The following is a 144,179-nucleotide window of genomic DNA, read 5'->3' as shown; positions in this document are numbered from 1 at the left end:
TGAATTTTTATTTATCACTATAAAAATATGAATTTTAGGACTGGAGAGATGACTCAGTGGTTGCTCCTCCGGCACCCACACTCAGTGCCCATACCCACATACAGGCACACACACATATACATAATTTAAAAATAAAGCTTTAAAAATAATAAATATCAAAATCTGAATTTTAAACAGATTCTTGGACTAATTTTACAGCTCATTCAACGTCAGCACCTGGGATTGAAGAGAGAACTCAGTGGTTAAGGGCACTGGCTGTTCTGCATATGGTCCAGATTCACTGCCCAGCACCCACACTGCCTCTCACAGACCTCAGAACTCCAGCTTCTGTGATTCTAGCGCCCTCTTCTGCCCTGTGCTGGTACTGCATGCATATACACAGGTACATGTAGATAGGAACACTCAAACACATAAGACAACAACAATAAATAAACCTTTAAAATACCCAAAGCTTGAACACCCACCTCATCACCAGCAACTTTTCCAGGACTACCAGGAGTTTTCCCCATTCAAACCTGGGCGTCTTCAGCACTTACTTTTCTACTGAAAACAGACTGAAGAGGACACATCTGGCAAACTTCTGTCTTCCCCACTGCTGTCTCTAGTCACTTTATTAGCTACTTCTTTGAAGTCATTTGCACCTCTGGGCTTATGATTTCCATTGTCTTCTGGATCTGGCAGACCTGCTGTTGCTGAAGGTCTCAAGTGTATGGTGTTGTTTATTTGTTTGTTTTGAGTAAAAACAATACAGAACAGATGAAGCAAAAAACATCAACTGACTTCACATCCATACAAGATTCAATTATGGGCTGCTATTTTCTGATCATAGAATACATTTTGTCTTGGCAGCACATTTAAGATCCATGCCATGGAAGTCAATCAGGTGGGATTTTGCCCTGAACATACTCAGCAATTAGCACTAATTTTCTTTTTTAAAAAAATATCTACTTGGCCTGGCAGTGGTAGTGCACAGCTTTGATCCCAATGCTCAGGAGGCAAAGACAGGCAAATCTACGAGTTCCAGGCCAGCATATTCTACAAGACCTAGTTCCAGGATGGCCAGGAATACACAGAGAAACCCTGTCTCAAAACAAAACAAAACAAAACAAAACAAAACAAAAAACAACCAAAACCAAAACCAAACAAACAAACAAGATGTATTTGTTTATGTATATGGGTGTTTTATATTGCATGTATATCTGCCCACCAGAAGAGGACATCCAACAGTTGTGAGCCACTCTGTGGGTGCTGGGAATTGAACTCAGGACTTCGGGAGGAGCAGCCAGTGCTCTTAACTGATGAACCATCTTTCTTGTCCTAGCTTGAATTTTCTAAATGCAACTTCACTATTCTGTAGCTTTGGAAGGCTCACACCAAGCACACAACCTCTGAGTCCATCAGATAGATTTTTGGTGCTTTTCACCCTTGAAATTAGTGTTCTGTTTCAGTGGTTTTTCTTCAATATTTCTTTTTAAAAAAAGGATTCATTTATTTATTATGTATACAGTGTTCTGCTTGCATGTATGCCTACAGGTCAGAAGAGGGAAGGAACCAGATCTCACTACAGATGGTTGTGAGCCACCACATGGTTGCTGGGACTTGAACTCAAGACCTCTGGAAGAGCAGCCAGTGTTCTTAACCTCTGAGCCATCTCTCTGACCCCCTCTTCAGTATTTCTTTCTTTCTTTTTTTTTTTTTTGGTTTTTTGTTTTGTTTTTTGTTTTGTTTTGTTTTGTTTTTCGAGACAAGGTTTCTCTATGTAGCTTTGCACCTTTCCTGGAACTCACACTGTAGCCCAGGTTGGCCTTGAACTCACAGAGATCCACCTGGCTCTGCCTCCCATGTGCTGGGATTACAGGCGTGCACCACCACTGCCTGGCCAGTATTTCTAATATCAAGCACCGCCAGCACTTCCATAGCATACCAGTCTTTCTGGGATCCAGCAACCTTACCTAACACATTCTGAGCATGTTACTGGCATAAAACAACTAGACCAACCCGAAAGAATAGAGGACCCAGCAATAAACTGACAAAGCTAACACACACACACACACACACACACACACACACACACACACAGAGAGAGAGAGAGAGAGAGAGAGAGAGAGAGAGAGAGATCACTATCACTTGGATCAAGAATGTCTCCCAACAGCCAGGCACTCAGGAGGCAGAGCCAGGCTGCTCTCTGTGAGTTCGAGGCCAGCCTGGTCTACAGAGCGAGATCCAGGACAGGCACCAAAACTACACAGAGAAACCCTGTGTCAGAGAAGAAAAAGAAGAAGGAGGAGAAGAAGAAGAAGAAGAGGAAGAAGAAGAAGAAGAAGAAGAAGAAGAAGAAGAAGAAGAAGAAGATCTCCCCAAAGCCCATCTATTGAATGTTCATCCTCAGCCTGGTGCCGAGGTAGAACCTGTAAGAGGTGGGGACACCCTCAGAAAGGGATATTGAGAATTCCACCTCTTCCCAGCTGTAAAACAGGCCTCTTCAGATACATGCTGTCTGCCACAAGAGACCACCTCACAAAGGCACAAAGGCAATGGATATGGTAGCCTGAGATTCTGTTACTGTGAACTAAAAGAGACTTTTCTGTTTATTTTTGATATGAAAATCACTTTATTGTAATGGAATCACAAACGAAAGCATCACACAACCAGAAAAACATAGTGATTTAAATAAACAATTGTCCCAACTCCATCCATTTCAGTGAACTTCTATAAGTTAGAACTGCCACTCTGAAGCCAGGGAGCTTCACTTAGAGTTTTACACCTGCACTGTCAATTACATTTTTGTGAGCCTATCCATCTCTCTCTCTCACATACACACACACACACACACACACACACACACACACACACACGCATGCACGCACACACACACACATACACATACATACACACACATACACATACACACATACACATATAGACACACATACACACATACATACATACACACATACACACATACATATGCACACACATATGCACACACATACACACACATATACACACATGGGACAGAGTTAAAGCTAAAACAACAATTAGCTTTATACCCTCTTTCACAGCTCCTGTATTTTACCTGCATTGTCCTCCTTCATCGCCTAATAGTAGCCCTCCTTGCTCTCTTTTCTAAATCCAGTTAGCACACATTAGTTTAATATATATATTATAATAATAAATATATGTATAATATATATGTTAGTTGTAGAATATTATTTCAAGGTGCGTTACTTTTGTTTATGTTGTATTTGTTTAACTCTGTGAAGCTGTGTTACTGTGCCTGTCTAAAACATCTGATGGTCTAATAAAGAACTGAACGGCCAATTGCAAGGCAGGAGGAAGGATAGGCGGGGCTGGCAGGCAGAGAGAATCTATAGAAGGAGAAATCTGGGAGGAGAAGAAGCAGCCAGAGAAGGAGGACTCCAGGAGCCAGCTACCCAGCTCCACAGCAAGCCATGGAGTAAGAGTAAGATTTACAGAAGAGGACTATCTTAACTTTAAAAAAGAAGTCAAAAATGTATTTTTCAAATGGAAATCAAAAAACACTCTGGAGTTTTGTTCCCACAGGAGATAAGAGGTTGTGGAGTCCTTCAGAAATAATATGGATCAGGTGATGAAGGGAGACCTCCTGAATCTTGACAGGTGATATCTATCAGCAAAGGTTACTGCTGGTTTTCCCAGGACTTGGTCATTATCTCAAATTTTTCTCTCTGGGACCCTAAAAAAAGATGCCTTTGCTCATAGACAACAGGAAGTAGTCTAGAGAAAACTATGCCCACATTCCCAAGAGTTGTGAGTTGTGGGTGATTTTTGGTTATTTGGTAGGTTATGGATGTTTATTATCATTTAGGAGAATATAGCATATTGATACAAATTTACTTTTGTTACACTGTATATATGTTTCTACTCTTCTTTAGAGGATTTTTGTATAGTGATAAAAATTTAAGGTTATTTTTGTTACAACATATTGTGTGTATGTTTATATTTTTGTTTGAGGTATTGTGCCTATGCAGTTCATTTGGAAATGTAGGGTAAAGCTCCAGTTTTTGAAAGCTATTATTATGAACTACTTAGGATAATCAAGAAACAGAGGTTAGTAATTAGACATTTATAACAATCAAATTTGTAGATATATAAGGCATGCTTTCAAGATCATATAGATTTATTTTTTAGATAGATAAATGGTTTTCAAGCACTTCAAAGACCTATAGAATATGGCATTTAAAATTTGTTAATTTAAAGTTTTTCATGACAATGAGTCACATTTGCTCCTGGCAGCACCAATTTGCTTCAGAGATGATGGGCACTGAAGAAACTCCTTATGGAGGCTGCTTTCACTGTGGCAAGGTTAGCCACTAGGCAACCTTGTTCTTGCCTTTGACTGTTGACAACATGCTGTCCAGACTGGACATGCAGGACACACAGGAAAAAGACTGTTGAACTTTGCAAAAACAAACCAGGACAGTCTTTCAAAATTCCTGCTTCACAGAAGAGTCTGTCAGATATTCTGCAGGACACAGAAATAAGCAACTGATGAACTTTGCCAATACAAGGCAAGACAGCCCTTCAAATTTCCTGCTTCACTGAGAAGTCTGTCTGATAACTTTAGTCCTGTAGGCTGAAGATGGATGTCCCAAGGTTGCAAAAGGAACTTTGGTCGACTGTCCAGGCAGTCAGATGTCTCTGTCCTTTCTAGAGCTTTGGAAGTTGTTTGCAATGCACTTTTTGTTTACTCAGATAATATTACCCTCTAGGGTCTTTGATGGACTTGAAGACCAAATAGTTATAGTTGCGATTTTCCTTAATTATGATAGAGAGTAAATTAGGTATAAAACTTTAGATTCTTTAAGATAGGATAGATAATGGAGTATTTTCTTTTAATTTGTCATACACAGATGAACTGGAATTCATTACATTGTGAATGTAATCTTTACTTGATAACTGTTCTTATTGTGAACAGTCTTATTGTGTTAAAGTTAAAACCTTTCATTTTTTTGTTTAGATAAAAAGGGGGAAATGTTGTAGAATATTATTTTAAGGTGTGTTACTTTTGTTTTCTGGAACATTTGTTTAATGATGCAAAGATGTATCTGAGTAAATAAAATTCACCTGTGATCAGGAGGCTGAGTTAGCAACTAACGGACAGGAAGTGGTAGGGAGAAGCCAGATGGAGAAGGATTTTTAAGGAGGGGTGAGGAGAAGCATGAGGGATTTTTGGAGAACAAGAGCAAGGAGAGGGGGTGAGCTATTTGCTATTCAGCCTCTCGGAAGAGCCAAATTCCACCTTAACCTTTGAATCTTGAGTTCTTTAGAGGGAGAGAGATTTAGTTAAGTTCCCTTCATAGCTTTGAACAGACTTCCCTCCAGCTACAGCCCTTGTGGCCTAACCACTGCTGGTAGTGGTGAAGCTGCAGAATTGCAGTTGCTATTTTGGACAGCTGTGGCTTAAAAGGCAGCAATAATTGAATAAAAGGACAACACTGGTTGACAAAAGTGTACATTCTAAGCCTGTTATTGATATAAAAACAGGTAGGCCAATGTAACAGAATGGAGAACTCAGAAATGAACTGACAAAGTTCAAATTATCTAATTTTTAACAAAGGAGGCAACCATACATTTGGAAAAGTGTGGTGATATACTGTGTACTCTAATCAACTTGCCTGAGGATCAGAGGACAGAACCAGCCACTAGATTAGAGACAGAGCCAGGCACTCACCTTTAATTCTAGCACTTGAGATCTCATGCCTTTGCTTGGGAAGCACACATGCCTTTAATCCCGGGAAGCAATATGGCAGGGCAGAGAAAGGTATATAAGGCGTGAGGAAACAGGAACTCACTCTCTTGAAGCTGAGGATTTCGCAGAGGTAAGAACTAGTGGCTGCTGTTTGCTTTTCTTATCTTTCAACTTTCACCCCAATATCTGGCTCCAGGTTTTTTATTCAAAGACCATCTAAGAATCAAACAACAGAAAAGGGTAGCCTATTCACAAACAGTGCTGGCAAAACTGGATCTCCACCCCCCCCCCCAAAAAAAATGAAATTAGATTAATACCTTTCACTTTGTATAAAAGTCAACTTGAGATGGATCAAAGACTTTTTAAAATATTTGTTAAGATCTTTATTGACAGATAATTCACATAGTATATAATTTTCCTGTTTGCACAATTTGATAGACTTTAGTCCAGCATCCTCATAGGCCCATGACACCATCACCACTTCCTGTTTTAGAACATTGCTGTCTTCAATTTATTTCTTTCCTTTTTTTTTTTTTTTTTGAATGCTGAATGCCATTTCTTGAAGAAGGGAGGAGATCTTAAATACAGGCTTACAGCACAATGGGAGAACCCCAGAGGGCAGAAGTTTGCTTCCGATGTTTTACAATCTTGCATCTAAGCTGTTAACCCCCAATATGCAGGATACACAGACAGGGAACTTCCCTTAAGCATTCAGGAGGGTGGAATCTCGAAGGGAATTAGCATAGGGAGGATATCAAGGCCAAGGTCTGCAAGCAAGGCAACAGTTACCCAAAACGGGTGCCAGGGCCCTGCAGGTCCCGCCCCTTTTACTAAAAAATGAGCTTCTGACTTAGGTTGCATGGGATGTCAGCTGGTCACCTTACCCATCATGGAGATACCTGTCCAGGCCATACAGGCGCTGTGTCTTAGGTGGATCAAAGACTTTAATTAAAAACCTGAAATGCTGAAGCTACTAAATGAAAGTACAGGGAACACTCTTCAAGACAGGGAAGAACTTTCTGAACAGAACTGCAACAGTACAGGAACCAGCCCCAAATATCAACAGGTGGGACTACAAGAAAATAAAGTTTCTTCCCAGTAAAGAAAACAACCATCAGAACAAACAGACAGCCCAGAGGACGGGAGAAAATCTTTATCAGCTACATTTCAGATGAAGAGCTGATACCCAGAATTAATAAAGGGGGCTGGAGAGATGGGTCAGAAGTGCACTGGCTGCTCTTCCAAAGGACCTGGGTTTAATTCCCAGCAACCACATGGTGGCTCACAACCATCTACAATGAGATCTGGTGCCCTCTGCTGGCTTGCAGGCACACATGCTGGCAGAACACCATATATATAATAAATAAATCTTTTTTAAAAATGTATAAAGAACTGTAGAAATTAAATACCAATGAAATATAACTGCTGAATAACAAATGTTCTAATAAATTAAATAGATAAAAAAACAAACAAAAACCCAAAAAACTCACTGTCAGGCAGTGGTGGTGCACGCTTTTAATCCTAGCCCTCAGGAGGTAGAGGCAGGCAAATCTCTGAGTTTGAAGAGCCTGGACTACAAAGTGAGTTCCATGACAACTAGGGCTACATAGACCCACTCTGGAAAAACAAAAAACAAAACTGAAACAAAGCCTTCACAAATGACCAGTAACTTTTAAATTTTTTTACAGTGCTGGGAGTTGAACACAGGGCCTTGTGTATACTAGGCAAGTACTCTACCAATGAATTATATATCTCCAGCCTGGATGAATAAGCAATCTATTTTGAAAACTATTTAACATCCTTAGTTGTCAGCAAAGTATGAATTGAAACTACTTTGAGATACCAGTACACCCATTCAGAATGACTATATCAAGAAATCTGGCAGGCAATGGTGGTACACACCTTTAATCCCAGCACTCGGGAGAAAAGAGCCAAGCAGGTCTCTGTGAGTTTGAGGCCAGCCTGGTCTACAAAGTGAGTTCTAGGAAAGGTGCAAAGCTACACAGAGAAACCCTGTCTTGAAAAACCAAAAAAAAAAAAAAAAAAAAAGCAAGCTAGAACCATGTGAAATGTCCTAAATTGCTGTCTCTCCATGATTTTTTTATTTTGATATTTTTCCCCTTTTTGAGAATGTGACTATGTAGCCTGGCAGGCTTCAAATTTGCGGTCCTCTTGTCTGGTAAGATCACAGGCCTGTACCGTAGGATGCGAACTCTCCCTCAACTTTTGTAGGTCATCTGAGCAATGGCTGTCTAACTATGAAGAAATCATTGCTCCACTTCAAAGCTGCCCTCTGTGGTCTGCTGAGCTACACTAGGATCACGGCAGTCTTCCTTTGCTTCCTGCTCTGTTAGGTGCTGCCAACACTGGAGGATCTAAAGGGATTACAAAGGGAGAAAAGACTTACCCCTTCCTGTTGCTTCCCGTTCCTGTTAGTGTCACCCAGGCAACAGCTCCTCCTGCCAACCCCAGCACTTGGATCCCGCTCAGATCCCTGCACCGTCGTCATATTCCTTCTGAGATACTTTCACCTGTCACCTAGCAGCCAGCCTTAAGGGTCACCACGATGCAGGGACCCTCCTCTGAGCAACTGGGGTACCACTATGAATAGGACACCACATTCTTTTCTGGGTGTGGGCTTCTGCTATGTGAGGCTTCACTTTCAAATTATTTGGTTTCAATGGTCTCAGCTTTAACCTTTTATTTCCCCACCTATTTCTTTTTTAAAATAATTAATTATATGTGTGTATGTGTTGGTGGCTGGTTATGTGCATGCGAGTGAAGGCGCTCTCAGAGGCCAGAGGTGTCGGATCCCCCTAGAGCTAGAGTTACGGACATTTATGATTTATGAGCTGCCTAACATAGTTGCTGGGAACCAAACTTGGATCCTCTATATGAGCAGTTATGGCCAGGCAGTGGTGATGCACACCTTTTATCCCAGCACTCGGGAGGCAGAGGCAGGAAGATCTCTGAGTTTGAGGCCAGCCTGGGCTACAGAGCGAGATCCAGGAGAGCCAGAGCTACACAGAGAAACCCTGTGGGGGGGCACAAAATAAACAAAAAAGAAAGAGCAGTGGTGTGCTCTTAACCACTGAGCCACTTCTCCAGCCTCCATCTATTTCTGGATCTCTTACAGTGACTACCTCGTTCTTTACTTTCCCTTTGAAGTTCTCCTTTATCCTATCTTCAGCAACTCTTTTCTCTGTCCTGGTGACAGGAATTCCAGCCACACCCCACAGTCGCGCATGCCCGGTGGGACACTTAGATGCCTCCGCCCGCCGAGTCATCCATGCCCCATGGTTAAAAGCGGACGTGACCGTGTGATCTCTGTGCATGGGCCTGTGAGTGCAGGTGCGACCTGGCCTTTATAAGGTCGCGCCATGTTTCCCCGTCTGTCTGTCTGTCTGTCTGTCTGTCTGTCTCTCTTCCACAGGCCTCATCACATCTATCCCCCTTTCTCTTTGTCTTGATGAAACTCTTGTTAGTGGATTCTGTGGTGTGTCCTGATTTTCCCTTTGGGGCAAATAAATCAATCTTAAAGTATGTCTAAAATGGATTGATTTATTTTTATTTGTTATGTGCTCTGGTGTTTTACCTTCATGTATGTCTGTGTGAGGGTGTCAGATTCCCTAGAACTGGAGTTACAAACAGTGGTGAGCTGCCATGTGGGTGTTGGGAATTGAACCCAGGTCCCCTGGAAGAACAGCCAATGCACTTAACCACTGAGCCACCTCTCCAGTGCCTTATTTTAGACATATTTAAGTAAAGTATAACTTCGGAAAGAAGTTTCCTGGTAACAACCATCCCAATCCCATGTGCACAATAAAACTTAAGGAGTGACTACATTGAAACTCTTTTGCAAAGTTCATGTGACCGTGAGGATGGGTTCTACAGCTTAGGGGCCTAGGTTCTGGTGTGGTCTCTGACCTAGCTATAATAGAGGTCAGCAGGCTATAAAGTACATGTGACATTTCCCCCTAAGGATGTGTTTTTTTTGTTTTGAAAAACAAAGCTAAAGATAAAGGTCTAGTGTTGATTTTAACTGAGTCTCTATGGTTTGATTTTATCAAGAAAGCCAGATGCTGGGGTGAAAACCTGCTAGCTCAGGAGGCAGAGAAAGCACCCAGATGCTCCCTCCTCCACTGTCAGACCAGAAAGAGAGCTTCTCCTCACCTTCTGAAACAATACTCCTCCAACTGAATGTCCCTTCCTTCTACTTCCTCTTACATTCTATGTTTTTCTCCCCTGTCAACTGGTTGCTTGTTCCACCTCTTGACCTATGGTTGATTTTATTTAATCCTGTTTGCAATATTCAAGCAGAAAGCTCAGAGATTAAAGGTGTGTGCTAGGGCTGAGCCACACCATAGCTAAAAGCAGGTTTTCCCACTAAATAACACAGTCTCAGGGTTCCCAGTGTGATCAAATATCCTGGAACTGTCTAGGGAGGGACAGTCTACAATAAACATTCTAGGGGATTTGGATGAGGCCTGGCTCTACAGAGAGCAAAGCTCACCAGATCATTAACAACATCCACTCCCAGCCTTCTGGGTGGAAAACGGGTATTCATTTCCTCCATTGAGGAAACAACCCTGAATTGTAAACAATTCCTGGTTTCTCCAATGTTTATCTGCAAGCACTCAGACCCTCTATGCATAGTACCGTTACATTCAAATGAGGTGTTGAGTGACTTATCAATGACACATGGACTAGACTAGCATCACCAAAAATCAACTGCTCACTTTTAGTCAACTGTATTGAAGTGTTTATAAAAAGAAGTACTTTGCTGTATCAAGCTGATGAAAAGAAAGTGCTGTCTGTACTTTCAGGAGGGAAGGCTAAAATCTTTTTAGATCATGGATTAGCCTATAGAAAAATGTCTGCCGTAAATCAAACAGTGAAGGGGAAGATGAATAGGAATCTCACTTATACAACTTAAGTAAAACATAGCTCTTTGAACAGATGAAAATAGGTCTCTTCTGTATCCCACAATCTAATCAATATTTATGTGTATAATACAGCTATCATTTGGTTTAAAAGGACTTATTGGGAAATGTTATCATTTTTACTATTTTCTATAGAGAAAATATTTTACTGTTTAAAAATAACACTGGACTTTTAAATTATAACCTGTTTTTATGTTCAGGCTATCTGAGTATTATTTCTCTTGAAGTTGTACATAAAATATTTTTACATTCAAAAAAAGGGGACAAATAATATAGAATTATATTACATGAAATATATAGAACATACAAATTCATAGAGACAGAAAGATCAGACGTTATCTCAAGATAGAGAAGGAAGGAATATAGAGCAATGATTTCCTAAGTACAGAATCTCTGTTTTGTGTGATGGAAAAATTCCACAAATGGACAGTAGTATCAGGACATAATATCATGACTATAATAAATCAATACAATTAATGTAATTAATGAATATCATAAATATAATTTTTGAATGAATACTGCGAATGTAATCAATGAATACCACAAATGTAATTAATATCATGAGTATAATTAATGAATACCATGAATGTAATTAAAAAAAAAAAAAAAAAAGAAGTACTTTGGAGCTGGGCGGTGGTGGTGCATGCCTTTAATCCCAGCACTTGGGAGGCAGAGGCAGATGAATCTCTGTGAGTTCGAGGCTAGCCTGGTCTATAGAGCGAGATCCAGTACAGACACCAAAACTACACAGAGAAACCCTGTCTCAAAAAACAAAAAACAAACAAACAAAAAAGGAAGTACATTTGATTTTTTTTAGTAACAGTTTCTACAACTGCAGATTGAAGGTGGCTTCATTTAAACACACTGAAAACTTGAAGAAATGAAACATTCAGGTGATTAAGTATTTGGTTTATGTCAAAGAAAGCAAAAATTTTCATGAATTTTTTTTTTTTATTCAAAGCTCAAACACAAAATTTACCTTTGCAGTTCTCAGAATGGCAAAGTAAGTTAACTTCACAGTCTTGGTAAATCTCTCTAGAGAAAGAGTTTCTCTGTATCCTGACAGCTGCTCCCCAATAACCACACAGAGGATTAATATTAATTATAAATGTTCAGTTGATAGCTCAGGCTTGTTAAACAACTACCTAACTCTTACATTTTAAGTTGGCCCATATTTCTTATCTACTGTTTGCCTTGTGGCATAGTACCTTTTCTCAGTATGGCAAATTCATCTCCTTAGTCTAGTTCTCCTGCCTAACCCTATCCTGCCTACCTATTGATCAGTTAGCTTCTTTATTAAACCAATCACAGTGACATATATTCATGCAGTGTAAAAAAATTCCACATTTCCCCCTTTTTGTTTAAATAAAAAAAGGTTTTAGCTTTAACATAGTAAAATTATATACAACAAAAAAGGTTATCAAGTAAGAATTATAGTTACATTTGTATTTGGCAAATTTAAGGAAAATATTCTACTAGCTCTCTCATCTTTGTGAGTCTAAATTTATATATCTAATTTACTTCTATCCTAACTTGTAATACCAACCCAAAACTACCCTTTTATGCCTCTCAATCTCATACACTTTACACCTCTTTTGTGAGTTTCTTTTATGAATTTGGCAACACGGAAAACTCTAACTCCATCAGAGATGGAGAAGGACATACTATTACTTGAGTAATCAGGAAGTGCAGAGCAAACAACTTCCAAAACTATAGAAATGGCAGAGACAGTTGGATGCCTGGACAGTCACACCAGGTTCCTCTGCAACATTGGGGCATCCATCTTTGGCACATAGGTCTAGAATATCTGACAGACGTTTTGTAAAGCAGGAATTTTAAAGGATTGGTCTGCCTTGTCTTGGCAAAGTTTGGTAGTTGCTTTCCTTTTCATCCTGCCTGCCAGTTTGGACAGTATACTGTCAGCAACTGAGGCAAGGGGAGTTTTTTCCCAAATAGCTAACTTTTGCCATAAAGAAAGCAAACTCCATATAGAGGTTCTTCAATGCCCATCATCTTCTTTTAAAGTAAATTGGTGCTGTTAGGAGCAGACGTGTCTCACTGTCTTGAAAAGCCCTAGGTTATTAAACATATTAAAACATCATATTCTATAGGTCTTTGAAGTGTTTGAAGACCATCTATCTAAATATATCTGATGGCTCAGAGGTTAAGAACACTGGTTGCTCTTCCAAAGGTCCTGAGTTCAATTCCCAGCAACCACATGGTGGCTCACAACCATCTGTAATGAGATCTGGTGCCCTCTTCTGGCCTGCAGTCATACATGCTGTATACACAATAAATAAATAAATCTTAAAAAATATTTTTTAAATCTATCTGTTTAATCTTGAAAACATACCTAATATGACTACAAGTCTGATTATTATAGATGACTATTAATCTGTATTTCTTAACTATACATTATATTTTTAAATGAGCTGCAAAAGCACAATACCCCAAACAAGAGTAGAAACATGCATACAGTATAACAAAACTAACTTTAAATTTGTGTCAACTAATCAAAATTCATACCAATCTAAAATATTTTTATATTAATAGTTCCTTTTTTTTTCTGAGACAGGTTTTCTCTGTAGCTTTGGAGCCTGTCCTGGACTAGCTCTGTAGACCAGGCTGGCCTCGAACTCACAGAGATCCACCTGCCTCTGCCTCCCGAGTGCTGGGATTACAAGCATGCACCACCACCACCCATCCTTAATAGTTACTTTTTGGATTAAAATATATTAAATAATATATCCTTTTATCTCATCATTTATATGTCATATCCCCCTTTTTTCCTTTAGAGAATGATATCTTTGAATTTAACTCTTTTGTTTAGCTTTCTTCCTGACTATGACTAAAAACATCTTGTAACCAATCCCTTTTAAATGATGACAAACGTCCATAACTAATCTTTTGGGAATGTGACTGTTGTTTTTTCTAGACTGCTTTTGTTGTCTGGAGGTGCTGGCATCTTTGAGGGACCCTGAGAAAATTTAGGATAATGGTTAAGTCTTGGCTGGAGTATTTTGTGAGGTTAGACCATGTCAGTCAGCAGCCTTGAAGCTGTTTTGGATGCAGAACTCTGAAGAAACTGTAACAGAGGCATTATTCCCCCCGGTGCTGAGGACCAAACCCAGAGCCTTGTGCTTGTTCAGCAAGTGCTCTACCACTAAGCTACCCAACCCCAAACAGAGGCATTTTGAGATGCTGAATCATCATCATCTGTTTTCATTGGTGTTTGATCTCCTTGTTCTGAGAATATATAAACTTTTGAAGATAACATACTTTTTTTGTATAAATACAAATATAGACTGTGTGTTGTATACACAAGTTAACCAATGATAATTTTTTTGTTTTATGTTTGAGCAGATGAAATATACATTATGTGTTTTGTAGTTTTTCTAGGTTTATTACTTTATGTCTGTAGTCAGGATTTCAGGGGTTCTCCCCTGATCAAACCTGATCCATATCAACCTAGAATGAATCCATAGCCTCTCATTTCCTGTGAAAATAAAAGCATAAACTCTTCCCCAAAGCAACACACCTTTTGACTTCCATTTTGAAGCCAAGAAATCTTTAAAATATATAGGTTGGTTTAATATAGTAGTTTCCATAATCCAATGTCTCTTAACAGTTATCACTCATTCATCAGCAGTCAAAAAATTCAAAGACAACATAATAACATACAGGATCCCAACTCTGTGTATTTTCTATCTTTACATGGCTTTTTTTTTTTTATTACTTTATTCCTTTTTAAAGGACTTCATTGTTTTTAAACTATTTGTACATATCCTTTTTCTTTTCTCTTCCAAGCTATATGTATTTTTAAACATACTGTAATCCATTTAGAGGCTATTTTCCATCTAGATATGTCTTTATTGAACATTTGTATTGTTCTTTGATTGCATGAGGTGAATCTTAAACTGCTGTGTCAGCCACCGGCACTGCTCAGCTTAATGAATGGTGCTAACACATGGCAGTTGATGGCTGGGAGATATGTTTCTGTACTACAGTGGGCATGAAAGACACAAGACTAGAAAGCTACATTTGGCTCTGTTTTTGTGTGTTTAGAACCTTTTTAATTATTTATTTATTTATTTTTGGTTTTTCAAGACAGGGTTTCTCTGTGTAGCTTTGCGCCTTTCCTGGATCTCACTCTGTAGACCAGCCTGGCCTCGAACTCACAAAGACCCGCCTGGCTCTGCCTCCCGAGTGCTGGGATTAAAGGCGTGTGCCACCACCGCCTGGCTAGAACCTTTTTAAACCTTTCTCAGGTCTTATGTAGATGTAGATGCTGGACATTTGGGCACTATTTGTAGGCAAGAGTTTTTCCGTATCCTGGCAGCCACTCCCAAATAACCACACAGAGACATAATATTAATTATAAATGTTTGGCTGATAGTTCAGGCTTGTTACTACCTAACTCTTACATTTTAAATTTACCCATATTTCTTATCTACACTCTGCCACGTGGCTTGGTACCTTTTCTCAGTATGGCAAGTTCTTCTCCTCTCCATGTCTCCTCATGACTCCCCAGATTCCTCCTCCTTCTTCTTCCCAGCATTCTCTTAGACTGTTTCTCTCACTTAACCTTATCCTGCCTATTAATAAAGGCTATTCAGCTTCTTTATTAAACCAATCACAGTGACATATATTCACACAGTGTAAAGGGATGTTCCACAGGGACTGATTGACAGTGTAACACTGAAGCTTGGAATAAGGGTCTTAGGTCAATTTAGAGTTAAGATGCAGTGATGACCAAATCTCTTTACAAACTTCCAGTGCCAATGAAAGCGGCTTTTCTCTCCTTCACAGAAGCACTGTAACTATCCCCAGCACTGAAGGGGGAAAAAGTGCCTAGCTTTATAAAATATTTAAATTCACGCAGGGTGGTAGTGGTGCACGCCTTTAATCCTAGCACTCAGGAGGCACAGGCAGGAGGATCTCCGAGTTCCAGACCAGTATGGTCTACAGAGTCAGTTCCAGGACAGTCAGGGCTACACACAGAGAAATCCTGTCTCAAAAAAACAACAAAACAAAACAAAACAAAACAAAAAATCATTTAAATTCAAGGTAAAGCATAGATTATAGTGCATCTTTGGGGAAGAAGAATAAGAAGGAGGAAGTAGGAAGGACTGGGAGAGGAGAGTGAGAAAAAGTGTTGCATCTGTGGAATTCATCCATCTTTCCATATACATCATTGTCCATAACCTGCTGGGATGATGAACTAGCTGACTAATGGCTATGACTTCAATGCCAGTGCTAGGGAGAGACAGCACCTTGAACAACTAGGATTCTTATCATAAAATTTATAACTGGCCGATAAGAACATACGTTCTTCCATATATGTTGCTGCTTCTCCACAGGCAGAGTGCATGGATCCAGGAGTCAAGGGTTAAAAATGGATATGAATTGTCTCTAAATAGCCACTTCCAAGACATCCACTTCCCTTTCTGCAAATTTGACTCCTTCATCTCTGTAAGTCTTAGTTCCAAACAGAGAAATGCTTCTGCCCTGAAACACAACAGTTTCCTTGAATAAAAAATTGAGACACGCCAGGCGGCGGTGGCGCATGCCTTTAATCCCAGCACTTGGGAGGCAGAGGCAGGCAGATCTCTGCAAGTTCAAGGCCAGCCTGGGCTACGGAGCAAGATCCAGAAAAAAGATGCAAAGCTACAGAGAAACCCTTTCTCAAAAAGCCAAAAAAACAAAAACAAAAACAAAAACAAAACAAACAAACCCCCCCCCCCAAAAACCAAAAAACAAAATTGAGACACCAAGCTCTACTATAGGGCTATAGTAATAAAAACAGCCTAGTACTGGTATAAAAACTGACACACGGACCAATGGAATCGAATTGAGGACCCTGACATTAATCCATATACATATGAACACCTGATTTTTTACAAAGAAGCCAAAAAAGGAAAAAAGAAAGTATCTTCAACAAATGGTGCTGGCATAACTGGATGTCAATATGTAAAAGATTACAAATAGATCCATATCTGTCACCATGCACAAAACTCAAGTCCAAGTGGAACAAAGACCTCAACATAAATCCTGTTACACTAAACTTAATAGAAGAGAAAATAGGAAGTACTCTTAAACACATTGGCACAGGAGATCACTTCCTAAATATAACACCAACAGCACAAACACTGAGCACAATTAATAAATGGGACCTCTTGAAACTGAGAAGCTTTTGCAGAGCAAAGGACACGGTCAATAAGACAAAAAGATAGCCTACAGAATGGGAAAAGATCTTCACTAACCCCACACCTGACAGAGGACTGATCTCCACAGTATATAAAGAACTCAAGAAATTAGACATCAAAATACTGAACAATCCAATTTTAAAATGGGCTAAAGAGCTAAATAGAGAATTCACAAAAAAAGAATCACAAATGGCTGAAAGACATTTAAAGATATGCTCAACATCCTTAATCATCAGAGAAATGCAAATCAAAACGACTCTGAGATACCACCTTACACCTGTCAGAATGGCTATGATCAAAAACACTAATGACAGTCAATGTTGGAGAGGATTCGGAGCAAAGGGAACACTCCTCCACGGTTGGTGGGAGTGCAAATTTGTACAACCACTGTGGGAGTCAGTATGGCGGTTTCTCAGAAAATTGGGAATCCAACTCCCTCAAGACCCAGCCATACCACTCTTGGGCATATACCCAAGGAATGCTCAACCAAACCACAAAGATACATGCTCAACTATGTTCATAGCAGCACTATCTGTAATAGCCAGAACCTGGAAACAACCTAGATGCCTGTCAATTGAAGAATGGATTATGAAAATGTGGTACATATACACAATGGAGTACTACTCAGCAGAGAAAAACAATGATATTATGAAATTTGCAGGCAAATGGATGGAACTAGAAAAAATCATCCTGAGTGAGGTAACCCAAACCCAGAAGGACAAACATGGTATGTACTCACTCATAAATGGATTCTAGATATAAAGCAAAGAACAATCTGTAACCCACAGAACCATAAGGCTATATATATGGCATGGGGGACCCTAGATGACTGTAGTTTATAATAAGATTTGGTTTTACTCAATTACTGAGCAACCCTCAATGAAACATTACACTATTGAGGTAAGAATTTATACTGTATCAAGCTGATAATAAAATAATTAATTAATCTACAAAATAAAAAAGAAAAAAATTTGAACTATTTAAAAAAAGCCAAACAAACATATTTTGCTAAAGCAAAAAGGGGAAACTAGGGGCTCATCATTCCTCTCCACATTCTATTCTTTTTCTTGTATTATATATTTTAAATATTTTATCAGTGGATTCTGCTGGAGTATCCACTACAGATAAGCACTGGAGGGCTCCTGTTGCAAATCACCCTCTGGAACAATGGAAGGATCTTTCTACTGACACTGGAGGGGACCCCATCTGGTGTTGGTGTGGACCCAGGGTTCTGCTTATGTCTTTCCTCGGGACAATGAAATTCCTCATTGGGTTTCTGAGCTCTGAGTGTGCCCTGTGGCTGCAGCTGAAGCCCAACATGGCAGAGACCTGTTGGGCCTTCGTGAAAAACTCCCTTCCAATACCAATATAGCCAGCTTTGGCAAGCATTAACATAAGTGTAGGAACTACAGCCGTGCGGTTGGATTCTCCAGAAGGTAATGTATGGTAACTGCTTCTTCAAGTATGTTTGAGAACGTGTCACCTAGACACCTAGGAGATTAAGGATAACCCTGAAGATCACTGACCTCCATTTATTAACAGAAGCATGCCAGGTAAACATTTTTATTCTCACAATCCTATTCAAGCTGGAGTAGTACCTACTTCTCAGGAGTGGCTCTGTGCAACATTTTTTGGCCTCCTGAAATTCATTTAGCCTCCTTTGAAGATACCTTAAAATTTGTGAATCTGAATGTAGCCATTATGAGACCATTAGCTCTGCTCCTTGTGAGCTGCCTGTTTTTCTTTATGGTTCTTAGTTGTTCTTTTGCAGAGCTGCCAGCTTAAGACATGCTGGGATCAAGAATAATGGGCCTCAGCAGTTTGTGTTCCTGGAGTTGTGTCCATGCCAATGGATACTCACACGCTCCAGAAGAGAATTTGACATCGCTGCTGCCGTTGTTGCTGTTATAACAGTGATGACCACCGCTACTACTGTTTCGGGGATTGCCATTTCATAACTGGTTACTACAGCTAGCATAGTAGATACCCTGGCAACAAAAGTAGCTACCACAGTTAATTAATCTTTCATTCTATTGGGCATGACAAATTTAAATCAATAGTTATATACATTTCAATTTGAAAGTTATAAATTTACAAACTCAAGTTCCATTTGCTTTTGGGATACCATCTTACAAGGACTCCAATTCGAAGTAAGGCTCATTAAGGAAGGGAATGGCTCAGTTCCCTTTAGCCTACCGGCTATGGGTGGGTTACAACTTCTGTTGGTCTTTTCTGTTTCGAATACACAGATTGCAAGCCCAGCACCACTTAGAGATCTTTGGCAACAGTTAACTCTGCAGCTCTCACAGGACTGAGCCTGTATGATAATGAGTATTCAGAGATGGGTAATGCCTAGGGGGTGGTGAGCGACCTAAGACAGAACGCCTGTGTGGCCTGGACAGGTGTCTCCATGATGGGTAAGGTGACCTGCTGACGTCCCATGCAACCTAAGTCAGAAGCTCATTTTTTAGTAAAAGGGGAGGACCTGTAGGGTCCTGGCCCCTGTTTTGGGTAACTGTTGCCTTGCTTGATGACCTTGACCTTGATATCCTCCCTATGCTAATTCCCTGCAAGATTCCACCCTCCTGAATGCTTAAGGGAAGCTCCTTGTCTGTGTATCCAGCATATTGGGTGTTAACAGCTTAGATGCAAGATTGTAAAACATTAGAAGCAGGGTTGGGGATTTAGCTCAGTGGTAGAGAACTTGCCTAGCAAGCGCAAGGCCCTGGGTTCGATCCTGAGCTCCAAAGGAAAAAAAGAAAAAAAGAAACATCAGAAGCAAACTTCTGCCTTCCGGGGTTCTCCCATTGTGCTGTAAGCCTGTATTTAAGACCTCCTCCCTCCTTCAATAAACGGCATTCGGCATTAAAAAAAAAAACAATTGAGACACTACCTAGCCAGTTTGGCCTTGACAGGCCCTGAACCAGTAGCTTAGATGAAAATGGGGCAATTGATCCTAAGTATAATATGGGAATTGGATTTTTTTTTTTTTGAGAGGGGAGAGAGAGAGAGAGAGAGAGAGAGAGAGAGAGAGAGAGAGAGAGAATGAATGAATAATGCAGGCACCTGCTGAGACCAGAAGAGGGCCTTGGATCCCCTGGAGCCACATTTACAGATGATTTTGAGCTGTCCAATATGGGTGCTAGAAACTGAACTTGAGGTCTCCGGAGGAACAGCAGGGGCTCTTAATGGCTGGATCACCTCTCTGGCCTCTGAATTTCTGTTACCTGATGGTAACCAGTACCCAAGTTTCCCTGGAATCAGAGACTCTCTGGTCTTCAGCATGCTGTCATAGTCTCTGTGACGTCATGTGTCCATCACCCCTGTGTGTCTGCAAGATGCTATTTTCTTGGAGTCGTCCACCCCCTCTGGCTTCCTACCTTTGGCCTCATGACTTCCTACAGAATCTAGCACAGGAACGGCTGTACGTCTTCCTTCTTTTAAACTTAGGTTCCTTTGCTTTATGTGTACCTAGGAGTGGGGAGTGCCACACCATGCATGGGAGGTCGGAGGGCAAATCACAGGCGTTGGTTCTCCCCTTACACCATTACAGTGTCAGGAGTTGAACTCACAGTCATCCTGAGCCAGAGTGCCTATACTTGGTGAGGTGGCTTGTTGGCCCCTCTTCTAACTTCTTTTTTTTCCCCTCTTTGGTTTTTCGAGATAGAGTTTCTCTATGTAGTTTTGGTGCCTGACCTGGATCTCACTCTGCAGACCAGGCTGGCCTCGAACTCACAGAGATCCACTTGGCTCTGTCTCCCGAGTGTTGGAATTAAAGGCATGTGCCAGCACCGCCCGGCTCCTCTTCTAATTTCTTATGTATATTCAGAAAAAAAAACTCTCCTAATTCAATTTCTTCATCCTTCTTCTTCTTCTTCTTCTTCTCCTCCTCCTCCTCCTCCTCCTCCTCCTCTTCCTCCTCCTCCTTCTCCTCCTTCTTCTTGTGTGTGTGATGTCTATGGATGTGTATATATAAAGCAATAAACCCATGGGAGTCTGTTTAAGAAGTATTAGGGAAATTTATTAAGGTAAATTGAGGAAATATACTCACGAATACAGAATGGAGTAGACAGCTGAAGTTGTCCTCTGATCTGACCAGGAGCAAATCCACCCCGCAGGCAGGAGCAGGGAGAAGGGGCATGTGACCCTTTTCCAACTCCTCATAAGAGGTCACTTACAACAGCAGGAAGCACTGCCTCCTTCTGGCCCTATAGCCCAAGGTCATGGGAGGAGCAAATACCATATATATGTTTGCAAGTGGGTGTTTACTGTGAAGGGGCACCAATAACTTGACCACACAGCAGCCATGACAGGCTTAAGGGCCTAGACACAGCTTCTGTGACAAGCTTACTGGCAGGCAATACCCAAGATCCAGGAAAAGCCTTAAACTGATACCACTCAGGGATCTGCCCAGGGGTGAGGAAATACCTGACATCCCAAACACTCCAACCATTAGATAAGGTGGCCAGATGTCCTTGAGTCTAGCACACACCTATTTTTGTTTTACAGATACCGACTTCTGCTATGATAAAAACTCTGCCCCACCTGAGCTCAGGGCTCTCTACTCTTACGGCTGCACTGGACAGACAGAGGGACCATGCTCCAGAGCTTGAAATAAAGGCTCTTTGCTTTTACATGCGGGATTCGGTCTCTGTGGCAGTTTTTTGGGGGTCCCCAAGATCTGAGCATAACATTACCTATAGATGGATACTCTAACTTACAAATAATTACAAGTTTCCTCTACTTACAATGGTCATCCCAGGGCTGACAAGATGACTGAATTGGTACGAGCACTTGCCACACACCCGATGACCTGAATTAGACCCCTAGTGTAAGGATTGTTTTTAATTACGTCACCAGCCTACAACGGTGTCCCAGCCTAAAACATGGACGTGCTCTCTCTGTGTCCTCTCTCTTTCCACACTCTCTCCCTTTCTCCTTCCGTATTCTCTTTCCTCTGCGAGGCCCCTCTCTCTCTCTCTCTCTCTCTCTCTCTCTCTCTCTCTCTCTCTCTCCTCTCTGTCTCTTTCTCTGTGTGTCTCTCTCCAATTCTCTCCCAATAAAGCTCACAAAGGTAACCATAGCTTATGATTCTTCCGCCACCACAACATCCGCTGGCATGGCCACCGCCAGAAGCAGCCAACCATGAGCACCACCGCTTAACCAACACCTAGGACTCACAATGTGGAAGGAGAGAACTGACTCCCACAAGGTGTTTACCTCCACGTTGTCTGTCTCACTCTCTCTCTCACACACACACACACAATAAATAGATTAATGTAAAAAGGTAGCTTTTAAAAAGAATGCTCTTTCCTAAATAACTAAAATTGTTCCTCCTTCATCTCACTTAAATCTTTTTTTTTTTTTTTTTGGTTTTTCGAGACAGGGTTTCTCTGTGTAGCTTTGCGCCTTTCCTGGAACTCACTCTGTAGACCAGGCTGGCCTCGAAGTCACAGAGATCTGCCTGGCTCTGCCTCCCGAGTGCGCCACCATCACCCGGCCTCCGGCCTCTCACTTAACTCTTTAGGTTAAAAAAAATTGTTTTATGTGTATGAGCACTTTGTTTGTCTATGGTAGTTACCCTTGGAGGCCAGAAGAGGGTGGTGTCAGATGTCCTGGGGCTAGAGTTAGAGAGTTGTGAGCTAACTTGTGGATGCTAGGAATGGAACCCTGGTCCTCTCAAAAAAACAATCAGTGCCTTTAACTGCTGACTACTGAGCTGTCTCTCCAGCCACCAGCCCCACCATTTCCCTCAACATCTACCCCCCTTCACCCACCCCCGTAACATACACACAAAGTCTCACTGTGTGGTGCTGGCTGGCCTGAAACTCATAGAGATCCATCTGTCTCTGCCTCCCTAGTGCTGGGATTAACATGTGCTAAACATTTTTTAATATTGGGAATTATTTGAACATAGTTATTAACTTTGGGAGAAAGGCCACTAACATACAGATGTAGTAACGCAGTGAGGAAGCAGGGGCAGGTGACTAATGGGACAAGCCAGTGAAAAGATCAAATGGGAAGCTTCTTTGATGACATGGTATCTAGAGAAGAATTTTGCAGTGGGAGACCTGAAATTCAGGCAGGTCTCAACCGTATGACGCTTGAGAAATGTCAGGGAGGTCAAGGCTGAGGGCAACAGCTTGGAAGTGTGGTTGATCTATGAAGCTTTAGAAATATTACTTTTTTTTTTTTTCTTTTTTGGAGACAGGGCTTCTCTGTGTAGCCATAGGCTGTCCTGGAACTCACTCAGTAGACCAGGCTGGCCTCAACTCACAGAGAAGCACCTGCCTCTGCCTCCCCAAGTGCTCAATTAAAGGTGTGCAAAATCACTTGAGGCTGGTTTTGAACTCCTGATCCTCATGGCTCCAGTTCCTAAATCCTAAGACTTCAAGTGTTTACTATCACATACTATCACACTCATTGAAAACTTGTTTTTAAATGTTAGTTCAGTCCAAGGAGATGTTTTTATCTCCACTTTACAGTAGCATTCCACATTAAAATGTCAGCATTGAGTGCCAGCTCAGCGGTTACCTAATTTTCACAAGACTACACAGCTGATGAGTGATGGAGCCATTTGGGGGAGTTCTGGTTTGACCTTTCTGATTTCAATTCCCTAACTGTGTATATCTCACATTCTTCTGTAACACGGACAGAGCCTAAGCCACCTCATCCTCTAATCCACTAACCTTACAGTAGAGTGGGAAGGGTACATCCGAAGGGTCTATGAGTCATTGGAATGGGGAAGATATTTCTCTTCTCCATCTGTGAGTATGTGTGTGTTTGTGTATAATTTTGAAAGATTTATTTATTTATTTGTTTGTTTGTTTTTTAGACAGTGTCTCACATAGGTCTTGAACTTCTGATCCTCTTTTGTCTGCCTCTAGAATATTCAGATTATAGTAGTTTTTAAATCTAAGAAAAAAATAATTTAGCTTTGCTATTTACTACATAGATAGATGTTCTTATCCTTATTTTGGCTGGATGGTTTTGAGCCATTTTGGTGTCTTTCAAGATGTAACAGTTTTGTGGCACAGATGGGAGCTATTGCTCCCCGAGTAATATTTTTTTGGGGGGCCAAAAAGTGATGGTAAATTTTGTAGAAACATAATTTTTTTAAATTAATTAATTGATTAATTGATTGATTTTTCTATTATCAGCTTGATACATTACAAATTCTTATCCTAATAGTGAAATGTTTCACTGAGGCGTGCCCAGTAATTGAGTAAAACTAAAACTTATTATAAGCCACAGTCATCCTAGGGTCCCCCCTGCTAGGTAGCCTCCCTGGTTCTGTGGGTTGCAGTCTGATTATTCTTTGCTTTATATCTAGTATCCACTTATGAGTCAGTGCATACCATGTTTGTCCTTCTGGGTTTGGGTTACCTCACTCAGGATGATATTTTCTAGTTCCATCCATTGGCCTGCAAATTCCATGCTGTCATTATTTTTCTCTGCTGAATAGTACTCCATTGTGTATATGTACCACATTGGAAACATAAATCTTACATAATAGGATTTCTTTTTTCTTTATTAGGAGATTTTATTTTTTAATTATGTGTGTATATGGGTATGTGCACATGATGTCAGTGCCCTCAAAGTCCAGAGGAGGGTGTTGCATCCTCCAGAGTTTGACTTACAGGGGGTTGAGAGACATCCAATTTAGGTGCTGTGAACCTAACTTGGGTCCTCTGCAAGAACAGTGTGCTCTTAACCTCTGAGCCCCTCTCCAGCACCCCACCACCTTTACAAGAGCAGTGGTTTTCTTTTTTTTAAAATTTAATTTATTTGTTTGTTTGTTTTTTACTTAATTAATTATTCTATTATCAGCGTGATACAGTATAAATTCTTATCTAAATAGTGAAATGTTTCATTGAGGCTTGCTCAGTAATTGAGTAAAACCAAAACTTATTATAAGCCACAGCCATCCTAGGGTCCCCCATGGTTCTGTGGGTTGCAGTCTGATTGTTTTTGAGCAACTTGTGAGTGGAGACCCATTGGGGGTCACATATCAGATATTTACATTATGATTCATAACAGCAGCAAAATTAGTTATGAAGTAGCAACACAATGAAATAATTTGATGGTTGGGGTCATCACAACATGAGGAACTGCATTTAAGGGTCTCAGCATCAAGAAAGTTGAGAACCACTGCTCCACAGTCATCTACAATGAGACTGGTTCATCAAGAAGGGGTTGATCCAGGGCCACGATAGGTGCTTCTTGTCAGGGTATTAAAATAGTCAGAATCTATAAATAACTGTGCTTTTACAAAAAGGCAAGCATTAACAGTCTGCTGACTTTGTCAATGATAATAAGGCAGCTGTCAGTGGTACACTACTTTGCAGATACTAAGAAACAATATTTTTAAATTCTGTTCCAATGTAGGCTTGGCATTTTGACAAGTGAGAAAACAACTGCTTTTCAAAAGCTGTTCCAAAGAATATTTAGAAAAATGATATTTAGAAGTATTTCCATTATGGTATGTTTTTCTGTTTTGTTTATTTTATTATTTTTTAAAAATGCTATGGTCTCTGTGTGGCCCTGGCTGGTCTGAAACTGACTGAGCAGAGTACACTGGCCTCGAACTTGCCATAATCTTCCTGTCTCCACTTCCGTAGTGCTGGGATTATAGTTGAAGTCATTTTTCTATTTTATTTTTATTTATTTATTTATTATTATTATTGTTTGTTTGTTTGTTGTTTGTTGTTTTTGTTTTTGTTTTTTGAGACAGGGTTTCTCTTTGTAGCTTTGTGCCTTTCCTGGAACTCACTTTGTAGAGCAGGCTGGCCTCGAACTCACAGAGATCCGCCTGGCTCTGCCTCCTGAGTGCTGGGATTAAAGGTGTGCACTACCACCACTACCACTACCACCACCACCACCACCACCACCCGACCCATTTTTTGTTTTTTTGAAACAGGGTTTCCCTGTGTAGTTTTGGTGCCTGTCCTGGATCTTGCTCTGCACATCAGGCTGACCTTGAACTCACAGAGACCCACCTGGCTCTGCCTTCCCGAGTGCTAGGATTAAAAGCATGGGCCACCACCAGACCAATTTTTCAAGGTCAGCTTGGGTTTCACACTGAGATCCTGTCTCAAGAACATCCACAACTCAAAACAACATATATATCAGTAATTTCTAAAAGCTCACATATATCTGCATAAAAATAACCTTATATAACCTTGTATAATGGTAATTTTTCAATTATTACATTCAGAGTTGAGGTGTGGCTTTGTATGCTTGAGGTCTTAGATTGAATACCCAGCACCAGAGCAGAATATGGTGGCTTCTCAGTACCACTACAAAGATCAGTGTGTTAGTCTTTGAGATTATAGAAACATTGAGAAGTGAGCCCTAAGGGATGTATGTTAGGCTACTTTCTTTTCCCCCAGTCAGGTTTCTCTGTGTAGCCCTGATGTCCTGGAACTCTCTCTGTAGACCAGGCTGGCCTCGAACTCAGAGATCTGTCTGTCGCTGCCTCCCAAGTGCTGTGATTAAAGGCATGCATCTTTATGTCCTGGCAAATAAATATGCATTCTTGAACTCTTTTTTAAAAATTATTGTTTATATAACATGTGTATGGATGGTGGAGGTGGGGTACACATGCACACCAGTGGAGATCAGAGGACAATTTAATTGAGTCAGTTTCTCCAGCCAACTGTTTTTTTTTTTTTGAGACAGGGTTTCTCTGTAGCTTTGGATCCTTTCCTGGACTAGCTCTGTAGACCAGGCTGGCCTTGAACTCACAGAGATTCGCCTGCCTCTGCCTCCGAGTGCTGGGATTACAGGTGTGTGCCACTACCGCCCGGCCAACTTTTTCAAAATATATTTATTTATTATTATTATTTTTTTCATTTTACAAACTAACCCCAGTTCCCCCTCCCTCCCCTTCTCCTGCCTCCTCACCTCCCTCCCACTCTACCCCCATCCACTCCTGAAAGTGGGTAAGGCCTCCCATGGTAGTCAACAAAGTCTGGCATACCAAGTTGAAGGAGAGCCTAGCCCCTCCCCATTGTGTCAAGGCTGAGCAAGGTTTCCCACCACAGGGAATGGCTCCTGCCGACTTTATGTGGGTTTGAGGTTTGAACTCAGGCTGTCAAGCTTTCAACCACCAGGTAGCAGGTGCCTTTACCTGTTGCAATATCTCACCAGCCAGTATTTTACATTCTTTTTTTTAAAGATTTGTTTTAGGGTTGGGGATTTAGCTCAGTGGTAGAGCACTTGCCTAGCAAGCGCAAGGCCCTGGGTTTGATCCTCAGCTCAAAAAAAAAAAAGCAAAGATTTTTTTTTTAGCTGGGCATGGTATTGCACACCTTTAATCCCAGAACTCAGGAGGCAGAGGCAGGCAGATCTCTGAGTTCGAGGCCAGCCTGGTCTACAGAGTGAGTTTCAGGACAGCCAGGGCTACACAGAGAATTCCTATCTCAAAAAACAACAAGATTTATTTTTATGTCATGTGTATAAGTGCTTTCCCTGTATGCATTGCCTGTGGAGGCCAGAAGAGGGCATCAAGTTTCTTGAAACTGGAGTTACAGCTGGTTGTTAGCAGCCATGCTAGTGCTGAGAATTGCTGTGGATCCTCAGCAGCCAGTGCTCTGAACTGCTGAGTCATCTCTCCAGCCCCCTACATTCTTAATATAGACAAATAAATAACGGAGTGCTTCACTTCCTGAAGTTAGTTATTATAAGTAGTTAATTTGACAAACAAAAATTATAGGATACCCCAGCTGAGTTTAAGTTTCGGATGAACAATTATTAGTTACTTAAAAAGTAGATCCCCGATAGTTCCCGGACATACAAATACTAAGACACAACTCCCCATTCATCTGAAATTCACAATTAACTGAATGAGTGCCTTTTATTCTCTCTGGCAACCCTATTTATAGACAATCCAGAGAAGCTGAGGGTAGAGTTCAGTGGTAGAGTACTTGCCTAGCATTCACAAAGCCCTAGATTCAATCTCCAGATTTGCCAAAAAGAGGTAATAAAATCTGTCCAGAATAGCAGTAGGCTATAAAGACTAGGTGGTCCAATATCTTTGCTCTAGTGGGTCAATGAACAGTTAGGGAACTTTCCAGCAAAGCCCTAGAATTGAGCTAGCTTGTGACCAGATCTTGAACTATTTTTAGGCTGAGGTTTTTCCAGGGATTGGGGGGAAAGAGGGTCATATTTAAAATAGTGGATTAGAGTATGTACTTAAGAGGGGGGAGAAGGGTGTGTGCCTTACATTATTGACAGAGTAAAGGCCACCTCAGACACATCATTACTAGGCCTCTCTCCCCTACCCTAAGCAAATAAGACAAGAAGGAATGATGGCTTATTAATTCAAAGGAACCAGAGGGTACTTTTTAAATGTGTGGTTGAGTCTGTCAGGCAAAGGAACTGGGTTGGGAAATAACCTTGCAATGAATGGATAAAACTTTATTGTTGTTTTGAGACAGGGTCTCATGCAGCCCAGGCTGATCTTGAACTCCTGATTATCCTATGGATACTTCCCAAGTCCTTGGATTACATCCATGCACCACTGTGTGCATAAGATAAAACCTTTTTTGTTTTTGTTTTTTAAGACAGGGTTTCTCTGTGTAGCCTTGGCTGTCCTGGTACTCTGTAGACCAGATTTGGCCTCAAACTCATAGAGATCCACCTGGCTCTGCCTCCCAAGTGCCGGGACTTGAAAAACAAAAACAAACAAACAAACAAACAATTTCCTATTTTCCTATTTAAAGGAGTATATTCCATTAGAGTTCTTCTTTTCGGATCTGGTGAGTTTCTAGTAAGTTTAGAATGTTATAATATGGACTTTCAAATTAACTATTTGCAAAAAGGCATAATTTTGCTTGATAGGTGAACCTCTTCCATGTTCATCCCATCTTCATCTTAAGAATTTCTTTAGTTCATTTTCCATCAATGGATGTATTCAACCACTCTTGTGCCACCTCTGGTCCTGAGGATGTAATTCCTGCTAAATCGAAAGGGAAAACCGACACCTGCCTATTTCAGGAGTTAATTACCACTAATGACAGAGGATAGTTTCTTGGAAAAGCACTGCATTGAAAAAGGGACTTTCAACTGTACCTGGTAAAATTCCAGTGCACTTACCCAGTTTCCTCACTGAGGTCAACTTGGGGACTCCTGCACGACTTCTGGCCCCTATTGTGGCTGCTGGCTAACAGCTGTGTATCCTCAGGGCTCCACACGCAAGACCTTCGGCCACACCACTATGAAATAAGATACAGCTATGTTCCTGTAACGTTTCTTGTGGCTTGCAAATGCATCTGGAACCAATGGACAGAAGACTTTCTCAATTTAATTTTGGCCATTTTCTTTGCACTTTCTTCTGTGGGGGCGTTGTGAGTGCTAAAGGCTTGAACCCAGGGCTTGAAGCATGCTAAAAGGATGTGCTCTACCACAGAGACTCAGTCCCTTCCTTTAACCCCTTTCTCTTCCCACCTCCCGTATACCAAGTGTCCTATCAGATTGAACAATTCGGCCTTTTTTTTTTTTTTTTAACCCATGGGTTGGGGGTGGGGCGGATGAATTAAGACAACTGAACTGGGGAATAGAAGGGTAGCGATACCATTTTTTTTGGGGGGGGCGGGTGCACTGACAAAAACAGACGACCTTCTCGACGTTCAGTTCAATCCCGGGTTCCCTCATTTGGACAGGGACCGGGCGCCCCAGGAGGCTGGCAGCGAGCAGCGCTGGGCGAGCCGCTGCCCCTCTGGGGGGGGGGGGGCGGGGGCGGAGGAAGAGGAGGAGGAGGGGGAGCCCGCAGCCCCGGCTGCCACTCTGATTGTTACGCGTGTCCAACTTCACAAGAGTGCGGCGCGCCGGGGTGCACCGGGGTGCACCGGGGCCGCCGTCCAGCGCCAACCGCGGTCCGGCGCGGGGAGCAGCCGCCGCCCGCCGTCGCCCGGCAGCCGCCCGCGGGGGAGGGGCGGCCGGCGCCCGCGTTCTCCGGCCCGGCGGCCGGCGGAAGGGCCCCGCACCGCGGAAGCGCGACCGCGGCTGGGGTGGGGGGTGGAGGGGGGGGAGGATCAGCTGCTGGAGGAGGCGGAGAAGGCGGAGCCTAGGGGGGAAGGGGAGGGAGGGAGGGAGGCGGCCGGGAGGAAGCCGCGAACGCCGCCGCCGCCGCCGCCGCCGCCGGGGACGCCGCCGCAGCCGACCGTCTGTCTGCACACCTCGCTCCGTCTGCCATGGCTGGTTAAAGAAGGCTCGGGCTCGCGGCGCGCGGGGAGGGCCGGGAGGGGAGCGGCGGCCGGGCGTGCGGCCGAGGGAGGGGCGGCGGCGCGAGCAGCAGCGGCGGCGGCGGCGGCGGTTCCAGCATGAAGAGGAGAGCTGGCCTGGGGGGCAGCATGAGGTCAGTGGTGGGCTTCTTGTCGCAGCGGGGCTTGCATGGGGACCCCCTGCTCACTCAGGACTTTCAGAGGAGACGCCTGCGGGGCTGCAGAAACCTCTACAAGAAGGACCTTCTCGGCCACTTCGGCTGTGTCAATGCCATTGAATTCTCCAACAATGGAGGCCAGTGGCTGGTCTCAGGTAAATCAACCCCCTTCCTTCCCTTCCCCGCGCCTCCCGGCCCCCCTTCCAGCTGCCCCTTGCCCTTCCCCACCACCCTCCTGCTGCCCCGAGGTCCCCCCCTACACCCCCAACCCCAACCCCTACCCCAACCCCAACCCCCGCTGCCCTTCTCAACCCCTCTCCAAGCGGTGGGAAGATTTGGTGTGAAATTAATACCATTGCAGGGAGAGGGAGGGAGGGAGGGAGGGAGGAGGGAAGGAAGGAAGGAGGGGAAGGAGAGGATGTCTTCTATATATATATATATAAAAGGCCTAAAATGGTTGACAGGTCCTTAACGCGCTTTATCCCGAGTGCAAAGTGGTCCCCCCTCCAGATGCCTGCCCCGCCAGTGTGGGTCGGGGAGGGAGGGAGGGAGGGGGCGAGGTTTACGGCTTGACTAAGTTGCAGGATGGCAAACTCTTCCTCGGCGTAGTTTAAAAGGTGCGGGGGGCACTGGGGTGGGGTGGGGGGAGAGGATGGCCGTGGGGAGAGGCCGAGGCGCGCCGGAGGCCGAGGGAAGGAAGCTCGAGCTCCGGTCCTCGGTGTCTCGGAAAAAAAAAAAAAGAGGGGGTGCGCTGGGAGCCTGAGGCCGGCGGTGACAGGGAGGGACACGGAGGGGCCAGCGGGGTCGCGGCGGGTGGTGACGGGCAGCCGAGAGGCGTCCCCTCCCCCGGGCTCTCTGAGGGCCCAGTCCCCTCGCCCTTCGGGCAGTGGTAGCCTCTTCCGCGTCTTGTTTTTATTATGGTTCCGACAGTGGCGAGGGGCTCTGGAGACGGAGGGACGCCCCAGCCTGAACTTGGACGTGCTGCGCCAGAGGCAGGGGTTCGGGGCGACCCCGGAGGGGCTTGCTGGAGGGAGGCGGGCCCCAGCGCCCCCCTCCTCTTCCACCCTCCCCTCTCCCCGGTTTATCTAGGCCTACTGGCCTCCAGGGTCGCACCCCCCGTCCCCCCGCTGGGGTGGGTAAAGTGGTGCAATCGAGGCCGGGGCTCCGGCCGGGCGATGTAGGCCTTGCTCTCCCGGGGCTCCTAGCGACAGGCAGCTGAATCGATAGCCTATTGCTCCCGGGGAGGCCCGGCCCGGGCCGAGCGGCGGCGGCGGCGGCGCCTGCGGACGCTGTGGTCGGGGTCGCCGGCCGCCACCCGCTCCTCCCTAGGGTCGCAGCCCCGAGCGAGGGCGGGTGGGGCTGGGCTCTCGCCGGGGGAAGGGGCGGCTCCCAGAAACCCGACTGCGCGGCGAAGGGCCTAGACCGGCTCGGGCGTTCCCGCTCGCCTCCTTCCTCCGCTCCTTTTCCTACGCTGGGAGGGTAGAAGGGGGGAGCCCAGCACTAGACGTGGCGCCTAACTTCACCCAGGTGGCTCCCCGAAGGGCTTTCTAAATTTGCGTCCGTGGGCCAGCTCTCCAGAAACTTCAGCGTTTAAGGCAAAGCATCTGTCTTTGCAAGTAACAGGCGGAAGTGACACCATTGAGTATGGTCCAGTTGGTGGGTAGCAGAGATAAGAGGTCTGGGATTAGGTCACGATAAACCAGGGATTTCTCCAGATCTGACCCCATCTTTTCACACTAGATCATATTCTCCTTGCATAGAGTTTGGACCCTAGATGACACCCCACTCCACCCCCAAGAAACCTGATACACCACTTCAAGGTAGACTCCTCACTAAAAAACTTACTTCTACACACCGCGGTGTAAAATTTTATCTAATAAATTTCAAGTACAGAAATGGAGAAAGACCCCCTTCTTTAAAGACTGTTTCTGTGTTGGTAATACAACTCTCTCCCGGGACTAATGCTTTACAGCAGAGAGGCTCCCAGACAGTTTACCTATGGAATGAGGGACCCCGAGGATACTCTTAGAACGAGCTAATTAATCATAACCGACCACACATAGCCCCAGCTTAACTCACTTTAGATATAAACTTGAAATATAATACATACCATAAAATCAAAGTTAATGCATTTTACACCTTTTTGTTTTGTTTTTCGAGACAGGGTTTCTCTGTGTAGCCCTGGCTGCTCTGGAACTCAATCAGTAAACCATGCTGGCCTCAAACTCAGAGATCTGCTTGCCTCTGCCTCCTGAATGCTGGGATTAAAGGCATGGGCCACCAACGCCCAGGGCCTCACACTTCTCCCAGGTTATTGTGGAACTCTGGTTGAAGTTCTGGCTGACCCCAGGGACCTCAGCCTCCAGAGTGCTGGGGTTGTCGGTGTGAGCTATGGTGCCAGGCTCTTACCTCCAGTTTATACTGTCGAGGAGGATTGGTTGTACAGGGCCAGGCCCTGGTTTTAGGGATTGGTTTCCTTTTCTAGTCCTGAGTTCATCCCTATCCATCAGTCAGTACTTCTGGGTTCCTGCCGGCCTGCCCTCTCCCAACACTCCTATCCCTGTTCTTCCTGGTGTGTGTGAGTGTGTGTGTGTGTGTGTGTGTGTGTGTGTGTGTGTGTGTGTGTGTGTGTGTGAATCTACTTGCTTGTAGTCTTTTCAGTTCTGTTGGCCCTTCCAGTTTGACCCAAGTATTTATTCCCGGAACACAAGTTTTTGTTAAAAGCAGTTCGCCTTCCGTTATTTGTACACAGCTTGTGTTTTAACACAGTTCTTCCTGCTTGCTTTTGACAAGGAAGCCCCTTGGGGATTCATAATACGCCGTCGCTTGTTAAAGCTAATTAAAAAATATGTTTTCCCTTGAGAAGTCCTTCAGTGATCTTCTCAAGTTTAAAACTATTTGAAGTGGTATATTTACATGCTTTATGTTTTTCCATTGGTTTGTTGAGACAGGGTCACATAGCCCAGGCTAGTATGGAACTCGTACGTAGCTGAGGATGACCAGTGAGCTCCTTGATCCCCCTGCTTCCACCTCACAGGTGCTGAGATTACAGAATCCCTCCCCTTTGTAATTTTTCCTACCTGTCCCTGTCCCTTATTAACAATTATCAACTGAGGGGGTGATCACATACTAGTGTGAGGCTGGTGCATCTATTCCCAGTAAGTACAATAACGTTCACAATAGTATAGTGGGATGTCCGACTCTAGGGTAATAATTAGAGTTCTTGTGTGCATTTGTGGTTTTTGCATCTTGTTTGGTGATACCTCTGTCATACTGTCTCTAGTTAGTTGTTTTCATTTGCTAACAGTTTGGGCAGGCCCATTTTTCATAACTAATACACAGGATTTGATAGAATTAAGACCTAGGACAAATATATTTGTGTGATTCCTGTGGGCCATATAAAGTATTATTGTTTAAGAATACATCCTGAGCCGGGGGTGTGTGTGGTGGGGGGGGGGTGGCGGCGGCGGCGGCGGCGGCGGAGGCGCACGCCTTTAATCCCAGCACTCGGGAGGCAGAGCCAGGTGGATCTCTGTGAGTTCGATGCCAGCCTGGTCTACAGAGCTAGTCCAGGACAGGCTCCAAAGCTACAGAGAAACCCTGTCTTGAAAAACCAAAAAAAAAAAAAAAAAAAGAATGCACCCTGTTCTAACAGATGTCTTTCAGGGCACAATGAGGCTTGCATATAGCAAATGTAATGGAGAGGAACTTGGGACCAAAAAAAGAGGTGTTCTGCTCTGACAGCAAGGGAGAGAATGGTTGATGCTTTGAATTATTTGACACTTTATTTTTAAAATATTTATTTGTCTTATGTATATAGTCGGTTTGTCTGCACATGTCTATGTACCATGTCTATGTCTGGTGCCCTCGGAGCTCCTTGGATTGGGGTTACTAATGGTTGTGAGCCACCATGTGGTACTAGGATTGAACCCCAGTCCCCTGGAAGGGCAGCCAGTACTTTTAATCGATGAGACATCTCTCCAGTCTTATCTGACACTTTATACTGGGAAAATTGGCTGTGGTGACACACACTTGAAGTGCCATCCACTTGGGAGGTAAAAGCGGAAAACCAGAAGTGGCCAGTGTGGGTGTAATTTAGTTGTATGTCCATCTATAGAGTTCAGGGCTTCTGTGCAGTTCTCCCTCTCTGGGATAGACACACATACTCCTTGAACTTCTGATCCTCCTCTCTGTACCTCTCCAGTGCTAGGATGATGGGTGTGTGCTGTGACCATGACTGGTTTCAAGGAAAATTAGGATATTTTCATCAAAAAAGTTACTTTTATTATTTTTTATCATTGACCCCCCCCCCCCCCAAAAAAAAAAAAAAAAACCACCACACGAAAACAAAACTAGTATTACTATGGTACCTACCGAGGAAGCATTGTGGTATGTGGCATGACAGGTAATTAAAATCGTTGCTAGGCAACTTAAACCTGTGACCCTAGTTAGGTTACTAAGCTTCTCTGTGTTGTTTCCCTGGTCTGTACAATGGGACTACCAGGGCCTTTCCTGAAGGGTTGTTGTGAGACTTCCAGAAAGCAAAGTGTATGTTGGTTACAAACATCTCATAGTAAGAACTGTTGGTTTCTTTACTTTTTGGTGTGTGTATGGTGTCGCTCATAGCTGCCAGTTTGCTCTGACACTGTTGGTGTGTTGGTAGTAGACCTGTGCAAGTTGGGCAGACAGTATGAGTTTGTGGCTTTTTTGTTGCCATGCTGAGGACTGAACTCAAGTTCTGGGCATTCGAGGCAACTGCTCTACCAATGAGTTATATTCTTAGCCTTTAGTGGATTTTGTTTTGTTTTGTTTTTTGAGACAGGGTCCCACCATGTAGCCTTGACTGGCCTTGAACTCATTGTTTAAACCAGGCTGCCTTTTAACTCAGGATACACTTCCCTCTGCCTCCCGAGTTACTGGGATTAAAGGCGTGCAACACTATGCCTGGCAGCCCTAAGTATTTTTGAGATCTCTCTCAGGCGGGCCTTCAATTCTGAATCCTTTAGCATTTGCTCCAGAGTGCTGGGATTCCAAGTGTTGCTAGTTTTATGACTTTGTGAAATGAAGAGGCAATGGATATGGAAAACCCCTGGGGAAAGGCTGACATGTGATTTGAAGTTAGAAGTCTTAGCAGTCACAGATTGTGTGGATTTAGGTAAATTTCTTCATTCTTCATAAAATAAGGGTAATAGATTGCCCTAACTGCAAGACAGATGGTAACGAATGGTCAGTGAAATTTCTATGCATGAAAGTGCTGAGGTTACGGGTGTAGTTCAGTTAACAGATAGCTCGTCTAGCAGGCACAAAGCCCTGGGCTTGATTATCAGCACCACATAAACCTGGCACTGGATAAAGCTGTCAGGGTTGTTCATGCCTGTGATCCTAGTACTTGAGAAGTAGAGCCAGAAGGATCAGAAATTCAAGGCCATCCTTGGCTACGCAGTGAAATTGAGGCCAGCCGAGGCTCATGTTTCCAAAGTCTAAAGCAGACCTATGAAAGGGCACACAATATGAATAGGAAAAACTGAAGACGTAGTGAGGAATTTACATTCTGGAACTGGGAATGTAGTTCAGTGGTAAACTACTTGCCTAGTGGGCCTGAAACCCTAAATTCAAGCCCCACAACTACAGGTAAATAAACTACACCGAAGTTCCCCTACATAGCTAAAAGGTTAAATCCAGGATATCCCCTGTATATATGTAGTACTCTCACCTTATCAATATCATTAGGATTGCTTGCAAGAAACACTCATCCCTTGAATAATAATAATGCAATATATATAATATATATTATATATGTGTGTCATATATATATATATATATATATATATATATATATATATATATATGACACTAATTATAAGGCTTAAACTAGACTTTTAAAAAGTAAGGTTTACACAGCTGGAGAGGTGGCTCAGTGGTTAAAAGCACTGACTGCTCTTGGAGAAAACTCAGGTTCATTTCCTAGCACCCTATTCAAAATCATCCATAACTGTTTGGATGATTATGAGTAACCTCCAAGTTGAACATATTTTTTTGAGATTTGTTCAGAAGACCAATCAGAAAATAGCTCTGTGTGCATCTGACATGGATTATAAATTGTACACACACACATGAGCATATGAGTAGTTTGCTGCAGGTATGTCTGCACCACTTGTGCCTGGTACCCAGAGGCCAGAAGAGAGAGTTAGCTTTCCTGAACTGGAGTTACAGATGGTTGTGAGCCACTGAACTCAGGTCTTCTGGAAGATGAGCTAGTGTTCTTAAATGCAGAGCCGTATCTCTGGCCCCTCTTACATCTTATTAATATAAAGGTTTGTGTAAACAGAATCTTTGCAGTTTAAGAAAGGGATTTCTGCCCTTTGGGAGTGATAGTTTGCTGTAATATTATTTCCCCTTCATTGAGGTATTGGACTGTATAGAGCTAGAGGATTAGTAGCCCATATGTGCTAAGTTTTATATACAGTAAGATTATTTATTACCTCTTTCTAGTGCTTATGACTAAAATGTTAAGAAAAGTACTTCCAGCTGGGTGATGGTGGTACACAGCTTTAATTCCAGCACTCGGGAGGCAGAAGCAGGTGGATCTTTGAGTTTGAGGCCAACCAGGTCTACAAAAGTGAGTTCTAGAACAGCCAGGACTATCACACAGAGAAATCTTGTCCTTAAAAAAATGAAAGAAAGAAAAGTACTTTCAGAAGCTTTTCAAATGGCAGTTATGTTGTTCCAAAGTGAAGGTTGTGACTAAGGAGAGAGGTTTAGTTTTTGGTTATAATGTTTTATAAAGGGGGATAGCTATTTCGTCAATTCCATGTACATGGACCGCCAACATCAGTGTAGGAATCCATAGTTATGAAGAGACTGAGATTGTTCACCCTTGCTAACTTAGTTACTGCCTTTGACAAGTCCTTTATCCTCTGCGTCAGAAGGTCAGCAGTATCTCGGGTTGTGATGAAGACAGAATGAGCTGACACAGGGCTTAGTCCTGGCTCTTGTCTGGAGGTTCCACTGCTGCTACAGTTGCTGGTTCATTTGAACCTCACAAATGAACAAAAACAAAGACGTGCTCAAGTAGTGTCAAGCTCTCTGAGTGGGTTTCTTTGGCAGTGTAGTCTATCTGCAGTTTCATTGTCCTAAACATAGTTGTTTTTATTAAGCTGGGGCCCCATAAGGGGAGATTTTGCAGGGTAGAGCTAGGCATTCTTTCCTGCTGAGTCTACAGGATTAAGCGGAGCTATACTTCTTACTTTGGCAGGTCTTTGTCTCCTTTCTAGAATATTACTGAAGAAGAGGAATTTGTTTTTCATTCATAAGACTGGCTTCATGCAGCCTGTGTAGGCTTTGAACTTACTATGTAACTGAGAATGACCTTGAACTTATGGTCCTTTTGCCTAAGTGCTGTGATTACAGGCATAGACCACCACACATGGCTCAGGAAGAGTTTTGTTTTGTTTTTTTGTTTTTTTTTTTAAATCTAGATACCTGTCAAAATCTTGTTGCACAGCTTCCTTTATTCTGAATTTCCATTCTTCAAGTCTTTATTGAAATTCTAATTGTTTCACTTGGCTTTACTACTGAAAGTGGAGTTTTTCTTTGGGATCACTGGCTCCCCAAATAACCACACAGAGACTTATTATTAATTATAAATGCTTGGCTGACAGCTTAGGCTTGTTACTAACTAGCTTTTGTAAGTTAACCCATGTTTTTTAAATCTACACTCTACCACGTGGTGTCACATTTTTTCAGTATGGCATGTTCATCTTCTGCTTCCTCTGCATCTGGCTGGCAACTTTTTCCTTAGTGTTCTCTCAGTCTTAACCTCTTTCTGCCTAGCTATTGGCCAATGGCTTTTTATTAAACCAATGAGAGCAAAACATCTTCACAATGTACAAAAGGATTATCCCATAGTACACCACTTAATTGGTATTCCCGAGGATTGTCTTTCTTAGTGACAGATAAGTTGACTGAGTTTGATGACTTAGTAAAAATACTTTAAAGGTTACTTTGCACAAAAATACTTTAAAAAGGTTGCTTTGTACATGTGTGCGTGTGTGTGCACGCACGTGCAGGTATTTGATATTTGAGTGTGGGTCCCAGAACGTGTGTCAGGGTCAGAGGGCGAGTGTGGGATTGGGTGTCTTCTTTCACCTCTATAGGGTTTCCAGGGATTGACCTCAGGTCTTCAGGCTTGTGCATCAAGTACATTACCCGTCTCCATAGCTCACTTTATTACTTATTGCTGTAACAGCCTCTGGCAAGAACAACTGAAATTGGATGTTTTGCAGCTTTGGTTTAGTCCCAGAGTACTGGTGGGTGGGTAGTGACTGGTGGGGTCTGTATTGATTCAATCTTAGAATTGTTCAAAAAGATAAACAGCTTATGGTGTTAATTTTTCCTTTGCAAAGAGTTTTGTAAAAGGGTAGGCAAGTACAAAAACGAAATCATAACTGCTCAGAAGGTGTGCATGGAGTGTCTGGTACAATCAGAAGAACTTGCGGTTTTCTACAACAGGAGAGTTGAGACTGGAAAGAACAGTGGCTTGTGGTCTGGGAATCTTTACATTTGCAGCAGCTACTGTCTTAATTACTCATCCGTGGAGCCTTACTGTTTAAGCACTGAAAAAAAAAACTGTTTTCAGTGTCGAGCTCTGTTCTAATTGCTTTTGTTCTTTTGAATGTCAACAATTCTGTACTTGGGTCGTAAAATTCAATACAACATTCACAATAGTTATTAGACAATGACATAAGATAATCCTCCCATCCATTTGTTTTTATTTTGTTTGTTTTGAGACAGAGTATTACTTTGTTGCCTAGGCTGGTCTTGAACTCACAAATATCCAGCTGCCTCTTGAGTTCTGGGACTGAAGCTGTATGCCTTTTATTGTATTGTATTTAGTGTGTATGTGTGAATATGGACACTTCGGAGTCATGGCGTGCATGTGGAGAGCAGAGAACAACTCTTAGAAGTCACTTCTTTCGTGCCACCTTGGAGGATCTGGGGATTGGGCTCAGGTCATCAGGTCTCTGCAAGTGTTTCTACTTGCTTTACCATTTTATCTGTGCCTACTTACTTAGTTTTTTGTTTGTTTGTGTGTGGTGGGGGAGTGTTGGGGACTGAAGCAACTGTCTCATGCATGCTAGGCAAGCATTCTTTCATTGAGCTCTACCCCCAGCTTCCATTTATTACTTTTGCAAACATTTGCTAATGAAAAAAGTAATTCTGGGGGATAACTGGCAAGGTGGCTCAGTAGTTAATAACACTTGCTGCTCTTCCAGAAAACTGGAGTTCAGTTCCTAGCACTTACATCAGGCAGCTTCCAACTGCCCATAATTTCAGCTCAAGGGGGTTTGACAGTCCCTTCTGCCGGCATCTGCACACAGGTGGCTGTACAAATGCACAAACACACTTAAATAAGAACATAAATAAACAAACAAAGGGAAAGTAATTCTTCCTACTTTGGATGAGTATTGTTAATATCTGGGACATATTTTTAGCCTTTTGTTATGTGTATGTACTTTTTTTTTTTTTTAAACTGGAGTCTCATGTATCCAGGCTGGCTTCAGACTATATTTATAGCTGAGGTTGTCCTTAAACTCCTGGTCCTCCTGTCTCCATCTCCTGAGTGCCAGGAGTGAACTGTGCAGTGATTTGAATAAGAATAGGCCCCGTAGGCTCATCATACATTTGAATCTTTGGTCCCAGTTGGTGGAACTGTTTGGGAATGAAGAGGCATTGCCTTGTTGGAGGAGGTGTGTCACTGAGGGTAGGCTTTGAGGTTTCAGTGATTCTGAGTCTTCTTTCTCTGCCTTGTGGTTATGGATCAAGATGTGAGCTGTTTCTTTGCCCTGTCATCATGGGCTTAAACCCCTGAAACTGTAAGCCAGACTAAATGCTGTCTTTCATAAATTGCCCTGCTTACAGTGTTTTATCAAAGCTGTAAAAAATAAGATGTGTCTACAGGTGGGCATCACTGTGCCTAGTAAGCCCTTCATTTAGGGGCAGGGTCTCATTATGTAGCTCAGGCTGACCTCTGTTCTTTCAGCCTTCCTGGTTGGTGCACATACATTTGTGTGCCATCATGCCAGCTCTATTTTCAAGTTATTTATTTATTTAATTTTAGATGAGGTCTCATGAAGCTTCGTCTGGCCTTGAGCTCACTATATAGCTAAAGCAGGGTCTTGAACTCCTGATCTTCTCTGTTTCTGAGTACTGGGATTACAGGTATATATATCACCCTGCCCAGATTTATGTATATGTTCTTAAAATAAAATTGGAATGAGTTCATCTCTATTGTTTTGCAACATTTTCTAATAAAGTGAATATTTTCTTGATATGTTATTGACTATTCTGAAGAATATTTTTCTTTTAACTTAGTAATTTTTCCATGGGACTGAATACCTTTTTGTTAAGGTGGGCTATTCTGTGCACATGAGCAGCTTCTTCTTAGCCTTTACTCATTATATTTCTTTGGTAACTATTTCCCAGTTGTAACAATGAAAAATGTCTGTAGATATGCCTAGTGCCTATGGGAGGCAAAAACCAATTGGGTTTTAAAAAAAAAAAAATTGACGTAAAACAAAATTCTCAAACTTTTGGTCTAAAGACTTTTTATAGTGAAATCATTGAAGATCCCAGGAAAACTAGTTTCTCACCTTTATGGTTTATTACATTAGAAATATGAAAAAGTTTAAATATTCATATAAAACAATAATAAATGTATGAGAGAGAGAGAGAGAGAGAGAGAGAGAGAGTGAGTTTCTATTGCTGTTCATTTGTATTGGAGATAAGGTCTTGGTATGTTGCTCAGACTAGTCTAAAACTCACTTTATCTCCCCACAGGCTGGCCTTGAACTCATGGTCCTCCTACTTTAGCCTCTTGAGTGCCGGGTTTAGGTGTATGCCTTGCCATTACTTGATCTTAAAGTTAATTTTTCTTTTGTTTTGTCTTTTGAGACAAGGTTTCCCCGTGTAGCCCTGGCTGTTCTGGAACTTTCTCTGTAGACCAGGCTGGCCTCAAACTTAGAGATCCACCTGCCTCTGCCTCCCAAGTACCAGAATTAAAGGTGTGTGTCACCACACCCACCTTTTTTTCTTTTTAAGTCAGACTCTCATATTTTCCAAGCTGGCCTTGAAATCACTGTGTAGCCTAGGATGACCTTAAACTTGATCTGCTGCTTACCTCCTGAGTGTTGGCATTGAACGTATGCCCCCATACCATGGTTATATACTGGGAACTAACCCCAGGGCTTCATGTATGCTAAGCAAGCACTCTACCAATTGAATTACATTGCTACCCTTTTAAGCCTTTAAGATTTATTTATTTATTTATTATGTGTACAGTGTTCTGCCTGCATGTATGCCTGCTCGTCAGAAGAGGGCACCAGATCTCATTATAGATGGTTGTGAGCCACCATGTGGGTTGCTGGGAATTGAACTCAGGACCTCTGGAAGAACAGCCGGTGCTCTTAACCTCTGAGCCATCTCTCCAGCCCCCCTTTTAAACCTTTAAAAACCATCTATCCATCTATCTACCTACCTACCTATCTACCTACCTACCTATCTATCTATCTTCTATCTATCTATCTATCTATCTATCTTCTATCTATCTATCGATTTATCTATTTTCGTGCTCAGAATGTCAGAGGACAGCGTGTAGTACTTGATTCTCCCCTTCCATGCTCAGGCTTAGCAGTAATTGCCTTTACCCACTGAGCCATTTCACTGGCCCCTTAAACTAAAAAAAAAAAAAAAAAAAATTAAATCACTTTGTTAATATTGCCACAAATTTCATCAGAAATATCTTCACACATTAACAAATATTGAGTTCACTGTGGCAAATACAAATTTTTGAAAATTCTTCTCACTTGAAAAGTTGAATTTTTCATTGGCTATCTGTACTGCCAGTTATTTTCTTTGAGATCAAACAAAGGCTTATCTTGTTCACTTTTTCAGAAAATATTGCCAAGTCCTTGAGTCTTGAAAAACCTAGTTTGTCTGTTTCAGTAAAAATTGGTAAAAATGGAAATGACATCCAGTTCAGCTAATAATGAAGAAAGCATTGTTCTTATGCGAGCTTGTGTTTTATTGAGTACTTTGAGTTTTATCATAGAGTGTTAGGAGTATTCTGTGGTTGAAATTTGATTTAATTATTTTTACTGTTTCTAATAGGCTTTTTTTGGTATCCCAATAGTAGGACTTTCCGACAATGCAATAAGCCAGATCAAGCCGAATTAGAAAGACTAGGTTTATTGAGCGAAGCACTCTCAGGTGGTCTTTCCAACTCCACAGAGGTGAGGCAGGGGAGGAGAGGAGGAGAAATCACGTGGCAGGGCTAGGGTCAGGAACTTAAATACCGTGTAGACGTGTTCTTGAGCTTTCAGGGAGGAGCCCGGACTTTTGGCCTCTTTCTGAGGGGGCAGGGTTTGGAGAGGGAGGAGTTTCATCAAGGACATGTTAAATAAAGATGGCATTTTTGTTTTATTTTACTGCAAGTGATTAGCAGTTATGAACACACTAATGAGGGGCTGGAGAGAAGACTCTGCTCAAGTGCACTTGCTGTTCTTGCAGAGGACCAAGGCTTTTGTTCCTCACACCCACCTACTGACTTACTGCCATCCATAACTCCAGTTCCAAGGCCTCTGACATCTATCTTCTGACCTCTGAAGGACACCAGGCCACACACATGGTGCACTTACATACTTACAAAAGACTCAGACGCATAAGTAAAAAGTATAAAAATATTAATTATAAAGAATATACTGACAGTACAAGTTGTTATTGCTCTAATTAGCACTAAGATATCAGTGGTTTATGGGGTTGGGGATTTAGCTCAGTGGTAGAGAGCTTGCCTAGCAAGTGCAAGGCCCTGGGTTCGATCCTCAGCTCCAAAAAAAAAAAAAAAGGTATCAGTGGTTTACTCACCATGCAAGTTTGATATCTGTAGTTTGATCCCTGGAACCCACAGTGGATAGAGAAAACCCAAATCCTAAAAGCTGCCCTCTGACCTTGTGGTTTGAATTAGAATGGCTCCCGTGGCTCATTATTTGAATGCTGGGTTCCTAGCTGATGGATAGTTTAGGAAGGATTAGGAGGTGTGGCCTTGCTGAAAGAGGTGTGCCAATGGGAGTGGACTTTGAGGTGTCAAAAGGCCTACATCCGCTCTCAGCCACTGCTCCAGCTCCATATCTGCCTGTCTGCCTCCATGCTCCCCACCACGATGCTCATAAGCTCAACCTCTGAAACTGTAGGCCAGCTCTAAACGCTTTCTTTATAAGTTGCCGTGGTCATGGTGTCTCTTCACGGCAATAGAACAGTAGCAAAGACAGAGATTGTTGCCAGTAAGGGGTACCTGTTGCTGTGACCACACTGCTCATTGGTAGAAGGTAGACTTTGGCTTAGGAAAGTGGCTGAATGCAGTAAATGAGGACTAATGATCATCCTAGTAGGAGCATGGAAGACAGTAGTCCTGAGAGCAGTGTGGGCTGTGACGGAGGCCCTGCTCAAGATTTCAGGTGGAATGATATTAACAGCTGTGCTAGAGACCATTCTTGATGTTGGCGAAGAATATGGCTGCTTTTTGTCGTCCTAAAACTGCCAGATGCTAAATTGAAGAGTTTTGGACTAATGCCACTGGCAGAGGAGGTTTCAAGACAACCTAGTATGAACTGGGCCATGTGGTTATTCGTAATCACTCTTATGCAGATCTGCAATGAAGAAGAACAAGTGGGGAAAAAAATTCTAAACGTACGGTTGAGGAGAAAAATAGCACCAGGAAACAATGTTGGAGCCAAGTCCTGTGTGCAAGGAGATGAGAAGTTTAAAGAAAGACCTATTAACTAAATGGAATAAAGGGAGTGGCGCCCTCATGGCGAGACCCCACCCAGCTAAGCTTCCAAGTTGTGAAATGTCTATGGGATCTTCTCCTAAAGCAAAAGAAAGTTACTCAATAAAGGAAAGCATCAACAAAATCTATGCAAATGTAATTCATGGAGGGGGCCAGATTTCATCCCAAGCAAGCAGAAGAACTTGGCAGCTTCAGCCAAATCGGTTCTGGCTTTAAAGCCAAGGATACTGGAGTAAAAGAGTTAGGAGTCTTCCTCCACAGTTTAGGAAAGCCACTGAGGCCAAGTGTGTGGCAGGGGTGTCCCTGCATGAGGTCCAGAGAGACCACTGAGTGAAGCTGTGGATGGAGGTGAAGCCTGGATTTCCTGGGAGACCCTGAGAGGTGTACCTGCCAGGGAGAGCTGCAGACAGGGTGTGGAGCCAGCCCAAGAGAGAGAAGTAGTTGCAGTCACCAGAGCTGAAAGTATTGGAGGTCTGAAGAATGATCTGATAAGCCCTTTGACATCAGACATGGAGTTACAGGACTTGCAGTTTGAACTGACGGGTTTCATCCTTTCTTTGGTCCAGAATTTCCTCACTGTGCCCCCTTTTCTGCCTTGGGAATGGTACTGCATATTCTGTGTCACTGTTGTTGGAACTGTGTGATTTGCTTTTTGATTTTCCTAGGGGTTGTAGTTAAGAGCTTGCCTTGAGTCTCAGAACAGATTTAGGACTTTTAAACAGGTTTGAGCTTTTGAAAGACTATGGAGACTTTTGGAATCGGGACAGAATGCATTTTATTTTATGGTATGATGACTGTAGGCCTGTGGGGGCCAAGGAGTGGAATGTGGTGGTTTGAAAGAGAATGGCCCCATAGGCTCATATATTTGAATGTTTGGTTTTCAGTTGGTGGACTGTATAGGAGGGATTAGGAGGCATGGCCTTGTTAGAGGAGGCTTGTCACGGGGTGGCTTTGGGGTTCCAAAAGCCCATGCCAGGCCCAGTCTCTGTCTCTGCCTTGGACTTGTGGATTACATGTCATCTCTCAGCTCCTGCTCCTGAACCACACCTGCCTGTTTGCAGCTTCCCCACCATGATGGTCAAGGACTCACAACTGTAAGCAAGCCCCAGTGGAACGCTTCCTTGTGTAAGTTGCCTGGTCATGGTGTCTCAGCTATAGAACAGTAACCAGGACAGCCCTCTATGCTTTTGAGTGTCTCTTCACTAAAAATTTGTCAGGCTTGTTGAAAACATAATAATCCCAGCTATTTGAGTGGGTAAGGCAGGAAGATTTTTCCCCCCTAAGGAAACCACTTGGAGGCTTCCTCATTTTTTTTCCCCAAGATTTATTTATTTATTACGTACACAGAAGAGGGTGTCAGATCTCATTACAGATGGTTGAGTCACCATGTGGGTGCTGGGAATTGAACTCAGGACCTCTGAAAGAGCAGTCGGTTCTCTTAACCTCTGAGCCATCTCTCCAGACCCCCCCCCCCCCTTTTTTTAAGACAAGGTTTCTTCACATAGCTTTGGCTGTCGTGAATTGTAGACCGTAGGTGGGCTGGCCTCGAACTCACAAAGATCCACCTGCCTCTGAGTGGTGAGACTAGAGATGTGCTCCACCACCAGCTAAGGCAGGACAATTTCTAAGAAAGAGTTCTCTAGGCCAGTTATCTTAGTGAGACCCTGTCAAAAAAAGGCCTGGTGGTGTAGCTGAATGGTAGAGTGTTTATGTAACATCCTCAGGCCTGGGTTCAACCTCAATACACTCAAAAGGAAAAAGAAAAGTTGGTTTAGCTTTGCAGACTTTCTGAGGTCCTCCCAAAATACTTTGAGACCAGCTGTTCTAAAGCATATTCTGACAGCGTTGTCTGTTGTTAAACATCTGTGTTACAATTTAGTCAGTCCTTTCTCGTTCTACTTAATTTTTGCTGTTTAAAATGATTTATTTATTTATTTATGTATACAGTGTTCTGCCTGCACTGCAGAAGAGTGCACCAGATCTCATTGCAGATGGTTGTGATCCACCATGTGGTTGCTGGGAATTGAACTCAGGACTCTGGATGAGCAGCCAGTGCTCTTAACCTCTGAGCCATCTCTCCTGCCCTAATTTTTGCTTTTTTCATACTCCTTGTAGCTAGATCATCTTGGAAATTACTTTTCCCTTTAGAACAAGTCTTTAGAAATATAATTTTGAACCAATGAGTATGAATATTTTTTTGTATTTTAAAAGTGCTTTGTAGTTTGGTATTGTAGCATACTCCTATAATTCTTGCCCATTAAAGCTGGAGGCAGGGGGACTCAGGTGTCCAAGACTAGCTTCAGTTACATACTGAGTTTGAGGTTAGTCTGGGCTACACGAGATTCTGTCTCAAAGAACCAGAAAAATAAATAAAATACATTTGACATATATCACCAAATAATCTTCTAAAGATGCTTGAATCAACTTACGTCCAGTTTATTCTAAGAGTCCATCATATCTGTTGCTGGGCATTATTTTATATTCACCCAATCAACCGGTATGGGAAAATGGTGTTAATGTGTTTGTTGCTTAAGTTCTCTTAGAGCTGCCCTTGGTTACTAGTGAGGCCAAGACTTGTATCTTAAGTTTGCCCATTGTATAGTCTTGGTTTGACCACAGTGCAGCTGATTTCATTGTAACCTTTCAACTTTGTTCAAATAGTTTTCCTGTGCCTTCTGAGATTATTCCATGCTTCAGGTGTTTGCCTTAGGGAGTGATCTGCCTCAGATTAGAGACACTTGAAGTAGTGAAGCTGACTGGTAATTTGTTTTCTAAGTTTCAGAAGTTTGAACTCTGTTTTGTTGTTTTTTGTTTGGTTTTGTTTTTTTTTTTAATTTATTTTTTTGTGAACTCTTTTTTGTTTTGTTTTTTAATTCCCACCATATTTAAGGGATGCTACTCATGCTGTTACTTAGCTTTCTTTTTCTTCAAAATTTACTCCATTTATCCTATTTGTGTGTGTGTGTGTGTGTGTGTGTGTGTGTGCTGTGCGTGCACGCTTGTACACATACATATATGGAGTTGCCTGTGGAGACCAGAAGCACATGTTGGGTATATCTCTTAATCACTCTCCACCTTACTGTTTGAGAGAATCTCGTTCTGAACCAAAACTCACCAATTTGACTATGTTGGGCTGGCCGGCACACTCCAGAGATCCTCTTATCTCCACCTGCTGGGCACTGGGATTACAAATATATTCCGCTATACCTGCCCCCAACCCCAGCTCCCACAAGAAGCCATAACTTTATTGGTGGTATAAAAGGTGCAGATTTCAAACCAAGCTGTACTTCCACTTTATTTTATTTTTCTTGACAGGGTCTTGCTGTGTAACTCTGGGCTGGCCTGGAACATAGTATTGTAGACCAGGCTAGCCTTGAACTCAATCGATTTACTTGTCCCTGCCTGTGAAGTGCTGGGATTAAAAGCATGTACGCTCCTGTCTTGAGTTCCACTTTTGAAATGGGGAACAAAAGGGTCCTTGTTTTAAGGTAGTTACATTGTTAATTCCATAACAGCATTTACAGGATCCCCATTGTTGTTTTAGGGCTCCCACAGGCTTTGCATTAACACATCTGCTTGTGACTTGACCAATTCTGTTTTTAACTGCCACACCTGTGACAGCAGCCCCTTTCTCTTCTGGTGCAGCTGGGGTCTTATTTTCTTGAATGTTTGAAATACCTTCACCTTGTTTCTCAGTAGTTGTCAACTGTGTGTGCTGAGATAAATCCTTAGTATTGACTTCCCGCAAAACTATGTAGGTGTCTGAAGCTGGGCTCCTGTAAACATTTGGTTTTGTGATGACAAGAGGATATTCTTAGATTCTGTGTAATGCCTCCTGTAATCCCTGGAATCTGTAAAGACCCGGTTGGGACACAGCCTTCCATGTCATTACCACTGGTTCTTCATTGACTTCAGCCGCCGCCGCCACCACTGCTTGTGTGTGTGGTAGGTGTGACTCTTAGTCCCCGAGTTCTGGTACTGATCACTATTGAATTCTGTTCAGACCTGTCTCAACCTGAGGCTGTGGCAACTGTAGCAGAGGTGGTTTCTGTGGATTCCCTGGGCATTTTGTGCAGAGAACATGGGCCCAACATGGTGGAAGAAAAAGAGCAAGCCCTTTGTTGTAGAATATTTTAAGGTGTGTTACTTTTGTTGATGCTCTGGAACATTGGTTTAATGATGCAAAGATATGTTTGAGTAAATAAAATTCATCCTGTGGTCAGGAGGCAGTTAGCTGACAGGAAGTGGTAGGGAGGAGCCAGGTAGAGAAGAATTTTTAAGGAAGGGTGAGGTGTAGCAGGAATCTTAAAAAGGTCTTATTAATAAGATCAAACCGGGAGCCAAGTATTGGGGTGAATGCTGGAAGATCAGAGAACCAGAACAAGCCACAGCTACCTCACTTTGCCAGTTTCTCAGCTGGTCCTGTTTCCTCAGACTGGAAGCCTCTGAGTCCTCATCCAAAATGGGTCTCAGCTGAACTGCTACTCAAAAGCCTGAATGCTTAACCAGCCAAAAGCTTCTAGTTCCCAGTTTTCACGCCTTATATAACTATCTGGTTTCTGCCATCACTCCCTGGGATTAAAGGCCACTCTCTGAGATTAAAGGCATGTCACCATGCCTGGCTGTTTCCAATTATTCTTGAACTCATAGAGATCCATAGGGATTTCTGCTTCTGTAATGCTAGGATTAAAGGTGTGTGCTACCACTGCCTAACCTCTATGTTTAATATTGTGGCTGTTCTGTCTCTGACCCCAGATAAGTTTATTAGCATGCACAATATTTTGGGGGAACCCAATACTACTACAGCGAGGAAGGCTTTTTGGAGGACAAGGGCAAGGAGAGGAGCTGACCTACTTGCTACTCAGCCTCTCTGGATAGCAGAATTCCACCTTAACCTTTGAATCTTAAGTTCTTTAGAGGGACAGAGGTTTAGTTAAATTCCCTCCATAGCTTTGAAAGAGTCAATGCCTGGGGGAACAGAATTCCCTCTGGCTATGGTCCTTGCAGGCTAACAGCCGGCCAGCTGGCCGTTGGTAGTAGCAGAGTTGAAGTTGCTGATTTGGACAGCTGTGACTTAAAAGGCAGCAACAATTAATTAAAAGGACAACAATCAGTGCCCCATAAGGGGCGCCGAATTGTTAATGCTTTTTTGGGGTGGCCGCCACCCAGCTCCCAAATAAATCACTCACAGAGGCTTATTCTTAATTATAAATGCTTGGCCTTAGCTTGGCTGGCTTTTTGCCAAGTTTTCTTATCTTAAATTATCCTGTCTACCTTTTGTCTCTGGGCTTTTCCTATTCTTTTCTGTAAATCTTACTCTTACTCCATTGCTGGTTGGGTGGCTGGCCCCTGATGTCCTCCTCCTTCTCTGGCTCCTCCTTTTCAGTCCCTCTTCCCAGATTTCTCCTTCTATTTATCCTCTCTGCCTGCCAACCCCACCTATTTCTCTCTCCTGCTCACTATTGGCTGTTCAGCTCTTTATTAGACCATCAGCTGTTTAGACAGGCACAGTAACACAGCTTCACAGAGTTAAACAAATGCAACAAAGTAACACACCATAAAATAATATTCCCCAACAGCCCTTGGTTGATGCTTTTTGTATTGTTATTTTTTAATGTAGGTGCTAGAGATTGAGCTCAGGTCCTAACAGAAACAGAAGAAGAAATCTACCGTGCTTGAATGTGCTTCCCCCTCTCGCCGGTCTCAGAATAGGGCTGGAAAGGTACCTGGGAGATCATTTTCCAATGGCCCCATTTTGCCTATGAACAGACAGATACAAAAGACGGTAAGCTCACTAGTCCAAAGGACTACCACCAATTTAGAGGAAGAGGGGAACTGAAGTCCAACATGTCCCTGCTCTTCTTCTGTTTCTGCTCAGGAATTAGGGACATTGTCTAGGACTGGATTTGAGTTTGGATTTTAAAGCTTTGATGCCCACTTCCTATTGAATGTAAAATGCTCCAAGCCAGAAGCCAAGACAAGTCAGGCCTCACTTTCTTCTTCCTCCTTCCTGAGGCAGGATCTCACTCTGTACCTCAGCCTGGCTTCACATTTTCCTCAGTCCTCTTGGCTCTCAAGTACTGGGATTACAGGTGTATGCCACCATGCCTAGCCCTTATCTTTTGACTCCTTTAAAATGGGAATAACTTTGCTCTCTCACCTAGTTGGGGGTATGAAATAAAATTAGATGAACAGGTTTCTCTTTCAAAAGAAAAGCACTAGAGAGGGTGGTAGCAGAAGTTAGTTCCTGTAGATGCTATTCCAGCTCTGGCTTAGTCTGTAGCCTAGGAATGCCTTCAAATTTTTATCCTGCCTCAGCCTCCAGAGTAGTTTTAATTACAGGACTATGCAACAAGGCCTGACTCGGCCTCTGGCAACTTCTGCAGTAAGGTGCAGAGTCCATATGTAACCCTTATCTCTTCTGACCTGCCAGTTCTTGCCATTTGATTCCCCTTATCCATAGTCCCGATTTAAGAAGTGAATGCCAGCTCTGTGCCTTGGCAAATCACTGAACCTCCAGTCTTACGAACACTTGGGCAGGTGGTGTAGCTCAGCTGGTAGAGTGTTTGCCTAACATTCGGGAAGCCCTAGTACCACACAACCTGATGATGTCTTATCTATTGCCTATAATGGAGGCAAGAGGATCAGGAGTTCAAGGTCATTTTTTGCAGCATTGAAGTTTGGGGCCCAAGCTGAGTTACATAAGACTGTCTTTTTAAAAAGTTCTCACCCCAGCTATTTAATTTGACTGGTTTCAGGAACTCTTCATTGCCTGGTTTCTACTCAATAGGCTGGATTGGGGTAGAATAGAGTAGTCTCTGGAGCCAGATTACCTGGATTCGGAGCATTGTGTTTTTTCAGTGTTCACTTGTAGATCAGATTGGCCTTGAATACTGATTCTGCTGCTCTGCTTGCCAGGTGCTAGGATTGCAGGTGTGTGCCACCACACCCAACTAGTATTTTTTAAAAGATTTCTTATTAATTCTTTGGGAATCACACATCATGCACCCTGATTGTACTCTTTCCCAGTCTTCCCATGTCCACCTCCCTATGACCTTCCCCTCCCTCCAAAAAAAAGATAATTCCATGTTGTGTTGTCCATATATTCACTGGGACATGATCACATTTGTAGTGGCCAGCCCGGCAAGGTGAGGGAGGATGAGTCTTTCTCCATCTGCATCCATCATAAGCCATGAGCTGAGGAGAGCCATGTAGTGGCCGGAACTGGGTGGGACTAGCTCTCCCTTGAGGGACAGGGCCAGCTCTCCTGCCTCCACTGCTGTTGCTGCAGTGTGTTGCCACAGTGCGGTTGCTCCTGAGAGGCAGGATCAGGTCCCCCATGAGGGATGGGGCCAGCTCTCCCTGTGCTCAAAGATAGTAACATGGCTTCAGGCGTCAGCCCTGACGACAGTCATCTGCGTGGGCTTTGGTGGTAATATGGACCACAAACATCAACAAGACCCTTGGCTGCACAGACCATGAGCCTCAACGTGGTCTCAGGTGGTTACACATGCCACTCATATCAACAGAGCTCCCAAATGCTGCAAAACCCAAGGATATCACAAAGGCATGGGGCATTGCACGGACTGCATATATACACATGAATCTCAGGCTTCAAAGTGGCCTGGGACATCATCACGGACCACAGACACCAACATGGCCTCCTGTGGTATCTTAAACCACGGTGGTCCTTTGAGGAGGTCCAATCCAGAAAGTAAACCTTTTTTCATCTCAGACCTCCATCTTTGCCCAAAGCCAAGGGCATCCTGAGGCTATCCTGGTGGCAGGTTTCAGGCTGAGTCTGTGTCTGCATAAGTTCCAGCCTGTTGTACATCATCCTGCCAACCCATACCGGGCAGTGACAGCATATAGACCTCAGCCCTCTCACCTGTCACTGCCATCAGGGATCCAGTTCTGCCTCTTTCCCTAGTGCGCACACCACTCCATTTTTCTCTTTCCCACCTCTCCATCATATATCATATATTTGGTTTTTTTTCCCTTTGGTTTTGGTTTTTCAAGACAGGGTTTCTCAGGTGCTTCTAATTGTTTTGTTTTTAAAGTGAATATGTGATTCATAGTCTGATATTATCTAAACATTTGAAAGACAAAGATAATGATTTATTATTATTATTATTATTATTATTATTATTATTATTATTATTATTATTATTGAGATAGTCTCTCTACATAGTCCTGGCTGTTTAAGAACTCACTATGTAGAAGTTTGGCCTCAAACTCAGAGATCCACCTCTCTCTGCCTCTCAAGTGCTGGGATTAAAGTCATGCGCCACCATGCCTGGCTTGGCATACAAGAGTGTGTGTGTGTGTGTGTGTGTGTGTGTCTGTGTGTGTGTGTGTCTGTGTGTGTGTCTGTGTCTGTGTCTGTGTGTCTCTGTGTCTGCATGCAGTACCCACAGAGACCAGAAGAGGGTGTCAGATCCCCTAGAGTTCCATGAGGTTGTGAGCCACCTGAGGTGGTTGCTGAAACCAAACCTAGGTTCTCTGAAAGAGAAGCAAGTGCTTTTAACTGCTGAGCCATCACTCCAGCCCCTATTTTGGCTTTTCGAAACAGGGTCTCACTCTGTATTCCAGTACTAGAACTCAGTATTCATACCTCCGGCTGGTAATCCTCAGTCTCCTGAATGTTGGGAATACATCACTACTGAACAGTGATTTTAGCTGGACTTCAGTTGCTGGGCATTTAAATGTTTTTTCAGTCTTATCTTTTCAAGCAGCTTGTGCTGAGAAGCATTGCCCAGAGTCTCAGGGTAATCCCTCAGTCTTGGCCTGTGCTTGCCTAATTTCTTGAGGAAACTAGAAGCAAATTGTTTCCTTCTGTGCTCAGCTGTTCTTGACTATAAAGAAAGAATGCCAACTGACTGCTTTTCTAATAGCGTGGTATAGGGTTTGCATAGTTTGCTGCTTAGTGCTCAGGACTTTCTGGGAAAGGGTGCTCTTCTGTAACTTCAGAGCTTCTCTGTTTTTATTATTATTATTATTATTATTATTATTACTACTACTTACTACTACTACTACTACTACTACTTAGTGATTTTAGTGCAAAGTGAAATGAACCCAAGTACCCAGTAGCTGCACTTTCTTCCAGTTATCAGAGACGCTGAAGCTATGCATTGTCTGAGGAAACGGCCTAGGAGAGCTGGCCTTTGCTGCAGCTGCTGCCCAGTGGAAGAGCACTCCTGGGGCACGTGGAAGCCCAGGGTGGGCGCTCTAGTGCCACCCACAACAAGCAAGCCACAATGAACACACACCTGAGTCCGCTTGTCTGTTGTGTGGCTCTAACGGCCCAGGCTTCTGTGAGCTACCTTTGTGCTTCCTCAGGCACCCGGGAGAGGTGGGGCCTCTGGGACCCTGAGTGGCTGGGAACTTGACCCTGATTGGAGTAATGAGGCAGTGAAGGGCAGTTGCGATCCAGTGGGCTGCTCACTCTCTGGAGCAGTGCCATCAGCGCAGCACAGCTGGAGCACCGCACAGCTGGAGCACCGCACAGCTGGAGCACCGCACAGCTGGAGCACCGTGGGGAGTGGCCTGCTGGTCTGAGGAGAAGGTCTCTGTAGCAGAGTAGACACAGTCGCAGTCATTCAGGAGGAAGCTATAGTCGCTCAGGGTTTTGTTTATTATTTTATGTGGATGAGCGTTTTGCCTGCATGCGTGTCTGTGCACCACGTGCATGCTGTCAGCACTAGCCCTGGACCAGAAGGCTTTGCCACCCCGTGGGTTGAGACATTGAGACCTTTGACAGGACTGTGCCCATGTCACACAGTCTGCATTCACTCAGGACCTTGTCTGCTCTGCTCATACTCCCTCCTGGCTGCCTTGTTTCCCGTACTAGACCTGGACTGAGCCTGAATCTGTAAGCAGCCTCATGCCAGGCTCATGAGCTACCTTAAGTGATTATATTTTTCACTTGGACTGTTGGCAGGTCAGACAGTTTTTTGTTTTTTCCACACATTCTTTCTACCAATTGACTAGATGGGGCTGGAGAGATGGCTCAGTGGTTAAGAGCACTGTCAGCTCTTCCACAAGTCCTGAGTTCAATTCCCAGCAACCACATGGCAGCTCACAACCATGTATAGTGGGATCCGCTGCCTGCTTTTGGCATAAAGCCATACATGCAGATAGAGCACTCATAGACTTAAGTAGATTTTTAATAAATGACTAGATGAGGAGGCTGGAGAGATTATGCAAGCATAAGGATCCCAGTATCCCCAGAAAGCTAGTTCTGGCAACATTTGTGGTAACCCCAGTGCTGCAGGCAGAAGGGTTTTAGAGGGACAGACAGGTCCTGGGAGCTTGCTGGCGGGCCAGTCTAGCCAGAACAGAGCCACTGGTTCAGTGAGAGAGCTCATCTTGAGAGAGAGAGAGAGAGAGAGAGAAAGAGAGAGAGAGAGAGAGAGAGAGAGAAGATGAGCATTATAGAGGAAGACACCTGATGACCTCTGACCCCAACACATTTATACATGTGTGAGCACATTCCCATATGAGTGAACACATAACACATACACACAAATAAGAGTTTAAAAAATAGATAAAATTTAGTGAGGGATAAGGATGTAGTTTTTAGTGGAAGAGCACTTGCCCTAGTACTCAGGAGGCCCTGGGTTCAATCCGCAGCACCACACATATGAAGGGGTTGGGATTAAAGAAAGCAGGAATACAGTTGACTAGGGAAAGCTTGGTGTGATAGTCATCTGTAATCCCAGCAGGGGACTAGCAGTTGAAGGCCAGCCCTGGCTGCAGAGCCTGCCTGGAAGCAAAGTAGCAGGATTTGGTAAGGGAGAGCACTCACTCGCTCAGGCACGGCCGCCCTGCTCTCTGCTGACCTAGAAGCAGACCTCAGTTTGTACCACTGAGTTTCTTTGCCACATGTGGTTGAAAGTGTGGTCTGGGCACAGGCTTCTTAACACCTTGCTTAAGGAAGCCGAGGAGGCAAAAAGGGGTGAGGTGAAGAGTGGGTGTGGGGTGGGACTTCACATTTCACATTTAAGGCAAGCGCTGCCACTGTGATTTACCTCAGAGACTCCATGGAGTTTGCAGCGCATCATCATGTTTAGTGGTAAGGTCATTGTGGCTAATCCCAAAGCACTCAACAAGTAAATGCTTGGAAGAATTAAATCATCCTGCAAACGCCCACAGTGATTAATGATGCTGCTGTTTGGATGGTGACACAAGCCCAGGCTTTAAGTGCAAAGGTGACACACTTTGTTTTCAGCTGAACAGTTTTTTCTTTTAAAATATTGTAAACATTTATTGTGTGTGCACGTGTGTCATAGCATGGGTATGGAAGCCAGAGGACAATTTTCAGTAGTCCTTGTGGGTTCCCAGGATTGAACTCAGCTTTGGAGCCAAGAGCCTTTACCTGCTGAACCATCTCACTTCTCCTGAATGAATGAATGAATGAATGAATGAATGAATGAATGCTTTTTTGTTTTGTTTTGTTTTTGCTTGTTTGTTTTGAGAAAGGGGCTCACTATGTAGCCTTGCCTAGCCTGGAATTAAATATGTAGACCAGGCTGGCCTTGAGCTTCACAGACCCACTCACCCCCTGCCTCCCAGTGCTGGGTCTAAAGTCTAAAGTTGTGTGCCACCACTCCCTGCCTGTCCCCCACCCTGTGTGCTCTAATTCAATTCCTGGCTGATGTTTTAGGAAGAAGTTTAGTAAGAGGTGTCCTCCATTGCTGTATTTCTTTGTGAAGTATTCTAGCCCATTGCATGAAGCCTTGTTTTCCTTTTCTTTTTTTTTTTTTTTCTTTTTTTCTTTTTTTTTTTTCTCGAGACAGGGTTTATCTGTGTAGCTTTGAGCCTTTCCTGGATCTCGCTTAGTAGACCAGGCTGGCCTCGAACTCACAAAGATCCGCCTACCTTTGCCTCCCGAGTGCTGGGATTAAAGGCATGCACCACCACTGCCTGGCTTTTTTTTTTTTTTTTTTAAGATTTATTTATTTATTATGTATGCAGAAGAGGGCGCCAGATCTCATTATAGATGGTTGTGAGCCACCATGTGGGTGCTGGGAATTGAACTCAGGACCTCTGGAAGAGCAGGCAGTGCTCTTAACCTCTGAGCCATCTCGCTAGCCCCTGTTTTTTGTTTTTTTGAGTCAGGGTTTCTCTGTGTTGCTCTTGCTGTCCTGGATCTCGCTCTGTAGACCAGGCTGGCCTCAAACTCACAGAGATCCACCTGCTTCTGCCTCCCAGAATGTTGGAATTAAAGGTGTGCACTACCATGTCCAGCAGAAGTTTTTAATCGTACACAAAAGGAGACTATAATTACAGCACCATTATTTCTATAAGATAATAATTCCTTATTTAAATGTAAAGAACTATAAAATACAAATCAGATTTGGAAAAATGTTGATAACTTGTTAGATTTACTTTTAATCATGTTTGTTTGCTTTTTTTTTAATTGAAACTAGATTCTTTTCTCATACAATATGTCCTGATTATAGTTTTCCTCCCTACACTCCTCCCAGTCCCTCATTAGACAAGAACAGGCTTCTAAGAGATAACAACCAAACACACTAAACCATCATATGGACGTTGGACACATCAACTCGGTAGGAGGAAGAGTCCAATGGCAGGCTCAAGAAGAGTCAGAGACCCACTCTTTCTTCAGTCAGGAGTCCCATAAAAGACCCAAAGACTGGGTGTAGTCCCATGTAGGCCCTGTGCTTGCTGCTTCTGTCTCTGTGAGCATGTCATATGCGCCTTACTTAGTTGATTCAGAAGGCCTTGTTCTCCTGGCACCCTTCACCCCCTCTAGCTCTTACATCTCAGGGTTCCCTGAGCTCTGAGGGGAGGGATTGGATAGAGATCTCTCATTCAGAGACTCTCTCCACATAGTATCTGGCTGTGGGTCTCTGCATCTCTTCCCATCTGCTGCCAGAAGACGACTCTCTGATGAATGGATAAGACACTGATCTGTGAGTATAGCAGATACTGTTAGGAGTCATTTTATTGATTTTTATTTGTTGTTTGTTTCACCCTAGGTCTCTGGGATATCTAGTCTCTCGGTCTTGGTTACCCTGGCAGTGTCGGGTATGAGTGCCTTAGATCATCAAATCAGACATTGGTTGGCTACTCCCACAAGTTCTTCGCCACCATTGCCATAGCATACTTTTGAAGACAGGACAGATTGTAGGTCAGACCTTTTATGGTTGGATTGGTACCTTCCCATACCAAACAGACTAGAATGTAGGGCTGAAAGCTCCATGTAGGCACCAGTCTGACTGACTACTTCATGTTCATGTTGCCCTTAACAGTGGGCCCCCTCTAAGTTTGCAGAGAGCAACCCTTTGTCTTAGCAACAGCCTAGGTTGTTTGGGGATTTCTGTAGACCCCCTTGGCCAACAACTCAATTGAATGTCCCACCTCTCTCTGGAAGCCTCCCTAGCAGCAAGAGATGACCAGTTAAGATTCCATCTTCCCCATTACTAGGCATCCTCATTAAGATTACTTTATAGATTCCAGGCAGTTCCCCTGTACTAGGTTTCCACACCACCCCTCAAAGGTCTTCCAGTTCTAGCCATCTCTGCTGCTTGCTCTCTCTCTCTCTCTCCCTTATCTTCCCCCTACTTGGCCCTGCAGCTTGGGGTAAATGCAAAAGAACACAATTCCTGGATGCATAATAAAAGTGTCTTTAGTTCTGTAAGAAACCATCACAGTGTCTTCCCAAGTGGCTGTCCCATTTAACTTCCCATCATCAGTCCTTGTTCATTTGGTGTTACCCAGATTTGAGCACTTCAGTAGATTCAGTAGTACTTAATTATTTCATTTTCACTTCCCTGATGATGGGTTGCTTATTTCCTCTTTGCTTATCTTTTTTTGGTCAAGTATTTGTCGTTTTAAAGTTATATTGTTGTTGTTGTTGTTTTTTTTTTTTTTAAGGGAGAAAGAGTTTATTTAGGTTCAGAGTTCAAGGGTATATAGTCCATCGTGGAAGGGGAGCCAAGGTGCAGGAGCTAGAAGCAGCTGGTCACATGGCATACATAGTCAGAAGAGCAGTGAATACATGTTCAGTGCTCCCCTTTAGATATTCAGATTATTTCTCGTTATCTAGTTCTAAGGGTCCTTTAAATTATTTGAATAACTTACCAGATAGTGCCTGTAATTTTTTTCTGCTCTGTGACTTGCTTTGTCCTCTTAACAATGTAGTTCTTTTCCATTTTTACCATATTGAAAAGAAGTGTCCCAGTACTAGCCCAATAGTCATAGTGGCCACTGCAACAGCTTCCTGTAAAGCCACCTAGGTGTGGCTGTAGGGGTATGAGAGCAGAAATGTGCGTGCATGATCATGTTCAGGGCTTACTCTTAAAAAGATTTTTATTTTTAATTTCGTGTATCTATATGCCTTTGTATATGCGTGCAGTGCCATGGGAGGCCACAAGAGGGTGGTGGATCCTCTTGGAATTGGAGTTACAGGAGATCCTGAGCTGCCTGCTGTGAATGCTGAGCTCTGAACTGCTGGGCCTTCCCTCCAGCCCCTTGGGTGCAGGCAGTTCTATCGAGACCAAAACTGCCAAAATGCCTGCTTTGTGTAGCTTGAGAATAATTTTTTTTTTACACAAATGGATGATGGAATACATACTCCTTTACACCCAATTTTTCTTTTTCTTTTTCTTTTTTTCTTTTTAGCTGAGGATCGAACCCAGGGCCTTGTGCTTGCTAAGCAAGCGCTCTACCACTGAGCTAAATCCCCAATCCTACACCCAGTTTTTACCCTTTGCACAGATATCCAAAGGTCTTTGCTTTGGCCCTCATAATTCTAGTGGTGTAATGCTCTGTGGCATGACCTTGTTTAGGTGTGCAGTAAGTAGTGGTAAGTACATAGTTAACACAGCACAGCTTTACCACTAGCTTGGCTGTTCCATTCATCGTAGTTCTAATCTTGTGTAAGTGGGGAGCCAGAGGCTCAGAGCTGCTGTGATTTATTGTTCTTGTAACTTAAATCAAGTAGGAATGGGTATAATAGTTCAGTGGTGAACACTTGAACCTTGATAGCATGCACAACAGACTCCAGTAGGGGGCAGCAGTGTGTGCGTGCGTGCGTGCGTGCGTGCGTGTGTGTGTGTGTGTGTGTGTGTGTCTGTGTGTGTGTGTGCGTACACCAAGTGATAAATGCAATCTCTACTTCTGTTTCCTGGAAGTAATCTTTGTTAATAGTTTATTCCTCCTCCTAGGCACTTTTTAATACATCTGCAAATATATAAAACAAGTATATTCTCATACAGGAGAATAGCTAGCTCATACAATATGCTATTGCTTTTGCAGTTCAGACCACTGAGAATTACACAGAGGTAAGAGTCGGGCTCCTATGAGAGCTGGGTTACATCAACCTCCTATTAGGGTCAGGCAGGCCCTTAGTTGTCTCTATACCATCTCGTAGTCACTAAAACCACATCAAAGATTGCTTTGCAAAGTACCATGCTGGAAATACTAAGAGTTCTTTGGTTGCAAGCAGTTGAAGCCAGTTCAGGTTCTGTTGGCTATTCCCTGCTCCCTTCCCAAAAGACTTTACTAGAAGAGTCCAGGTAATAAACATTTAAAAACTGTGTCTCTAGAAAGACAGGAGAACACAATGGTATTGGGTGAGGAGTGTGTTCTCAACGCCAGTGCTTGTCCATTTTAATTTCTGTGTTATCTGTTTCAGAACTGGGAAGGGGATGGGAATATAGCAGTAGAGTGCTTGCCTCATGTACACAAGGCTCTGGTTTCCATCTCTATTAATACTAAAATAAAACAGGCAACCAGACAACAAAAATAAAACCCAAACAATCCCTGGGAGAATGGGGATGATTTAGAGTTCAGGCACCTCACGGGTAAAAATCTTAGATTTGTGTGCCTTCTCAGTATCTTCCATAGCCGGGGAGGTGTAGACTCAGAAAGGATGGGAGTGTTAGCTTTGCACTTTCAATGGTTAACCCTAGACTCTTGCTCCCTGTAAAGGAGGAGATGACCGCCGAGTTCTGCTATGGCACATGGAACAAGCTATCCATTCCAGGGTCAAGCCCATACAGCTGAAGGGAGAACACCATTCCAACATTTTCTGTCTGGCTTTCAACAGCGGGAACACCAAAGTCTTCTCTGGAGGTAAGGAGAGACTCTACCTTGGGAAATCAGTTAAAGGAGCGGTAAGAAAACGTATTTTGCTTCCTATGTCTTACTGAGCTGTGGAATTACTGCCTCCCTACAGTTTGTTTGGACATGTGAATTAGGGGTCCTCCCCGCTCTGTTCCTCCTTCCCTTCCTTCCTTGGTCCTTTCTTTGGCAGAAAATCTTCATATTGTAATTTGTTGCAGCATACACAGAGAAAGCAATAACCTTACCGTGTATGGTGCACTGCTTTCGCTTTCTATTCTGTTCCCTCTCTCCTGAGATTTTATATTTGTATTTATTTTTAATTATTACTGCACTCTTTGCATAGCTTCCGGGAATCAAACTGGAGTAACCAGGCTTATGCAACAAGCTTGTTTACCTCCTTTTTTGTTTTTTGTTTGTTTGCTTGCTTTTTTGAGATAGGATTTCTCTGTGTAGCCCTGGCTGTCCTGGAACTCATTCTGTAGACCAGGCTATCCTCGAACTCACACTCTACCTCCTGAGTGCTGGGATTAAAGGCATCTGTCACTACCACCTGACCTTCTTTTACTCAAAGAGCCCTGGGTGACCTTAAACTCCTACTTCAAGTCATGAGATTATAGACCAGTAACATTGGGCTTGATTTAAAGAAAAACAAAAACTAAAAACAAAAACAAAACTTAAAAAGAAATTTCATTTGCTTATTTGAGGAGCAGGCAGGTAGATCTCTGAGTTTGAGGACAGTCTGGTCTACAAAGCAAGTTCTAGGACAGCCAGGGCTACACAGAGAAACCCTGTCTACAAAAACAAAACACAAACAAATTGACTGTGTTTTCCACAGAGTAAGGTCTAACCAGTTGACTCTCCAGCCTCGTTTCTCTTGCCAACTAGACGACTTGGGTGACATTGGGCTGCTTTATTTGCCTTGTTCCTCCCCACCTTTTCAGGTTTCTTGGGGCAGGGTCCCACCACAGCCCAAGTTGACGTAACCTGGCCTACTGCTCACTGTGTAGCCCAGGATGGCCTTGAACTTGAGGAAATCTTCCTGCCTCTGTTACCTCAGTACTGAGTTTATGGTTCCCAGCCACACATCCAGCTTATCCTTGTCCCATTAGCAGGAGTTTAAAGTTGCTTGAATGTCTTTGATATCTGATTCGCCCACGCACTTTCTCTCTGAACATGAAGGGGATAATTGTCCCGAGAGCTAAAAGCCTCATTTCCCCACAGGTCACCCTCCTTCTCCTACTACTTTGTTGTAGTTGGACTAAATTCTTTTTCTTTCTCTCTCCCTCTCTCTTTTTTCTCTCTGTTTAACCCTGGCTGTCCTGGAACTCACTCTGTAGACCAGGCTGGCCTCGAACTCACAAAGATCCACCTGCCTCTGCCTCTGCCTCTGCCTCCCAAGTGCTGGGATTAAAAGCATTTGCCATCACCACGTGCCTGGACTCTCACTTCTTAGAGGACTGGACAGAATCTTTTTTTTTTCCTTGGATTACACATTTTATTTATTTATTTATTCCATTATCAGCTTGATACAGTACAAATTCTTATCCTAATAGTGAAATGTTACATTGATGCTTGCCCCATGATTGAGTAAAACCAAAGCTTATTATAAGTCACAGGCATCCTAGGTTCCCCCCTGCTATGTAGCCTCCCTGGTTCTGTGGGTTGCAGTCTGATTGTTCTTATAGTATCCACTTATAAGTGAGTACATACCATGTTTGTCCTTCTGGGTTTGGGTTACCTCACTCAGGATGATATTTTCTAGTTCCATCTATTTGCCTGCAAATTTCATGCTGTCATTGTTTTTCTTCTGAGTAGTACTCTATTGTGAATATGTACCACATTTTCTTAATCCATTCTTCAGTTGACAGGCATCTAGGTTATTTCCAGATTCTGGCTATTACGAATAGTGCTGCTATGAACATAGTTGAACATGTGGTATGATTGAGCACTCCTTGGATATATGCCCAAGAGTGGTATGGCTGGGTCTTGAGGTAGATAGATTTCCAATTTTTTGAGGAAACTGCCATACTGACTTCCACAGTGGTTGTACAAGTTTGCACTCCCACCAACAGTGGAGGAGTGTTCCCTTTGCTCTGCACCCTCTCCAACATAGACTGGACAGAATCTTATTCTCATGTCCCCAGTGCGCCACTGTGTTGGGCCCTTGGAAAGCATTAGTGTGAGTTCCCTTATGTCATTCGTGTGTACCCACTGGGGGATTTATAGTTAGGACCTTGAAAATTGGGATGACTTAGACCTTGTCCTCACTGATGTTCTGCCTTAGTCTATTTACATGGCTTTTGGCCACGCATTTGAGAATGGGATATGTCTTTTGTCTCACACCTGCATGCTTTAATTTTTTTGGCTTTATAAACCATTTGAAGGCATATCATGAATATAGTGTTTTAGATTCTTAGAATATGAATGTGAGAAAGTTGTGGAAGAAAGCTTTACCCTCATTTAGGATCACACTCATCAAATTTTAATGCTATGAAGGATTAAATAAAACAAACATTTATTGGGAACCTATCAAGTGTTCAGCCCGATTCTGAGTGCTTTTATAGACTCATATCCTTGTAACAGCCCCATAAAGTAGATGGTTGTTATTTCTATGTTCACATAGACAGCTGAAGCCTAGAATTGTTAAGAGATTGTATTCCAAGTTGTAGCAGTTGCTTTGCTCTGGGGGTGAGGTGGGTTAGTGTGGTTGAGCGAACAGTTTGATTATTCACTCTTTTCCTGAGTGGCTAACAGTTTATTTGCATCTGATCTGAATAATGCATTCTAAGAACTGTTACCAGGATATACTTGCTTTTTAAACAAAACAAAACAAAACAAAAACTCAAAAGACCGCTCTGTCCTTAATGGTTTTTTGTTTGTTTGTTTTAGAGAAAACATGGCTTTTTGAGACAGGTTCTCATGTATCCTAGGCTGGCACTGAGCCTCCTCATCCTTCCCCATGTGTTGGGATTACAAGCAGGTAGCACTATGCCTGGCTTCTTAAATGGTCTTCATATATTTTTCTAGCTTAACACTCCTATTTTGTATTTTGTATTATGTTGTATTTTGAGAGTGTTGATATTTTGTGTGTGTGTGTATACATGTGCCAACCACAATACACATGCCATGGCACATGTGTAGGATGACTTTCAGGATTAGTTTTTCTCCTTCTACCATGGGTTCTGGAGATTGAATTTAGGAAACAGACTTTCAAGAAGAGAGCTTCCAATTACTGATGCCAATATAGGAATTTTTTTCTGAAAATTTTAAAATCCCATATTGTCATGTGGAAGGGACCATCTTGCAGGAATTATGAAATGTCTGTCTTTTTCCTTTGTAGGGAATGATGAGCAAGTTATCCTCCATGATGTTGAAAGGTAAATAGATTATTGGTGTATGATAACTGACCATTTTTTAGATGAACAGAGGCAAATATCTCCTTAGATGTTGATTTTAGAGCTTGAAGAAAATAATATAGAACCAATAATTTTTATGCATTGATCCATTTAACTTGTCACTTTGGTTTTGTGAGGTCCTGTTATCACATCCATGACATGAGGGAACAGAGGCACAGAGTTGTTGGTGACTTAAGGGCAGGTGATGCTAGCTAGGGCTTGTGCACTGGCTTCTGTCTAGCTCAGAGCTGAGCTGTCAATCAATCCCCGTGCTAGTCTGCTGTTTCCAGCTCTGGCTGCTTGTAAACCTCCCCTTTGGTTTTGGAATTCTCGTACCACTCCCTACTCTCCGTACAAGTAGATGAATTTATGATAAATGAAACATTAAATATGCTTAGTATAAAACTTACGTTTATAAAGATGATCTCTTTAAATGTATACATACGTATTTTATGTACATACATTATATACTTATTTTTTTCATTTGAACATTACCCTTTAGCTAATTCAGTATCTTGTTGGCTTACCTAGGTTAACTTTGTCCTGGGAATGAAAGAAACTGAATCCTAGCTAGTACCATAGGGCCGGAGCTCTGCACCACATCTGTGTGTATGTTTGCGACAATGTGCTTCTCTCTCCTGTTTCTCAGCAGTGAGACCCTGGATGTGTTTGCTCATGAAGATGCAGTGTATGGCTTGTCGGTGAGCCCAGTGAATGACAACATTTTTGCCAGCTCTTCAGATGATGGCCGGGTTCTCATTTGGGACATCCGGGAGTCTCCCCATGGAGGTAGGTCACTGTGTACAGAGTTGTTGGGTTGTGCTGAGCAGTCTGATAGCAAGCTCCTTGTGTGTTTGCTTCATAATCTGCATGGAGTTACATCCAGGGAACAGAAATCCAGGACTCTGACATGTAGCACAGATGTGACAGTGGAGCTCCCATCCTGCCCTGAGGAGTTGGAAGTGGGACACGTTTAGCAAACATTGTACAGCTGCCTGGGACTGTGCAAACCCTGCTCCTTGGCACTCAGTGGCCCTAGAAGCAGAAGATGTGTTGCTTCATTGTGGAGGGTAGCTACCAAAGCTCCTCTTGGTGCTTGCCCACATGTTGTGGGTTGTTTACGGAGAAGAGGGATACTGTGTACTTCTTGTTTAAAAGCCACACAGACCCTCCCCAGACTCCATGTGGGTAAGTGGTGGCAAGCACATTCTGTCTCTGAATAGTCAGTGAACTCCTCCTCCCCAGTGCTCTACAGTCTGACTGAAAGACTTGATTATTGCCTGAGGTGCTTCAGGAAATGTATCTTCTTAGCTTATTTCCTGCGGAGGGGTTTCTCTCTTCCCTTTTCTTCTGATTCTGCCACCGTGCCCGCCTCTGTCCTTAGATCTGTAATGGTCAAACTAGGAACCTGTGAGCCCATAGTTACTGTCTTGCCTTCTTTGTCTGGCAGAGCCTAGGTCTGTATTTGCTCATATATATCAGACCTTTACAGGTTCAGGATAGCAAAGAAGCCTGTCCTTGGGGTCAGCAGAGCTGGTCACAACAGGCAGTATCCATTGCTGCATTTCTGAATGCTTGTATGTTCACTAGTCCCTTTTCTGCATTGCTTGATATATCAGGTGGCTGAGTGCTTCCCCTGCCAGGGCCCTAAGCACAACTTATTTGGAAATCATAGATGAAGAGATCATATTCAGTATTCTTCCCTCACCAGGAACTGATCATTTATGCAAAGGGTGCAGGAGTCCAGGTCAAGTTGATTAGGAACTGGCTGGATTCAGAGGCAGCTCGATTGTTAAACTTTAAAACAAAAACATAATCTGGGTTTTGCTATGTAAGCTGGCTTTGAACTCACAGTCCTTCTCCCTCAATTACAGAAAAGGGGTCCCAGGCTTTTTTTTTTTCCCCTCCTCCCTCTCTTTCTCGAGACAGGGTTTTTCCGTGTAACATCTCTGCCTGTCCTAGAACTAACTTTGTAGACCAGGAACTCGCAGAGATCCACCTCTGCCTCCCAAGTGCTGGGATTAAAGGTTTGCACTGCCACCACCACCTGGCTCAGGCTTTGTTTGTTTGTTTGATTCTGGAAGTCAAGTGCGGTTCTGCCCACTGAGGGAGCATCATGAACCAGAAGGGAACTGCACTGTTGCTTGGCCTTGTCTTAATTTCTCACTGTTTCACTTTGTCTTCATTAAATCTATTTGTTTATAAAACGCATTAAAGGTATAATAATAACTTTACCAGGAGTTGCGAAATTTTTTAGTGGACTTCATTTTTCCTGCAACAGCTCACTTTTTCCTTTGAAACACTAGGATCTGAGCGTTCTACTTCAGGTTTGGCTGTACACATTTAATTGGTGTTTGAGGGCTCAGGGAGACATGACAGCAGGGAGCTTGTGGGGTGGGTGTCCACTCCACAGAGTGGTGCTCCTGCATTCCCACTGCAGCCCAGCTGCCTGCCCCTGATAAGCCGTGTCTCATCTCTCTTTCCACAGAGCCCTTCTGCCTGGCAAACTATCCATCAGCCTTTCACAGTGTCATGTTTAACCCCGTGGAGCCCAGGTTATTGGCCACAGCCAATTCAAAGGAAGGAGTGGGACTATGGGACATTAGAAAACCTCAGAGGTAAGACCTAGACAAGGAAGGACTTCAGATTTTGCCTCCTTCATTTCTCAGGGAGTAGAATCAGCCAGCAAGTGTTGCAAGAACTTGTGTAGCAGCTGAGCTCAATCGGGCATCTCTTTTTTCTGTTTTGTTTTGATCCTTTGTTTTTCAAGACAGGTTTTCTCTGTGTAGCCCTGGCCATCCTGGAACTCTCTTTGTAGACGAGGCTGGCCTTGAACTTAGAGAGATCCAATTGCCTCTGCTTCCTGAGTTCTGATATTAAAGGTGTGTGCCACCACCATCCAATTGGGCATCTCTTAACATGTCCTGCTTTTTAAAATCCTTCCTGTGGAATCAGAAGTTGTAGTCTGGACTCTAGACAGGGTAGTTTCTGGGAAATTCTGTGAAGAGGTTCAAAGCCTCCCTTCAGTGCCTCTGTCCTTGCACAGGAGCTCTTCCGTGGGGGTTGGGGTTTTCACGTTCCTTGCTGCCGAGCTAGGCCTTCTTAACTACCCGGTGTCCCTCGGTAGGCTTTAGTAGAACTGTGAACTCTATGCTACAAAAGGCAGAATGAGGGCTACCTCTGCCAGCCTGCTCCCAGCCTGCTTTCTGCTCCACTTAGAGTTGCAATGAATAGCTAGCTGGCAATTGGGGTGGAGCCCGGGTCGTCTCCAGTAGAAAGCTTGAGTAATTTATGACATCACAGCAGTGTCTTGAGGGGAGTGTTAGCTACCTTCTTAATTCTGATCCTCCCCCAGGCTCCCCAGCCAATTTCCTTCCTGCTGTGCGCTGGATAGGCCCTCTTTCCCTCTCTCCTTGGCTCCTCACTAAATATGGTTTCTTTTACATTTTCCAAGACATACAACATCATGTTTGCTAAGTAGTAGGGAGAAAGTGAAAGGATATTTGGGAGCAATTCCAGGTCTATATGGAAGGGTGATGTGCAGAGGAACAGATGGGGGGATGGGGGTGGGAGAACAGCCTGTAGGAGGGGCCCAGCCCCTGATTGTTTTATTTGTACAGTACCATCTATTGGATGTAGAGCTTTTATGTAGAAAAGTGTAGAGAGAAAGTTCATTCTTCTTAGTCTGTAGTCACTCTCTCTAAAGGTAGCTAGAGTGTACAGTTTCTTAATGTGTCTGTCTGTCTTAGATGTAATTTAATGCAGACAACACAAGTACACATCCTATGAATGAAGGAAATGTAATAATACCATACTCTCAGCTTTCACTCCATTTCTTTATTGTATACGTTTGTGTATGAGTACACGCATACATACACTTTCACATGTTCCACAGTCCATGTGTGGAGGTCAAAGGACAACTTGTGGGAGAAAGAACATTTCTTCCCCTACCACACGGTCTCAGCAATCAATCTCAGGTCATTGGGCTTATTTGTCAACAAATGCCTTAAATCTCTTAGTCATCTCGCTGGCCCTCAGCATTTTTTTTTCTTCTATTTATCGATTTATCTATTAAGGCTTTGGATGTCTGGGAACTCACTCTGTAGACCAGGCTGGCTTGGAACTCCCAGAGAGCCACCTGCCTCTACTTCCCAAGGACTGGGGTTAAAGGTGTGGGCCACCACATCTAAGCTTAATATCTTTTTTCAGGTGTGTGTATATATTAGAGATCTATTCATATCAGCACTACAGATCTGGCACATTCTTCAAGGGCTACATATTCCATTAATAGTATGTACTTAAAGGCTAAAACTTGTTTCTGATAAACAATGCTGTGTTGAACCTGGTTGACTATCTATTTTGACCTACTTTGCAAAACACCTGTGATGAATTGGTGTACCAAAGTGTGTGTTTTACTTTAAAAATTACTTATTTGTATATTATTTTTATGTGTACACGTGTGAAGGTGAGGGGGTGGGTACTATAGTAAGTATGTGGGGTCAGAGGACAGAGCGCAGAAGTGTGGGTCCCGGGGATTGAACTCAGGCCGGCAGGCTTGGCGGCATGCCTTTACCCACTGAACCACCTGGAGGTAGGGTGTGGTATTTTAAGTCCCTCCCTCCCCTTCCCTCCTCTCCCCTCCCCTCCCCTGCCCTCCCCTCCCTCCCTTCTTTGTTTGTTTTTTGAGACTGCATTTCACGTGGCCCATTGCTGTGCACCCCAACTGAACTTGAACTCCGACCCTCTTTACCTGACTTCTGAAGCACTAGGATTGACGATGCACACCGTTACTTTCTGTTCTCTCCCCTCCATCTTACTTCCCTGTCCCTTTTCCTTATCAGGAGCTTCCTTACTGATAGTCCAGGCTGCCCCCAAACTTAAAACAAGATGTTAGTTTTACTGTTCCTCCTCTTCCTGTTGTTGTTATTGTGGGGAGTGTCTTATGCCATGGGTGTGCACGGAGGCCAAGGGCAGCTTTCAAGAGTCAGTTCTGCTTTCTGCCTTGGAGTCTAGGGCAAACCTTGGGCCTTCAAGCTTGCCTGCGAGAGGTTTTACCCAGCGACCATCTAGCTTCCTTGAGCTTTGAACTTCGATCTTCTTTTTATTTTATTTTTTTGTTTTTCGAGACAGGGTTTCTCTGTGTAGCTTTGGAGCCTGTCCTGGAACTCACTCTGTAGCCCAGGCTGACCTCGAACTCACAGAGATCCACCTGCCTCTGCCTCCCGAGTTCTGAGATTAAAGGCGTGCACCAACACTGCCCAGCGAACTTTGATCTTCTTGTCTCTACTTCCAAGTGATTACAGATGTGTGCCACCATGCCAAAGGAAGGTGTTTTTGATTAAAAAAAAAAAAAAAAATCAAATTGTGCCCTTATCACCAAAGGCAATAGTGACTTACAAATCTACCAACTGTATTAGTGGGTGTGTGTTTCTCCAGACCTGTACCAACAAACTGCTAGTCTTCAGGCAGAAGATGATCTTTATTGTTTTGATTTCTTTAGTTATGACTGGACTTTTATGTTTTCTCTGGTAACCTACGGTTTTTTAAGTCTAGCCTGGTTCTGTTTTTGGCACCAGCAGAGCACAGTCCCGTGGGAACAAGATCTTTGCCTTGTTATTTCAACTCTTCTAATGTTCTAGAAGGCTTTGTTGGTGCTGGGTAGAAAGAGGCGTGGGATACTCTTAGAGGCCTCCTTAGTTTCACATACTCTGGAATTAAGGGATTCAGTTACAGATCTTCTCTGTTTGATTCCCTCAGTACAAGTTGGTGTAAAGGAGAGGGAGAGAGGGCTATCAGTCTTTTCTGTGTAGGACAATTCTGCTGAGTTGCAGTAGATAATTGGTTTCCTGAGTACAGCTCCCTGGAAAACCCAACTCAGACAGACCTCAGGATATTTTGGAGTCTCTCAGGAGGACAAGCCTTGAGCAGGATCAATCCATTTCAGAGATACTTATAGAAAGAAATTTTAGGAGTCTTGTAAACCCCTTATAATTGCAAATAAAATTATATGTACTAGTCTGTGAGAGCACATGAACTTCTTGGTGTATTCAGGCTCCCATCATTTTTTAGATTGATTTATTTTCTTTTATGTAGCTCTTTCTCACTTAATAATAAAACTAGGCAAGGCAGGAATTCCTATAAAGATTTACCTTAGTAGATGATGTTTTAGACACTGTATAAATGACACATGAAAAAATGAGCAACGAGAAAGTGCAAATTCCCACTTGTATGGTTAGTTTTTGTCAACCTAACACAAACCTAGACTTATTTGGGAAGAAGGAATCTCACTACAGAATTGCCTCCATCAGATTGGCATGTGAGCGTGTCGATAGGACATTTTCTTGATTGTGGATTGATATGGGACGTCCCAGCCCGCTAGGGTGCTGCCACCCCTATGCAGGTCCTGGGAAGAGGTGTAAGAAAGGGATCCTGAAGCAATCCCGTAAGCAGCAGTCCTGGTCTCTCTTCAGTTCCTGCTCTGGGTTCCTCACAGGCTTTCCTTGCTGGTAGGCTGTAGCCTGTGCAGCAAGTTAACCCTTCCCCCCAGGCTGCTTCTGTCAGTGTCCACCACAGCAGCAGACCAGGACAGCATCTGAGGAAATTGCTCTTAGGACCTGGCCTGGCTCTTGGGATCGCTAGGTTAAAGAGTCTGCTCTTTGAGACCTGTGCCAATCCTATGTCAGTAGAGATCAGAATAAATGTAACTCCTTGCCTTTTGGACCACCCAAGAAATATCTGCCATATTTCATTTGAGGGTTCCTCATATAAAATGTTAAACCTGGTATCCAACATTAAAGCTTTGGGGATTTTCTTCAACTTGAAAGAATGAGGCTCTCCTGACCTTGACCTCTGTCCTTATCAAAGAGGACAAAGATTTTGAGACAGGGTCTTACTTACTATATTGCTCTGGCTGGCCTGGAATTCACAATATTGACCAGAGATGCGCTTGCCTCTGCCTCTGCCTCCCAAGTGCTGGGATTAAAGCCATGTACCACCATACCCAATGAAGTAGACAGCTTTCTTAAATAAGCAGTTGGACACTGTGGCCCCCTCAGGCACTTGAACCCACATGTACATATACATACTCACACTTAAACACTTAAATTTTTTTTTCAAAAGTCCTCCAAAAGCACTATTCATAAAAGAAAAGGTTACTAAGGCTGGGCAGTGGTGATACACGCTTTTGATCTTAGCATCCGAGAAGCAGAAGCAGGTGGATCTCTGAGTTTGTGGCCAGTCTGGTTACAGAGTGATTTCCGGGACTGCCAGGGCTACACAAAGAAACGCTGTCTCAAAAAACCAAATTGGATTTCATTAATATTAAGAACTTTTGTTAGCTGGATGGTGGTGGCGCACACCCTTAATTTTAGCACTCCGGAGGCAAAGGCAGGCAGATGAGGCCAGCCTGGTCTATAGAGCGAGATCCAGAACAGGCACCAAAGCTACACAGAGAAACTCTGTCTCGAAACCCCCCCCCCCCAAAAAAAAGGAACTTTTGTTAATTATTGTGAAATGGCACATGAGAGGTCTTGGCTGGTTTGAGCTGAGGTGCCCTACAGTAGCCATGCAGATGTGGCGGGCTGCAGCATGGTAGCACGGTGCAGTGGAAAGTTACATCTTGCAGACGTGGCATCCATGTGGAAAGTCTTATTATTAAAGGGGAAAGGGAGACTGGAGGGTGGGGTGGGGTGGGATGGTGGGGGGGGGGGAGAAGAACGGAGAGAGAGGGAGGGAGGGCAGGCGGGCAGAGATGTACACTACCTCATGGCAAGAAGGAGAGGAAGAGGGAGGAGGGGGTTTTCCTCTTAAAGGGAGCTTTAAGTAAGATAATGTCAGGACTCTGGGCAGGTCCCCAAGGGGTGGTTCAGAATGTTAACATTAATCAAAGACAGCATTACATCTGTGAAAAGATAAGCCAAGGACAGGTACTATATGTATAATACATATATTGAATAAGAATTTATATCCAGAGTATATAAAGAAGTGTGAATCTGTAAAAAAGGTTTTCCTTTTCTTTTCTTTTTCTTTTTCTTTTTTTTTTTTTTTTTTTTTTTTTTTTGGTTTTTCGAGACAGGGTTTCTCTGTATTCTCTGTAGCTTTGTGCCTTTCCTGGAACTCATTTGGTAGCCCGGGCTGGCCTCAAACTCATGGAGATCCGCCTGGCTCTGCCTCCTGAGTGCTGGGATTAAAGGTGTGCACCATCACTGCCCAGCTATAAAAGCTTACAGACATACATGTAGGCAAAATACCCATACACAGTAAAAAATAATTAAAAAATTAAAATTACATAAAAATCTTTTATAGCTGTGTGTGTGTGTGTGTGTGTGTGTGTGTGTGTCTGTGTCTGTGTCTGTCTGTCTGTCTGTCTGTCTGTCTGATGTGTGTGTGTCTTGTGTGTGTGTCTGTCTGGTGCCCAAAGAGGTCAGAAGAAGGTGTAGGACTCCCTGGAATTGGAGTTACAGACATGTGGGTGCTGGGAATCTAAGCCAGGTCTTCTGGAAGGGCAACCAGTGCTCTTAACCACTGAGCCATCTCTCCAGTTCCATTCTTTAAAATCAGCTGTAGCATGAATCTTAAAGGTACTTATTAATAAAATCAAACCTGGAGCCAGATATTGGGGTGAATGCTGGAAGATCAGAGAAGAAGAACAAGCCATAGCCACCTCACCTCACCAGTTCCTCAGCTGATCCTGTTTCCTCAGACTGGAAGCCTCTCAGTCCTCATCCAGAATGAATCTCAGCTGAACTGTTGCTCAAAAGCCTAAAAGCTTAACCAGCCAAATGCTTTTTTTTTCTGGGATTAAAGGCGTGAGTCACCATGCTTGGCTGTATCCTTGAACACACAGAGATCCAGGTAGATCTCTGCCTCTGGAATGCTAGGATTAAAGGCATGTGCCACCAATGCCTATCCTCTATGTTTAATATTGTGGCTGTTCTGTTCTCTGACCCCAGATAAATTTTTTTGTTTTTGTTTTTTCTCGAGACAAGGTTTTTCTGTGTAGATTGGTGCCTTTCCTGGAACTCACTTTGTAGCCCAGGCTGGCCTCAAACTCACAAAGATCCGCCTACCTCTGCCTCCCAAGTGCTGGGATGTGCGCCACCACCGCCCAGCCCCAGATAAGTTTATTAGCGTGTACAGTATTTCGGGGAACACAATACCACAACAATAAGCATTTGAAAATTTAAGGCTTCTGGCTCACAACTGCAATCCAGTACTTGAGAAGTGAAACCAAGAGGATCAGGAGTTACAGGTCATCTTCACCTGAATGGCAGGTTCAAGGTGACTGGAAATGCTCAGCGTGATTCCAGTGAAGAAAGATTGGTAGTATTGACAGCGCTGTGGAACTTAGGAAGCCACCTTAACGTGGGCCAATCTGAATAGGTACAGCTATCAGGGCAAACTGTTTGCAAATGTCTACCGAGGCTGACCATAGCACTCAGCAGCCTCCCTCTTAAATCCACCTGAGGGATATGATTATGTGTTTCCACTAAAGATAAATGCGAGAATATTCCCAGCTGCTTTGTTCATAGCAGCCAAAATCAGGAATGTCCACTGAAGGAAAGTGGGCAAGCAAAGTGTATGGTGGCCATATAATAAAACCCTGGACATACTATGAAAGGAAAGACTGTTGATGTACACAATGATGTGGATGAGGTCATGGTTATAATTCCGAGTGAAAGAAGACAGCTCAGCTACAAAGAAGCCTGTCCTCTGTGACTCCATCTGTGTGGTGTTCACGGACAGGCAGACACTACAGGTGTCAGACAGTGGTTACCCTGGGGTAGGATAGTGACTGAGCTATGTTGTGTTCATTGTTGTGTGTAGGTGTATGAGACAGAGGATCAAACCCTCTACCAGTGAGGTACATCCCTAGCTTATGCTGTATTGTAAAATAAGTTTGATAAAAATGAGTCCAAAATGGAAGCTGCAAAACCAGCCATGTAGACAAAGGAGAAAATATCTTTTGTCTGCAGAAGGCAGCGATCCTACATGAACATGGAGGTCTCTGTCTGACTTAGGACAGCTGGCTAAGTCTGATCGTTCACCTCCATACAGCCTTTTAAACTGTTGCTCTGAATACTGCTTGCCTCGGTATCTGCTGAGTAAATGTTCTACTATATTTTATTACAGAAGCAAGCAAAAGAAACCAACTGAAGTACTTCTACATTCAAAAGATAAAAAGGAAAGGGAAGAGAAAGAGAAAAAAAAAATCCAAGGCTGCTTACTCTTGCTTTTTTGAGTATTTTACTCTGTTCCCTGTGAGGTCAGTGCTTGTAACAACCTCATTGGCCCTATGGAGAGCTGATTTGAAGGGACAGAGAACAGAATCAGAAGGCCCCAGAAGTTTAGATGACATGGTAGGGAACTCGTGCAGAAAACCAGGCCTCACTGGAGTGGTTGTCAGAGAGGTCAGCTGCTAAGTGTCTCCGTCCTTCGCCACCCCTCCCTTTCCCTTCCCCCCCTTTCCTTCTCTCTTCCCTTTATAAATTTTCTTTGTATTTTGAGACAAGGTCTCACTGTGGAGCCCAAAATAGCCTTAATTTCTGGCAGTCCTGCTGCGTCAGCCTTCCAAGTGCTAGGGTTACAAGAGTGAGCCTCCATACCCGGCTTAGCCATCCTTCTTCTCTCCCACTCATCTTTACCATACAACCCTTACGTAAGTGTTCCACCCACTGAAACGCTTGCTAAAAGCCTGCTTTCTCCCCCAGCACTGTATTCCGTTCTTCTTTGCTTGATTAATGCTGTCCTTGTTCTTACAGTTGTTCTGGGTGAAATCCTAGAATCCTGTGTAAGTTTCCTGTCTTTACCCATCCTTATTATGCCTGGGACCTCTTGAGTTCCAGGACCCTTTCTCCATCCCATAGCCGTCACTTCTTCCCACCCATGCTGTCTGCACTGGCTCTTGGCCTGTTGTGTTTAGTGCAAATTCTTAAACATCATATTTGCTGTTCTCTTATACCTTGCTTGGGTTATCTTTGTTCATATACATATCCCCAGAACCTGCATTGTGTAGGTTGCTATAAAATATAAATTTTTGGGGGGCTGGGAGGATTTAGCTCAGTGGTAGAACGTGGGTTCGATCCTCAGCTCTGAATACATATACATATATATATACACACACACACACACACACACATATATGTGTATATGTATATATATAAATTTGTTGTTGTTGTTTTTGAGACAGGGTTTCTCTGTGCAGCTTTGCACCTTTCCTGAAACTCGCTCCTTTCTTCTTCCTGGGTATTCTGCTCCCCCAAGCAAACGCAGGATAATTTGTCCTTTTATTTCTTTTTGGTTTTTAAAAATTGTGTTTTATAGGCATGTTTATTTTGTCTGCATCTGCATCATATACATGGCTGGTGCTTGTACAGGCCAGAAGTGGGCGTCAGGGGTTGTGAACAACCATGTGGGTGCTGGGAATCAAACTCGGGTCCTCTGTCTTAACTGCCGAGCCACCTCTTCACTTGTTTTGTAGCCCAGACTGGCCTGGAATCCATGGTCCTTCTGCCTCAGCCTCCCAAGTGCTAGAATTACAATGGTCTTGCCACACACTGCTCTCCTTTCTTCTGGATTGTTCTTAAGTGTTCCCTCAGGGAAAACTCCGGTCTGCTACATTCTTTTGCTGTCGCTGGTTACTAAGTGACTGTTTTGTCTTCAGTGAACCAGTTTCTTTGCTGTCCTTACCAGGATGGGCACATTAACCTGCTCTATAGTTCTTTTACTTTTTTGTGAATTTTAAAGGACGGGACCATGTTTTCCTCATCTTTAATCTCTAGTATATAGCATAGAACTTGGGATATTATGGGAACTTGGTAAATGTTGGATGAATGCATAGTGCTATGCTCATCCCTAAACAGTTTGTTTTCCGTTTCTGTTTTTAGGGCTGGGGTGGGATTAAGACTAGTCTAATATTCTTATTTCTGCCTTTCCCACCTGTGACAGTCTGTATTTTCAGTATAGCAGCGTGGACCAGAGTCCTGAATGTAAGGACTAAGTCCTTAGGGCGGGGTGCAAACCCTTGGCTGGGCTTTGACTGTCACTGGCTGTCACTGGTAGTTAGGCAAGAGAAGGCCAAGTATTCTAATAAAGCTGCTTTCTAGCTTTAAGTCACAAGGTGGCGCCATGAAACTAATTTTGCTCATTGGTGGACTCCAGACTGGCATGTCCTCCTGACCTCATGATTATCAAATATCAGGATCACCTGGTTGCTACTTAAAGCACTCTTTAGTGAAATTTGTACATAGAGGTTGAATCGTTGGTCTAGAGCAGTGGTTCTCAACCTTCCTAATGCTGGGACCCTTTAATACAGTTCATGTCGTGGTGACCCCCCCAGCCATAAAATTATTTTTGTTGCTACTTCATTACTCTAATTTTGCTACTGTTATGAATCATAATGCAAATATTTTTTGAGATAGAGGTTTGCCAAAGGGATCGAGGATCCATGATTTGAGAAATTCTGGTCTAGAAAGATCTATGAGCGGCTGTTTTTAAGTAAATACTCTGTAAGCAATTTTAGCAACTTGGCTTTTTTTCCAACAGTGGAAGGTGTCTGTGGTTACCTAAAGAGGTCTGTGTTGAATGGTCTACATGGCAAGTTCCAGGACAGCCAGGAGTACATAGAGAAAGCCTGTCTCAATTTTTTTTTAAGATATATATATATATATATATATATATATATATATATATATATATATATATATATACACATCCATATAATCTACCATATGGGCTAGATATTCCATTTGATTATACAGAGTTATCTGTCAGAAATTTAATTAACTCCTTCAGTAAAATTTAAATTTCTAGATGTTAAAACCATGAACTCAAACTCATGGTGAATCATGTTTAGGGACAATAAATTTGTGCAGTCACAGAAAGAAGATTATTAAGTCACAGATTGTTCATGCCTGCTCCCCTCAGGGAGGTTTCATTCTTGGGACTAAGGGTCAGATCATTTTGGAAAAACAAAATGTGGTCAGGAACATGAGGCCAGTATGGGAAGCAGAGCCAGAGAGAAGTGGGGAAGAGTGTGTGTAAAGGCAGTTGTGGAACAGAGCAAAGGACAAGGGGAGGGGAGGGGAGTGGGAAGCTCTTTGCTTCCCTCCCAGCTCATATAAAAGACACAGGTAACGTTTATCAGGTTACCAGACAGAGTTAAATGGATATTATACCTATTTCTTGTGTCTCTAGGATTCTTTGCATTCTATGTGTTGAATTATAGAGATTACAAAATGGTCCAGGTTCCATATAGGTCATCCTAAAGCAGAAACACAGATGGAGAGATATTAACCCTGTGGTTGACTTGACTTTCATCTCTCTGCTTGCAACATGAGTCAGCTCAGATGCCCGAGTTGTAATAGCAGCGCCTTGGCCCAAACACAGCATCCTGGGGAAACTGGTGCCAGTGTGTATTGGGAATCTTGTTGGCAGCATCAGGCAGCATCAGATGAGTTATTAGTCATGGATTTATGGTAAGGTACACTTGGGGTCCACACTTGGAAGCTTTTTCACTTCCCCACTGTGGTGGTTAGAATGAGAAGTCCTTGTCTGTACCTGTCCAGTTCCCTATCTCCCTGCCATGGGCTCATAGATTTGAATGCTTGGTCACCAGGGAGTGGCACTATTTGAAAAAAAAATAAGAGGTGTGGCCTTGTTGGAAGTGTGTCACTGGAGGTGGCCTTTGAGGTTTTCAAAAGCCTAAGCCAGGCCCAGTGGCTCTCTCTCTTCCTGCTGCCCATGGATCCAGATATAGAACTCTCAGCTCCTTCTCTAGCACCATGTCTGCCTGCATGCTCCTTCTCACCATGCTCCCTGCCATGGCAACAATAGACTAAAGCTCTGAAACTGTGAGCAAGGCCCATTTAAATGCTTTCCTTACAGAGTTGCCATGGCCATGGCATCTCTTCACAGCAGTAGAGCATTGACTAAGATACTCATATTGAGCTAGACATGATGTTCCTAATCACTTCCTTGGCCAGTTTTCTTTTCTCTCCCAAGGCCTTGGCCAAGTGTTTTTGTCCTGCTGGAGCCATAAAGAGGTCCAGCTGAGGATTTTCTTCTTGTACATTATAAGTCCACAGCAGTGTGAGCTGGAGGGTCTGGTCCTCCTCACATCCTTGGGCGCTTGGTCTGCCTTTAGTCTAAGGACTTTTGTGTGTTGACCTTCTTCCATCACCTCCTGCTGTGCTCGTAATGCATTTCACAGCAAATCACTGGTTGAAAATATTGTGGAAATAACCATTTATTCTCCCTTTAGGGATGTTTTCAGTTGACCCATTTTAATGTGTTGACCAGTGTCAGGACACCACTCACGTGTGGGCAGCAGCAGCAGTGGCGGCCATTTCTTGAACAGTAGAGATGGTGGCGGCTTTGTCATTGATGTTTTGAGCTGGGCAGTGGTGATACATACACAGCGTTAATTCTAGCACTTTGGGGTGGGGTGGGGTGCAGAGGCAGGCAGATTTCTGAGAGTTTAAGGCCAGCCAGGGCTACATAGAGACCTTGTCTTTAATTTAAAAAAAAAAAAAAAAAAAAAAAAAGTGGCTTTCTGAGAGCAAGTCAGGATGGAGGAATTTTTTTTAAGGAAGCCCAGAACAATTTTTAAAAATTTATTTATTAATTATGTATACAATGTTCTGCCTGCATGTATGCCTGCACGCCAGAAGAGGGCACCAGATCTCATCATAGATGGTTGTGAGCCACCATGTGGTTGCTGGGAATTGAACTCAGGACCTCTGGAAGAGCAGTCGGTGCTCTTAACCTCTGAGCCATCTCTCCAGCCCTGAGGCATTCTTCTATAAAATTACTCAGTTCTTGCTGGGTGTGGTGGCACACGCCTTTAGTCCCAGCACTCTAGGAGGCAGAGACAGGCGGATCTACATGAATTTGACACCAGCCTGGTCTATAAAGTGGGTTCCAGGACAACCAGGGCTACAAGAGGAAACCCTATCTCAAAAAACAACAACAAAAGAAAATCACTCAGTCCTCCTAGAGGAACGAAAATTTTCTTTTTCAGGGAATATGTTAAGAATGGAGGGTGGTGTGGGAACAGACATTGCAGATATTGTTGGTGGAGTGATATTGTGATCTCAAAAGGATTTTTCTGGTAATAGGCAAGAGGCTGTAAAATTTTCCATATTGTTTGGTTTGCATTTCATTGAGACTCTGGTAATCTCTGTCCATTTTGCTCAGCCTCATTCCCAAAGAGAATCACGTTTCTGAGAAGTCTACATTAAAAAACATGTTTATCGTTTGACAATTTCATACGTGTCTATAATGTATGTTGATTGTAGTCAGCCCCCACTGTCCTCTCTGACTTCCCTCCCACTGCCACCCTTTAGCCCCAGCAAGCCCCCCCCTCGCTTTCTTCTGACAGAGTCTGACTGTGTAGCCCTGGCTGTCATGCAGCTCTCCATGTAACCAGGCTGGCCTTGAACTCACAGAGCGCCCTCATCCCTGCCCAAGTGCTGGGATTAAAGTTGCTTACATGAGCACAGGTGTGGGCAACTCACCAGCAGCTGCCCTACCGAGGACAGTGGCTCCTCCTCCCCAGCAGTAACTACCAGCAGCTTCCAGAGTTACAGGTCCTCACAGCTGCTGTGAGCTCAGAGCTCAGTGGCCATGTCATGCTCTGAAGAGCACTTCAAAGCACTGTTTCCTACCCCTGGATCCTAAATTCTTGTTATCATCCCAGCCTTGTTGTGGGTGGTAGGCATGCCCGATTTAGGGCTGAGCACTTAGCAGTCACTGACTGTTTACAAGTTTCTGCATTAACTGCTACCCATGGAGAACCGATTCCCACATTCAAGTACCCATATACATGCATACACACAGAAGAGAGAGAAAATGTCATCATAAATATTTAAAAGACCATCTGGCAACATAGCCATTTAGCAAGCAATAGTAATGTGTTCCTCCCTAGAGCCTATGGCCTTCCTAGCCATGATCCTTTGACGAAGTTCACAGTTTACTGGGGTGGAGTCTCTCCTGTGAATGCAGGCCTCAGTTTCAACAGGAGTGTGCTTGGTCACTCCCACAGCAGGCCCCTATTGCACAGTGGGCACATCTTGCCTGGAAGGATGGTATTGTAGCATAACACGCAGGGTCTCCTGCTGGGTAAGATACTGGGATGGCTTTTCTCCCCTAGCAGCCTGCACAGCATCTTTCAGAGCCATGGAAGCTAGCCAGTAGGGAGGGAGTTTCCACTTCAGTGGGAGCTTGATTTCTGTGTCTCGCAACCAAAGTGTAGTGTCTTTAGCAATAGGACCTTACCCTCTAGTTCTGGTGGGCAACCAAGAGCAACAATGATAGTGTGTGTTCTTTTGTTTGTTTGTTTGTTTGTTTTGGTTTTTCAAGACAGGGTTTCTCTGTGTAGCTTTGCGCCTTTTTCCTGGAACTCACTTGGTAGCCCAGGCTGGCCTCGAACTCACAGAGTTCCGCCTGCCTCTGCCTCCCTAGTGCTGGGATTACAGGCGTGTGCCACCACCGCCCAGCCGATAGTGTGTATTCTTTTGGGGCTTCCCCAATCACTAACTCATAGGGAAGTATCCCATGGAGGGAATGGATTTTTATCTAATAATCTGAAAGCAAGCATTATCTACCAGTGCAGGGGACCTGAGTTCAAACTTTTTTCCTTTTTCTTAAAATTACCTTACAAAAGTAAGCTAATTTTCTAAATTTAAAATTTTTAATGTGGTGGTGGTGACACCACCTTTAATGCCAGCACTTTGGAGGCAGAGGCAAGTGGATCCCTGTGAGTTTGAGGCCAGCCTGGTCTACAGAGTGAGTTCCAGAACAGACTCTAAAGTTACACAGAGAAATCTTCTATATGTATATATACAGTGTGTGTGTGTATTACATATATAGTATATAAAGTACACACATGCCACAGTGCAAATGTGGTATCAGAACAACTTTTGAGAGTTGACTCTCTCCTCCTACCATGTGAGTCTGGTGGCAAGTGCCTTATCTGGTGAACCATCTCTCTTGCTCTCCATGTAGCTTTTTAAAATGTCCTTTCCCTCACCTCTTCTCCTACCCCCCATTAAACCTTTGTACCCCGTACCCTCCCGGAACTCACATCACTTGTGTTCTGCTACCACCATGACATCCCATCCCCACTCTGCTGCCGTAAGTACCCTGATCATGAGCCCTTTATCCTACTGGCCTCTCCAGAAAATTCAAATTAAACATCCATCTAAAAATTCAAAGCTAGGATGTATATGGTAGAGAACATATGGAGGCCTGAGTTACCACATTCAGAATAATATTTTCTAGTTTCATACATTTTCCTGGAAATTTCATAATTTCAGTTTCCTTTACAGCTGAATAAAATTCCATTGTGTATTGATGGACATCCGAACTGATTCCATTTCCCAGTTATTGTAAATAGAGCAACAATGAACTTGGATGTTCATATCTCTGTAGAGAGTCCTTTGGGTATGTGCCCAAGAGTGGTATAGCTGGGTCATGTGGAAAGTTTAGATCACCTTTAATCCCAGCACTGGAGAGGCAGAGGCAGGCAGATGTTTGTGAGTTCGAGGCCACCCTGGTCGACATAGTCAGTTCCAGGATAGTCAGAACTATGTAGAAAGACTGTTTCCAAAAAAATAAACAAAATTTTTTTTCAATAAAAATAGAGTTGTTGCCAGGCGGTGGTGGTGCATGCCTTTAACCCCAGTACTCGGGAGGCAGAGGCAGGCGGATCTCTGAGTTCGAGGCCAGCCTGGTCTACAGATCGAGTTCCAGGAAAGGTGCAAAGCTACACAGAGAAACCCTGTCTCAAAAAACAAACAAACAAAAAAACCCACAACAACAAAAAACAAAAAATAGAGTTGTAGATATCATATCCTCCCCGAGCCCCTAATGGGTCTTGGCATGTAGCCCATGCTAACCTTCAACTTGTGTCTCCTGAATGTCGGGATTATAGGTGTATGCCATTATGCCTGGTGTCTGGATGGCTGTGTGTGTGTGTGTACACACACTGGAGACCAGCAGAGGGCAGTAGGTCCCCTGGAGCAGAAGTTACAGGTGGTTGTGAGCCCCATGACCTGTGTGGTGGGAACCAAACTGAGATCCTCTGGAGGAGCAGTGCATGCTCTTAACCACTGAGCCAGCACTCTAGACCTGAACTGTAGAATCTTGAACAGTATTGTATCCCAACTATGAAGATAAACTGATGTTAAACTTTTTCTCCTGGCAAAATAGGTCATTCCTCATTCTCCCTGGGAGTGGCCAGCTGCATTCTCCCACTTTCTGGAGTTAAGGTATCATTCCATCCTTCTGGAAGGAATTGTTCACTATGAAGCAACCCTAACTACAGCAGACTTTTAGGCACCCTCTTTGTGTGAGAGATGAATGTTCCTGCCCGGAAGCACTGGAAGGAGAAAAGTCACAGGAGCCACAGACACCTGCACTGTAATGAAAATACAAAGGACTGATGAAGGAACTCAGTGGGAATAGAATAGACCCAGGCCAGTGCTAGGCAGGCTCTTCTTCGGGCCTGACTGAATGGACAGAGAAAATTGCTGTTCACTGATGGAAAGGGGTTTGGCAGAGGCCCTGGCTTCCTGTCGGGGCCTTGAGCTAATGCAAACCCTGCTGCTGTGCGGGTGGGGCTGGCCCAGCTTGTTTCTGTTGAGTCTTGTTTCAGCCCTACCCACCCTCAGTCCCACAGATGCTGGTTTCTTTGCAAGCTCCATGCTGACTGCAGACTGAAAGCCTCTCATTGTTTTTAAGCTCTTGTTTAGATAACAGCACATGCCTGTGGTGGCCAGAGCACCCTGTCAAGGGAATGCCTGGGCTCCAACAGCCCTGTCTTTCTTTCTCTGTGTGAGTGTGGCTTGTGCTCAGGACATTATAAGATCATTTCTTTCTGTGCAGGGTTTATTACTTGGGGACTTGAGGGATTCTGGGCTTCTCCTTGGCACTTGGAATTCTGGGATTTTTTTGTCTTTCCTCCCTTCCATCCATTCCACCCAGGAGGATTGCAGGCTATCTTATCCAAGCCTTATTGTACACACAGCTGGACCACGACAGCATTCCTCCCCTTGGTGAGACGATTGCCTGGGAGGGTGAGGTAGGCACGGCTGTGGCTGGTGTTTTTGGCAGCGGTTTTTATGACCATGGTAGGTTGGCAGCCACCCCTGCACTGACGTTTCCAGGACGACTCTTCCCATAGCTTATCCTCATTTCCTCTCTATCTTCATTGTAGCTGGAGTTCTGTACGTTAAATGTGTTGCTCTGATTGGTTAATAAATAAAACACTGATTGGCCAGTAGCCAGACAGGACAAGGAGAGAAAAAAATTGTGGGAATAGGAAGGCTGAGGCAGAGAGACACTGCCATGAAAATATGTTAAGATACCAGTAAGCCACGTGGCAACTTATAGACTAATAGAAATGGGTTAATTTAAGATAAAAGAACTAGATAACAAGAAGCCTGCTGCGGCCATACAGTTTAAAAGTAATATAAGTCTCTGTGTGTTTACTTGCTTGGGTCTGAGGGCCGCGGGAGCTGGGCAGGAACAGGATAACTTCAGCTACACTTCATCGTCTCTCTTGCCCCCAAAAGCTTTCGCTTGGATGGCTCAGTAAGCCGTAAGAGTACTTGTTGCTTTTGCAGAGGACCCAGGTTAGGTTCCCAGCACCACTTGGGTGGCTCACAGTCATCAATAACTCCAAGTTCAGCAGGGCTGATGCCCTCTTACGACCTCCATGGGTATCAGGCACACATAGAGTCACATACTTATTTGCAGGTAAAATATACATGATACATAAAGTAAATTAATATAAAATTAAAATTAAATCTGGGCTGGATGTGTTCATTTGGTAGTTATTGTTTGCCTAGCATGCATGAAGCCCTAGGTTCAGTCCATAGCACCATGTACGGCCCTGCTGCGGAACCGCTCATCTGCAATACCGACACTCAGGAGGTGGAGGCCTGAGGAGCAGACAGGCAAGCCAGGGCCTTGTCACCAAAAGAAGTTATTTAAAAGCATACTGGGTTTCTTTTAATTTCATATCTATTGGTGTTTTGCCTGCATGTGTATCTGTGTGAGGGTGTCAGATCCCCTAGAATTGGAGTTATAGACAGCTGTGAATTGCCATGTTAGTACTGGGAATTGAACCTGGGACCTCTGAAAGAGCAGCCAGTGCTCACCTACCCCCACCTCTGCCAAAAACAAAAACAAAACAAAAAAAACCAACTTTTTTTTAGCTGTGTGTGTGAGTGTATGTGACACGTGTTCTGCAGAAGTAAGTTCTCCCTCAACCACATGTGTCCTGGGAACTGAGCTTGGGTCTCAGGCATCTTACTGGTTCATCTTTTAACAAATTAAAAATAAAAATAGATGCTTCTTGTGCTTGTGTAATCATTGAAAATTACCAGGAGAAACACTGATGATTCTTGTGTTTCTGACAATACAAAAGATAAATATATTGCTTAAAAATTCATTATTAGGGGGCTGGAGAGATAGCTCAGCGGTTAAGGGCACTGGCTGTTCTTCCAGAGGTCCTGAGTTCAACTCCCAGCAACCACATGGTGGCTTACAACCATCTGTAATGAGATCTGGTGCCATCTTCTGAAGTGCAGGCATACATGCAGACAGAATACTGCACACATAACTAATAAATAAATAAATAAATAAATAAATAAATAAATAAATCTTTTTAAAAAATCCATTATTAGTTAATCCCAGCACTCAGGAGGCAGAGGCAGGCTGATCTCTGAGTTTGAGGCGAGCCTGGTCTACAGAATGAGTTCCAGGATGGCCAGGACTACACAGAGAAAACCTGTCTTGAACTCCCACTCTCCAAAAAGGAAAGTCCATTATTGGACAATTGGGGTAGACACTACTCCCTTCTCCAGGGTCTTTTAAGTATCTATTTGGGCATGTTAAAGCAAATAACTAGTGATTTTAATGTCTCCTTTTTTTCAAGATATGTTGATACCTTTTCTGTTAATTTCTTACATTTATTTGTGTATATGTTGCCATGCATGCCTGTGTGTGTGTGTGTGTGTGTGTGTGTGTGTGTGTGTGTGTAGAATTCAAAGTGTAACTTTGGAGTGTTCTCTTTTTACCATGTGAGTCCCAGGGTCTGACCTCAGGTCCAAAGGCTTGGCAACAAGTGCCCTTACCCACTGAGCCATCTTACCCTTGATAATCTTTTCTGGTAAAATTTTCAAAATTTACCTTTGGAGGTTGAAAGAAAGGCTTGCATTTTAAATAATTTATTTTAATGTAATCAAGGAGCCATTCCCCCCACCCAAAGGAGCCGTTCTTTTTGTTGTTTTGGTTTGTTTGTTTGTTTGTTTGCTTTTTGTGTTTTTGTTCTTTTATTTTGAGACAGGATTTCTCTGTATAGCCCTGGCTGTTCTGGAACTCACTATGTAGACCAGGCTGGACTCGAACTCAGAGACCCACTTGCCTCAGCCTCTGAGTGCTGGGACTAAAGGTGTGCGCCATTCCAGCCCAACTTGAAGGAGCCATTCTTTTTTGTTTTAGCTGAGGATCGAACCCAGGGCCTTGCACTTGTTAGGCAAGCGCTCTACCACTGAATCCCCAACTTGAAGGAGCCATTCTAAACATAATTATTATATCTAATAGAAGATACTCTTACACTGAAATACCCTTTGGTTGACATTCTGATATAAGCCCTGCAGGACAGCCTGGACGCATCTGAAGAAGCTAATTCAGTGTGTTTTATGGCTTTTCCCCGTCTGCCTCCCACTTGATCCTTGTCCTTTGCCTTCCTCCAGTTCTCTCCTGCGCTATGGCGGCAACCTCTCTCTCCAAAGTGCCATGAGTGTGCGATTCAACAGCAACGGGACCCAGCTCCTGGCCCTGCGGCGGCGCCTGCCCCCTGTGCTCTATGACATCCACTCCCGCCTGCCTGTGTTCCAGTTTGACAATCAGGGCTACTTCAACTCATGTACTATGAAGAGCTGCTGCTTTGCGGGGGATCGTGACCAGGTTGGTGCCTTGGCTGTCTGCATCTCCGCGCCTTACCGTGTCGCACTCAATTTCTCTTCTGTACCACTCAAAGTAGAAACTTTTGAGGGGAAATAGTGATTCTGATGTGTGTATATATATGTAAATTTTTTAAAATGTGTTTTGCCTGCATGTATGTCTGTAAGGATGTTGGGTTACCTGGAAAAGGAGTTACAAACAGTTGTGGGCTGCCATGTGGGTGCTGGGAATTGAACCCAGGTCCTCTGGAGGGGCAGCCAGTACTCTGAACCACTGAGCCATCTCTCCAACCTCATCGTGACTGTCTTCATCCAGGATGCTGGGGGTGCATTCATTCAAGGCACACCCTGTAAACCAAGGCTAGCTACAACCGTGGTTCTAAGCAACCACTTTGCCACACTTGTGCATGGATCTTGAGATTCTAAGAATGTGCCGTTTGAAAGGGAAGAGGAGCTTGTGGCGAATGAACCTGCCAGTGGAAGGCGATTCAGTACCACAGTGAAGAATGAAAACCCACATGCCGTCCGGGAGACATGGCTCTTGAATGGCTGCTTGCATGGCATCCTCTTCTTGGATGAAATGGCCTCAGCAGCCTTGTTTGAGAAAGAGCCAGCATCATAACTAGAACTCTGACCCTCCCTAGCTGTGTGTTTCTAGTCTTTTCTGAATTACTGGGATTAGAGATACTGATTTAATGGGGGCAGTTTAGGGGCTGGTGAGAAGGCCTAAGGGTTAAGAGTACTTGCTGTTCTCCCAGAGGCTGGCTCCGGGGGGTCCTATGTCTTCTTCTTACCTCTGAGAGCACACCCACACAGGTGCCCCATACAGAGACACACAAATATACACATAAATGAGTTTAGAAGTAGCAGTTTCAAAGTGGACTTGGTCCACTTATATCTGTCTGTCTGAGCTAGAGAAATTCTGAAGTAGTTGTCAGTGATGGTTCGGACTGGCCTCAGCAACTGAGTGGAGTAAAGAATCCATTGCTGGTGACTGACTCTTCAGCAATAGAGCGTTCTTTTCAAGGATTATCAATCTTATTGCGCCTTACATCCAGATAGGGGAAAGAAATGCTAGTTTCTTATGAATGCTGTGGACCCACCAGCTATGTCATTAAATTTGACATGGGCAGCTAGTGGGGTGTCACACACCTTTAATACCAGTACTCCAGAGGCAGAGGCAGGTAAATCTCTGTGGGTTGAGGCCAGCCATTTACCTACATAGTGAGTTCCAGGGCAGCAAGGCTACAGTACATCAAGACAGTCTCAAAATAAATAAATTAGTTAATTAGTTAAAGTCTCATAGACTATGCCTCATCGCTTCAGAAATATTTGTTTGCTTTTGGAAAGAGGCATAAAAGAAAGAAAGAATTCTTTGAGAATCCCAAAAGAGCCTGGTTTTCTTTTTTGTTTTTTGTTGTTGTGGTTTTGTTTTTCAAGACAGAGTTTCTCTGTATATTCCTGGCTGGCCTGGAACTTGACTCTGTCAACCAGGCTGGCCTTGAACTCACAGAGATCTGCCTGCCTCTGAGTGCTGGGATTAAAGGCATGTACTACTACTGCTCGCCTAAGATAGTCACCTTTTATAGGTAGAGAATAGGTGTCCAATTTTAGGATTTATTCTCAATTTGGAATCCTATGACCTACTTGAGATCTACATTGAATACCACTAGATGGTTAGATAAGGGATGTCTCCTAGGGAAGGCTGCAGAACCTAAATGATTTTGTTTTTATTTGCCTGTGTGGTATTATAGACTTCAGAAAAATTGTGCGTGTGTCTGCATGAGTATATGAGCACCATGTGCATGTTTGAGCCTACAGAGACTAGAAGAAGGCATCGGATTCTCTGGAACTAGAGTTAACGGGGAGTTATGAGCCACCACTTGAGTGCTGGGAACCAAACCTAGTCTTTTGCAAAGAGCAGTAAATGCTCTTAACTACTGAGCCATGTTTCCACCCCTCCACTTCCTTCTTTTTGTTTTTTGTTTTTTGTTTTTTGAGACAGTGTTTCTCTGTGTAGATTTGTGCCTTTCCTGGAACTCGCTTTGGTGACCAGGCTGGTCTCGAACTCACAGAGATCTGCCTGGCTCTGCCTCCCAAGTGCTAGGATTAAAGGCGTGCGCCACCACTGGCTGGCTCCACTTCCTTTTTTATTTTTTATTTTTTTTTTAAGTGGGGTTTCATGTAGCTCAGACTGGCCTGGAACTCAGCATATGGCTGAGAAAACCTTAAACTTGTTAATCCTCTTTCCTCACCTCCTGAGTCACATGTTGGGGTTACAGGTATAAATCACTAAGCACAATTAATGCTTTTCCTAGGGGTGGAACCCAGGGCTTTGTGCATGCTAGAGAAGTACTCTATCAACTGAGCCACACCCTCAGGCACAGGTTTTTTTCTTAAGTGAAGGAAAAAATGAAATAGGTAAAGAAAGTAGATGTTGTGTTTTCTTCAGACTACATTAGCATCCAAAGCCTGTCTTCATGGTAGCCTCGAAACACCCAGATCAAGGCCTGCCGAAATGTAGAGCGTGTAGGGCCGTGGTCTCAGTTGTAGCACTGTGAGTGTTTTGGCCTGATGAGTCTTCGCTACGATGGTTGTTCTGTGTGCTGTAAGATGGGTAGGGTAGCAGCATCCCTGGCCTCTCCTCACCAGATGCCAATAATGTCATCTTCTTTTGTCCCCCCCCCCCAAGAGACAAAAGATGGCTAGACGCTGCCAAGTGCCCCTTTAAAGATTGTAAAGATCCAGCATGCCCAGAAACACTGATATTGCCAGAGCAGAGCCATGGAAACTTGTTTTGAAGATACAACTGGGTTTTGCTTTGCAGATTAATATATAATGATAAAAAAATGGTGTGCCTTTTAGTTTTCTCTATTGAGATTTGACCAAGTTATTATTTATGACTTTTATCCTAGTGGGAGTGTGTAGACATTATAGTCTCTTTGATAAATTATATTGCTTTTTGGTTATAATAAATGGTTTTTCTTGGATGAAGAGGATGTAAAAGTTATTGACTCTGGCCATGAATCAGTTTTCCATGTACTCGTATCCCCCTTCTAGAATATCAGAGACATCTAATCCAGTAGAGTAGGAAATAGATTTATGTTTGACATTTCTGTTCACTCCTTAGGGATGAAGAACATAGCTAACCCATCATTATCTTGTCTCCAAGTCCTAGGATGTAGTAAGAGCACAATAAAAATATTTGTTGAAGTGACTCTTGGGTACTTTGATAGATGTGTGGTATTTAGTGCTCTGGACAGAAAGCTTCTACAGCTGTAAATCAGCATTGGTAATCATTTTTCCTGTCCAACTCCTGGAGGCCTTGATTAGGATGAATTAAGTAATGTATTTACAGTGAACTAAGTTTATAGCTTTAAGTGTACAAACAGTTTTAAGTGCCAAACACACTTAATGTCCTAGCCTTGGAACATGTCTCTCAAAGGTGATTCACAGGCTGATTTCCAGGGACAAGGCTTACTCAGCAGCAGCCAGTTCACTGTGATCTGTACAACTGGGAGTTTTTCACTAGTCCAGACAGGATCTTTTTTGCTGTTTTTAAGTTGTTTGGGACAGGATCTCAATATATTTGCCTAGTCCGGCCTCAAACTTGCAATCATAATGTCTCAGCTTCTAAGTGGGTAGGATTACAGGCATTTGCCGCTGCATCCATCTTTATATTGACATCATTCCTATGTCTACACTCTGAAGACTCCTGTAGCCTGGGGCTCTGTGCTGTGCATGCTTCATTTAGTCATAGGCTGGGAATCACCCCGGAGAGGAATTTGAGAATTTCCATAATAGGAATGAATGAACGTGGATGATTCCATCCATCTGGGACAGCCTTCTAGCTTTTAATTACAAGAAGATTAGTCAGGCCCCATGAATGGATCCAAATACTGTGCCAGAGGGCCTGAACTTTTGTTTTTTTAACCATCCTACGTTCACTGGTTAGTCCATTTGCCTCAAAGTGAAATTAATATTTTGAGAAATTAGACTTAAGGAATAACATATGAAATAATGCTGAGTCTACTTCATGGCTTACAAGTTGTAACCACAGAGCTTTCAGAGGTCATTTTGAACCAACTCTTCCTTTTGAGAAAGCTGAAATTCAGAAAGGTAAGGTGCCCAAATGGCCACATGTGTTCTTGTAGCTGAGCGAGTGCTAGAACTCAGACTCTTAGAAGCAAGACAGACTGAAAAGGAGTCAGTTTGTCTGGAGTGTACAGCAAGGAGCAGTGTGAACTGTAGTTAACTGGAAAGCCTGTGTTCTGTCAAAATGGGATGGTTCCCACTCAGTTTGTCCATCATTGCCAGGACAGCCTCCGTGTTGCCAAGTGTCAGATTTTTTTTTTTTTAAACAAAGGTAGGTTTACTTGTGAAATACTGTTTTTAATTATTGTAACAAGTTGATACCTCATTGCAGTAATAGAGCAAATCTGTGTATTGTCTGTATTCTAATGGAGGCCACCTTGAGATCTCTGTGCCTTACTCCACAGGATATTTCATCTCAAGGTTGGTTCCATGGTCTATCTGATTAATGCATGAGTGACAACATCCTAGCTTTATGCCTTTTAAAATTGATAGAGCAGCCCGGGCGGTGGTGGTGCACGCCTTTAATCCCAGCACTCGGGAGGCAGAGGCAGGCAGATCTCTGTGCGTTCAGGGCCAGCCTGGGCTACAGAGTGAGTTCCAGGACAGACACCAAAACTACACAGAGAAACCCTGTCTCGAAAAACCAAAACAAAAAATTAATAGAGCAGATATTTGGTGAACATTTCTTTTGCTCCAGATGCTACGGTGGACTAGTTCACATGGTTTTACATGGTTTGATTTTCATTCCAAGCTCTTTATATAGTCTTCCCTGCTTTAGGCTCCTAATGCATTGTAAGTTTATCTCTAGTATATATTAATAGTATTCACTGCTAGATTAGGTAACAGTAATATTTAATTTGCTGGATATCAACAGAAACAAAACCCTAACAAAAGATTTGAGTTTTTTTTCTTTTCTTTTTGAGACATGGTCTCACTATGTTGTGGCAGGCTTTCATCGGCCACCGACCAGCTCCCAAATCATGGCATGGAGACTTCTTATTAGTTATGAGTGCTTGGCCTTGTCTTCTGCTTGTCCAGCTAGCTTTTTTATGTTTTGCCTTGGGGCTTTACCTTTCTTTCTTTCTTTCTGTATGTCTTACTTCGTGTCTGGCTGTCTGGCTGCCTGGCCCTGGGTGTCTCCCTCTCTTTCTCCCTCATTCTCTCTCCTCTCCCTCAAGCCTAGATTCCTCCTCCTATTTACTCTCTTTGCCCACCAGCCCCACCTATCCCTCTACTGCTTAGCTACTTAGCTTTTATTAGACCAGTCAGGCAAAGCAACACATCTTTACATCGTTAAACAAATGCAGCATAAATAAGTGTAACACATCTTTATGTAGTTAAATATTCCACAGCACTGTGTGGCCCAGGTTGACCATGCACTTTTAAAAACCTAAAACGATCCCCCAGCCTCAGCTTCCTCCCTTGAGCAGCAAGGGCTACAGGCATAGGCTGACTGCCCCATTCTTGGAGTTGATTTTCAGCAAGTACACCTGGTCCCAGGGTCTAGTGAATGACCTTGCAGCAAGCAGCATTCCTCCCCTAGAAGTCACCTGAGTTCAATAGCTCTCTCCTCAGTCATGAATCCTTACATCTTGTTTTGTTTTCTTCCTGAAGCTGGACTGGCTATACTTTCTGTCCTAAGCTTTACCATTTCATGTATACCCTGGGCAAGCAAAGCTCTTCACAGGGTTGAAAAGAATGTTAATATTCCACCTGCTTTGCTGCTGTACACTCATTCGCCTTTTATTTTCTCAATTCTTTAAACGGCTCTTGTCCTAGCCGAGGTCTGGCAGAATGCTCAGGCTTCCGGGAAGCCAGTCTTTCATGCTGACAGCTTGTGTACGTAGAAATGGACATGCTGATTATTTAAAAATCTTCTCTTTTTAGTCTCAGTTAATGGACAGGCATGCGTGTCCTGTATCTTACTGAAAGAGGAATGGGAAGGAAAGAATAGTATAGGCAAGTGTTTTTGAAAAGACTGAGCAGCAGGCTGACAGAGCATTGGAATCTCTTTCTTGTGGATTTGACACTTGGCAAGGGCCTCCAAAATCATGGTAATGAAATCATTTGGACCCCTCTCCCAAAGGGCTGTCTTGTACTTCCTGAATCCAACAAAATGACCATAAATTTGTGACCTGGCTTCAGACATGTTTTCACTGCTCACCCTCTCTCTGTTGATGTAGTGTGTGTAGGACAAGCGGCAAGACTGTATGTGTAAGAACTCACCAGACTGGAGAATTGCCCTGTAAACTGTAGCTCTACTTTTCTGGGACTCTTGTCTGCCCCCCTTTCTGCTAACACACACACTCATGTGACTGCACATGTGATATGTTATCTTCATAGGAAATAAAAATAGACTTTCTACAGGAAAGTTGGACTCCTGGCTTTCACCCTTTGATTTGTGTTATGCCTTTTGGCTAATTTTTTTCTACTAGGTATGGTTGGTTTCATCCCCCTTGAAAGTAAAGCCTAGAGTGATTTGAAATGGCTGGTCGTGTCAGGACTGAACCAGGATTAACTTCACATCCTTTTCTGTGACTGTGGCCTTTTCATGCTGCCTCCTGTGTTGCTAAGATCAAGTGGTCTTCGTGGGCCAATAAGGAAGAGCTACATACAGAGCATATGGCCAATGAATTCCTTGTATGTATTATTTAGGGAGTGGATTTTTAAAGGACTTTTGTTTTTAATGTGTGTACACATGTGCCACAGCACTTACGTGGAGAACAGTCTTCAGGTGTTGTCCCTCACCTTTCCACCTTGTTTGGGATAGGGTCTCCTCACTCTGTCAGTGTGAGACAGGGGAGTGTCATTCAAATCTTAGATGATCTTTTAATAAAAAACCCAAAGCCAGATATCAGGGTGAAAGCTGAAAGATTAGAGAAGCAGAGCAGCCAGCCACTAGTTCTCACATCTATGGAATCCTCAGCCTAAAGAGAGTGAGTTTCTGTTTCCTCGTGCCTTATATACCTTTCTCTGCCCAGATACCACTTCCTGGGATTAAAGGTGTGTGTGTGCTTCCCAAGCAAAGGCATGAGCTCTCAAGTGCTGGGATTAAAGGTGTGTGCCACCACTGCCTGATCTCCATGTCTAATCTAGTGGCTGGCTCTGTCCTCTGATCCTCAGGGAAGTTTAATAGGGTACAAAGTATATCACCACAGGGGAGTCATCTGTGCCCACTTCCTGTTTTCCTCTAGGGACATCCTGAGCATTAAAGACGACTTTTGTGTGGGGTCTGGGGATCCACAAGCATGCCATGAGCTTTTATCTACTGAGCCATCTCCCCACTAGGGAGTGGCTATCTTGTTTGTTTGTTTTGTTTTCTTGAGACTTGGTCTTACTGTGTAGTGTGACCCTTGCAGACCTGGAACTGGCTACAAAAGCCTGGCTGGCCTGGAACTCATGGAGATTCATTTACCTCTGATTAAAGGCATGTGCTACCATGGCCTGTGAGTGAATATTTTAGAAGATTTTGTTTTAACCAGGTGCAGACCTGTAGGCCTAGCTGCTGCAGAGGCTGAGGCAGGAGGATCCCCAAATAAAAGGTTAAAGGAAGACTAGGAAGGGCCGTAGCTCAGTGCTAGTGTGCTGGCCTTCCCTGTGTGAGGTCTTAAGTTTTGATCTCCAGTACCAAGAGGGGAAATTGAAGAGCACTTGTTTTTCAAATCAGCTGTTTGGAATTCTCTTAAATCTTGGGCCATTTTGAAAATCTGAGCACCGTGAATACTGTCAGAAAGCTGGGTGATGGTGGTGCCTGCCATTAATCCCAGCACTTGGCAGAGGGAGGCAGATATCTGAGTTCAAGGCCAGCATGGTCTACAGAGTCCAAGGATAGCCAAGGCTACACAAAAACCCTGTCTCAAAAAAAAAAAAAAAAGGTGCATATAACCACATAATGTTGTAGATAATCATAAAGGTTTTAGGACCCCAGGGACCTAGATGCTTAGCCATTACCAGTCTTGAACAGACATTTTCCCTTGGGTGAGGTTCATCCTGTAGTCTATTTACTGATCAGTTTAAGAACTTAGAAGTCACGGAAAGCCCACACAAGGCACTCTAGATTTGTTCCTAGGTTAGGAATAAGTAGAATTGTTGTGATCTGCTAACACGACCTGAGAGTTCCCTGTTAAGCACAACCCTAGCTAGGAGTGTGGACCCAACTGGAAACCTCGGCAGACATCAATGAAGCAGGACCAGTTAATGTGCCTGCCAGTCTCCTTCACCGTGTGACTCGGTCAGTAGCTTTGCCTCTTCTTCCTCAAACTGCAGAGAAAGGGGATCATCTAAGAGTGCCTAGAGCCTTTGCTTGGACCACTGGTGTAGCTGGACTGCAGTGAGACAGTCCCCGGCTGTCACAACTGGGGCCAGTGCAGGGAAGGCTGGGTGCTGATGTCAGCTGGCTAATGCCTCTTCAGCCCAAACCTGGGTTTCCAAAATGAATTTCCACAAATGCTTGTCTTCAAGTAAGGCAGGCTACTTGTTTATAAGCACTGCTGTTGATTTGGACTGAGCTTTTTGTAAAAGTTTTCTTTCTTAGTGATTATTTGAATATTATCAGCTGCTGTTATAGAATGTTTTTTTTAAAAAAAGATTCATTTATTATGTATACAGTGTTCTGCCTGCACACCAGAAGAGGGCGCCAGATCTCATTACAGATGGTTGGGAGCCACCATGTGGTTGCTGGGAATTGAACTCAGGACCTCTGGAAGAACAGCCAGTGTTTTTAACCTCTGAGCCATCTCTCCAGCCCATAGAATACTTCTTAACACATTTTTCCCTACTCAGACCTCATAAAGTTTGGTTATTAATCAACCAAAGAATTCCAGAAGTTTAATAGAGCTGGAATGGCAAGTGAACCAAAACAACAAGAATAATCTAATTTCACATGCAAAGCCGATATTATTCTTGTGGGTATGAAAATATATATATACACGCTCTCATCCTCTGGGTGTGCATGTGTGTATGTTTTCATTAAGAGCCAATACAATTCTGTTTGTCTTAGCACCAGTGAAATCTGTCGCTTGCCCATCTCCAGAGAAAATTTGCTGTAATGCTTTAGATAATATTTGTGGCAGGTACTAGTATAAATAAATGTATAACCAGGCATGTATTTATACAACTAGTAAACCTTCCTCTAGAAATGATCTCTAAAGAGTCTTCACAAAGTTGTTCTGTCTTATTTTTTCCTCCCTTCTAACAAAGTTTAGGGGAACTAAAGAGCTATGTTTAATTAAATAAAAATAGCAATTTCTCTTCTATTACTGATCCTGGCCAAAGAGCCATCTGGTTTTTCTAGCCTAGTCAATACAGTTAATTAGACAGGCACGCCATTTACTGGAGAATAATTAATCAGTTACTGTGGAAGGAGCCTTGGAAGAGAACTCTAAGTTGATCAACACGCAATAAGTAGTAACTGATTGATATATTTCCTTCAGTAGATGCTGGAGAATATTGAGAGCTATACAGAAATGTGCACACACACACACACACACACACACACACACACACTTTTATATGTGTTTTTCTTTCCAGCCATCCATCTACATAGCTGTTAAGAGAGCAGCAAGAGATTTTTCTCTTTCAAAGGGCCTGTTAACACTAATTCTGAGTATTAATTGGACTATGTCTAGTGGCTGGGTTGTCTCTCTTGTTTTTTAGGGTTTTTTTGTTTTTGTTTTTGTTTTTTGTTTTTTTTCCTTTTAACTCAATTTTTTTTGTTTTTTTGTTTTTTTGTTTTTTGTAACCATATTTCTAAAATCATATAAAACTTACAAGTAGCTGCTAGGAACTTACCTGTACTCCAGAAGGGCACTGGAAAGATGTTATGTTAGTTATTTTTCTGTTGCTGTGCTAAAACACCATGACCATGCAACTTATAAAAGAGATTAATTTGGCTTAAAGTTCCACAGGGTTAGGGTTCATAATAGTGTTATGAAGGAACAGCCAAGAGCTCACATCTTGATTTACAAGTGGTGAGGAGGGGGGAGGGAGAGAAATGGGCCAAGTGTTGGGTTTTATCACAGCACCAGAGAGTAAAGAGTGTCACCCAATGACTGTTTCTATATGTATTAGTTAGTGAGTTGACATTGTGTCAGGACAAATAAACCCACACCACTGCCTGTGTGCTGATCTTTTTGTTGGTGTTTCTGGTGGTGCTTCTGATGTGTTCTTGAAATCTGTTGTGAAGGAGTGATTGTTGAGCCTCCCTATGCTTGATCAAGCTAGTATCTCTGTATGATAGTGGATTAGATTAAACGTCATTGTACTCTTAAGTGAATGGTGATAGGAATCATTGCGTAGCCAACTGTTAAGCTTTGGTACTAGCTGGAAAAGATTGTGGAGAATCCGAACCCTACAGTCCACGCTCATTTTGTACTGTTGTTGCCCTTCTTGCCCCAAAGTGTGTCTCCTTTGACCCAAGGTAGTATTTGGTTCTCCTGCCTTTCTTTAACTCCAAGTATTTGGAATGAGGACACCATTGCCTACGTAGTAGTATTTGAAACAGTCCTCCTCCTTTGGCATCTTCTTATTCTACTCACCTACAAGGTAAAGCCTCCTAAGAACTGAATTTTTGGATTTTGTCTGTTTTGAGACAGTCTATATAGCTCCAACTGTCCTGGATCTCGCTCTGTAGACCAGGCCGGCCTCAAACTCACAAAGATCCTCTTGCCTCTGCCTCCTGAGTGCTGGGATTAAAGGCGTGCGCCACCACACCTGGCAGGAACTGAGTTTTTAGTTTGTTTAGAATGAGGCTAAATAAGAAATTTACCTGAGGAGTGGCCAGTTCTTCATTTTCATGTGCCTACCTGGCTAAAAGCAATTTTTACCCTGTATTTTTCCACCCTTCTCCTTTCTCCCTTTTGAGATAGGGTTTTGTTGTATAGACCAGACTGTCCTGGGGCATCAGTTTTCCTGCCTGGGCCTCCAACGTGCTGGGGTTAGAGGCATGTACCTGCACACCCAGTTTGACACCTAATTTCAAATAGCATCTGTGATTTGTACCCAGAGAACCCATGCTTTGGGTAATCTCAAGATATTAAATGCTTCTCCACACCAGGCCCTCTTGCAATAAGCTTCTGCACACTTTGAAAAAAAGCAAGGCCTGATGACAAAGGCCTGTGATCACAAGTTCAAGGCCAGCCTGGGCAACCTAATAAGACCCAGTCTCAAGACAATGAGTTTTTTAAAGGCTTGGGAAAGAGTTGAGTGTTTTTTATCGAAAGCTGATCCATGGTCAAAGGCTTTCTGGTCCAGAGAATGGTAAAGTTGGTACCAGAGTAGTTACCCTAGATTCTTAGGTTTAACATCTCTGTCCTCTCTTATGGGTTCAGATTTAAAACATCGCTGTGGGGCTGGTGACATGGCTCTCCAAGCCTGTCAACCTGTGTTTCATCCCTTTGATCCCCATGGTAGAAGGAGAGAACCAGCTTTCAAAGGTTGTCTTCTGAGTTCCACATGCCTTTCATGATGCAGGTGGCCACTCACGTGCACACACACACTTAAACAACACCATGGGAAAAATCCCACAATTTACTGTGAAGTTTTACAAGAGGATTGAGGCAGGCTAGGCTGCCTGGGCTAATAGTGAGGTGCTGTCTCAAACAGAGGTGGGGAGGGAGGGAGGGAGGAGGAGGAGAGGGAAGAGGCAGAGGAGAAGGGAGAGGCTGAGTAAAGTCAGAAGATCAGGAGTGCAGGCTGGTTTAAGTTGGAGGCCAACCTGAGCTGTATAAGACTCTTTCTTAAAAATTAACCAAGCTGAAACAATTTTTAAAAATCCAATTGAAATTGAGTGTCAAGATAAAGGGAGATTCTTAGAGCTGGGGAGATGATAGCCAGGCTGGTAAAGTGCTTGTATGTAAGTATGAGGACCCAACTTCAACTCCCCCAGCACTCTCCAGAACTCATGGGAAAACTGGATCATGGTGGCCCAATCTTTAATTCCAACACTATGGAAAAAGAGATACCAAGACAAAGAAAGAGAATTACACCTCTTTTTCCACCACTTAGGGTGTTTTACAGTTTAGTCCAAATGATTCTGTTTAATGTTAATGAGATCGTGTACTGTAGCTTTCTCTTGGTAGTGACGGGCATTAGCGCTCTTCTGTCTTTCTTTCTTAGTCAGTTTCTGTTGTGTCCCACAGCAGAATGCTTTTAAGGGAGCCCACCAGCACTTTAGTGCCTGGAGCTCTAACCATTTGGCAGGCCTCACTCAGTCTGAGGCTCAACCAGCCCTCTCTTAGGAGGCAACCTTAGGAAAGGAAATTCTTCCTGTGGTGATACTAAATGCTTTTCCACACCAGGCCCTCTTGAAGTAAGTTTCTGCAAAGCTTTGAAAAAAAGTAAAGCCTGATGACAAAGGCCTGTGATCACAAGTTCAAGGCCAGCCTGGGCAAGCTAATAAGACCCAGTCTCAAGACAATGAGTTTTTAAAAGGCGGGGAAAAGAGTTGAGTGGCAGCCAGGCGGTGGTGGCGCATGCCTGTAATCATCCCAGCACTCTGGAGGCAGAGGCAGGTGGATCTCTGTGAGTTCAAGGCCAGCCTGGTCTACAGAGCTAGTTCAGGATAGACTGCAAAGCTACAGAGAAACCCTGTCTCGAAAAACCAAAACAAAACAAAAACAAAACAAAACAGAGTTGAGTGGTAGAGCGTCCGCTCAGCATGCATGGAGCCCCAGGTTCGCTGGCTGCCTCGTTTGTTCTGCTTTGTAACAGCTCTTACTATGTAGCCCAGGCTGACCCGGAACTCTTACATAGCTCAGGCTAGGATCTTCCTCACTCAGTTCTTTTCCTCAAAGCCTTGGATTACAGGTTTGAAACATTACACACAGTTTGCTAATTTATATTTGAAATATCCCAGAATCCTCTGCCCTATTCTGGTATAGTTTGCTCCCTCATTTCCTTTAGGGTTTTGTTCAAAATGCCATTTTGTCAGAGAGGCCTGTGAACACCCTACATAAAACAGAAACAAGCTACCCCACCACTGCCTAGATTCTCAACCCAGATGCTTAGCTTTCCTTTTAACGTCTACCCACCCTGAGAACATCATGTATGTGATTGTTTCTTGTCCCTATCTCTGTGCCCTTTTTCCACATTGTACAAGATGATAGTTCCATGAGGGTGGGGACAGGGTCTCTTTTTCCTTCGCTGGAACAGTGCTCGGCACATAGTAGACACTCGATAAATATTTGTTTAAAGAATAAAAGAATGAACTTATTTTTATGTCAGACTCTCCCAGTTAACAGTATCCCAGGCAGCCCAACTGTTAATGTTGGCAGGAGTCCAGCAGACAACCACTAAATTTCATAAATGAATCCCCGGGGCATCTTGTAATTCCAGTGTTGGTGAGCACTTATACCGTCTGACTGGATGTCAGTGGGTTTAGACCCCTCCCTGGAAATTATCCCAAGCAGTTCTTTCCTGGTAGATGAAGAGAGGTTTTAAGGGGAAGAGCTATCAGAACTTGCCTTATCCCCAAAAGCATTTAAAGCATTCTAAGCATTTTCTGCGTATTTGAGGAGCTACCATATTAAAGCCAACAGGCTTAACTCTGTGGGAGCATTTTCTTCCTTCTAAGGCTGTCTTCTGAGTCAGCGTTCTGTCTGGATGGATGGCCCGTTAACGTTCCCAGGGCTCTGCCCCAGGAAGCATTATGATGTAAGTAGCAAGCACCGATCCTTCACTGAAGTAAACCTCTGATAAGCAAGGCCTGGTAGTACTTTTTAGTATGATATTTTTGTTTATTTAGTGTGGGGAAGGAAGGAAGCAGGAATTCTGTGTCAGGTTTACAGCCTCTTTTAAGCAGAGCATGCAGCAATGAGATATCGACCAGCGAGTTTTAGTCCATGCTTACGCACGTACATGCATGTAATTAGATGATTCTTTGGTGTTCTGGCGCCCTCCCGCTCTGTCTTCAGTTGTCTTTGGAAATACAGTAAGCACCAGTAGAGCAGAGAAGTGTGGGAGGGAGAGGACGACTTCCGGAACCGCCCGTGGCCACCGGCAGTTAAGAGTGTGAGTGACGGGAAGCTGGAGAGCACAGACTTCAGCATCCCTGTTCTTCTGTCTGGGCAGGAAGCTGGGCTGCTCACAAGCCTGCTCACGTCATCTTTGGTTAATGGCTCTTTCTTAGAGCAGTCTGCAAGACAGGCTTTGGAGAAAGGCTTTGGCAAGAGATGTGGAGCCTGGCAGTTGGCAGTCAGGCAGAAGGTGGCCCGAGGGATCGGGAGTTACACCGGCTGAGCCCCCAGGCTACAGGGGAGCCATTGCTGTATTCTTCACCCCACAGCTTTCTCTGAAGCTAGCTTAGTGCTCACAGTCATCTTGTCTCAACTCTTTTTTTTTTTTTTCTCTCTCGAGACAGGGTTTCTCTGTGTAGCTTTGTGCCTTTCCTGGAACTCGATCTGTAGCCCAGGCTGGCCTCCAATTCACAGAGATCCGCCTGCCTCTGCCTCCGAGTGCTGGGATTAAAGGCGTGTGCCACCACCACCGCCCGGCTTGTCTCAGCTCTTATTATGGTTTTTAAAAGAATCATTTTAAAAACGTTGAGGAGCATGAGTAAGAAGTGAGGGCGGCACATTTACAGTGAAGCTATGTTCTCCTCAAGGGTCCGGGCACCAAGGAGAAAGCCCCGACTTAGTACCTTCACCTGCTAAATGAGAGCCAGGTGGTTGTTCTCAAAGAACGAATGGTAGGACCCAGATGAGACCCTGATGTCCCTATCTGCCACCTAAGAAGTTGACAGATCACTATGTAAATTTGCTCAAAACTAGGAAACTCAAAGGTTACAATGTTACACTCCAATTGAAAAGTTTCCTTGCAGTTTGGAAGATGGATGTAGCTAGTGTTTTTTTGTTTTTTGTTTTTTGTTTTAAACTTTTTTTTAAAAAAACATTTATTATTTATTATGTGTACAGTGAGTGTTCGGCCTGCATGCCAGAAGAGGGCACCAGATCTCATTACAGATGGTTGTGAGCCACCATGTGGTTGCTGGGAATTGAACTCAGGACCTCTGGAAGAACAGACAGTGCTCTTAACCTCTGAGCCGTCTCTCCAGCCTGTAGCTAGTATTTTTCTGGTCCTGCCTGGCCCATGGTCAGGACAAATCTCTCTCACTCACCAGTCCCACAGCCGCTCAGATCCAACCAAGTAAAAACACACAGAGACTTATATTGCTTACAAACTATATGGCCGTGGCAGGCTTCTTGCTATCTAGTTCTTCTATCTTAAATTAACCCATTTCTATCAATCTATACTTTGCCGCATGGCTCGTGGCTTACCGGTACCTTACATCTCACTTGTCATGGCGGTGGCTGGCAGTGTCTCCCTGCCTCAGCCTTCCACTTCCCAGAATTCTCTTCTCTGCTTGTCCCGCCTATACTTCCTGCCTGGCTACTGGCCAATCAGTGTTTCATTTATTAACCAATCAGAGCAGTACATTTGACATACAGAACATCCCACAGTACTTCCCTTTTTCTTTTTTTCAAAAAGGAAGGTTTTAACTTTCAAATAGTAAAATTACATATAACAAAACAATTATCAAGCAAGAATTAGTTACAATATTAAAGAAGATATCATATCTATCTTATATTTGTGAGTCTAAGGTTTTATATCTAACTTATCTTTTATTATAACTGAAGAAAATTATAACTAGTCTTCAACTACATCAAAGACCTCAGAAGGATATAATACTACGTGAGAAATGGGAGAAGGATGCAGGCAACTTTCGTGAGTCTTGTAGGGTAGACAGAGACAGCTGGCAGCCTGGACAGTCTTCTAAAGTTCTTTTGTAAAGTTGGAGCATCTGTCTTCAGCCCATAGGCCTAAAGTCTCTCAGTCACTTTTCTCAGTGTCCTGTAGAATGTCTGGCAGTTTCCTCTTAGAAGCAGGAACCTGAAGGACCATTTCACCTAGCAAAGTTCAGTGGTCATGTCTAGTCAATCAGGCAGTCCAGGGAAGAACAATTTCTTGCCCAAATGGCTATTTTTGCCAAGGTAAAGATAAACTCCATATAGAGTGTCTTTGATGCCCATCCTCCTCTCTGAAGTAAATCGGTGCTGCCAGGAGCAGACATGTCTCACTGTCCAGGAAGTCTAAATTTTTAAAAATATTTTAAATGCCATATTCTGTAGGTCTTTGAAGTGTTTAAAGATTACCTATCTATCTGAAATATATCTATGTATACCTAGAAAACTTAACTAACATGTTATAAGTTTGACTATCATAGAAGACTAATTATTAATCTGTGTTTCTTAATTATCCATTACAATCTAAATGAGATACATAATACCTCAAACAAGAGTAGAAATATGTATACAGTATAACAAAATCAACTCTAAATTTGTATCAATAAACTAAAATCTATAGCAGTGTAAAACATTTCTAAACAAGTTGTTACTCTTTAAAAGTAGGTTCATTAATCTATTCTTTCCATCCTATCATTATCCATACTATCCCCCTTCCTTCTTTAGAAAGAGATTGTATTTATAATCAACCTGCTGTAAATAAAAATACTGTTTTTTTTTTTTTTTCTGTCCCACACCGGAGGGCTCTTCTGATATGGGACACAAGAATCTCTTAACCTTTTTTAAGCAATATGTTTGGGTTTAGAGAAGGAGTGAGCCAATTCCATCTCCAAAGCCAGCTTGGTATATTTGGGAATTTGGGCGTAGCTTCTCTTACTACTTCCTGTTGGAGGGGGGCGCTGTATTTTTTTTTTTTTTTGAGACAGGGTTTCTCTGTGTAGCTTTGTGCCTTTCCTAGAACTCACTGGGTAGCCCAGGCTGGCCTCAAACTCACAGAGATCCACTTGGCTCTGCTTCCCAGTGCTGGGATTAAAGGCGTGTGCCACCACCGCCTGGCAGGGGGTGCTGTATGTTATGGGGACACAAAGAAAATTTTAGGATTATGGAATAGTCCGTGAGGGTGTATTGTCTAAGCCAGTTGCCTTGAAATCACTCTGGATGTTGGATCATCTGGGCTATGGTATCATCGGAGACCTTTCTGGGGGTCTTGGCTGTTCAAACCTGATGTACCTTAATCTGGAACAAATCCATAGCCTCTTGTTTTCTGTGGAAACAAATGCAGAGCCTCCTTTCCAAAGCAACATATCCTTACATCCAAATTTTGAAGTTAAGGTATCTTTAAAATATACATATTGGTTTAACTCTGCTGCCTTTACAATCAAATATCTCTCTTCAGTTAAAAATCCCAAAGACAACACAATCCAGATTCTCTGTGATATTCAACATTATGCGACTTATTTTTTATACTACTTTTACTGTCCCTTTAAAGACTTTAGTTTTTAAAACTATGTATTTCTTTATATAACTGTATATATTCCTTTTTCTCTCTCTTCCAAACCTACGTACGTTTTTACATACATTGTAAAGCATTTAAAGGCTTATTTCATCTGAATCTGCCTTATTGTGTAACTATTGCTTTAAACTGCAGCATTTGTAAGACCAAAATGGCCGCTGTGGCTGGTATGTTTTCCACCAGCTCTGGGAGCCATCAACTCTTAGAAACAGTGGGTCTATGTTTTTATCAAAGCGGTGTGTAGCCCAGAAACCTTTTTTTTTTTTTTTTTTTGTAGACACCTCATTCCCACCATACTGCAGGTCAAGCATGCTCTCCAAGAACCAGCCATATAGTAGCTCAGGCCATAGGCTGCTGCTAACTTGAGAGAGACAACTAGGAAGCAGTTTTAGCTTCATTTTAGTTTTGTTTTGTTTTGTTTTTTGTTTTTTTAATGCTTTCTCGGGTTTTAAGTGGAAATTCCTGCCCCATGTTCTGGCGCCATTTGTAGCTAGAGTTTTTCTGGTCTTGCCTGGCCCACAGTCAGGACAAATCTCTCTTACCCACCAGTCCCACAACCGCTCAGACCCAACCCAGTAAACACACAGAGACTTTTTTTGAGCTGAGGATCGAACCCAGGGCCTTGCGCTTGCTAAGCAAGTGCTCTACCACTGAGCTAAATCCCCAACCCGCACACAGAGACTTATATTGCTTGCAAACTGTATGGCCGTGGCAGACTTCTTTAACCTTCTGTATGTCAAATGTGTTGCTCTGCTTGGTTAATAAATAAAACACTGATTGGCCAGTAGCCAGGCAGGAAGTATAGGTGGGATGAGCAGAGAAGAGAATTCTGGGAACAGGAAGGCTGAGGCAGGGAGACACTGCCAGCCGCTGCCATGACAAGGGAGATGTAAGGTACCAGTAAGCCACAAGCCATGCGGCAAAGTATAGATTGATAGAAATGGGTTAATTTAAGATAGAAGAACTAGATAACAAGAAGCCTGCCACGGCCATACAGTTTGTAAGCAATATAAGTCTCTGTGTGTTTTTACTTGGTTGGGTCTGAGCGGCTGTGGGACTGGTGGGTGAGAGAGATTTGTCCTGACTGTGAGCCAGGCAGGACCAGAAAAACTCTAGCTACAGTTGGAATTCAGGAGCCCAGGAATTTCACACCAAGATTAACAGAAAAGATTTACTCACTATATACTAACCCAGAAAAGTTGATATACCAGCCCCACTGTTGGTCACAAAGACATGTAAAGGGACACCTGGATTCCCAAGGGACTTACATCAAGTAGAAAATGTAAAAAAACATGTAGGTATACAAGTCACTAGGTTCCATTAAGAGAATACAGGCTTGGCAATTCCCAGAGGAGTTGAGACAGGATCAGCGTGAGCAATAGGCTAGCTTCAGAGAAAGCCACGAAGGCATCTAATTAATTATATTTAGCAATAATGACCCCTTTCAGACCAGGCAATTTGACGATGCTGCATTAAAACAATGCTAAGTCCTTGGCACTAAGTCATGTTTGGGTTGGCAGCAGCTTGTCAGGGGGGTGTGGAGAATCTCCAGGACGTCAGGGGGATGCAGAGTTTAGGATGCTTGACCTCACGTTAATGATCTCAATGAAGATCCTAGTTTTTATTTTCTACCTTGTGATCTGTAAATATTTGTACCAGGCTATTTGCTTTGTGGCACCTTAAATATATGACAATTTATACTGTTTTTTAAAATTGTATGTGGAGGGGGGAAACAGTGACATGATGCATATGATCTGTTCTTGCCTTCCTTGTGGGATCTGGGGATCAAACTCAGGTTATCAGGTTTGCACAGCAATTGCTTTGCCCACTAAGATGTCTCACTGGCCCTGTTGTAAATAAAATTTCTCTTTGCAGAATGACATAGGTATATCACAAGGCTATATAACATATGTATTATTATATATGTAATTGAATAATTATCTCCCCAATTATGAAATAATATATACAATGCCTCTTTTGTTCCAACAGTATATCCTCTCAGGCTCTGATGACTTCAATCTGTACATGTGGAAGATTCCTGCAGATCCAGAAGCAGGTGAGTGTGTCCCACTGTGGATATGATGCACTCTGGTTGGCTCTCTTGGCCTATGGCATGCAGGTCCCTGAGAGAACACTGGTACAAGAGTTGAATATATATGTCTTTAAATTTTTTTTTTTGGATTTTCACTTCATTTTCTGTGTATGAATGTTTTGCCTGCTTATGAATGTATGTGTATACGTGTGACTGGTACGCCCAAGAGGGTGTGAAGTCCCTTGGAAGTGGAGTTACAGATGATTGTGAGCCACCATGTGGGTGCTGGGAACCCAACCTGGGTCCTCTGCAAAAGCAAAAAGTGCTCCTAACTGCTGAACTTTCTCTCCAACCCCTAATACTTCTTTCTTTTAATAATAGCAGTTTATCAGAAGATGTCCAAGGGAATTTTTTAAATGAAGATTAGAAAAGCCAGGTCATATACATATCGTTGTATCTGGCATTAATGATACTTAGATATTTCTTTTCCCAAGAACCTCCTTTTTTAAAAGTTTATTTTATATTTACTTACTTGAGAGTGTGGTGTGCACACATGCATGAAATGCACATTAGCCATCATGCACGTGTGCAAGTTAGAGGAGAGGTAACTTACCAGAGTCGGTTTCCTCTTCACATGGGGGCCAGGGATTGAATGTGGGTTGTCGGCTCTGCAGTAAGCGCCTTTACCCATGAGCTGTCGCTCTAATCCCAGAACCTCGCCTACTTTCATTCACTCTTTGGTTTGGTTTTTCGAGACAGGGTTTCTCTGTAGCTCTAGCTGTCCTGGAACTCACTGTGTAGCCCAGGCTGGCCTCGAATTCACAGAGATCTACTTGCCTCTGCCTCCCGAGTGCTGAGATTCAAGGCGTGCACCACCACCCCCAGCTTTCATTTACTCTTTATGGGTGAGATTAGAGGTAGTTCCTGGAAACACGGTTTCATTGCGTACTCCAGACAGACCTGGAGCTCTGAATCCTCCTGTCTCAGCCTGTAGATTGCTGAGATCTTACGTGTGTGCCACCACTCCTGTTTCAAAGGATTTTCTAAGAACACTGTGTGTGTGTGTGTGTGTGTGTGTGTGTGTGTGTGTGTGTGTGTGTGTAGGTATGTGCACACGAATGTTGGTACCCCTGGAGGCGAGAGGCTTTGGTCCCTTGAAGATGGGAACATGGGGTCTGGGAACTTAACTCTAGTCCTGTATAAGAATAGGAAGTGCTCTTGACTTCTGAACCATTTCTCCAGCCCTGGAGGGTTTTGTTTGTTTGTTTTGTTTTAGTTTTATATATATGTTGCTGTTCGGTGCTTTCCCTCTTCCATCACATGTCCTGATTCTTGTTTTAAGCTTGATTGGTTGCTTGGTGATGTTAACTAAAGGAGAGCTTCTCTGATGACGGGGCAGGTGTGTTTCTTGAGGTAACCATTAACCAATCACCAAGTAACCATTCCTATACTTGCTCTAGATGTATTCAGATAAAAGCCTATAGTTTTCCATAAATTTGGATTTAAGTTGTCTGAGTTTTCAACATTTTTTTTTAAATTGTTTAAACATTTTTTTTTTTTTTTTAATTTTATGCCATGTATGTCTGGTCCCATGGAACTGGAGTTAACAGAGAGTTGTGAGCTGCCATGTAGGTGCTGGAAACTGGATCAGGGTTCTCTGGGAGAGCAGGCAGTGCTCTTTACTGCTGAGCCATCTCTCCAGCCCTCAACCTCATTAAAAAAAAAAAAAAGATTTATTCATTTTGCCAGGCGGTGGTGGTACATGCCTTTAATCCCAGCCCTCGGGAGGCAGAGGCAGAGGCAGGCAGATCTCTGTGAATTCGAGGCCAGCCTGGACAATAGAGTGAGTTCCAAGAAAGGCACAAAGCTACACAGAGAAAACCTGTCTGGAAAAACCAAAAAAACAAAAACAAACAAAAAAAAAAACCAAAAGATTTATTCATTTTATTGTATTGTGTTTTGCCTCCATATTTGTCTGGTCTGTGTACCACATGTGTGCGTGGTGCACATGGAGGTCAGAAGAGGGCATCAGATTCCCTGAAACTAGAGTTACAGATGACTGAGTCACCATATAGGTGCTGGGAATTGTAGCATGGTCCTCTGCAGGAGCAACAAGTGTTCCTAACTGTTGAGCGATCTCTCCAGCCCCTCAAACCTCATTTTCCAATAATGACGTCCTCATTTATTTAATGTTACCTATTGCTAGAAAAATGTCTTGTTTTTATTTTGAGGACAGCTCAACTCAACCATCTGATATAGGCAATACATGGGTGGCATCAAATTGGACAATGGTCATCAGAAAAATAACAAAGGACTCTGCCAAGTATATGGCACAAAATACATCTGGTGCTCAGGGTTGGGAGACATTTTTCAGCTTTGTCTGTTGCTGAATGGATAATGTCAGCACCAAACTTCTAAAATGGGGGTGGGGGTGTATCCAGTTGCTGTGGTCTGATCACAAATACGTCATAAAGCACTTCCCTTCTGGAGTTTGGACGTTGGAGAGGCAGCTTCACTCTCAAACATAGCCAGTGTGCAGCAATCTGCTGGCATGGGAGTTTATTCTGGAGTTCACCACCCCACAGATCATAGCTTGATTAGCCGAGAAGTAGTCTCTGGGTTTCGGTGTGTCTTACATGGACTGCCCCCACCCCTTTCTGGAACTGTTCTCTGCAGTCTTTTCACACTTCTGTAAAGAAAATTGGGAGTTAGCAACAGAATGGGAGTTTTGTTTGTTGTTTATTATTTTGGTTTGGGGTATCCCCCCAAGTCCTTTGCTTGCCTTAGAGTATGAGCTTCTTAGTCTGCCAGGGGTACAATACCAGAATAGCACAAATCTGATAGATTAAAAGATACATTTTTTTTTTATGTCTTTTATAGTGGTGCACACCTTTAATCCCAGCATTCAAGACCAAGGCCAGCCTGGTCTACATAGTGAATTCCAAGACAGCCAGGGATATATAAAAAGACCCTATCTCGCCAGGCGGTGGTGGTGCATGCCTTTGATCCCAGCACTCAGGAGGCAGAGGCAGGTGGATCTCTGTGAGTTCGAGGCCAGCCTGGGCTACAGAGTGAGTTCCAGGACAGGTGCAAAGCTGCACAGAGAAACCCTGTCTCAAAAAAAAAAAAAAAAAAAAAAAAAAGACCCTATCTCATAAAACAAAAAACCCATAAATGTATTCCCTCATATTTCTGAAAGTTGGTCAAGGTACTACCAGTAGATTGTGTTTCTCTCTTTGGTTTGAAGATGGTCTTTCTCCTCTGTCCGCCTTCTCTCTGCACACGTACCCCTGATGTCCCTTCTTCTTTCAAGGTAGCTCTCAATTCCCTTCCACGATGTTCTTCAGAGATGGCTTATTTTGTAGTTCCTCGAGTGAGGTTGGTTCTTCTTGCTGCACTGATTTCTCTTTTGGTCTATTCTGTGTGTCAGGTAATCCAGTTAGTGGATTCTGCAGATGTAGTCAGATTGGGCCAAAGGAAAGCAAAGTCTTTGCTCCATTGGTGCTACAAGGTGATTCAGAAAGCACACCCAGGGCCAGGTGCACACCTTTAATCCTGGTACTGGGAGACAGAGGCAGGCGGATCCCTATGAGTTCCAGATCAACTAGATTTAAATAGTGAGACCCTATCTTAAAAACAAATAACAAACCAAAAAGTGCAGCAAGTTTCATAAAATCTGTTGGAGGCTACAAACCCCACATCCACTTACATTATACTTGAGTTGGTCAGAAACCCATCATCTCCACACTGGCTATTGCTGGCTTCAGTGTCAGGGTTTTCTGTTTGCCGGTGCAGGGCCATATGGTTTCCCACTTGTTGGCTTTAGTAGCTGGTGATTGTGGGCTTTACTTTCTCTTTGTGTCTCCAACATTACATCATCAGTCACAGAAAATCAGTTCCTTTAATCATCATCTTGTTCTGAATGGAATGAAAGTACCTTTTGCAGTTATTTTTAGTAAGCTTGATTCATCTGGGATTCCAGCCTTGCTGCCACTACTGACGGAACCCACCCACATTCTCTCTCTTATGTGTGGACTTCCCTCTTCTTTCTGGCATCCTCCTCCTTTTTCTCTACTTCTGCTATTACTGTAATTAAATTATTTTTATTAAAGTCATACATGTGTGTAATTTTTAAATCATAATTATTTAACACTTAAAGCCTTCTCTGCTTTGTCTGATAATAGCTTATAATTTATTTGTTTGCTTAATTTTTTTGTTGTTGGGTTTTGAGGGGGGAGATTGGGTTTTGTTGTTGTTTTGGTTTTGGGTTTTTTGGGGCAGGGTTTCTTTCTGTAGCCCTGGCTGTCTTGAAACTGGCTCTGTAGATCAGGCTTCAAATTCAGATCTGCCTACCTCTGCCTCCAGAGAGGTGGGATTTTATTTATTTATTTATTTGATTTTTAATTTTTTTTTTTTAATTTTTGGGTTTTTTGTTTTGTTTTTTGTTTGTTTTATTTTGTTTTGGTTTGGTTTTTGTTTTTTGAGACAGGATTTCTCTATGTAGCTTTGGTGCCTGTCCTGGAACTTGCTGTATAGACCAGGCTGACCTTGAACTCACAGAGATCCACCTGCCTCTGCCTCCTGAATGCTGAGATTAAAGGCGTGCGCCACCACCGCCTGACTGTAAAACAAATCTTAAAAGGTCTTATAATAAAAAACCTTGAGCCAGATATTGGGGTGAAAGCTGAAAGATCAGAGAAGCAGAACAGCCACCACTAGCTTACCTCTATGAAATCCTCAGCCTTTATGAGTTCCTGTTTCCTCATGCTTTGTATACCTTTCTGTGTCCTGCCATATTACTTCCTGGGATTGAAGGCCTGTGTCACCACTGCCTGGTTCCGTTTCTCTCATATAACCAACTGTAGCCTTGAACTCGCAGAGATCCGGATGGATCTCTGCCTCCTGAGTGATAGGATTAAAGGTGTGTGCCACCACTGCCTGACCTCTATGTCTAATTTAGTGGCTGGCTCTGTCCTCTCATCCCCATGTAAGCTTTCTTGGGGTACACAATATGTCACCACAGCCTGCCTCTGCCTCCTAAGTGCTTTTTATTTATTTGTGAGACAAAGTCTCACTGTATAGCACTAGCTAACCTGGAACTTGCTATGTATCTTTTTTTTAAATATTTATTTATTATGTATACAGAAGAGGGCACCAGATCTTATTATAGATGGTTGTGAGCCACCATGTGGGTGCTGGGAATTGAACTCAGGACCTCTGGAAGAGCAGTTGGTGCGCTTAACCTCTGAGCCATCTCTCCAGCCCATTATTTATTTAATATATGTGTGTGACCTGTCTTCAGGGAGCCCATTATAGGTGGTTGTGAGCATGTGGTTGCTAGGAATTGGCCCTCTGGAAGAGCAGCCAGTGATCTTAACTGCTGAGCCATCTCTCCAGCCCCTTGCTATGTATCTTCATTTTATATGGAAGCTATTTGAGGAACAGTTAAAATACGGCTGTAAAGGCCAGTGAGATGAGATGGTTCAGCTGACAGCAATGCTTGTGTGCAGGCCTAACGGCCTGAGTTCAGTCCTGAGACCCCACAAGATGATGGGAGACAAAAAGTTGTCTTCTGACCTCTCTACCCAGAATAAGCCCACACTCATTCTCATTCATTCATTCATTCATTCATTCTCTCTCTCTCTCTCTCTCTCTCTCTCTCTCACACACACACACACACACACACACACACACACACACACACGAATTTAAATTTAATATGACTGTAAGAGCCATGCAGCAGTGTTTCTCCTAGATCTCCAAATTTTTCTTTAATTCCACCTCCACTTTATGCCTTCAGAGTGAAACCTTCAGTGAAACCTTCTCAGCTGAAGTGGGGTGTGCAGATCCTGGCAGGTGGGCTCTAGAGAAGTATGTGATGATGTAACTGCTCTCTGTGCATGCTCTTAGCCTTCTTCAAACTGGCTTCAGAAATACTTGACATTGCCAGATGGTGTGGCACACGCCTTTAGTCCCAGCGCTTGGGAAGCAGAGGCAGACAGATCTCTGTGAATTTAAGGCCAGCCTGGTCTACAGAGTGAGTTCCAGGACAGCCAGGGCTACACAAAGCAACTCTTGTCTTGAAAGAAAAATGAAATAGAAATGCTTTACATCTCTTTTTATATGTAACAAACAGCTATACTTTTTAAAAATCATATTTACTGTGTGTAAAACAAACATACATGTACACATCTTAACTCAAGCATACATGCTCATGTGCCCTCAGGCACATGTGGAGATCAGAGGACAGCTTTGGTTCCCCACCATATGGTTCCTCAGGGTTGAACTCAGGTCGGACGACTCAGCAGCAGCACATCAATTTGCTTGCTGAGCCTTCCTTCTGGCCCTCTAATTTTTAAATGCTAGCAATTCATTCAGAGGTGATGGTGGTGGTTTTTTTTTTTTAATATCCAGCTAGTTTCAGCAAAGCAAGCTGCGCATCGAGGGCTACGAGTGGCCCTTGAGTTTTTGTTTTGACTGCGTTGATGAGAATGACCTAATCCATCCTACTGCCTTTTAAATTAACTATTAGAGTCTAGACTGAGGACAAGCATGGTTTCCCTCTCTGGTCATACTTATTGAATATAAGACACTAAGATAAGCTAATAATGGAAGCTGACTAATTATTATGTACCTGAATGGCACAATTAATTCATGACTCTAAATGACGAGCAATCAGCATTAATTGAATGCCTGCTGTGTGTATCACAATGAATGCCAAATGCTGAGAGAGTCCTGAGTGTGAGCCATAGTCAAGGACATTTTTTTTGTTTTGTTTTTGTCTTTTATTTGTTTGTTTGTTTGTTTTATTTTTTTTCCAACAGAGTTTCTCTGTGCAGCTTTGCGCCTTTCTGAGATCTCGCTCTGTAGACTAGGCTTGCCTCGAACTCACAGAGATCCGCCTGCCTCTGCCTCCCGAGTGCTGGGATCAAAGGCATGCACCACCACCACCCGACTCGTCCTCACTTTCCTATTCAAAAAGACTATTGATTAGTTGGGCTTTCCTCCCCCACTTTCTTTTTGGGTAATTTGGGGTGAGGTTTCTTTGTTAATGCTATACAAATTCTAAAGAAATTAAATTTTTTAATGCAAATAATTCCAACTTAATGATTTGGCCAGTAATTCATGTAAGACTTCAGGTTGGGCTGAGGAGAACATTACTATTTCTATTTTTAAGACCTATACTCCTGTAAAATTCTACCTAGCAGGGTTAGGTCACCTTTTTTAGTTGATAGAACTTACTTCCAAAATCTGTCATAACAAGTCACAGGAAGGAATAGAGCTGAAGGATTTGATGTGGCAAAGAAAATGCTTGTGTGAATGTTCACACCTCCCAAATGGAAAGAAAAGGTACCTGTTGGATGTGGAAATCCTGAAAATAAGATAGATTGGAAGTTACATACACAGCGAAAGGAGCATTGGGCCTGAACTCCAGGAAGGCAGGTCTCAAAAAACAGGAATTGTTGAAGGCAGTTCCTTCTGTAACATGTCCCCATTCTTGCCACGTTTTAGTGATTTAATAGTCCTAGAAGCTTTCTGAAAACAGTATATAGAAATAGAAGACATGGTAGCCGAGGTGCCAAAGGCCTTTGCTGCCCAGCCTGAGGACCTGAATTTCATCCTTAGTACCCATGCACATGGTAGAAGTAGAGAACCATCCCCTGCACGTCTGCAGGTTGTTCTCTAGCCACCACACACATGCTGTGGTGTGTACATACCCACACATATAAGCACACACATAAATAATTAAAATCTTTTTTTTTTTTTTTTTTTAAAGACAAGGTCCCACTGTGTAGTGCTGGCTAACCTAGAATTCAGTTTGTAGACCATGCTGGCCTTGAACTCAGAGATCTACCTGCCTCTGCCTTCTGAGTGTTAATATGTATTGCACTACTGCTACTAGGAGTATTATGATCAATGTAGATACAAAGCATTTTCTTTCTAGTAACTTAGATATATGGAAGTAACAGGTTTGCAAAGTAGTGGGAAAGATGAGTTACTCTTTAAATATTAGTGTTTCTCTTTCTTCTAGCTTGTATAGGCTTTAAGGTTTTCACAGATAGAACAGCTTCCCCTGAGATAGGACTCTACTTTAAAACCATACTACATATGTTTCTTTTCTTCTCTCTCTCTGACGTGTGTGTGTGTGTGTGTGTGTGTGTGTGTATGTGTGTGTGTGTGTGTGTGTACTGTTGTAACACGAATTGCTAAACGGTCTTATTAATAAAAAACCCAGAGTCAGATGGGGTGAGAGCTGAAAGACCAGAGGAATAGAACAAGCTAGCTATAAGTTCTTACCACCAAGAAATCCTCAGCCCAAGAGAGCTACTTGCTGTATATTCATGCACCTTTCTGTGCCCTTCCATCTTACTTCTCTCCACCCAGCTCTATCAGTTCTGTCTGTCTGTCCAGACCTCCAGACCTCTATGGTTAACTAGTGCTGGGATTAAAGGTGTGTGCCACCATTGCCTGACCTCTGTGTTTAATATAGTGGCCGACTTAGTCCTCAGATCCCCAGGCAAGCTTTATTTGTTAGAGCACAAATAAAATATCACCACAAACTGTTGTTTGAACCTAGGGCCTCTGGCATGCCAGGCAAGCACCCTACCACTGAGCTATATTTCTAGCCCTGAGTGTATTATTTATGGAGAAAGGTATAATGCAGATAGAATGATAGTCCTGTTTTCCTGATCTATTCATCTTATAGTTGAGGCTCTAGAAGAACACTCTAAGCCTCCCAAACTGTTTCTTCCTATGTAAAGTAAGAACAGTGGCATCAACGAAAGCAATAATGTCCGCCTTGGTGTTACTATGAGAGCACGTAGTAGCTGTTCAGTGATTGTTCTTCCTCACTTAAAAGTCTCCTCTTTTTCTGAACACTTCTTTTAAAAAGACAGGACGGAGACACTGTCCTTTGTATCCCCGTGAATGACTGACCCAGTGGTTCTTACGTGAGGACTCCTGGAGTCATGAGCCATTTAAAGGGCTTCCTTTTCAACAAACTTTTCCCTGTCAAGTCGCTTCAGTCATCCCGACAGGCCGGAGGCTGGAAACAGCTGTATGTATGTGTAGGCAATGGCTCTTCTTTTCTATATCTAACTTTATTCTGTGTATGTGTGCATATGCCCGAAGGGCAGAGGACAACCTACAGGAATTGGATCCCTCCTTCCACTGTGGATCCCAGGAATCAAACTGCTTGGGATTGCATCTACCTGCTGAGCCATGTTACTGGCCCTCTTTTGCTTTTCCTGGACATTTGCTCTCAGTGAATTAGGCTCAGGCATCTGGTTTGTGCCTTCCTTGTAACTGGAAAGACAACTGTTTGCAGTTGGTCACACGTAGTTGGCTGCAGACACATGTGAAGTCCATATGAAGGAAGAGCTCAGTATGCTTGTCTCTTTGTACAATTGAACATGCTGCCTGTGGAGTCCGGCGCTCTGTAGCCCCCATCTGGCTCCTCTCATCTCTAAGTGGTCACATGTTCCCCCAGAGACAGCCATGCTCCCTCTGTCTTGTCAGTGTCTTTGTGTTTCTCCGCAACTGTTGGCCTTTGGAATGTTCAGGTTTCTCAGGGCATCTCTTCTAAGTGTGCAGGAGGAGAAATGTCTTTTGCCCTTCATATTTGTAAACTCTTTCATTCTACCAGTGGAGTCAAAAATGAAGTAGGCTGATTTTCTCAGCAGCTATTTACCAAACCCTATCCTTGCAGGTTATAGCTCTAGCTTTCTCCTTCAAGCTTTGTGTCAGTCTGTGACAAGGGGCTTTACTTGAGTTCATTCTCTCACTGAATATCTTAGATAAGACATTGCTGCAAAGTTGTTTGAACAGGTCATGAAAAGATAAATCCTTTATTTTCCTTTATAATGCTGGAGGAAGGGAGCTTAACTCAGGCCTTGAATATGCTAAGCAAATGCTCTACCACTGAGCCACACCCCAGCCAATAAATGCTTTCTTAATTTAGGAATTTCTGCCCGGCGGTGGTGGCGCACGCCTGTAATCCCAGCACTCGGGAGGCAGAGCCAGGCGGATCTCTGTGAGTTCGAGGCCAGCCTGGACTACAGAGTGAGTTCTAGGAAAGGTGCAAAGCTACACAGAGAAGTCCTGTCTCGAAAAAAAAAAAAGGCGGGGGGGATTTCTGTGTGAAGAGGAGTGAGCAAAAGAGTATTCCCTGCATGTGTGTGTAATTAAACCTGATTCTGGTTAGGTATCTCAAGACTGTTGTGGAATATTTGTACACTGTGAAGATGTCTCCCAAGGCACCTTCTGATTGGTTTAGTAAAAAGCTGAATGGTCAGTAGGCAGTAAAGGATAGGCGAGGTTTCCAGGGAGAGAGAGGAAGAGGAGGAGGAATCTAGGCGTGCAGATTTCACCAGAGACTGAAGAAGTTGGACGTATGGTACAGAACAGACATAACCAAGACACGTGGCAGAATGTAGATTAATAGAGACCAGTTAATTTAAGTTATAAGAACTAGTTGGAAAAAAAGTCTAGACTAAAGCCAAGCTTTCATAATAATAAGTGTCCGGGTCATTATTTGTGGGCTGGCAGTCCAAAGATAGTCCATCAAGAAGGCTTGCTATATAAGACAGGATTCCAAGGTCCAGGGACAGGTAATTACTAAGAAGAGTATGAATAGACTTAAGGAGCTTGGTAAGATTTTCATGGAACTGACACTTTAAAGCATCATGAAGGCTAGATAGATGGGAGCTTAATTACTTTTTTTCTTTACTCTTCCTGTGGTAAAAATACTATAAAAGAAACATCCAGCCAGGATGTGGTGGCACAGGCCATTAATCCCAGCACTTGGGAGGCAGAGACAGGTAGATCTCTGTGAGTTTGAGACCAGTCTCCTCTACAGAGCGAGTTCCAGGGCAGCCAAGGCTACACAGAAACATTTTGTCTCAAAACAAGGGGGAAAAAAGGAAATCCAAAATTAGCATCAGGAACATAGAGACAAAGAAACATATAGATAAATCTGGGTAATAGAGCCTACAAATAGGGTTGGTTTTTGTTTATTTTGTTTTGTTCCCTTATATTCTACAGTCTAATGTATCCGTGTTTCAATTTGTTCATCAGTGTTTATTGAAAACCTGCTGCTGGGCAGTGCTGTAGAGACTGGGCTACAGCAGAGGGTCCTGCCGTCAGAGAGTTAGTTCCCTCTTAGTGAAGGCACTTTTCTTCGGGTAGGGCAGGCAGGAGTGACACCAATGTCTAGCCGTGCAATGGAAAACAGCCGAGCAGAGTGAGGGTTGTAGGAATGGCATTGGTGGGGCTTGGGGAGCCAAGAGATGCAGTTTTTGATTGGATGTTCAGTAGAGGCTTCATTGAGAAGGTCACAAGTTGAGTAAAAACCCCAGAAGGTAAGAGAGAGAGCCATGTGTCAGTCTGGGGAAGGACATTTCAGGGAGCCTGCAGAAAGGTCTTGGAGCAGGAGTGGGCCGTGTGTATTTAACACACGTGGAAGCTAATGGGTTGAGCAGAGCAAGGATGTTGAAGGGGATATACAACGGGAGATGAGGTCCAAGGTAAATGAACAAAGGAGGAGGGATAGATATTCAGCTGTGTGAATTTATCGAAGAACTGAGGAACCATTACAACCTGATGTGACCTATTTTTCGAGGATTGCTCTGGCTGCTGAGTTGAGTAGGTGGTAGGGGTGGTGCTCCCGGGGGAGGACAATGGAGGGAACTACTCTGTGTTTCAGCAGACATGGGAAGAGCTGGTGGTGGCTCTAGCCACGGTCCTACAGCTAGATGAGAGACACATGGAGGAAGTCAAAGCATTAGAATTTCCTGAGCAGTAAAAAAAGATAAGAAAGAATGACCATGGCCAGGCAAGGGGGTATATGCCTGTAATCTCTGCCAGGTGGCTGAGGCAGAATGAGTTCATGGCCAGCCCAGACTACATAGTCTGTGCTGGGAGGGAAGGGGTGGGGGGAGGAGAGAGGGAGACAGAGAGAGAGAGACAGAGAGAGAGAGAAAGAGAGAGAGAGGGAGGGAGGGAGGAAGAAGAAGGGGAAATGAGGGAAAGAAAAGGAGGAAGGGAAAGCAGTCATGGGAGAACAGCATGAAGGGTAGAAAGCTTTGTCAAATAAGATCAGTTGGGTTGCAGACTGGATTAATCACTGGGTTCTTCGATAAATACCATACACTCTCATCTGCTAAAGTTTCCTAAGCCCAAGAAGGTAATTTCAGTGCTGCTGTTTTTATATCCCTGTGTCGTTTGAATGACTAGTTACCTGATACTTCAGCTTCTTCTAAAATGTTGTATTGCTTGTTAGTATTTGCTCATATTGCTCATACTTGCAGATCTCTTAGGTTCTTCTGTGACCACTTAAAACATTTCCTATACAATAATCTTTTTTTGCCTGAGTCTAGAATGAGGTACCACTCCTAACAGTTGTTCATTTGACAATCATCCTCGCTCTGTCTTACTAGAGTGGGTACGGCAGCATCCAACCAAGCCTGCAAAATCTGAGTTCTTTTTCTCTTCATGAAGGCCTGGGCACTTGCTCGGAAATGCACATTTTCTTTATTTGCTGCCTTAATTTTTTGGTTTGTTTTCATTGTTGTTTTGGAGCAAAGTCTCACTTTGAAGCCCATGGCCTCAAGGTCAGAATCTTCCTGCCTCGGCCTCCTGGGAGCTAACAGGAGGAGCTCACTGGGTAACAGGCATGCACCATCACACTCAGCTTGTCGTCTACAATGCCTCTGTGCCCTCTCATCACCTGGTCTCTGGCCCTCACGACTGCTCAGTACTTTGGACTGTCTTAGTGTTGATGTAGCCGGTTTGCCTTCCTCTTCTCACAACGCTTCCAACAACAAGAAAGTCATCAATGGTATTTCATTAAGGTTGTATTTTGGATTGATTTTGGTACAAAATACAAGTTTTCTATATGTGTGGCACTGAAGACCGCGTCCCTGCATGATTAATTAGGTGCTACTAGACGAAAAGCGTCAACAAATCTTGACCACATTGCTTTTAGCTTTTAAATTGAAAGTAGTTGTTCTTGGTGGACTCGGGAAGCCGATGACGTTGGTGAGAACCAAGTAGCTGGGGTTGACAAGCGAGAGGAAGCCTAAGGAGGTTAAACCCCTGACCGACCGGGTGTCGTGAGATAAGTAGAGAAGAGGACAGAAATTAGGACTTTAAGGTTTAGTCCTTTGTCTTCTCTGTTGGGAACATTTGGCTCAGTTTGGATGGCTCAGTTTGGAGGGAAAAACAAAAGCCAGTGTGCCTTCCTGCTTGCCTGCCTTCCTTCCTTCCTTCCTTCCTTCCTTCCTTCCTTCCTTCCTTCCTGGCATTTCTAGACATTGAACTGGGCAAATGCTCTACCACTTAGCAACATCCCCAGCCTCCTATATTTTATTTTGAGACAGCTCACTAATCATCCTGCCAAAGCCACACCCAGCCTAGTTGTTTGGTTGATTGTTTATAGACAAGATCTTTATTAGTTTTAGCTGGCCTGGAACTCTCTGTGGAGCCCAACTGGTCTCAAACTTGTGTCACTCCTGGAGCCTAAACCTCCCAACTGCCAGGATTATAGTCATGAACCCCTAACCCACTCTCAGGGCATTTTAGAAAGGCCTTTGGGTTCTGAGCTGGTGTTTTCTCTGAGTTACTTGGATCCCAGTGTCCCCTAAGGTAGTGAGTACTTACATTTATGGAATTCTATGAGATGATCCACTCTTATTTTCTCCCCGCCCCCAACACACACATGCACATATGCCGCTGTGCACTTGTAGAAGTCAGGACAACCTCAGGTGTCTTCACCATCCTTGAGACAAGGTCTTTCTTTTCTGTTTTGTATATCAGTCGTTATATGGGTCCTGGAGATCTGAGCTCAGGTCTTCATACTTGTGAGCAATCACTTTACACACTAAGCCATCTCCCCAGCCTCAACTTTAACCTTTAAAAAAAAAAAAGGATTATTTTATGTGCATGGGTGTTTTGCCTGTGTGTGGTACCCACAGAGCCAGAAGGCAGCCTTGAATCCTCTGGAGCTAAGGGGTTGTGAGCCACCATGTGGGTGCTGGGAGCTGAACCCAGGTCCCCTGCAAGAACAGCAAGTGCTCTTAACAACTGAGCTTTCTCTATCATCTCCATTGACTTTTGAATAAAAGCTACAGACAAGTGCCACCATGTTTGACAAAGCCGACCAGAGCAGACGGCCCCAAGAAATGACTGATTTACAGAAGTGACGGCTCAGGAAGACCTGTCCTTCTTTCTGAGTATGTTTAAACTGTTTACTTGTTGACATTTATTATTAGCTATTAGATCATGACTCAACAAATCATTTGCATACACTGTACAGTTAATCTAAATTCAGTCATTTGGAACCCAAGAACCAGAGTGCAGAGCAGGATGTCCCCACTACAACTCTTTCCCACCTTCCCTGCGTATGTAGGCATAAGCAAATGGGTGTACAAACCAAACAGTTATGGATAATAAATGATAAAAATTGGTTTTAAAACAATTATTTGGTGTCCATATAATTTTAGTATTTAGTATAAAAATTAATGAAAATTTGTATCCTAATGAAGTGGGCATGTTTATTTATATACTTAGTGCACTGCTGGAGATTGACCCAGCACCTTGGGCTTACTGGGCAATGCTCCACCTCTGAGCTACATCCCCAGCTTGCCTCTTTATTTTTATGTAAGGAATTAATTCCATCTTGGCTGAGTTTTTGAATTTGCAAACATAGAGCATCTTCCACATCGTCCAGAGCTGATAGACACTTTGATTCTGTAACCATCAATGCTGAGCGTGCTGCCTCACAAAAATAGGTAGTGCACAGTGACAGGCTATACTTAGGGATATCTGAAAAATTGTGAGGCATTCTGACCTAAACCCAAGCAAAACTCATTTTAACAATTTTTTATGAAACTCAAGTTAGCAACTCAAAAGGCAAGTTTGGAGTTGAACATTTTAGCACAATGCAGTGCAAAGATGTGTTGATGCTAATTTGATGCTTCTCTGCTGAGGAAAGTGCTGTACATGCATTGAGAGCCCATCCACTGCTGTGCTTCTGGGAACGTGGCCTTGATCACCCTAACAAATGGCAGAAATGCTTCCTGTACCTGTTTTGCCACCAGAGCCTTGGCTCTGTGGTTGACCTGGATCCTTTTTCAGAGTTCCTGGATTCTGGTTTGCACAGGAAGGAGGATGACCATAGTAGGATTAAACAGAAGATTGGCACTAGCTTCAGTACAGTTTCTTTACTAGTGACCACCCCAGTTTGGGGGTAGGGACAAGAGAGGATGTTTAAGAAGTCGAATTCAGAGAGTCATGGCCAGTGTGCTCCTTGACAGATGAGCCTTTCCCCCAACAGAAACAGACACAAAGCTGCACATGTCTTCACGGTCGGCCTAGGGGTCCTGAGGAGAGGGTGGCAGGAGGGATTGTCTAGATGAGGTCGGCCTGTGGGCATGCCTCTGGGAGATTGTTTTATTCTGGATTTTTTCTTTTGAGACAGGGTCTCACTTTATAGCTTTGGTGTCATGGAACTCACTATGTAAATCAAGCTGGCCTTGAACTCAGAGATCCACCTGCCTCTGCCTCCTGAGTTTAGAGTGTGTTCCACCACAACCAGCTGGAAGATTGTTTGGATAGCCTTCATTGATGTGAAGTGGGCAGCACCATTTGGACCACGCGTGCCCATGTTCCTTCTCTGCTCTTGACTATGGACGTGATATGGCCACCCGTCTCAGGTCCGGCTCCAGTACTTGCCCCAGTGATGGACTGTAATGTGGAGCTGTGAGCCAAAATAAACCCTTTCTCCTTAAGTTGCTTCTTGCTGGGTATTTCATCACAGCAACAGAGGTAAAACAAAAAGGTGCTCCTGAGGGATCCTGTGAGCCCTGTGCCCAGACAGCTGCTGTTGTGTGCCCCTAGGTTCCCGTGGATCCCTTTTCTCTCCCTAGGCCCAAGCCATCTTTCCTGCCACCTCAGGTACTTGACATTGTGACACAATGTGTCAGGCTACACTCTTGTCCTGGGACACATGCAGCCCATGGGCCACAGGTCGGACACACCTGTATCCCACCATGTCAGCCTGCTTTATCTAGGAGACCGATGCAGAAATATTCCAGGAAAGAGGCTAGTTTAGGGAGGCACATTGTCCTAGTCATCGTTCCTTCACTGAGATTCTGGGAAAGGTCTGGAATGAGTGTTGATCGAAGTATTGCTGGGAGTGGGGTGGGGTACATAGGACAGAAACAGTACTGAGTAGTCCTTTGCCTCCGCGGTAGAGACACAAAGTATCCATGGGTCAGATAACACTGGTTTGTGTCTGGATGCCTCACTCTGCCTTATTAGCTTTGTGTGTACTCAGTTGTGGGTGACCACTCCGAAGCAACTTTGTTCAGAATGCAGAGCAAGTGTTTCTTGGGGATGTAATACCATTGCCAGTCTATATCGAACCTCTAAATGTGTCCCAAGTTCACTAATGACAAGTCCTTACCATGTTAACACATTCCAGGCCCTTGGTACTTTTCTCATCCTCTAAAGGATGCCTACAAGGTGTTACTTAAAATCCAGCTTTCAAGCCTTCTGTGGTAGCACACACCTTTAATCCAGTACTTGGGAGGCAGAGGCAGGTGGATCTCTGAGTTCGAGGACAGCCAGGGATACCCTGGCTTGAAACCCTGTCTTGAGTAAAATAAAAAAGTAAAGCTTTCTGTAAGTGGACTGACTGTTGATTGGAACTGTACATGTTGTTTTCAAGGCCCACCCTGTAGTTAATTTTTTATGGTTTTTTGTTTGTTTGTTTGTTTGTTTTTGTTTTTGTTTTTAAACCGGAGCTGAGGACCAAACCCTGGGCCTTGTGCTTGCTAGGCAAGCGCTCTACCACTGAGATAAATCCCCAATCCCTCATTTTTTAAAATTATTTTTAATTACATTTATTTATTTACTTTGGGCAAGGACAACTCCTTCCATGGTTATGAGGCCCTAGGGTTGAACTCAGGTTGAATCTGGCACCAGGTGCTTTTCTCCACTGAGCTGTCTCACAGGCTCTACTTCCAACTCTTAATACTTGCGTGTTATGAACGTTATCCAGGTCTCCTTTGTCTTCAGCTCTCCCTGCTGTCCAAGGGCAAAAAAGGATTCTTTGCATTGCTACCCTGTTTTCCTCCCTCTGGTGTCATCTTAGTATAAACCCAGAGTTTAACATCAAAGAAGTACGCACGCTCCCGCCTTAGCTGCCTAACTCGTCCCAAGCATTCAGTCTCATGTTCTATTGCATTTCCTAAGATGACATTTGGATTAAAACTTGGAGACCAAAAACTTGAAGTCTGAAGTGGCTTTGGGTCATTGACAATGGAATTGCCGTGGGTGGTCGTGGGCATTGCTTACAGGCTAAAGAAAGAAAGGCTCTTGGTAGGAGCACACGTGCTGGGAGCTGTTCCCTCCCTCTTTCCATGGCAACCTTATCTGAGGTTTTGCATTCTGCTCTCATAGAGTTAGTAAGAAATCTCAGCCGCTGTTCCGAGTTGTTTATGAGTCATTACAGGAACCTGTTTTATCATTTGATTCTGTTTCCTTCTGTCTTCCCAGGTGGCATTGGCAGGGTGGTCAATGGAGCCTTCATGGTGCTGAAAGGGCATCGGTCCATTGTTAACCAGGTCCGGTTTAACCCCCACACGTACATGATCTGCTCTTCTGGTGTAGAAAAGATTATCAAGGTGAGACACTTTCTTTACCCTTCCATCCTTTTTAGGGAAATATTTGTAGTTCATAACTGGAAAAAAAATGGAACAATGTGTATAGGGATTTATATCTAAATATATTGAGCATTTATTTGTTAAAGTTCTCAGTTAGAGCCAAGAACGGTGGTCCATGCCTATAAGCCTGACACTTAGAGCTGAGGTTAGGAGAACCACAGGCCCAAAGCCAGCTCTACTGCAGAGCAGGACTCTGTCTTTAAGGGGGTGATGTGTCAGTGATTTTGACATATTATAAAATATTAGAAGCTGATATTTTAAAAGTAGGTAGGGGTCGGGTGGTAGTGGTACACACCTTTAATCCCAGCTCTTGGGAGGCAGAGGCAGGGGGATCTCTGTGAGTTCACCAGCCTGATCTACAGAGTTAGTTCCCAGGTAGCACGGGCTACACAAAGAAACCCTGTCTCAAAACCCATCCCCACCCTCAAAAAAAAATAGGTGGGCATGTGGTACATGTTTACATGTTTTTAATCCCAGCTCTCAGGATGCAGAGTTGGGCAAATCTCTGAGTTTAAGCTGACATAGTCCTACACAGTGAATTCAGGCCAGGCAGGGCTACACATTAAGAGCCTGTTTTGTTTGTTTGTTTGTTTGTGGTTTGTTTTTATTTGTTTTGTTTCCAGACTGGGTTTCTCTGTGTAGCAGCCCTGGCTGTCTTGGAACTCACTCTGTAGACCAGGCTGGTCTTGAACTTAACAGAGATCTATTCCCTTGCTCCTTTGTTTTTTAAGTGATTTTTTTTTTTTTTAATGACTTCCTTTCAGAACCATTGTAACATACTTATGAGCATAACTCACCAGCCAAGATCAGAAGCTACTAGAGTACAACACGTAAAGTAGTGTGTGGAATACACTTTGAGCTTCAAAGCCTGGTGACTAGTTTTAAAAGTGGATCTGGCTGGGCAGTGGTGGCGCATGCCTTTACTCACAGCACTAGGGAAGCAGAGCCAGGCAGAGGTTATGCTTCCCACAATAGTTGAAATTTCTCGATTTTTTTTAATGACAAATGAAACCTGAGAAAATTTTCAGAGGAAAAGTAAACTGTATTTGTCATGATTTAGTATTATTGTTTGAGGATTTCATACGTGCATATGATGAATTTTGATCAGATCCACTCCCTCTTCCCCCAACCACTATCCCCTCCCAACTTTATGCGCTTTGTGTTTTTAGCCCACTTAATCCATTTAGTGCTGTCAGTGTGTGTGGGGTTAGGACCTTTATTGGGTGTGTGCCGCCTCCTGTGTCTATCTCTGAAGAAAACTGGACTTCCTCCAGCTGTCACCAGTTGCTAATAGCGCCTCAGCTATTAGAGTTTTGTCTGGCTTGAACTTGCCTCTGGAGTTCCTCTGTGCAGCTGCCCTCCTGTATCCGGAATGCAGTTTTGTTGGTCATCCACCACCTCTGGCTCTTACAATTTTTCCACCCTCTCTTCTGCAGTGATCCCTAAGCTTTAGGAGGGAGAGGATATCAATGCATCATTTCGGATGGAGTACTCTGCAGTCCCTTATATTTGCAGATGATGAAATTTAAATTACAAATTGCTGTTGGGGTAATATGGCTAATGTGTAGAAAGCCAGACTGGAGCCTTATCTCTCCGTGTTCACCATGCTGTGGGAAGGGAGCAAGTGGACAGCCGACTGGACCATCTCAGCTGTCCTTCACTTGGACAGTCACTGCAATAGCCCTGGCCCTCACATCACTCTCCCCTCTCCTTTGGCCTATGATTAATAGGTTGGCACTGTAACGTGCCCTTTCTAGGCCTGTTGACGTCATTCTCTACAGAGAGTTCTCTGCCTGGGCATCTCCTTTAGAAGAGAAATTCCTGTTTGGCGTGTGCTCGGATGCTTCTGTGCTGTTTCCCCAGATATTGTTTAGTCAACCGAAGTCTTAACTCTAAAGGTCATAGGTTGGAAACTGGCCAAGTTCTCAAGAAAGAGGAGAAAATGTTTTCTCTGTGAGGTTATCCAGACTGAGCTGCGGAACTCACTGCTCCCAGGTTCCCATAGGAACGAAGAGGCACAGTTGGCCATTTAAAACCTTAAGTGTGCACAGTGAGAGAAAAAGACAAGGGGTTCTCTGGGGTTCTCAGCTTCGTTTTCTCACAGATGTCTTGCCATTTGCCGTCTGGCTGGGAATAGCACCGAATGAAAGGCGTTACAGGTGAGTTTGGTGATCACACACGAGGCCAAGGCAGGAAGATAGCGTATTCACAGGTCAGCCTGAGCGACCCAGTGAGGCTTTGTCTCAAAAAAAAAGGAAAGGAAACGTCAACGCAGGAGATGCAGGAGTAAGGATGAGGTTAAAGTAAATGCTGCTGGCCCTTCTCTCTGTTGGAATTAGTACCCTCGCCTGAGTTTGCAGCGTCCTGAAAGGCCCCTAATTCTCAGCAGTCTGTGTGCCTCTCCTGTCTTTAGTGAGGGCATGCCACACCTTTGCCTTAGGGTTTGCCGGGGCCTGACAGTTGCTGTTTAATGGGTGTCACTTCACTGCTTGCTGTTTCTAAAGGGTCAGGTCAAGGCTCCAGGAGCATCATCTCCCATGAAATCTCATTTTCTTTGTCTACTCCCTTTCTCCCTGTCCACATCCTTTACTGCCATCTTTTCAACTTGGCAAAGAGCCAGCCTCTTCACACTCGGAACAGGTCCTCTGTTTGCCTGAAGGCCACACTTAGCAAAAGATGGGGTTTGTTTTATAGCTAAAAGGGAGGGGAAAATTCATTTTTTTCCCCTCAAAGCTCTATATTATTATTTTTTAACATAAAATCAGGTTATAATTCAAAAGTTGGGTTATTTGAACTGGAAATTATTTTCTCTGTAGAAAATAGTAAAAAAGGTAACATTTCCCAATAAGCCCTTTTAAGCCAAATAATAGCTGAATTATACATATAAATATTGATTAGATTCTGGGAAACAGAAGAAACCTAGCTTCATTTATTCAGAGAGCTATGTTTTACTTAAGTTGTGTGAGTGAGATTTTTTTCATCTTCCCCTTCACTGTTTGACTTTCGGCAGACATTTTTCTATAGGCTAATCCATAATCTAAAAAGATTTTAGTCTCCCTTCCTGAATGTACGGCCAGCATATTCTTTCAGCTTGATACGGTACAAATTCTTATCCTAATAGAGAAATGTTTCACTAAAGCTTGCCCAGTGCTTGGGCAAAACCAAGGAAGCCACAGTCATCCTTAGGGTCCCCCTGCTAGGTAGCCTCCCTGGATCTGTGGGCTGCAGTCTGATTGTCCTTTGCAAAGCTCTACATTATGATATATCTATTGTGTGCTGTTCATGGTAGGCCCTATGGGAAGCATAAAGATAAAGAAAGGTCACACAAGTCTCCCTAGATTGAATTGATGCCCCAGGAGGGGAGAGAAATAAAGGCTTCCCGGACATGGAGACAAAACACTGCAGAGGGATTTTTCTCATTTGGGATCATCTCAATAGAGGTGACTGTTTGCACCATCTTTCCAGCTCTTAAAGTTTGAAGGATGAGACATGTATCCAGTGCCAGGGACCCATATGGTAGAAGGAAAGAACCAACTCTGGCACTGCGATTGTCTTCTGGTCTCAATACATGCACTGTGCTTCACACCTACACACAAACATACAGTAACTAAAAGTGTGTAGCAGGGACAAGTCTTTGGTTTTGTTGGATTAAAAAGTATTCGTTCACCACCTGCTCTGTGCCTGGCATTGTGCTTATGCTCAGAAATAGGAAAACACATGACTGTTGAGGAAATGACCTTGAGTGGCCAAAGGCAGAGGATAAGGAGAGGACCAGGGGCCAGTCTGGAGGACCCCAGAGGGTCCTGACAGCCACATTGCAGACTCTGCAAGCCCCACCTAACAGTTGAGGACCTTCACCTATGTGCAGGTAATGGTGGGTTTAGTAGATGGTCCAGTTCAAAGGACTTAGAGAGAAGAGGATTTAGAACTGCTACTACAGCATGTTCTGGTCACTCAGCTCAGACAGTTGCTGTCCATAAGAATTGAATTTTAGCCTTTTCTGCAGCAGCTTGAGACAACTGTGCTTGTCGAGAAAGCTGCTCAGACCTCAAGGAGGCACAGCTAACCACATTTAGTGAGTAATGGGGTCTCCCTCCCCCTCTCAGATATTTGCAATATATCCCCTATTCAGAGATAATTGCAATGTAGACTTAAGCACAGTCACTACGGTTCAGAGTGGGCACTTGAAAATGACTACATGTCCAAGATGTAGGTTTCCCAAAAAAGTCTAGCAAGTTGGTTTTTTTTATTGATTTGCTTTTTAAAAAAATTTAATTTGTGTGCATGAGTGTTTTGTTTGCATGTATGTATGTATGTATACCATGTTGGCAGATGCCTGTGGGGTCCAGAGTGCATCAGATGCCCCTGGAACTGGAGTTACAGCTGGTTCTGAGGTGCTATGTGGGTGCTGGGAACTGAACTTTGGTTTCTCTGGAAGAGCAGCCAGTGCTTTAACCACTGAGCCATCTCTCCAGCCCCAGCATTGATTCACTTTTGAATTTTTGACTTTGAGGAAAAGAAATGGACAGTTTCATAAATGGTTGGAATGGTTCTGGACCAGGATAATTCTGATGTCCAGCTAAAGCATTTTGGTCTTCAAGTTTTCTGGCTGTGGGATTCAGCCACTGAATTAAAGAGAAAGCAGCATGATGATTAGGGCTTGGTTATAGCTTATATCATCTTATTACTCTTGAACCTGTGGTTGAGAAGTAGAGACTTTTCAGGATGAAGGCATTTGCTTAGGGTGTGGGAAACGGAGGCACTTGGCTCCTGCTGCTCTGTACTGCTCTCAAACACACACTGACTTCTAGGAGGGCGTTTTGTTTATTTCTGAATCTTAGGACTACATTAGGGCCCATCTAATTCACTGTTTAGAATAAGGAGCCAAGCCTCATGCAGGGTCACCAGTTAGCTAGAAGCCAGGTCTAGGAGTCCACTCTCCATATCTCCTACTTTCTGATCCAGTCTCATCCCATTGCCTCGAGCTTTGGAAATAAGTAGTTCAGCTTAACTTGACACATTCCAGAGCCCAAATAAAACAGACCTTTAATGCTGTGATTTTCATTCTTGAAGAGAACATGTGGGGGCTGGGAGATTAGAACTTTAAAAATGGCTTGTCAAAGGGCTGGAGAGACAGCTTAGTGGTTAAGAGCACTGGCTGTTCTTGCAGAGGACCTGGGTTCAGTTTCAGGGGATCCGATTACCTTTTCTTGCCTCAAAGGCAGGCAAAACACCCATATACAGAAAATAAAATTTTAATTTTACAAAGTCACTTCTGAAGTAGTTAGGCCATTTCTGTTAGCAGAGTCTGGATTTCTGTGAAGGATACGTAGATCTGTTTTCATATTAGGGGAGATAGCAAATAACATTTTTATTACTTTTTAAACTGGGAAAATGAAGCACCTGGGCCAGAATTAAAAATAAGACCCCAAAAAGCATCCTAAGGTGGTTACCTTTTGAGCCCTTCAGTTCCCTTCCTAGAATACCAAATTCTTATTTCCTGAGAAATCTGGGTGTAGAAATGGTCGTCTGTAGCTTGAGCCTTGTGCTGCCTAGGTGTTTTCCCAGCATTGGCTGTCACGAAGAATTTGAATGTCCCTCGGACAAGATCTTGCTTCTCCACTGCTTGCTTTATACTTATAATAAGTAGTTAATGTTTACTAACCCTGTCTCACCTCTCCTGGCCCCTTGAGTCACGGTCTCTGGGGCTTCAGAGTCAACCCTGTTCTGGAGGTGTCTCTTGGGCACACCAGAGTTGAAGGGTCACTGCTTTCAAGTTCCTGGGTGAGGAGTGGAAGCTGGGGAGGGGAGGACCTTGAAGAGCTGTGGACAGGAAACAGAACAGAAAGAACACACCTGGATTCGGGGGTGGGGAGTGGGGGGTGTCCAGGAGGAAAAGCAGCTGGCCCTAGGTGTCCTCAGCCTCCTGTGAACTGGAAATCTTCCAAAGAGACCGCCTCTCAGGAATTTGTGGGAGGGGTAGGCCTGGAGACAGTTCCTAAGAGGTGAATTTCTTCTTAGCTTTGGGGAAGTGAAGGAGGGGGGGGGGGGGATGAGAGACACTGTTCTCTTGAGTTAGATGTCATTTAAAGATAAGACACCAGCCTGTCAGGCAAGAAAATGTCTGGAATTCCACGAGATGCCATGGCTATGGGCTGGTGTAATAGAGTTAGTTGCTCTGTACTGCTCTGAAGACCAGCAATCAAGGACAGCTTAATTATCTTGAACTTGATTTTGCATAACTTAACACGACTGGACAGCTCAGCTTTTGAGTCAATACCTAAGTTAAAAATTCTAGTTTTGCTGGGTGGTGGTGGCACACGTCTTTAATCCCAGCACTTGGGAGGCGAGGCTGGTGGATCTCTGAGTTCGAGGCCAGCCTGGTCTACAGAGTGAGTTCCAGGATATCCAAGGCTACATACACAGAGAGACCCTGTCTCGAAAACACAAAACCAGAAAGCAACCTCTAGCTTTTGCTACTTTCTAGCTGTGGGTGTAGGTCCTTGACCTGGGAGGAGTGACCTGGTAAGGGATGGGGCTGCCTGCAGTCACCCTCCAGGGTTAGTGTGTCTTGCCTCTTCCTGAAGCTAAGAGAATTACCTGTGAAGCAAGCAAGCGACACTCTGGTTAAGAGAACCCAGTTTCCTGGGTAACTGACGCCTGCATGTCCAAGAGGGAAGTGCAGTGTGGGCAGTTGTCTATTCTTATAAGCTCCAATGAGTAATTTTCATTGGCTGAAAATAGAATATTGCTGTTTGGGAGAAGAAGTGGAACGATAGGCTGAAGTCCTTTTAGGGTGTTTTGGTTTTTTAGACAAGGTCTTACAATGTAGCCCTAGAAGGCCTAGAACTTAACTTTGTAGCACAGGCTGGCCTTGAACGCACAGAGATCTGCCTGCCTCTGCCTCCTGAGTGCGCCACCATGCCTGGCAAAGCACATTTTCAAATACACTACCCGATATTCACGTCATAATTTCTGATAAGGAAAGAGACAATATGTGGGTACCCTCCACCTAAAGACATTCTTAGGTCTCGGTCTACAGTCTAATTCTATGCTATAAACTGCTTTTACCCACCCCTAGAAGCCTCACTTTCTTTTTTTTTTTTTTTTGGAGCTGAGGATCGAACCCAGGGCCTTGTGCTTGCTAGGCCAACGCTCTACCGCTGAGCTAAATCCCCAACCCCAAAGCCTCACTTTCGATATACATTTTATAAGAGTCATATAACTTGTTCTTTTTTGTAGGGGTTAGTGGCTACTTGTTTTGTTTTGTTTAGACAAGTTCTGGCTGTGTAGCTCAGGTGATCCCCCTTGTGATCTCCCTGTCTCAGCCTCCCAAGCACTGGTATTACAGGAATGTGCCGTTGTACTTGAAAAGAAAATATTTTTAAAGTTGTTTGGTAACTTTAATATAACAACATCTGGGAGAAACCCTGCTTTGGTGGTCTTTATCACGGCCCACTATAGAACACTTCCTATTCAATCCTGGTTGCTTTTGTTTTTCATCTTCTGTGTAGATCTGGAGCCCATACAAGCAGCCAGGATGTACAGGAGACCTCGACGGTCGGATTGAAGATGATTCCCGCTGCCTCTACACCCATGAAGAGTATATCAGCCTTGTATTGAACAGTGGGAGTGGCCTGTCCCATGACTACGCTAACCAGTCTGTCCAAGAAGACCCCCGGATGATGGCTTTCTTTGACTCTTTGGTGCGCCGTGAGATCGAGGGCTGGAGCTCTGACTCAGACAGTGACCTCAGCGAGAGCACCATCCTTCAGCTGCATGCGGGGGTCAGTGAGCGCTCTGGCTACACTGACTCAGAATCCTCAGCCTCACTGCCCCGCTCCCCACCTCCCACAGTAGACGAGACTGCGGACAACGCCTTCCATCTGGGGCCCCTGCGTGTCACCGCCACAAATGCAGCGGTGTCAACCCCAGCAACGCCCACGTGTGAGGATGCAGCCTCCCGCCAGCAGCGCCTGTCTGCTCTGCGGCGTTACCAAGACAAGCGCCTCCTGGCCCTGTCCAATGAGTCCGATTCTGAAGAGAATGCCTGTGAGGCTGAACTGGACACAGATCTCTTCCCTCGGCCAAGGTCGCCCAGCCCCGAGGATGGATCCAGCAGTTCCAGCAGTTCCAGCAGCTCAGAGGAAGAAGAGGAACTGAACCAACGCCGAGCCACCACCCGGCAGCGAAACGCCATGCGGAGGCGACAAAAGACGGCCCGGGAAGAGCGGCCCAGTGCTCCAGTCAAGCCCACCAACGCCTACATTGGAGAGGACAATTACGACTACCCCCAGATCAAGGTGGATGACCTCTCCTCCTCCCCAAACTCCTCTCCTGAGCGGAGTGCTTCCAATCTGGATCTCCAACCAAGCCGGGCACCAGCAACTGCCAACATGGAATCAGTCGAGCGAAAGATTTATAAAGCTTACAAATGGCTCCGTTACTCCTATATCTCTTACTCAAATAACAAAGATGGAGAGACCTCCTTAGTGGCAGAGGAGACAGATGACGGAAGAGCAGGAACCAGCCCCAAAGACAACCCCACCCCTTCTTCTAGTAAGGAAGCCTGCCCAACCCAGAGAGACCAGGACCTGCCCCCTGAAGGCTGCAGCAAAGACGCCCGTAGCGAAGGGACTTCCACCAGGAATCCCAGCGGTGGCGCGAGCCGTGAGCTCAGCAGCCATCCTTGGGCAGAGGTGCCAGAGGGCACCTCTCAGGACACTAGCAATAGCGGCCCTCTAGAACACTCTTCTGAAACCAAGAAGCTCAATGGCAAGGCCCTGAGCAAGACCCTGAGCAGCCGGGCTGAGGAACCAGCCGCTCCTGCCCCCAAGGCATCTGGTTCCACTCTCAACAGTGCGTCTGGCAACTGTTCCAGGACCCAGTCTGATGACAGCGAGGAGAGGAGCCTTGAAACCCTCTGTGCCAACCACAACAATGGACACTTGCACCCCCGGCCCCCTCACCCCCACAACAATGGGCAGAACTCTGGGGAGCTGGAGACAATAGTGTACTCTTCCCCGGGGCACCCAGACACTGACCATGATAACCCACCCCTGACAGGTATGCTTCTGCACAAAGATTGTTGTGGGTCTGAAATGACCTGTGAGACCCCCAGTGCTGGAATGAAAGAAGACCCCACTGACCCCTCGGCCATGGACAGCAGCAAGGTTGTTCATGGCCACAGTGGCCTCAAAAGGCACCGAATTGAATTGGAAGACACAGATTCAGAGAATTCCTCCTCAGAGAAGAAACTAAAAACATGATAAATACAAAGGGAAAACAAAAAGCTACAAAAAGTAGCCTTACAAAATAATTTTTCTTGTTTAGTGAACACAGAGGAAAGGAAAAAGTATTAAAGGCGCATAAAACCAGGGCCTGAACTGTGTCTGCTGCTGCTCCCTCTGTTCACCACTCTCCAGTGGGTCAGAATGTCTAGCTGGCACTGCCTTGTGCTCTGCCAAGGGGGGAGACTCCTAACGGCTCTCTTCTAGTGAGATGCTAGCATAGCATTCCTGTGCAGGCTCTGTGACAGTGACCCTGTCTTGGGACCTTTGGCTTATTGTTGTGTGTATGTACCCACTGGCACATGTGGGCGTGTTGTCTTCTGAGGCCTTTCTTTATCTGTCCATCAGCAAAGCCCTGTGGGTCCGTAGATTTTGCCATCTCACCTGTTCATTGTTCATGTGACATAGGTGTTCTGGTCTTAACAAAGAGTGTCCCTAGATCAGATTGTGCTGCCATGAGTTGTAGATGGACGCTAGCAGAAAGGAGAGGCCTTCCTTCAGCTTGTCGGCTCTGCTGAAGAGGAAAACATGGCTCCTCTTTAAATGGTCCATGTTTTCTCCAGCTAACACATCATTGAGCATTTACTGTGACTCTTAAGTGGAACACTGCTCCTGCTAAGAAGAGGTTGACACTTGAGCTCAGATCCCGGTAGCGTCACTGTTTTCAAAAGGGGCAGAGCTACACTCTGTGTGTGGGGTCCATACAGTAGCTAGTGAACAACACTATCCACTTGTGTGCTGGTCCCTTAGAGGCACTCAAGGCCAGCAGGTGCTTCCTTAGCTCCAGGTAATGGAGTTCAGGCATACTGGAAGAAGAAAGGACCCCTTGGGAGAGCTTTTTACCCAAATTAATAAAATGGCTGGTAGAGGGATGCTAATGAGTTGTAGTGAAGAGCAGAATGTGGTACTGTATCCAGTGCCAGTCCATCAGTCAGAATGTGGTACTGCATCCAGTGCCAGTCCATCAGTCAGAATGTGGGACTGCATCCAGTGCCAGTCCATCAGTCAGAATGTGGGACTGCATCCAGTGCCAGTCCATCAGTCAGAATGTGGGACTGTATCCAGTGCCAGTCCATCAGTCAGAATGTGGGACTGTATCCAGTGCCAGTCCATCAGTCAGAATGTGGTACTGCATCCAGTGCCAGTTCATCAGTCAGAATGTGGTACTGTATCCATTGCCTGTCAGAATTGGCAGACCTAGCATCTTCCTTGGGCTTGGAGCTGTCAGAGGTGGTAGGGTTCCACCTGAACTTCACAGAGAAGTGGGCATATGGAGAGACAAGTCTCTGGTTTATCTCCTGGCTTCCTGAAGACACTGTTCTGTTGAAGTAGGTAACAATGGAGAGAAGAAAATGTCAAATTTCCAGTTTATATTGGTGATGGTAGTCCCTGAGTTGTCAATGAAGGGTTGTGCAAGATAGGACCTAAGGATACCCAGATGTCTTGTTGGTGCAGATGTTGGTGTAGCAGGGGGAAGTCATTGGAACTTTAGATGCAAAGGTGCTAGACAGCTGGAGCCTGGCTGGAGCTGGCAGAGGCAGGACTTAGCACCAGGCAACTGTGGCCTCTCTGATGCATCCAGTGTTCCTTTCAGAGGAGGACCTGTCCCGCTGGGATGGAGCCAAGAGAAGACCACTTGGGGAAGCTGAGGAGTGAGTAGATGCTGTTCAGTGCTGGGAGCCAGGGTGCTTATAAAAGAAAGGTGGTTGGTAAGAGCCAGGAGGATAGAGCATCTTCTGAGCTTTGCGGAAGGAAGATGTCATAGTTTAATATCTGGTGATGTGGCTGAGTTGTGAAAGCACGGTTGGGAAGGAGAGGAAGACACCTGAGTGAGGATGCATACAGCCAGCAGCTGGACTCATCCTGGGGAGAGGGACAGCAATTCTGTAACCAACGTTAGAATTTCTTTAGATTTGTAATTAAAATGGTTCTATGATTTATCTTTTGACTATTTACAGATAATTGTAAATTCTGGTTTTATAAGCCCAAGTCATTTTACATTTGCTTTTCCAAAATTATTAAATTGGAATTTTTAATCCTTTATATACAAAAAAAGTTATAACCACTCAGTGTGTGTCTCTCTTCCCCTTAGTCAGCATACCTGATTCTTCTATTCCATTTTACCTTAATCTAATCAGATAGATTCACACCCCGCATTCTTCCCGGAGGAAAAAGAAAGCAAAATTAGCTTTTGATAATTCGTTTCCAAGAGCCAAGGGTGGTCTTTCATGTGAAAACTCTCTATCTCATTGGGGTACTCAAAAACATTCAAAAGTCAGAGTTCACTTAGTTCATAACTGTAGACGCTGAAAAAGGTCATCCTTTGAGGGATGCCTTCCATCCTTGGGAGAGGCTTCCAGCACCATAGGTTGAGTTGTCAAGAGATGGGCCCTGAAATAGCCACCAGAGCAAGAGAAAGAGGGATTCTTCTTGTAGCCAGACCACACTCGTTCCCAGAGGTCTGGCGGTGTGTGTTCTTGATACTGGAAGCCTGATGGGAACCACTTTGCCTGGACCAGTGTAGAACCCAGGCCTCCCATGTTGAAGACATGTTTAATCCCAAAAAATCTTCCGTGATGTATGTTTTCTCTAGCAAGAGAGGGCACTGATCAGGCTAAGAACTCCTGAAAGTGCCTCTTAAGGATTTTTTTCTGCATCCTGTATATAATGTTTTAAGCAGCAGGTCCAGGTACGTGAAACTGTTTCTCTTCCCTTTATTTCCCACTTGGTTTTGTAAATGATTCTCAGCCGATAAATGAGTTCGTTGAGTTGTTGGCTTGAGGCAAAAGTTTGTGCTGATTTACTAGGAGTCTCGTGTTGTCTGTCAAGGTGCCTTCCTCTGCTGAAGCCTTACCTCCTCAAAGCCCTGCCTCTTCTCACCCAGCAACGCTGACTCTTCTCTGTGTATATGCAAATAAACCTGTTAATCACTTCTCCCCGACTTCCTCCTCTCTTCCTAGGAAGACTTGGTTGCTTAGACACCCTCTTTCTTTATTTCTTTGCTGTTTTAATCCCTGCTGGATTGGAAACTTGATTTAGATCCACACTGAAGACTAGAAGACACATCCCATGTTTAACGGTCATGTCACTTCTAGGTATTGGGACAGAGGTCACTTCTGACAGTAAAGGAAGGGAGGTGCTGTGTCCACTTGTCTCCTTCCCCAGGCTCACAGGGACTCAGGATCGTGAGCTCCTAGAACTGACATGAGTTGGAATTTCACAATGTAGTGAAGTAGCACGGCCACCCCCTCCCCCATGGATGTGTTCTGATGCTTCCAGATATGATGATGATGCTTTTCATGATGTCTTAGGTACATTGCAAACTTTTTTCTTTAAAAAGAGGACAGAGTGAAAAACAGCGAAACTTGTGTCATTCTATAAAGCTGTTGAACATAGGCTATGTTTAACTGAAACATTCCTACCCAACCAAGATGCTTGTCAGGAAAACCCTCCAAAGGAAGCCTGAGTCCAACCGTAGTGTACACTAGGGGGATCACCAAGGTGCAGTCACACTCCTGAGTCCTGGGCTTGTCCCCAATGGCAGAATAATGGCTTTGTTTTTTGTTGGTTTAATTAGGGACCAGGGGGAGGGTTAGTTTGGGTGTTTAGTTTTATTTATTGTGTTTTGCTTCCAAAAAAGATAAAAGCCCGAGCTATTCTCAAACTGTCACAGTCCTCCTGCCTCAGCCTCCTGAGCACTAAGTTTCCAAATGTAAGCCACCATTCCCTACTTGTACTGTATTTAGGACAGGGTTTCACTAGTTGGTCTATCCTCTTGCCTCCAGTGCTGGGATTGCAGATGGACGGACACACACACACACACACACGGACACACACACACACATACACACACACACACACACACACACCATCCCACCCAGCTCTAGGGTAATGGTCTTCAGCAAGCTGTGTGGCTCTCTGGTGGGGTATTCCAGTCAGGATGTTCATTTGTTCTTGAGCTAGAATGAAATAACATGAGTTTGATTAAGCAAACTTTCATTGTCTTCAAAGATCCAGTGCTTCTGACAGTATGATGAGAATCTGACTCATTTGGACTCTGTATTTCATTGCTAGTAGGCAAGATACTTGCTGGGACTGAAACTTAGAGGCAAAGATGACTGGAGAGTAGGCCTATGTAATATGCAAACAGGAGGAGTCAGTTCCATTCACCATGTGTAGAAGAGTTCCATGGAGCTTATCCTATGGTGAGGTTATCTAGCATTTCAGATAGCCTAAGTTGGGAAATGCCTCTTTTCTGAGCTCATGAGCTATTCCAGCAGAACTTTATTTGCCTGTTACTACTCTACCAAGGCTGGGGAAGGACACACACTAAGATACCCAAGTGACCACAAGAGTACTTGGACAGGAGAAAAGTTGTGTTGTCTAGGGAAGTTGAAAGGGAAGACATCTGGGGTTTAGAAGACTTGGAAGATTGCAGTGGAAGAGATGGAATGTTAAATAGGGTCAACAGCTTCCATATAGCTGGCATTCAACATGTCTAGGGGAAGAGGCTGTGCCTCAAGCCCTGGATTTGATATCCACCACTGAAAAACAGAACAAACACCAACCCAAATCCTCAGGTGTAATCTCGTATTTATCATTGAAGTCAATAGAAATGTAGAGAAACTCTCCTAGAATCCATAAATACTATGGAAATAGCCCCAGCTAATTTCCTTTTTTCACAAGAGACCTGTGAGTGGAAATATTGAACTCGCACAAGAAGTGCATCCTACGTTGGTTCTGAGTGAAGAACATTAATGAGTCGGGCAACTCCCCAATACTCTTGGGAACTATCAGGTCCCTCAACTCTGAAATGTAGCTCCTCCTGTTCTAGAACCTTGGATCAGAGCGCTCTCTAGATCCTACTCAAACATTACTGTTTTTTTGAGACATCTCTATAGTGCCCACCAGATCTGGTTGGTGAGCCAAGATCTTTGTCTCAAGTTCCTCTGTGTGTGTGTGTGTGTGTGTGTGTGAGAGAGAGAGAGAGAGAGGAGGAGAGAAAACCAACAGGATCTAAATGTATGTGTGTTTTTAAAACAATGTGTTGTACAAAAAGGCACATATCTGAGAATGACATGTAGAGAGAATACAAGTACTCACTGTCATTGGCACATCTCTCTTTTTGTTCTGCTTGTTGACATGACATCCATGTGCACACCACTAGAAGGCTTTTTTTTTTTTTAAGCTAAATTCTTGTTATGGTGATACTGGAGAAGATCTGGCTGGGCCTTAAGAGCTAGGACAGCAACGCTCTCTGAGTTTCTGAGGTCAAGTTCTTGGACCTGGTGCTGGGCCAACCCTAAGAGAACCTGAAAAGGGCCAAGTCATGGAAAAGTGCTGTGTGTGCCAAAGAAGAGTTAACCAGTTTTCCATGCAGGGTTGATTGAGAGAGGGGTGTGTGTGTGTGTGATCTCAATATCCCAGCCAAGAAGAAGCTAAACCATAAAAGCCAACAAAGAAGTCTGATGAGACCAAGGAAGGAAAAGTGAAGTTCACTGCCTGCCTCTGTAATAAAGGAGCTGGATTAGCAACATGGGGACATGGCTGTGGTTCTTGGAGCAGCCAGAGACATGAGAGGGGTTGTGTTGCCGGTGGAAAAGAGGCAATGGAATTACACTTTACTTGAAACTTACATGGTTCCAAGTAAAGAAAGCACATCTGCCTGAAGAGATGCCAGAACACGATGTCATAGGGCAGACAAGGCATAGAAGGGTAAGAACCTAAAGAAGTACTTTCTAGCTGAGACGACAGGGCAGGGGAGAGGGCCCTCATCAGCGGCTTCTGGTCCATTCTAAAGGTGGGAAATCAAATTCCAGTTGATGATCACTAAGGCCAGTGTTTCCATCAGATCTCACTGCCTGGTTCCTGAGTCCTTCCTGCATGAAGTTCTGTTTGGCCTCACTCTTACCAAGTGACTGGGACTTGATCACAATGTATAGCAATAGTAAGGGATTGTAAGTGGTCACATGGAGACAGGTTGACTTGGGTGGAGCCTTTGGTAAAAGAGTGGATTGAGATCAGACCACCCTTACCCTACACCCAAGAGTTTGCGCCTCTGACCACATTCTCAGCTGTTGGCTGCAAGAGAAAAGCCAACAACATGCTAGGGGCCGGGAAAAGATAAAAGGGACTACGGAGTAGGAGCCCGATTGCTTAGGTTTGAAGTACGAATGGACTTAAGACTAAGAAAAGACCCTTCAAGTTCAAGAAAGGGCTTCCTTTTGTATAGTGAGTGGTACATGGCTTTCGTCCCAGCACTCTAAGGCAGAGGCAGGTTTCTGGCCTGGCCTACACATTGAGTTCCAGGACAGCCAGGACTATATAGACTGACCCTGTCTCAAACAAAAGGTCCTAGTGAGGAAAGGAGTCATCTCCAATGCAATCCTCCCAGTTATGAGCCCAACCATGATGACCTTCTTGAGCGCTGGGTCTTCTTTAACTGGAATAAGCAGTTTGCAGCTCATGTCTCTTCATGGTTTGGGGGTGGGTCCGTTTGTCTTGTGGTGCAAAGAGTTGAACCCACTCATGGAGGTATGTCAGCACCAAAGGTGGACAGTTGGTCTCAACTCTACCTGATTCCACACAGGATTTTCTGTGGGAGGAAGAGTTGGCTGACACAAAGGCCAGTGCCTGGATCACCACTCCCAAGCTAGAGGTTCCCATGGAGAGGCCTACTGGAGAAGTCGCAGACTTGGGTCCCTACTGCTGCAGTGGGGTGCCACTTACATTCCCCAGGAGGTTGGTTGGTTCTAGTCAGCAACTCTTCTCTCTACTGACTTTCTCCCCCTGGTTTCAAGTCCAGTAGGCAAACATTTCATAAGACCAAGAGATAAGCTTGGGGAACAGTTTGGACCTGCTAAATGCTGCACTTAACACCTCTTCACTCTCCAGATCTACTCCCAGCACCTGGGAGATAGAGGCTGAAAGAGCAGGAGTATCAGGCCAGCCAAGGCTACATAGTGAGACCCTGTCTCAAAATAAACAATACTTTCCAAAAAAGCCAGTAGGCCAGTGGTGGCACACACCTTTAATCCCAGAACTTGGGAGGCAGAGGCAGGCAGATCTCTGAGTTGAGGCCAACTTGGTCTACAAAGTAAATTCCAGGACAGCAAGGACTACACAGAGAAATCCTATCTCAAAACAGAAGCCACACTACATTTTTGTTGAACATAACCAGCTCATCTCTTCTGGTTGAAATTGTCTCTTGTCTTGTCATCATTAATGTAGTCATAGATCATGGACTGTCCTGCAGGGCTGGGACCAGGCCTTGGCAGAGACAGGAAGGAGATCAAGTCTCTATTCTCCCCAGACTCTAGGCTTCCCACCTTCAAAATCTAGACTGTAGAAGGCAAGGCCAAACTCCACAACCTTACCACACAACCAGCTGGACTGTCATGGGTCATACAATCTTTAGTAGGTGAAGTAGCCAGTCCAGAAAAGGGCATTAGTCTCATTAGTGTCTCTGTCTCTCTGTCTCTCTCTCTGTCTCTCTCTCTGTCTCTCTCTCTCTCTCTCTGTCTCTCTCTCTCTCTCTCTCTCTCTCTCTCTCTCTCTCTGTCTCTCTCTCTCTCTCTCTCTCTCTGTCTCTCTGTCTCTCTCTCTCTCTCTCTCTCTCTCTCTCTCTCTCTCTCTCTCTCTCTCTCTCTCTGTCTCTCTCTCCCAGAGCATGCACACTGACATTTAGTCCCTACCCCCACTCTCCCAGCCCCAACAGCCACTAGCCCAGGTTATTGAGAGATCAGGTAGAGGGAATATCTGAACCAACACACACACACACCTTGGGCACCTACAGAGTTACAGGTACTTTCTCCTATCAGCCTTCATTGGCAATCGATGAACAGGAGTGGTTATGTGAGTTTCTCAGACCTCTCCTGCTTTTCAAATTCTGACCCCTCAAGGGAACATCACAGCCCCCACTCAGTGGAATCGAAAGAGCGGGCTGAGAAGGAGCTTTTTACCAGGTCCCCAGGTCTTGTACCCCACACCACCCTGCGTCACTTCCTGCTGCTTCCCCTAAGTTCCAGCAGAAAGGGAACAAGATACAGAGAGAGGTAGAGGGTCCCGGGGACTGTCTAAAAACGTCATCTCTCAATCAAGCTTCATTCTCAGCAATTATGTGTGCACACATACAAATGAAGCTCACCATGGCAAAACCAGGGTGCCCTTCTTTTGCCAAACACTTCAGAGTAAAGTGAGCCACAGAAGCATCTAGAAAGCCAGACGCTTTGAAAGGAGTGAAATGGCAGCTTGGGGGAGCCGAAGGTACCAGTAGCTACTACTTTCCATCCCAGCTGCCAGCAGGCTCCCAGCGACATTGCCGGTGACATGCTGGATCTGACTGTTCATTTAGGGCTGTGGTCTGTCAAGCAGGGTTATTGCTTTCACTTTTAAAAAGAGCCTGTTATGAGAAAAGCAAACTCATGAAGTGGAAATGAGGACAAAGGGATTCGCATTACATACAAATGGGTTCTTTGCCTTAGACTTCTGCAGACACCCTACTGCCTTTAAAGAGGCACCGTGGGGTGGAGGGATGCATGGCAGCTCTTGAGTGGGATCTTTAAGGAACCCATATGGTGTGATCCCCCCCCACACACACACACAGCCCTCAGCTTCGCCCAAGTAACCAACGTCCCCAACATTCTCAAGAGAATCCTCTACATAGGAGGATTTGTGTCTCTGGGAAGCCACCAGCCCTCATAGGTTTAAAACTCCCATCAAATCATTTCAACTCTTTCCTCCCCTTTCTCTGGTTGTCCAGGTGCCAGCAAGGGTCTCCAGAATCATTCCTTCCCACGACTTCTCCCCAGTTACAAAACACAGACATGATTATGGGTTATTGTAAGAACACAAGCAAGTTCTTGGACTAGTGGTTTCCCTTGAAAACTCTATTCCATGGGGCATAAAGAATGACCTCACTTAACAGGGCCAGGATGTTGAAGGGGGATTAGTGAGACACAAAGAAGAAGATGGACCTGGGCCAGTGAGATGGCTCAGCAAGTCAAAGTGCTTCCATGCAAGCCTAGTGACCTGAGTCCCATCCCTGGAACCCAGATAAAGATGGAGGGAGAGAGCCAACGCTACAACGTCATCTGTCGACCTCAACGCATGTGCTGTAGCTCATGTGCCCCTCCCCCCTCACCTCTGCACACACAATTAAAAAAAAAAAAAAAAAAAAGATGGAGTTAGCAACTGCCCTTCTGTCGCTGGGCATACCTCGTGGAGACCCTGAGGTTTGCAGATCTGCCTGCGCACAGGGAGTATATCCTAGCTGCTGTCTCTAGGAAATCCGTGAGAACAGTCTTGTCTTCCTGTGGTCCTAGTCTTGTTGCCCACCAAGAGGGGAAAGACTGCTCACCGTCCAGAACCTCAAAGGAGGGGACCACACGTTCTCTGAGAGAGCAGTCCACTCGTGGACACGTGTTCTAGAGGGTCCCACCCGGTCCTGAAACACACCTACTTGGGTGTCCACTGCCGGTCCCTACTGGTAGCAGAGAGCTAAGGCCGACAGGTATTCAGCCTCATAGGGAATATGATGTGGCAGCCATCCATCCCCAGAGGCTACACAGCAACTGGCAGGAATGAGCAGACATGCTCATGGCAGCATGGGTCGTCCTAAAAACGCAGCGCTAGTGAAGGGAACAGTACAGAATAATAGCCAAGGTAGTACAAGTATGTAAGTGCTTGTTCAGGGCCAGGCATGGTAGCATGTGCTTTTGGTCCCAGCACTCCAGAGGCAGGCAAATCTCTATTGATTTCAAAGCCGGTCTGGCCTATGTAACAAATTCCAGGCCAACAAAGGGTACATTGTAAGACCCTCTCTGGAAAAATTTAAAAGAAAAAAAAAAAGGATGACTTAAAAAAAAAAAAAAAAGACGAAGGAAAATTCATGTACATAAAGGGAGAATGCACATTGTCCAATGCCCTATAAAACAAAGGGCATTTATACCACATAGTAGACCTGAGACCCAAGTGAAGGCAGACCAGGTTGGTCCCATGACAGGGGACCTCACAATCACACAAAGATGTCGCTAGCGGTGGACACCTGAATTGATGATAAACTGACACAATGGGTTATTATGCAGCCTCAAAAGAAGAAAGTTCAGAGCAGGGCATGCCGGTACACCCCTGAAGCCCTCATACTTGAGAGGTAGGGATGAAGAGTTTAGAGCCAGTCTCAACGACCTAGGGAGTTCGGGTCCAGCCTGAGCTACATGAGACCATTTCAGAAAGGGGTGGTGGGGAGGGAGGAAAGGAGAGGACTTTAAAAATATAGACTTTCAAAGTGGACTTTAAAAATATGCTAAGTGCCTTTTCTCGCTCCCCGTCCATCTTGGTGGCTGGTCTTGGTTGGGGGCTATCCCGCACCTAAGGCAGGAAGATGGTGGCCGCAAAGAAGACGAAAAAGTCTCTGGAGTTGATCAACTCTAGGCTCCAACTTGTTATGAAAAGTGCAAAGTATGTGGTGGGGTGCAGACAGACTCTGAAGATACTCGGACAGGGCAAAGCGAAATTGGTCATCCTCACCAACAACTGCCGAGCTTTGAGGAAATCTGAAATAGAATGCTATGCCATGTTGGCTAAAACTGGTGTCCATCACTGCAGTGGCAATAACATTGAACTGGGCACAGCATGTGGAAAATACTACAGAGTATGCACACTGGCTATCATTGACCCAGGTGATTCTGATATTATTAGAAGCATGCCAGAACAGACTGGTGAAAAGTAAACCAGGAAAGTTTTTCTTTAATAAAACTTTACCAGAGCTCCTTTTAAAATATATATATATGCTAAGTGACTTAAGTCAGTCACAAAGACCACATGCTGTATGTATGATTCTGCATGTTACATAAAAATGTCCTGGGGCAAAGTGACTGATAAGTGATTAAAATGTACTATAGCCAGAGCACAGCTGATTAAAAGCACTACCAAATACTGAATTGCATACTTTGTGTGGGTAAATTTTAGGGTACAAATGATCTCAGTTAAAAAAAATGTTTAAAAGGAAAATTGAAAAGGGAGAGAGAAACTCCAGCGACTCAGCCTTGGCTACTTCCCCTTTCTGCTTCTGGTTTCCAACAGGAACTGGGTGAGGTTCACCTACCTTGACCCTGCCTAGGGGCCATTGCACTCTGGTGGCACATAGTTGCCTCTGGCACTTCAGGCTTGGGAAAACCAGAGTGGCTCAGCGTCCCTGGAAGGAACTCAGAACTGACCACAGCGGGTACTATTGGCTGCCAATGTCATCTGCCCTCAGAACACTTCCGCTGGCTAAGACCACAGACGGTAGCTGCCTAGGCCTTCGTCATGATGGGACGGGAAAGGGACATCAGAGCCACCTGACCAGAACTTCATCAGTGGTAGCTGGAAGAAAGAAGACAGTGTTTTCTTCTTGACAGAACCAGGATGGTTTGGGTGATGGTAGACATGGTGACTCAGTTTCTTTCTAGGAGGCTGGGTGTGAAATCCCAGGAGCAATTTGCATAGGAAATAAGGAAATGCATGTGAAGACCCCTAGGCCTGTCCTATCCCACAGATAGAACCTGCTGGATGTTTGCTGAGTCCCAAACCTACCCTGCCCCTCAAGCAGGCAGCCAAAACTAGAATACAACCTTGAGTTTGGGGAAGTTGATAGAAGGGTTAGGACGGAAGTAAATACATAGTCCTGGTTGAAATCTATGGGAGGTGTTGAGTGCTGAGAAACAAAGATGAATAAAATGATCCTGAGTCAGCTGTCCTGGGTGCAAGAGACTGAAACTCAGCTTAAGCACAGTGGCCAGCCAGGAAATGAGGTGGCTCACTGACAGTTTCCAGAACTATTTTTTTTTTTCAGCCTAGAAAAAAAAAAAAAAGTTCACCCTTCTCAACTTACTGACATAGGTAGAGATGAAAAACAAAAAATCTCCAACAGATCCCTGACCACCCTTCCTGTGGAAACAGAGTGGGTGTGTCCAATGAGCCACCCAGGGTGCAGCTGTAGTCACTGGGAAGAGATGACAGGAGGCGATTTCCCACCCGGAGCCTTTGAAGTCTGAATAAATTCTTGGCTCATACTGGTGGTGACAGAAAATGCCTCTCAAACCCAGGACAAATGGCTGAGGTGCCCACTAACATATCAAAGTGGACCTGGCCACCAGGTTCCCCCAGCATCCCTCAG

At 43.9% G+C, this 144,179-nt stretch overlaps 2 protein-coding genes and 1 non-coding gene across 4 annotated transcripts; all 3 read left to right on the top strand.

Moving 5' to 3' along the window:
- The first annotated feature begins 30,153 nt into the window (after positions 1–30,153).
- Dcaf5 (DDB1 and CUL4 associated factor 5) lies at positions 30,154–132,039 on the top strand. Of its 2 annotated transcripts, none has more exons than XM_036205960.1 (9): positions 30,154–30,419; positions 60,068–60,211; positions 63,543–63,579; positions 64,247–64,386; positions 66,086–66,215; positions 85,359–85,572; positions 104,964–105,030; positions 122,566–122,693; positions 130,247–132,039. In XM_036205960.1, the coding sequence occupies exons 1-9, from the start codon at positions 30,206–30,208 to the stop codon at positions 131,999–132,001; spliced, it is 2,829 nt and encodes a 942-aa protein (XP_036061853.1). In that variant the 5' UTR covers positions 30,154–30,205; the 3' UTR covers positions 132,002–132,039. The 2 variants fall into 2 exon arrangements, with proteins under 2 accessions (XP_036061853.1, XP_036061854.1); XM_036205961.1 differs by having other exon boundaries at positions 30,208–30,240.
- On the top strand, positions 73,515–73,654 carry LOC118595939. The gene has a single exon (XR_004946622.1).
- Positions 132,040–142,356: 10,317 nt separating the features above from the next.
- Positions 142,357–142,800, top strand: LOC118595738 (60S ribosomal protein L30-like). Its single transcript, XM_036206505.1, has one exon. It carries the CDS (start codon positions 142,404–142,406, stop codon positions 142,749–142,751), a length of 348 nt encoding a protein of 115 aa, XP_036062398.1. The 5' UTR covers positions 142,357–142,403; the 3' UTR covers positions 142,752–142,800.
- The last annotated feature ends 1,379 nt before the right edge of the window (positions 142,801–144,179 follow it).

The sequence above is a fragment of the Onychomys torridus genome, chromosome 14 (assembly GCF_903995425.1).
Source record: "Onychomys torridus chromosome 14, mOncTor1.1, whole genome shotgun sequence".
Classification (NCBI taxonomy): Eukaryota; Metazoa; Chordata; class Mammalia; order Rodentia; family Cricetidae; genus Onychomys; species Onychomys torridus.
Note: the sequence above shows the minus strand (reverse complement) of the source record. Positions and strands in the feature narration are given on the sequence as shown.

What these genes read in the sequence shown, in the direction of transcription:
- Dcaf5 (XM_036205960.1), top strand. Translation starts at nt 30,206, where the DNA reads ATGAAGAGGAGAGCTGGCCTGGGGGGCAGCATGAGGTCAGTGGTGGGC. An exon ending in ATCCTCCATGATGTTGAAAG is followed by an intron (nt 63,580 to 64,246) that starts GTAAATAGATTA and finishes CCTGTTTCTCAG; the next exon opens with CAGTGAGACCCTGGATGTGT. An exon ending in TCCTGCAGATCCAGAAGCAG is followed by an intron (nt 105,031 to 122,565) that starts GTGAGTGTGTCC and finishes CTGTCTTCCCAG; the next exon opens with GTGGCATTGGCAGGGTGGTC.
- LOC118595738 (XM_036206505.1), top strand. Translation starts at nt 142,404, where the DNA reads ATGGTGGCCGCAAAGAAGACGAAAAAGTCTCTGGAGTTGATCAACTCT.